General features: G+C 33.6%; 5 protein-coding genes and 4 pseudogenes across 14 annotated transcripts; 3 read left to right on the forward strand and 6 right to left on the reverse strand.

Moving 5' to 3' along the window:
- Positions 1–6,800: 6,800 nt before the first annotated feature.
- LOC128181271 (uncharacterized) lies at positions 6,801–9,933 on the reverse strand (annotated as a pseudogene).
- A 7,845-nt stretch (positions 9,934–17,778) lies between these two features.
- LOC128181270 (uncharacterized) lies at positions 17,779–40,719 on the reverse strand (annotated as a pseudogene).
- On the forward strand, positions 26,045–27,400 carry LOC128181272 (uncharacterized; annotated as a pseudogene).
- Positions 40,720–44,618: 3,899 nt separating the features above from the next.
- On the reverse strand, positions 44,619–48,033 carry LOC128181273 (uncharacterized; annotated as a pseudogene).
- Positions 48,034–56,315: 8,282 nt separating this feature from the next.
- On the reverse strand, positions 56,316–63,486 carry LOC128181274 (DNA-directed DNA/RNA polymerase mu-like). 2 transcript variants are annotated; one of them, XM_052849613.1, is made up of 10 exons: positions 63,413–63,486; positions 63,055–63,233; positions 62,418–62,601; positions 61,722–61,823; positions 60,057–60,236; positions 59,667–59,738; positions 58,698–58,818; positions 58,293–58,425; positions 57,412–57,967; positions 56,316–56,649 (listed from the first exon to the last, which is right to left on the reverse strand). In XM_052849613.1, the coding sequence occupies exons 2-10, from the start codon at positions 63,171–63,173 to the stop codon at positions 56,563–56,565; spliced, it is 1,554 nt and encodes a 517-aa protein (XP_052705573.1). In that variant the 5' UTR covers positions 63,174–63,233; positions 63,413–63,486; the 3' UTR covers positions 56,316–56,562. The 2 variants fall into 2 exon arrangements, with proteins under 2 accessions (XP_052705573.1, XP_052705572.1); XM_052849612.1 differs by having other exon boundaries at positions 63,396–63,460.
- A 70-nt stretch (positions 63,487–63,556) lies between these two features.
- LOC128181184 (condensin complex subunit 2-like) lies at positions 63,557–73,188 on the forward strand. Of its 2 annotated transcripts, none has more exons than XM_052849489.1 (18): positions 63,557–63,726; positions 64,195–64,422; positions 64,700–64,784; positions 64,953–65,039; positions 65,356–65,485; positions 66,596–66,666; positions 66,868–66,939; positions 67,464–67,653; positions 67,814–67,902; positions 68,209–68,359; positions 68,738–68,843; positions 69,230–69,357; positions 69,840–70,078; positions 70,625–70,729; positions 71,037–71,186; positions 71,456–71,632; positions 71,792–71,959; positions 72,086–73,188. In XM_052849489.1, exons 2-18 carry the CDS (start codon positions 64,199–64,201, stop codon positions 72,140–72,142), a joined length of 2,229 nt encoding a protein of 742 aa, XP_052705449.1. In that variant the 5' UTR covers positions 63,557–63,726; positions 64,195–64,198; the 3' UTR covers positions 72,143–73,188. The 2 variants fall into 2 exon arrangements, with proteins under 2 accessions (XP_052705449.1, XP_052705450.1); XM_052849490.1 differs by lacking the exon at positions 63,557–63,726 and adding an exon at positions 63,809–64,074.
- On the reverse strand, positions 72,750–81,845 carry LOC128181185 (uncharacterized). Its single transcript, XM_052849491.1, has 9 exons — positions 81,747–81,845; positions 81,046–81,492; positions 79,698–79,734; positions 79,192–79,349; positions 78,561–78,785; positions 78,096–78,249; positions 77,174–77,362; positions 74,424–74,519; positions 72,750–74,083 (listed from the first exon to the last, which is right to left on the reverse strand). The coding sequence occupies exons 2-9, from the start codon at positions 81,078–81,080 to the stop codon at positions 73,787–73,789; spliced, it is 1,191 nt and encodes a 396-aa protein (XP_052705451.1). The 5' UTR covers positions 81,081–81,492; positions 81,747–81,845; the 3' UTR covers positions 72,750–73,786.
- A 952-nt stretch (positions 81,846–82,797) lies between these two features.
- Positions 82,798–114,435, reverse strand: LOC128180084 (leucine zipper putative tumor suppressor 2 homolog). 8 transcript variants are annotated; one of them, XM_052847917.1, is made up of 7 exons: positions 113,959–114,435; positions 113,279–113,350; positions 96,397–97,000; positions 94,126–94,195; positions 89,938–90,008; positions 85,021–85,446; positions 82,798–84,889 (listed from the first exon to the last, which is right to left on the reverse strand). In XM_052847917.1, the coding sequence occupies exons 3-7, from the start codon at positions 96,985–96,987 to the stop codon at positions 83,936–83,938; spliced, it is 2,112 nt and encodes a 703-aa protein (XP_052703877.1). In that variant the 5' UTR covers positions 96,988–97,000; positions 113,279–113,350; positions 113,959–114,435; the 3' UTR covers positions 82,798–83,935. The 8 variants fall into 8 exon arrangements, with proteins under 8 accessions (XP_052703877.1, XP_052703870.1, XP_052703871.1 ...); XM_052847910.1 differs by lacking the exons at positions 89,938–90,008; positions 94,126–94,195 and having other exon boundaries at positions 113,959–114,179; positions 114,267–114,428; XM_052847911.1 differs by lacking the exons at positions 89,938–90,008; positions 94,126–94,195; positions 113,279–113,350; positions 113,959–114,435 and adding an exon at positions 111,719–112,006.
- Positions 114,436–128,554: 14,119 nt separating this feature from the next.
- On the forward strand, positions 128,555–129,766 carry LOC128181569 (mu-type opioid receptor-like). Its single transcript, XM_052850023.1, has one exon. It carries the CDS (start codon positions 128,585–128,587, stop codon positions 129,686–129,688), a length of 1,104 nt encoding a protein of 367 aa, XP_052705983.1. The 5' UTR covers positions 128,555–128,584; the 3' UTR covers positions 129,689–129,766.
- The last annotated feature ends 9,404 nt before the right edge of the window (positions 129,767–139,170 follow it).

Raw genomic sequence — 139,170 nt, forward strand, 5'->3', positions numbered from 1 at the left:
AGTATCTCTATTGCTAATTGCTGCTACAACATCACCTTTGTCACAAAATGGTTGACTCACATATGTCACTGGCACAAACAATGCAATTTCAGTATTTCTAGGTACAGTAATTTCACGATCTCCTGGATTATAGAGACGAATGTACAATTCTGTATTCTTTGCATCGATAAGTGTTCTCGCAACTCCTAGTTTATACGAATTCACAAAAACTGTCAACGGCATTGGAATTCCAATTTCTCCATTTGCATTCTTAAGCACAGATCTCACAACAATTTCATGTCTTCCAGGAATAGAAACAGAATCCAAATTATAAATTTTTCTTGTTGGACAAACTTCATTTACATATGCACCTTCTTCTTGATTATAAGCCAAACTCAAAGCACAAAGTCCATAGTTCCAATTACATTTGAACTTCACAATAAAATCTTCTCCTAATAAATCATATGTGACTCCTCCAACAAATACACGAAATTCAATATCAATGTCCTTCAAAGTAAGAATCATTTTAACAGTTCCCAAAATTTTCAGTTTACGTCCATCAGCTGATAAAAATTTACTTTTCACTTGCTCTAGTACAGGTCAATTATCCACAAGAATGCCATAAAACGTTTCCTCCTTGATAAATGTTTTCCTTGCTCCAGTGTCAATCTTCCATGTTAACGGTGTTCCCTGAATCAAACCATTAATCAAAAATTCCTTTCTTCCTGGAATTAAAATTTCACATACCTCTGTTTTCCTCTCAACATCACAATATTTACTTTCATTGAGCTTTTCCACCGTATAATCAGGATTGCACGGTTCCTCATCATGAGCCGTTATTAACTACTTGCAAATTATTGTGAGTGATTGGTTCTGTACTAGGCCTATTCATATCAGCGACCAACGCACGGCCTACTGCCTCGGTCTCCCGCTGTTTAACTGCTTTTTATCAAATCGTGTGCCTCCTTCCACTGCACTGCCTGTTTTCAAATTACTATTTACAGGACAATTCCTAATAAGATGTTGTGTAGAATTACATCTATAGCATGTCTTCTTCACACCTGATCTTTTGTTGTTAATATCGTTATTTCCATCATTCCATTGGCTAACCTGAAAAACTCTAGGCTTGGTGAAAATTCTAGGATCTTTGTTTTGTTTCTCACTGATCCGTATGTAATCCTCTTGCATTGCTGCGGTTACTGCTTCTTGTAGAGTTTTTGGACGAGTTCTTCTAACTGCAAGTCTAAAACTTTCCATTTCACTACAGTTATCAAGAAATGTTTTTAGACTACATTCTTGAACATACTCTCTGCTCTCAGGATGTGCACGTCTATACAAATCCTCCAAACATTGGGCAAAATCTCTATACGATTCACCTTCTTTCTTCCTTCTAAGTTTTGCCTCAGCAACATAACTCTCTTTCATTGCCTTATGTCCAAACCTGTTATCCATTGCTTTAACAAGTTCTTCATAATCATTTCTCTGTTCCTCTGGAAGTCCATAAGCATATGTTTCAGCTTGGCCTCTGAAAGTTGTAAATAAAATCCGTCTTCTGTGATCCAAATTCCAGTTATAAGGAACAGCAACATTTTCAAAATATCGGATGAATTCACTCCAAATTCATTTCCATCTCCTTTGAAAGTACGTTTGACATTAATTTGATGCGTAGTTCCTGAATAAGGTGTTCCAAGATTGCGTTCTTTTCCATTGCCATAGATTTCTGGTGTAGTTATCGGTTTGTTTGGATTTGTAGAAATTTTCGTAATCACATTTATGAACAACGCACACACGGTAACAATTCCAAAGGAAATAAGAAATTCCTTGGTCAAGCACAGAAACATATATCCCGGAAAATAATGATATAATCCAAGAACAAAAACACATACAATGGTCAATAGTAGAATCCATATTAACACAGAGAAATTCCATTTTGAGTTTGTTAAATCCTCCTCCTCAGGTTTCCCATGTTGCAGAGTTTCATCCTCGAATGACTCCTCCAATCTTCGTCTCACACTTGTATTTTCTGAATTAGAAAATAATCCTGGTGTCCTTCTTTTCGGAGTTCTGACACAATTTGTCATTTCCATATCCATTAAAGAATAAGAAGTTTCATCCATTTTTCAACACAGACGATTTCACAAAACACATCACAAAATTCCAATCGAAATATTTCTCTGTTTAATCACTGTGTGCCTTGATCCTGCACTTACAAAACGGACATCTGTAGAATTCACTAATAATTTTTCCATTGTCCGCAAAGATTTTATGACGATTTTCCATTTTCAAGAACATAGCAAAACAATTCGGACACCCTTTTCGATGATCCACACGAAAAAATCCAATGAATATTAATTCTCCAGAATCACTGTAATCCATCACTTTTGCTAATTTAAATCCATTGTCATCCATTGTAGTTCACAATTATAAAATATTTAAAAATAAATCCAACGAATCACTGAATCCATAGGATAATCACATTGTTTTATCCCACCGCTGCCACCATTTGTAGCGTTTCCGAGTTTTACATATTAATCCACTTTAATAATTTCCTTATATTTGGTAGCGTAATGTAAATCTTTGTATAATATTCCGTAGTACTTAATTTCTTCTCATAAGATAAACGCAATTCAAAAAAAAACAAATGTTTATTTAAAATCCAAAAGTAGAATAAAATATAATCCAAATGAAAATCACATAATAAATCCAAAATACGTGTAAATGAATGAAAGGCACTAAAATCCAATTAAACAATGAAAACATTTCTACTCTCACTTCTCTCACCCTCTCTAATTATCCCGGCTATATATACCCAATTACTCCTCTCACTCCTCCTTTATTCCCCATGAACTTTCCTAAGGTTAAGCTATAAATCTAAAGACTATAAATCACTACTCCCCTTGCTCCCCACACTATCTATTATCTAACACTCTCCTCCTAATGCAATTAACTGCTCCCCATGACCTGTTCACAGTCAGGATTAACAAAGTAATTAATCTAAGCTAATGGATACACATGAAATAATGAAAACACACTAATCTACTGAATAAAATGAAATAAAAAATAGAAAAGTATTAAAATAATGCTACACAAAGTTTGCACAAACTTAATACATGTATGTACAATACAAAAATATTAATTTGACTTTCTGAATCTGATTTTAAACAGTTTTCTACCTCCGAACAAAGATCGAATAGCTACACATATCGTATTAGGCTGAATCTAACTGAATATAACTGGTAAATAAATTATTATAGAACCATTTTAACAAGAGCTAGCTCGGACTTTGCAGAGGCGGATCCAGCAATTTGGAAAAGGGGGGGTTCCATTTGATGAAAACCAATATGTACAAAATTCATTATTTTCAATAAATAAGGACTTTTTAAACGTTTTCCGTGTGTATACAACTGTATTTAATAAACATTTATCTCATCACTATCTATTTCACATCTATTTCAACAGCATATTATCAACAAACGAGAAGGCAAATTCAGACTTGTTTTTATTTTCTTTGTACAAAATTCCTTTAGAGACGAACAGCAGTCATACCGCAAGTAGACTGGAAGCCAATGAAACACGTATTTAATTTAATTTGTAAAACATCTGTGTATAACCTGTCCCGATTTTAACTTCGGCTTGCGCATGAAGTTTGGTAGTATTATGGTGAAAGACTGTCACAATAAAATTAAAGTAAACAACTTTTCAAAAATGGCACATTGCGTTTGGGAACTTTAATTTCGATTCCACCATCAACCTCTTCTGTTGATTAATGAGCTCGTACACCAACTGAATCGTCAACGGTGCTATGCATTTAGTTACGTAACTCATTCCACATTTGAACCCGAGCAAGAATATTATGATCAATAAAACTATTTGTTTATTTTCTAAATAGAATTTTGTTTATACACAGAGGACTTAAAAAGATTTAATGTGTGTTTTTATAATACATATTTACTGAAATGCATGAAAACTTTCTGCACTATTTTCTTACGCGTAGACTCAATTCATGTGTTCTACGCGTGCGTTCCGGTTTTAGACTTCGAATAGACGGGGTCACGTGACCCCGTCTAAAAATGGATATTTTGGTAATTTTGGTCTAAATGATAGGATATGACAAAAGAAAGGGTGTAATTCATCAGCTGAATAGATGGTACGTGTGTAATACAATGTGTCGTCCCAGGGAACTTGATGTGACCTCTGTAATGGGTGCGTTACATCATCCGGCACTAGATATTTAGAAAAGTTTTGAAAAATTGGGCATTTTCATAATGGTTTACATATAAACCCTTTTACACGGTATTTTTGTAACAGAATTTCCGATTCTTGGAAACAAAACAAAAAAGGCTTTCTTTTGTGTTTCATGTGGGTATTGTCCTTTCCGATACATTTTATTTTTAACAAATAAAATATTCAACATGACAATTGTCATGTACAAATTTTGATTATCAATAATTTAAATTTTTGTAAAGGACAGTATGAAGGTAGCTAGCATTCCAGAAAAATAGCACAACCCGCATAAGCGGGTCATGGAATTTTCTTTGTATTTTTCATATGAAACGAAGTAAAACTCATATTTTATAATTACTTTAATTAATTAACTAAATAATACATTTGAAAGCGGCTTTTTAAAGTAAAGCGAATGCGTGTACTCGTACTTGAAAGTCGTTTTACTCGATGGTTCGTCAGTTCAAAACTGTATGAACTATAATCAATTTAAAAAAAAAAATGAAATAGAGTAGAGAATGCATTGTAGATGTTATTATTAATCTGTGTTTTTAGCGATACTGCTTAATTTTATGTATTTTTTCTTTAATTTTCCACATGTTCACTCAGTGTAGTAAACACCAGATGCTGAAGGGGAGTACAATGTACTTTATTTCAAAAAAATCGATAGGGTTTTTTTCATATAAGAACAAAATTATGGGACGCAGTACAAAATTCTTTAAATAAGGAATTTTAAAGCATTTATTTGAGATAATTACAGTATTCCTACTGTATTGCCTTTAAATAGGCATTAAACGTTTTCAAAAAAAATTCATATGTCCAAGAGAAAGGGGGGGGGTTCCAACCCCCGGAACCTCCCCCCCCCCCCTGGATCCGCCAATGCTTTGGGTAGTTGTGTGAAACAGCGATGTGACGTTGGTCTGTCTATTTCATTGCTGGCCATTCAGCCATAGCTCTCTGAAATCAACAAGATTTGTCTGGATTTTGGGCTAAGACTAGGCAGTCGGTGCATATTTCACTTGAAACCGCGTCATTTATAATTTGTTTTGACGCAAGAAATTGGAGGCTTCGTCCAAGGTCTTGTTAAAATGGTTCTCTGTATGTGTATACGTCATGCAGTTGTTATTTATAAATGATCTTTTGATAATTATTGTCACGTACCGCCTCTGCAAGTCGTATACACTGTGCACGTCTTCTTCTGGGTGGTCAGATGAAATGAAACAACATTAACTAACGTTATTTGAGGAGCCCTGCACAGCAGAACACACAACATCAAGTGCGCGCATTGGTATCAGTCTGAGCCAACAACTTTCAGTAATTTGTTGACCAAATTTAAAGGCAGCGGTATGTGAATCATGCAGCAACCTAAACTATGAATCGTAGGCCAAATTAAGACACATTAACAGATTAACTATTTCTTACCTCTTTTTAAGTAAATAAATATGGATACCATATCTTATAAGTTGAAATACTACACCAACTATTTTATACGAAATTTTATGTATATATAAGTAAAAAAATATGGTTTTTCAATGCAAGTAACACACTGTAGAGTTTAAAAAATTTTGTGAAATGCATGTTATTAAAATCTAATTTTATAATAATTTCCAGTAATGTCAAGGAGCCGTTCCTTAACTCTATTCTTATGATATGTGATTATCACACCACACAGGCACGTATAGCTTTGGGGGGGGGGGGGGGGCTCCCCCCTCCCTTTTTTTGCGCAGCAAAGATTTTTCTTTAACGTACATACAAAAAATTGATTCAACATGGAGTTACCCCCCCCCCCCCACCTTTATGTGACGATGTAAAAACTGAATTTAGAATAAGGAAATAAACAGTGAAATTGAAGGTGAAAAGTATACCTGCCCCCCCCCCCCCCCCCCGATTAGGATTCCCCCAGTTTTCTTATGAGTCTGCCCCCCCCCCCCCCCACAACTTTCAAAAACGATGCTACGTGCCTGCCACAAGGCAAGATAAACACAAAAAAGATCTGATCATCTGTTGAGAGAGAGAGAGAGAGCGCTGATGTTGACATACAGACAATGAGAGTGTATCACTTCAATGGTGTTTATCAAATGTAGCTTTCGTATATTATGATAGTCGGGTAATTTGTTATCAAAAGATGGAATATATAATCGTTTCATTCCATTGTGATCATTGCTGAAGGTTGTTCCATACGGATTTGGATGTATGCTAGTATATGATTTTTTAACAGAAAGTTGTAAAGAAAAATACCTTTCCATACATAATAAATATAAATGGATTATGAAATTCCATTTTGTGAAGAAAAAAAACACAATGTAGCAGTGTTGTTTTTAATGCAATATTTCGGCCATTGACATTTTACAGAGAGACGGAACACATCGCCATTCAAAGACCTGAAACCTTAATAAACTCAAAACTTTATATGGCTTAATGCTCTTTACATACTTCTTCTGTGTAGTGTATTTAATTTCAGCCGTGGTAGCTGTGAATGAATAGAATTCCCGCCTTCGTGGCTAAAATCATGATAGTTTGGTCTTACAAAAACTGTTTCTCCCACCGCCATTTGCAACAAAAGATACTTTACATCACCAAAAAATAAATAAAAACACACAGATTACGAAACTTTTAATAGATTTAAGATTGATGAAAGATTTGAGACAGTCACGGGATCAACGGCCAGTTCCTCCAAGTTGTCATGAAATTTAAAAACCAAATTCGAAATATTTTCATATTTGATTTTCATAAAATCAATGTTTTAATAATTCTTATATATCCGAAATTAAAACATGTACAAATGTAGTATATTTGCCGAACACCAAAGGCCTTTTGGCGGTTGTAAAGTTCTTTGAGTGGATTATGTTAGAAAAAAGTATAAGCAACATGCTTTATTGTCAAATAAAAACATACATCTAGACTTTTGAAGGTAAAATAATACAAGGCTTCTGTATGTTGGAACTATAAATTGTTCGTAAAATGTATAATAAAAGTATATTTATTGAAAAAGAACTTCCTTATTAAATAACATTCGAAGGTTGTATTTCTGCCGATTATAACCCATGGCGATTTTCATCGCTTCTAATACTAAAAAGGCACACCAGAGATATATTTAGTTTTAATAAGTTTGCTGTTTATGGATGGCCGTGGCCATTTCAGACAATATCAATTTCCTTTAGACGAAGAGCTTTACATAAATATATGGGATTATATTCAACTTTTAAATTTAAAAATATTTGGAGTTTTTCTGAACTATTCTTTCTTAACAAAATTGTAAATTATAACTGTAAAGAACAAATCCAAAGATTTAGGGTCGATCTGATGGGTAATTTGTTGACCTCTCAGCCTCCTTATATAATATCTTTTTTAAGTCAATTTCCCAAACTGTTTACTTATTTCATCCTTGTTCAGCTTTCCACCAGAAAAGTTTCTGGGACTTTCTTTATTGACCTCAGGAATAGGGTCTAAATCCACAATGGGGGTATTAGACATCTCAGGCAAAAACTCAGTGGGATCGCTAGAAGATATGGAATGTTTATATCCTTCAAGCAAAGTCTGCAATCGAGTAACATAGGAATCCATAACCTTCTCTTGATTTTCTAGTTTCTCAACAGTAGACGCTTCGTACCTCTGTTAATCTTGTAAATGTTTAGTTAAAATGTCATCGACCAATACCTTGATTCGATTTGCTTGCTCTTTCATACTGTTTTTCAATATTTCCACATTCCCTTTTGCTTCCAGTGTTGCATCCTTTGATTCTTTGAGACGAAGACGAGATTTTGGGAGCATGTCATCGCGAATTTTCCGAATTTCCTCAATGCGTGTTTTGTAGTTTTTGGTGTATACTTCTTCAAGATTCAGAAAACCGTGACCATCGTGTTCTTTTGTTGTACAAAACGCACAGATCGCTTGATGGCATTTTTTGCAGCACAGGGTCAGTTGTTGCCGGGGGTGTAATTTACATGGAACGGACGAGACTGTCAACGTTCTATCCTCGTATCTGCAAACTTCGTGTTGCGAACTATCGGGGTGTTTCTGATGTTCATCTCGGCATTCGCCACACATCCGCTGATGACAGGCATTGCAATAAAATTCGGAATAATTTCCGCACGTCCGAGTCTGACATTCTATGTGATGCTGAGACATAGCGAGATCTTCTCCTGCATAAAATAGTATCGTTTATATTTATTTTAAAGCAAAAAAATCCAAAAGTCTTTTGTGTGAAATGTAATGTCGTTGACTAATGAGAAGAAGGAAAAAATTCCTATATTATAAATAAATGAATAAACAGAAGCTAATAGGTAAGAAAAGTGCATGTTTGAATGAATGAATCTTACTGGCTTTACAGATATAATATTTGACACCTTAATCATACAAAGCGCTCACTGACAGTGCATAATCATACTATTCAATCTAATTCTCTATTTTTAAAAGGCATACATTACCATTTTATATAAAGTAAAAATACATCAAACATCGATGAAATTGAACCAGTAGTATTCATTTGAGAGACAATTCTATTCTAACATAAAGAGCATACACATGTATACGAGAGACCCCCACCTTGTGTAAATCCGTTTTCAGCACTGATTTTGTGAATAATTTCAGCCACTTGGTTGGACACATCTGTGACTGCTTGTCTATAACCCGTCACGTAAAGCTCACTGTTACTCTTCTCCAAAACAACAGCTACAGTATCAGGATTGCGGATTGTCAGGGTCATCAGCTTATTTAGAACCAAAGGGTAAGCCTCCTGTAAAGTAGTGTGCTTGACAACAAGCAACTGATCAAGAAATACCTTTAGTTTTTCTTTAACATTTGTTTCCCATGTTCCTAAAAGTTGTTGACAATTCTTCGTTTCTGGAGTCAAGGTGCATTCTACAGTGAGAGAATTAGATTTGGACTTTTTAGGCCAGATAGGCTTCCCATAAACAGCCTCCAACTGTTTCTCTACTGCCTGCTGATTTGGAGGCGATTTGATGAGGAACTGCAGCTTCTTTTGATCCAGATCAGATATTTCCAATTGAGCTAGGGGTTTGAATGAACGACTCATTTCACAAAGCGGGTGTTCTGTATGCCCAAATCTGAATGTCAAAAAGTTTTATATTTTAAACATTAAAAAACTTACATGATAAACTTATTTATCTCTGGCAAATCGATTACTCAGTTTTGGACTAAAACTGTGGACAGTGGAGTGGATTCTTCTACCGTTTAAATTTTGAATGTTACATGTACAAAACTAGCTTGATGTCTACAAAACTGCTTAAGTCGAGTTACGAGGCGAGATGATAAGCAGCATACCAATGAAATAAAACGTAACTATAACGTGCCAGCACTTGTACAGAAGGTCGATCTCAGCTCCACGTTCAACAAATATGAGGTCAAAGAATAGGTCAAACATTTCGAATATTCTGTTAATGTTACTATAATAGGCCCTTAATACATTTGAAAGATACAACCTTTGTACAGGATTGAAAGAGTGCAAAATAAAGGATAAAGGTAAAAATTTGTGATGTGAATGGGTCTCCTTACCTTAAATATTCAATATAATTTATATTGCACAAGGAAGTCACTTTGTGATGATTTTAAAATGTAGATCTATACGCTTTCTATAAAAAGTTATATTTTCCTACCTTCATATAGGTAACACGGGTAAAGAAAAGTTGTATTTAACGTTAGGACGATATCACCGCACAGGAGTTAATAGGAGGTGTCAACTCACTGGTGTACTTTCGGTTTGGTTTGTAACTACCAAAGACTATAAAGGTAATAAGAATGTATTTGCAGGCTTTTAAAACGGTTTACAAATTTTTTTTTCTCAAATTCATACAAAATCAAAGTACTGAAGTACTGACGGGAGTTGATTTTATCGATTATCATTTATTTAAAAATTAACTTATCTTGCATGACAATTACTATTATTATACTTTCATGTTAAATACTGAAATCTGATTGGTTTAGACGCAGTTGATAATCCGTTCTATTACCCTCAGCGTTAGCAACGTACTTGACAATGGGCAACACAACGAATTGTTACATGCGCGTAAATTATGCGCGTACGGTTCGACATAGAATTCACGTCATTCCTACATGAAAGCAGTAAAGTTTTCTTTAAAAATAAGACATTCAGTATAGTAAAATAAAAAGTGCCTGTTTGGGAGGGTAACCGTTGAAATTAACACCCCTCGTAAACCTCGAGGGTAACCGTTGAAATTAACACCACTCGAAAACCATTGTCAACCTCCGCTTCGCGTCGGTTGACAATGGTTTTCTCAGGGTGCCAATTTCAACAGTTACCCTCCCAAACAGGCACTATTTATGTAAAAGTTTCTAGTATTTATTTGAATTACGCACTTTTTATAATATAAATTATTAATCTTTTCCGGCAAGAATTTCGAGAAACTCCATATGAATCATGTGTAATATTTAAAGATAGATTTCAAACTATGTATTAGTAGTCGAAACAATTCTAAAGATTGTATGGATCCAAGCACTATTGACATCAAACTCTTAATACAGTCTCGTTAAACTATACGCTCGGCTGTCTCCGTTAATCTCAGAAAAGCAAGAGAGCCTCTCTGCTTGTCGGAGATTTACGAAGACAGCCGAGCGTTTGGTTGAATGAGACTGTATTTAACTCATTAAACTCTGGCGTAGGAATACATGAGACTACAAAAATATCTAAATTGTTCGTATTATATAAGATCTGACTATTTTCAAAGTGTTTATAGATAAGTTTCCTTGAAAAACAATGATCCAGCATAAATTACATCGAATTTTTCTATTTTTTCAAAAACTACGTCTTGTCAGCGGTGATGTTTTGTGCCTAGGTCCAAACACTGTTTCACTTTCGGTTTGCCAGAGTAACTGCATAGGAGAGTTGATTAAAATCAACTCCCAAAAACCGGTTGTAATTCGTAGAAAAACTGGTCCACAACACTAAAATCTACATGATCCAATTATAAACATAAAGTATAATAATTGTCATTTAGTGATATTTCCTATTTCAATAAAATCAACTATTCAAATAGGTAACATCTTTTCCCGATTTCATTGAATTGATGATATCATCTTATTGAATAGTTGAGTTTAACATTTGGATATCTAATGATTGATGATCCCCCTTTCAAGACAATGACTGGCTAAGTAACAAATATGAAGGCTGTCAAACCATGGTATGTTGTTAAAAAATATTATTTAACGAGGCCTAGTACAGATCTAGTGCGCAACTTTTTTTTTTCATGCAAAGTTAAAACTTTCTTTTGAATTGTGTTTGCAACTGTATGCAAAATTAACTTTATAAAATATATAGTGGGGTTTTTTTTATTTGAGAAATTGTGATTTAATGAATTTGATGATAAAATACTGGAATGGCGTCATCGTTTTCCGGTATTTTAAACCGTTAAGCAAAAGGAAAAGGTATGAAAAGCTCATTTATTTGAGGCGGCGATGGATTTTAAAATTAGGAAATTATTTTGATAGATTATTAAAAAAAAAAACATATTAGCATTTTAAAAGTGTTTTTTTTTAAAGTTAATTTCTTTAACCATATATATCATAATGTACCATTTTTTAGTGAAAAATTAACTTTGAAATTCAATCTAATTGAAATTGGACTTGTAAATCCGCTCATCTACGATACGCTATACAACTTGTATAGCGTATCATAGAGGTCTAATTTTAATCAGATTGCTTTGATTTTTTAACAATACCACGAAGTAAACATATTTTTTTTCTAATTTCATCATTTCGTGACTTTTTACAACAGCTTTTATATATCGGAAAGAGAAAGAAATCCCTAGGGCAGAAATACAAGAATACGGGAGAAATTATTAACCGGGCTTTGGTGAAAGCAAAGTCCTGCCTGTAGGCAGACAATTTTTTTTAATCTTTTTTTTTTGGGAGGGGGGGGGGGTGATTAAATTTAGCGATGAGTCAATTTTCTTATTGATTACGTGTCTAAAAAACAAGACTATACATGTATATTTTGGGCACATATACAATGCGCATGAATTTCCATGGACTACAAAGCATTGGTATTTGACTGCACATCGAAGAAATGGGGAATTGATTCTTAGCGACTGTTATGAAATTCAATGTACTGTTGTTTTTTTATACTAGACATACATATTTTTGCTTATAATCGCTATATAAAAAATTTAGTCTCCAGGACGCATTACCGACATTAAGAGCATGAGAGAGAGAGAGAGAGAGAGAGAGAGAGAGAGAGAGAGCCAGTCTGTACTACAAAATATGCATTACGACAAATCAAAAGAGCCCAGTTTTAGTACTTCAATACTTTTATTAAACCTAGTTTAATGTCTGTTTTAAGTTATTGTAATTGCTTACATAATAAACTTACTTGCTACCATGTACAGTAGATACAGTTGATACATGTATACCATATTCATTGTATGTGGGTCCTAATCCAATTGATGGTATGTCGTATGGTCATTAAATAATTTTACGCACAAATACAATTAAAGTGCATCTACATTATGTGTGATATTTTTACTTTTATGCGTGATGATTTTATGACGGTGTGTATGTAACTAGAAGAGGGACATTTTCCGTGAATATTCTGTGAATATATATATGCTTACAATTTTGTCTTTAGAGGATAACATGCTTCTATACTTATAATAAAAGTACCTCGAACACTATAATATCACCGTTGGTTTTTAACGGGTTTAAACTTCATATATGTCCTTCAAAGTTGCACCTGCGGTTGTTAATTGGCGTTATCAGATGTGTTAAAGTATTATTAAAAAAAAGATGTGGACTTGGCTCTCTGACTCCAATGTTTCTAAAGTGGAACGATAAGCTCGTATCTATCAACTTTAACAGATTGATATATGACGAAAAATAGATAAGAACTTGACATCAAAAATGATTCATACAAAGAATCTGGGGGAATAAGCTGTTACAAATGCCCACGACCCTCTCATACGTCCTATAAGAAGTAATTAACGTACGAGTTAACTGGGCATTTAAACGGTGGACAGTATTGTCCAAATGAAAATGTCCCAAAATGCGAGAAAGGGGCAATCGACATTTGAAAGGCGCAAATGCACTTAAATTTTGTAGTATTTACATATACTTTAAACTGGCAAATTTAGAATAAATTCATTTAAATAGTTAAAATACAAAAATTTTGATTACTTTCTAACAATATTTAATTTACTAATTTACCTCAGTCATCGTATAAAACCCCTAACGCAGGGGAGTCGATTTTTCCGCTTCGGAGACAGAAGAATTTAGTTAACTCCTTTTGTAGGTATTCAAAACAAGTATTTTCAAAAATAATATACAGTGGCGTCGGAAGCAAATTGAAAGGGGGGGGCTAGACATATAAAAAATCTTGACAAGCAAAAAAAAGGTCTTTGCTATGTATAAATTTGCAAAAAAGTGGGGGGAAGGGCTAAGGAAGACAGCGATAGTCAAACCAGTAACGTATAACAAGGGGGCTTGTTATAGGTCACTGGTCAAACTTTGTGTTGGTCATTGGTCCTAGTGGTCTTTGTGTCTTTTGGTAGAACTACTATGCTTTTTCTTTCACAACAAAACACGCATTTGTAATGTGATGTTCCTTCCGATACAATTGGAAGTGAAATACATGCCTAGTTAATCGTTGAATTTTCTTTAGGCGCATACTGTACATTTGACTTAGCTTGTATTCTGCATTTTGTGCACAATTACATGCTTTTGTCCGGCGTATGTCCTTGTTGTGTTAACAAGACTCTCAAGGATTAAAAGATGGAACGTTTTATCTTGCCATTTAATTGTTTCTTGCATGCACAACAACCATTTGTTTACAATATAAAATCGTGCAATCTCAAAGAGAATAACATACATTTTATATTTTATAAAAGTAGTAGAAAACGCATATCAAATAATTTCAAGTTATTATAAGCAAATTTTTATTATTAAGAAAAAAAAGGAAAATTACATTTTAACAATGTACATGTATATTACTAAGTAAAAAAAGAAAATTACATTCTAACAATGTAAACAAAAAAACCCCCATAACACGTACGATTCGAACACCCACTTTTACAGTTACATTTGTTTAAAGAACTCCTCGCTTACCACTACACCACCGATTCGCTTGTTTAAAGTCTATAATATAGCTGATTCTATTGTTATCAGTTTGACGCAAACGACTGGACTTGGTCATTTAAAGACCAAGCTTAAAATTTTAAAGAAGAAAACTTACTTTTTACCATAGAGTGGGTTTCCGTACCATTTTTTGGAAAATTGAAAAAGATAGACGTTAATATGTGTTAACAATATTCGTTCTTTAAAAAATGGTACGATGACCCACTCTATGAAAAAATATAATTTGAACATCCGATTTCTATATCCTTTTGTTGCCAAATTAGCATATAACTATTTTGTTGTCTTAATATCAATTAAATGTGAAGTTACTTTTTGTGGGTTATCGCAGCACTGAATGTTTATGATCACATATGTTTAATAAATCTAACGAAAGTGAAATTTGCTAGATATAAAATATTATTTTATTTTAATAAACTTATGTGGTTTTTTGCCTCGGCTTATTCCCCCAGATTCTTTATCGGTTTGGTTAATACCCCAAATTGTTTACGTACATGTATTTTTTCCTTGCTCAGTTTCCACGAGAAGAGTTTCCAGGACTTATTTATTGGAACTTCAGAAATAAGCTTCAAATTCACATTTTGAGCATAATTCAATTCAGACAAAGAGTCGATAGATCTTCAGAAGGCAATTAATTTTTATATTCTTCCAACATAACCTGCACTTTATTAAGTAACGAAGATGTCAACAGCCGTTTCTTGGTTTTCAAGTTTCTTAACATGCAGCAAATGTTCGTAACTGTGTAAATCCTGATGATTGTATTCCTTTTGATTTAATTTACTGCTATCTTGCAGAGCAAAATGATATACTTTGCCGAAATTTCAGTAGGTAGATAATTAAATGACATAAATGAAACAATTGACGTTACGTCATATTTCACCAAACTATGTCATTTTGCCCTGCAAAAGAGCAGTACCGCAGTTACCGTGAAGGGGTTAATTGCGGATTAAAGAAACCTGTTTCGACTTACTCGCTTATCGTATCAAGAGTCCTCGACACCCCGAGACTTTCACCTTTGTGTCACAGCATTCTTGTAATTTAAAATAGAAATCTCCATTTGGAGATTAGAATTTCATATCAGAATGTTTCAGATGGCATGCATTTTCATCAACAACTCGCTGGAGAATATGTCAAAAATATCCTTTATCTATATCGAGGAGAGAGATGAAACAATAATGCCAACGTTAACATGTATATAGATGTAGTACAAATTCAATTTGATATATTCTAGTACCAAATATCATATAAGATCGTAAAGATTATAGACAGATTGAGCAGTTCACCGGTGTTAAATGTGCAACAACAAAAACCTTGCAAAGTGACTAAATACAACATTTATAAATAATTAGAACCATTTTAAAAAGACCTTGGACTTTCGGTAAAACTATCAATTTCTTGCATCAAAACAAGTTAAAAATGACGCTGGTTTTGAGTGAATAATGCATATATTGCGTAGTCTTAGCTCAAAAGAGTCCAGCTCTTGATAAATGGTTCTATATTCCAACTTCAAATCAACAAATAAAGACTATTAGTAGAAAAAAATACAAACATGATCAGCGCTCGGAGTTTTCAGGGTTTGATTGTAGTTGACATTTTTATAAAGTCGCATTCAGATATTTTCGTAACTAGAATATATATTTTTTTCATTGACTAGTGGATATCAGATATTGATTTATCAACCATTAACTTTAAGAGAATTATGTTTGAAAGAGCTCATTATATGTGAATTAAACATCATGTCAGACTGACGTAATACAAATGTACATTTAAAAGATAGAAAGAACACGCAAATAGGTGATGTGGATTGACAATAAAAGAGGAATTGAAAAAAAATTCCTTTTTTATTGAAGTTAAAATTCATGTTTAAATTCTGTAACAGTTTTATTGCAAGTAAGAATAAATACATTTAATTGATACTGGTAAAGTATTTTGAACACATACTGTATCGATGGACGATGAAATAATTTTTCGAAATCTATTCTAGCCATGTTTCAGCTTTTATCTTCCCTTTCAAAATGATGCAATGTTTCAAAAATATACTTTTCAGTTTTCTTATTGTGAAAGAGAAAATCCTTTCCCGAAAGACGTATTTTGTCTTGTGTAATATAATTTAAACATATTTTTTGTTTGTTACTGATATAAAAATAGTTCGATCGCTCTTTGAACATATTTTAGAAAGGAAAAAAATAATAAAGGGGAAGTATCAGCAAGACAAATCACAGTTTTATTTAATTATAAAAATCACCAGTAACACAACTCGTTATTTTTTTATTTTATTCTTTTATCGTATAATAAAAGTGTAACCTAGTTGTTAATGTTGGTTAATGATCATTGTGTCAATTCATCATAAATGACAAATAGTTCAATTAAAAATACAAAAAAGTGCTAATTTTATTATCTTAAAAAATTCCGTTTATGATGTTATTTTTTATGTATAAAAAATTTTGTTTATACATATAAAACAATAATTTTCATGTGTATATTTTCATTCTTCATGTAATGTGTGGTCTACATGTATTTAGGTTTAAACAGTCATTTGCTGGATATTATTTTATAGTCAACAATGTAGGATTTGTTTTACACTTATGCAATATGCAAACAAGCTTGGTCACTCTGTAGTAGTTATTTTTAGACCAGGCAGTGGGTCCCTAATTATTGCAGATACCTAAATTCCATGTCCAAATTAGGTAATGCATTGCATAATGGGCAGCTACATCTCTGGTGGTCAGCCACCACGTGATTCTCTTATCTTAGCAGTATTAAGTTTCAGTAACTACTTGTAGCATCATTCCTTTGTCCGGACTCTAGCTAAGCAGACGCATTGTGTTTTTAATTATCCCACCCACCATCCCCATGCTTCACCTTTTGTATGCTTTAGATAAGACATTTGTATTTTAATTTGTTCTCAATGCAGTCGTTGGGGCTCTCACAATTAATTGTAAAAAATTTTAAATTTTTTTTTTCTTTTCTTTTTTTTAAACTGGCCTGGGCCTGGTTACCCCCAATTCAGATAAATTTCTATGCATTATGTAATTAGTTATATCTACCCGCTGGTGTCAACCCGAGTCCCTGCATTTAAACCTGATGGTGTCAACCCAGGTTCCATCCCTTAAATCCCGATGGTGTCAACCCGGGAACCATTCCTTAAATCCCGATGGTGTCAACCCGGGAAATACTCTTTAAATCCCGATGGTGTCAACCCGGGAACCATTATTTACCCGACGGTGTCAACCCGGGTTTCTTAAGTTACAGCTAATAATTTCCTGATGGTGTCAACCCAGGAGTTTTTCAGTTTTATATGTGAGTAGCCCCCGAGAAGGCCAAATATGTTGTATTTAGTGTGATTTTTAATCTATGCTTTGTCAGTAGATTTATTTGTTGTGCTTTTGTTGGTGTTTAATAATTGTAAAGTATTTTCATGTGTAGGTTTAATAAATTGTTCAACATACTTTGATTTGCTCTTGATATATGTATAAAATGTACATTAAGATAATGCCCCAAACTGTTTGCGTATTTCATCCTTGTTTAGCTTTCCATCGGTAAAAACTAATGGATTGATTTTAGAGATTTCAGGAATCGGATCAATATCTACAATTTCTTTCATTTTGGACAAAAATTCAACAGGGTTAGCGCAAGATATTGATTCATTATGACATTCAAGCAAGGTCTGCATCTGAGTAAAATAGATATTTAAAGCGGTCTCTTGGTTTTCCAATTTTTTAACAGCGGATGATTCAAACTTCTGTAAATTTTGCTCGTTTTCAGTCAAAATGGCGTCAACCAATTCCTTAATTTTAAATGCTTGCACGTTCATAATGCTTTTCAACAATTCCACGTTTTCTTTTGTATCATTTCTTGCATTCGTTGCTTCTTTGAGACGAACACGACATTGCGGAATAATGTCGTCACGAATTCTACGAATTTGATCTAAACGCATTTGATGGTGCTTGGTGTATACTTCTTCAAGATCCAAGAACCCATGTCCTTCATGCTCTTTTATTGTACATAGAGCGCAGATTGCTTGTTGGCATTTTTTGCAGCAGAGAGCCAATAGCTGACTGGGATGTAATTTACATGGAATAGATGATAACTTCAATTTTCTTTCCTTGTAATTGCATACTTCGTGTTTGGTATTATCAGGATTTTTTAGATGCTCATCCCTGCAATTTCCACACATCCGCTGATGACAGGCATTGCAGTAAAATTCGGAATATCTTCCACAAGTCTGGCATTCTATGTAATGTTGATACATTGCTAGATTAGATGAATCTGGTTCTACAAAACAGTTTATAAATTAATGTTTGTACACTTTCAAAAAACATGTTTGTAGTTCAATGTTAAAAAGACATTGTGGCAATTTGAGTAGAAAAGTTTCTTTTTTTTTTCATTTGTATGTTTTATTGCTACGGTAGTGTTTTTATAGTTCTCAACAAAAATTAAAATCTCAAGTCATAAGCCAGAGACATAGTTCTTTGTTATGTCAATAGGACCAACGCTCTGATAATGTTGATATTGGTTGAATTTACTTGTAGAATTCTATTCTAACCTGATCTTTCTATTCAATTTCAGTTCTCCATTAATAGAAATAAACAATAAACAACAATGTTGTCACATTAAATTGCATTAATAAAAATAAAATAAAAATAGACAACCTTTTTAATAACACTAACGTAGGCGGCAAAACAAAATCATTCGTTGTTGTTCTTACTTCAATTAACATTCTTAAACAAATTGGCAAACACTCGCCCAAATTCTAAGAAAAACGCTTTTGTTCAATTTCATGTGTATATATTTAGGAATGTATTAAATACCTTTCTTTTATTTTCATAACTCACAGTAACGATGTTACTTTTAAATGCTTTACGTCTACCGCAATAAAAGGCCTTAAATTTGATAAACACATTGATATTTTAAATAATGCTTCCTTAATTCAAAGGGTTTCATTTTATTTTGGAAACTTTTTTATTTCAACTTTTGATGTGGCATTTTAAAATACGCAACAAGTGGCCGATTGGTCACTTTACTCACCCAGCAGAGCAATATCAGCCATAATAAAAGCATATTTGTTTTGCTTCGGACTAGAATGCCTCGAAGTCATTGGATGAATCGCGTCACGTGATTGCCTTATAATTTTTTTTACACGATGGGCGTCAAAATTTATACGGGAACATGGTGAACGCAACGTTATTTGAGCTGATATTTTTCACACAAACGTTCAACCATACCTTTAATTTATAAGCCCAAAAATATAAAGAATAACCCCCCTTTGCCTGTGACGTAACATTACGATCTTATAATGGCATCCAGATTTGCGCAGACGACTGACGAAGAAGGTAAAAAAAATTGAAAAGGGTAAAGAATAAGCCTAGGAAATGAATTCCTTAATATTATCTTTTGTTTGTTTATATATTAAACTTAAGGTCCTCGACAAAACAAAACTCTTATAAGGTCTGTTGCTGACTGTTTACAGAAATTTGTGGGGTCGGTTAAGTCCATAAAAAGCTCGGCTCCGTCTCGCCTTCTATGGACTTTACCGACCCCACAAATTTCTGTAAACATTCAGCAACAAACCTAATAAGTAATAAAATGGAGTCATGTACAAAACATTAGGACTATATAGTAGAAAGGATCGTGTATATAATAATTTTTCTCCAAATATTCTTATTTTTATCATTGATACTCTTTTGTAACAGGATGCTTTTTTAGTCTTATCACATATTGAGGATTGCAGAATAATGAATTCTGAATAGTAAAGTCTACGTCGTCATAAGCAATTCCACTTCGGACACAAAATATTGCCATGAAAATATTACATTTAGCTGTCACAAAAACGTTCTTCCGAAATCCTAGGCTGCGTTTTGACTACACGTCTTAAAAATATAAAATCTAAATAATAACGGTGATCAAAATGCAAATTCCGGATGCCATAAGATACTCGTGGGAAATAAGAAATATACGAAAATGAATGTAAAGGTGTCACGCTTCTGATGGTATCAAATACGAAAGGCAACTCGAACTTCTATCATTAGACAATCAATGTCCCTCTTATAATTATTGTTATAAATTATATTTATTCTTAAAAATCCAAACTTTCATCAAAAAAATTATATTTCATTTTTTTTCATGCAAAAATAACCAAATCCAAAAAAAAAGACCTAGTGGTACAATCATGTGAAAAATATCAACAATAGTACATTGTAATTAACGATATCAACAAATACACTGTGTATACGCCGGTCTTAGGGCATTTCCTGATATGCAGAAAGTTAGAGTTTCGGACTGCAAACTACTATAGTAATAAGTGTTTAATATAAATGTTAACTCGATTATTGATATTTTAAAAATTGATTTTGATTTTTAAAAACCGACATTATTGATACTAGATCAGGCTTTACTTGCCAGTAAAACTTAAAAACAATATTGCACAATTAAACATAAATAATTCTGAATATATCGACTGAGCAATATTAACAGCCCAATGATTGTTCTATAGGTTTTTTAAATAAAATTTCATATAAAACAATGATTTCATTAATGGACTAAAACATTGCATTCTTTGTGATTTTTTGTAATTAAAAGATGCTTAAATCTAATAGAGCAGCGTTTGGGATTCTTATTGAAATTTATTGTAGTTGTTTAAACAGAAGAAATCGATTCTTTTTTCCCATATTAAAATTGAAATAGATGAAAGAAAGGAAAAATGAAGATTTCTTAATTGACACATCTTTTTTTACTCGAAAAAAAAAACCCAAAACGAAAACAGATTTCTAACAGAGATTTATAATAACAACATCTTACATAATTTCTCGTTCAGATGTCACTTGGAATACCTCGAACAATTTCTCAACGGTATCAATTTAAATTTAATTTAAATTTCGAAAATTCAGTTGACTTTTAATTCTAAGTGCCCTACCAATGAAACCGGAGGAGTCTAAATGTATATCATCTGTCACCGTCGTCTGACTGCCTGTCTATCTAAACTTTTTTCCTTGCCTTTTTTTGTTATTGTTTCATGAATTGATTTTAAACTTGCTATGTAGCTTTATTATAATAAGATTACGATTAAATTTGAACTTCCTTAGATATTATAAACAGGTATTTCTAATGTAACTCGTATTGGATAAGTTCTACACTTGATCAGTGTTCCAGTTAAATTTAGGAGAAAAGAGAAAACGGCAATTTATCATGCCGTTCACACAGTGTCATTATGTTCAAAACAACAAAGTTTACTTGTCAAGTTCGTAGCTTTTTATTAAAAGGTGAATGATCAATTTTTATTATTTTGAACACGCAAAACGTCAAATTTTTTGATTTGATAAAAAAAACCGCTTAATGGTTACCAAAACTATGCGATCTTGTTTGACAACAAAAATTGTTCCATATTTCAGTACTTTTGGTATTTTGATCTGTTAAAATATTTTTCTAGTCAAGTACTTAGCAACAAAAAAGGAACCCGGTTTAAGTACTTTCAGAACTTTGATTTGTTTAAATAAATATAGTTTTTATTTTTTTAAGTCAAATACTTTTGTATAGTTTGGCTTTAGTTGATAATTTAAAATGCTAAAAAAATCAGTGTTTAACTTTGCCCAATTTACGAACAACATATAACAGATATGAGATATTGCGGGGGAAACCATTTTAGCACAGTAAACAAACAATAAGCAGGTGATTTTTAAAAAGATAGATGCGGGCGGTTAATGCAGAGTGGGTCCATCATTTTAAAGAGATACAATTTATTAAAAGTAAGCACCTATCTGACGTTAAAAAAAAACAAAAACAAAAACAAACAAACAAAAACTAAATCAAAACAAAAAACAAACACCAAATCACTTTGGAAACTGAACAAAGTACATGAATATAACGTGCGAGTACCCATTATTGCCGAGTTCCCATTATTGTCGATTGTTATAAAAACAGCAAGATTTCCGCTATCTATTCGTTGTTTTTAGCTACAAACCAAAATGAATAAATAATACAGTTTTTAAGACACTATAAGAGTTGGGAATTAAGAAAATTTACTTCGAACATCTTGGAACTTGGAGGTAAGCCTATGAAAACGTATCTCAATTGTATCCGTGCGAATGAATGTTTGACTTGTAATCCTCTTTGATGATAGGGCATTTTTTTGTTTAGTTCCAAATTCGAGGAATATTTACCTCCGTGTTATGATATTTGACAAAAATAAGCAAGATACCAATTCTACTACACAATATTTAAGAAAGAAAACCGAGCGTCTGCTTGCTTGTCAAACGCCATTTTGTTTGCAACCTGAGGCGGATCAAAGATTTATTCACACGCACTTGCGGTGTAAATCAGAGGCGTTGCTATTAACTTTCACACACATTATTTCTTTTACTGGACGCACTAAAACTTATTTTTAACAAATAATAGCTTTCCAAAAAGCTTGCCAGACTAAACAAATTTATTCAATGGAAGCATGCATGTTTCAATTAGGCTAGCTTATAAGAAATGAATTTTAATTTTTCGCTGCTGGTCATAAATTCTAGTGCATGTACATGTATATCACTTGAAATTAAATTATTTCACTAAATTTCCAACCATAGGAAATGGGAAAGGATATTCAAGCATGAGACATTTTGGCGCGAAGTCATGCTTTACCAATCACGCAACCGCTGAGATATCGATCCGATGATTTAAATGAACTCATCCATTGGCATAGATCTATTGGGAGGGGGTCAAATGAATCTTTTGACATTTATTTTTAACAACTACATAGATTATACTTTGGATCGAATGTTGTGGAAGAAATCTATCGAAATTAATACACTTGACTAGCAATTGTTTAATGTAGTATTAATGTACATTTAGTAAGACACGCAAGTTTTGTGCCCCTTTGGAGATGAATGAAATCGCCCAATTGATCGAAAATCGGGTCACACCCTACTTCAGCGATTTAATAGTTTGTCTAGTAAACATTCCAGCTATATGAATATATATTTGTTTTCATCCAAACTGATGATTCTTTGGTAAGGGTGATAATCCATCATCAATTATTATTTACATTGTACCGTAATAGACAATATGTAACAACTTGTTGCGATGACCCCCCCCCCCCCCCTTTCCACCATTCAAATATGGCTAATCTATTTTTTAAATCAGGATATACACACGTGAATGGTGAACAGCCCTTTTACTTGAAAACTCTTGCTCACTGACGTTATTATATCCCATATAACATTCTTATCAATAATGAATGTAAATGCTGACACATTAAACAAGCATCGGTTGATCTTCTTTGAGAAAAATCTTGATATTGCTTGCTCCCATTGTCTGCACTGTTTTGGAGAAGGCAACTTTTAAACCGTAGATATGCCTGACGTCATGACGTCAGGCAAAAAGCCTCTAATAAATAAACAATGCAATTTTTATTTTCAATCATTTGTCCCGAGAAATGTGAAGTATTTGTTCCCCTGTTTGTGTGCATGTGGCCGCAGGGACATTGAATAAAATAGAAATTATTCCTCAAATTTAATAAATGAACTGTGCAGAGATTTGCCTGGAATTTTTTACATGATAGCTTACATGAAGAGAGTAATTGAGAAAACTGAGTATTTTTCTGCAATAATGGGTACTAACACGTTCATCCTTCAGCTTTAGTAACCGTAACCGTAGAAAACAGACTGTAATATATCTCGCCTTTTGAAGTTACTGTTGTCAGTATTTATTTCGAGTACAATATTACACAGATGTTTGAACACATCTGTAACTGCCTGCTTGTAATTAGTCACATAATTTTATGATATCATTTTCTTTTACAAAACAGCCTGGCTTAATTACTGATATTCAGAGATTTTAGCTCCTTCAGAAGCAACATTTTTTCTCTTTATAAATGTGTGCATGATTACCTGCATTTAGTTGATTAAAAAATATGGTGATGCTCTCTTTCACATTTGTTTCCCAGGTTCGGGCAAGCTTGCGGCAATCTTTTGTTTCAGGGGTCAAGGTGCATTTTACGGTAAAAGAACTTGTTATTGTCTCTTTAGGCCAAATAGGCTTCTCATAAACAGCATTCAGTTGTGTTTCTAATGCCTGTTGTTTTGATTGGGATTTAATGAGGAAATGTAACTTCTTCGGATCAGAGTCAGATATCACCAATGGTGAAGGGAGTTTAAATGGCTCAACTTGCCTAAGGCATTCATAATATATTTCAACATCTAGATCCTGTTCATCTATCCGATGAGGTCTTCTGCACACAACATCCACGGCTGGAAAAAAGTAATTCTACACTGTAACCATTAGATAAGCGCTAGTAAACAATTTATGCACATTTAATAAGTTATAGTTAAAGTACATTTTATCGAGTATATCATGGATACCCAGAAGGGCGGTGACGAGTTTACGCAGCAAACGAGTCTCCGCCCTCTTGGGAATCCATGATTTACGAGATGAAATGTACTTTTACTGGCTTGTATCAAGGACCAATCAAATCTTTCGAATTATATGCCCGCGAAAAAAAAAATATCCGTAACATTGCCCGCGAAATGATCGACAACATTCGTATATTCCGGTGAATTTTCCCGCTTCAGCATCTAGTTAATTCATTGTAGCCGAAGACCTTCGAAATATTCCGTGACTAAAATGCCGCCAAATGTATCATTTTCGGCAGATCACGTGCATCAAATCCCGATCAATTTGAGTCATTATTAGCCTAAAACCGGACGAAGATGGACATGGAGGATCAACAGAGCTTGTTGACGATAGACCTGGGCGATCTCGACTTTTTATGCGGAGATATTATAACAGATGAAGACATTCAACTATCACAAGTTTGTGAAGAAATAGAGCAGGAACATGATATTTCCGAAGGTTTGTGCCAAATATTTAGCCGCGATGTTGATGTAAATACGGACACGAAAGGGGGTGCTGAGTTCGGTTTATTTGCAATGGATTATCATAATGCTTGCCCAGAAACGACGGATTGTGCCCCGAAACTACCAGCTGCAAAATTGGAACCCAATGAGAATGACGATACCCGTTTCGGAGAACCTGCGACGGATGAGGATATTTCCAAGCTAATCACATCAACTGAAAATGCAAACACCAAAAAAAACTGCATGGGCTTTGAGGGTCTTTGAAGATTCCGTTTTTGCACGTGATGACTGCGGAGCGGCTGAACTTTTACCTTGGACGGTTCATCATGGAAACCCGTAGGAAAGACGGCGTCGAATACCCACCTCGATCCCTATACCTTATTACCTGTGGATTATTGCGCCATCTTAAAGGGGCATGGTCACGATTTTGGTCAAAAATCATTTTTCCGATTTTAATATTTACAATGCTTCAGAAAGGCAATTCTAATGGGCAACCGCAATTTGAGTTTCATTTTTTGAGTTATAAGCGAGTTACAGAGCTTGAAATTCTTCACTTTGTAAACAAAGCGTTTGTTTACATTTTGAACGTTTAAGTAAAAATTTCAGTTTTAAACCTAAAACGAATGTGTTAAACGTTAGGAACTGTTTATCTATCCTTTAAATAAATAAAAAGATAGACAAATAACCTGGAAAACGATTTTTACTTGTATATTGGACCTATGTAAACAAAAACAGGGCACGAGCCTTGTTTACATGACAAAGAATTGTGAGCCCTGTATCTTGCTTATAACTATACGAATGACTCTCAAATTTAATTTGATCATTAGAAATGCATTTCTAAAGCATTGTAAATAATAAAAACATAAAAATAAGATTTGACCAAAATCGTGACCATGCCCCTTTAAGGACAAAAACGTCTTTGACAAAAACATCTTGGACAACAATGACTGTAGATTTAGTGAGTTCCGGAAAATTCTCGATAGCAAGATGAAAGACCTCTTGAAGCGCGGTTTTGGAACATCGATAAAACAAGCGGAGCCCATCATGCCGCAGGATGAAGAAAGCATGTGGAACAAAGGAATATTCGGCGATAAAGATTCGGAAACTCTTCAGCATACCATGTTCTATTACAACTGCAAACTCTTTGGTTTACGTGGAGATGACGAACACCACGAACTTGAGTGTAGTCAGTTTGTTCTTGGGACTGACAACTCCGGAAAATATGTAGAATTCATCGGGCGTGCCAGCAAGACGTACAAGGGCGGTTTGGCGCAAATGCAGCTAACAAATAAGCGCATACGACATCACAGTTCAGCTGGTAAGTTAACATTAAAAATAATCCATTTATCTAAGTAAATCAATGACTCATTTATAAATAGTAAAATAGTTGTATAGTGGTAAATGCCCTATTTTTGTTTTGACCCGACCCTCTACCCCCTAGAGAATTTTAAATTTTAAAATTGACGGTAGAAGTTGCAAAGAGAAGGCCTCGACACCCCCCCCCCCCCCTTCCCGACAACACAATTATCTACTACGGGACACCAACCCCGGGGAGTTTGTATATCTGCACGTGTTGAAAGATTGTGTAAAGAAATTGAGGTTTCGATATGATCTGATTAACTATCAACTCATTTATCGATATTACATGTCACTTATTTTGATTTTGTTTCAAAGAATTTTGTTTTTTCTTCCAGCTTAGGTGTGCGTTGTATCGCGGACTACTATAAAATGTATTTGGATGGTCTGGATAATGGGGTGGGGGTCATTCTATCGACACCCGTTGCAAGGAAGCCCGCCAAAATATGGAAACCAACTCGTCGGTGTGAACAAACTGAAATCAATGATGAAAGTGATCTGCAAAAAGGCTGGATTGGAGGGAAATTACAGTAAACACTCCGGTAAATGCACCTGCGCAACACAATAATACATGGCAGGGGTGGACGAACAAGAGATAATGAGGAGGACGGGTCATCACTCAGATAAGGCAGTAAGAAAATACAAACAACCGTGCGACGATATTCTTAAGAAGGTGTCTGCAGTATTGGAACCTATTCCTGGGGTGGCAAATTCCTTGGAGAAAAGAAAGCGCGAGGACGACATGGAAACTGATACCGACCTGCCGTGTCGTCCAACAAAAACATTACGCTCCTTTGGTTCTGACATATCTAATGCCAAAAATGGACAGTATTTTCAAAACTGTAATATTTCTTTCAATTTTTGAAAAGTCTGAGAAATTGTACATTCTCTTAATTTCTAAAAATTCGGTTTTTTTTGTTTTTTTTTTCTTTTTCTTTTTTTGTTGTTGTTGCTTGTAAGACAATTTTTCAAGCTAATTAATTGATGTTCTTGGATTTTGTTTTCATGTATAAAGGTGGAAGTACCTATACAATAACTTCCCGACACTGGAAGTTATTGTACAAATGGTAGCTCCGCCTCCTCAAGGTATCATGATTTATTGAACAGCCACAACGAGAGAAAATGCACAGGGTCTTGATACAATTGATTTTAGCGTCTTGTAAAATTACAACAAACAAATAAAAATTATAACCTAATAAAGAAAAAATTAAAACATTAAAGCATGTAGAATGATCATTGATTTTCTTTACATATTATGGTGCAATGGTTCTACTGTATAAAGTTTACAGTAATGCATATGGCCACTGTAAGAAGGATATAGCAACTGTCGATTTTTATGCAATAAAAGTAAATTATAATCAAAATAATTTCTCCATTTAAGAATTTTCAAATTTTACTTGACCAAAAGGAAGTTTTAAAAAAATTTCGAAAGGTGAAAAACTCTAAAAATCCCAGCGGATACTAATTCAAGACTTACAATTTGTGGTTAACGCTCTAACAAATTGCGCTACACTTTAAAGTAAAAGTTTTGGGGCAAAAATATATAATTATAATTGATATGATTGTTTATTTCGATAGGATGTATACTGTGTTTACGTCATTATATAAAATGGAGGTCTCCCAGACAACCTTTAAAATGTTTGCTTTTACTCGTCAAATCAAGTAATGAAGTAGTACACAACTCAAGATATCTCTACTGACTATCTGAAAACTATACTTTGTTTAGTAAGTGCAGATCTTTTTTTTATTCATAATTACTATTTGTAATATTTGTATTTTTCAAGTGGTCAACTGGTGGCCTATTCCTGAATAATAGATATTTCAAATTTATACCACAGAATATTGTTAGAAATATAATCACCTTCCGGTTCCTCAAAATACACCAGACAGAACCCATCTAGCATTTCAACATCCAACACCCCGCTGACACCACTTCTTTTTTCATTGTCGAAGTAAAATTCAAGTGTATCTCGAGATGTCACTTCTGAGATGTTTCGTACAATGGCACAGTTTGTAATAGGAACTCGAAATATTTCAAGGTGAGATTTGTCTAAAGTTCTCTTCTTACAAGCCAGTTGTAGTTTTTCAAAATCTGTAAAACAAAATAAGGTCCTTTGCTTGCACCCGGATTACATAAGTTGGAATGGTTTATAATCAAACTGTAAAAACATGATAGCTACAAGTTACATTTAATATCAATTATATGATCTCATGAGGTTGATTTGAACTTTTGCAAAGAATTCTATCACAGGATTTTATAAAAAACATAAGATGGGAGGTTCAGAAATGACAATTTATTTGTAATTTTACCATTAAAGGTCCCTGGGTCACATTACTCACTTGAACAGCACTGAAAATCGTATAAACATAACGAACAACAACGAACCTGCTGACGACGGCGCACGCTTTCGAATCGGATTATTAAAAATTGTAGAATAACTATTACCCAACTTACCTATATCTTCCTCAAACGTGACGACAGCTGTCCCATCCAGCTCTCCATACTCAATACTGACAGGTGTCACGTTGATTTTATCCTCTAAAAAGTATTTCAGTCCACGCTTTGTTGTGGTTGCATTGATGTTTGTTATAAAGACTTTGTTGGAGTACATTGGCACTGGCTTTGGTGGAGGGGTTGGAATATACCGGCACACTTCAATGGCTGTTCCATCAATCTTGTGCTTTTTATGTATAACCTTTTCAATAGCTGTAAAAGAGTTTGATTAGGTTAGTATTAAGTAAAAATAAAGTGATAATTAGTCATGAAATATAGACTCAAATCAAATTAAATTCAACTTGTGTTCCGTCAATCTTGTGCTGGTTTTTTTCAGAGCATTTCTAATATCTGTAAAAGAGGGTTTTTTTTACAAAAAAAAATGTAGAATACATTCATTCATAAAGAGATCTACCCCATTTTGAGACTTAATTTGCTCAACTATTCCAAAATTATTCAGTGAAAACCAATTTATGAAATAGATAGCACCGGCTGATAGTACTAAATCAAAGACAGTTGACGAATCTTGAAACAAATATGCAATACAAAAAAGTTTATGTTTCATTATTGAATAATGAGATAAACGTCTATATTGTGCGGTTAAATAATAGCTAATTTGAAATATATTTATTTCAGATACAAGCATCATGCCAATGTTATAACTCAACGATCATTGGTAAAGAGGAGCAAACGGATAAAAAACCTCTTACACAGAATCCATGAGATTGTCGATAAACTCGTCGCAAAACCGTTAAAGGGGCGTAATCACGATTTTGGTCAAAAGTTATTATTTCAATTTTAATGTTTACAATGCTTCATCAAGACATCTTTAATAGGCAACCAACATTTGTAATAGGCAACCAACATTTGAGTGTCACTCGCTAAGTTAAGTAAGTTAAAGAGCTTACTCTTCTTTGCTATGTAAACAAAGCTTTTGTTTACATTTTGAACGTTGAACCTTAAATGAATGTAGTAAACGTTAGAATCTGTTTATATATGCTTAAAACAAATAAAAAGATGGGGAAATCAGCTGAAAAAGAACTTTAGCCGGTTAATTGGTTAATTGAACTAATGTAAACAAAAACAGGGCACGAGCCTTGTTTACATGACAAACACGTGAGCCCTGTGTCGTGCTTTAAACTGTACTAATGACTCTCAAATTTCATTTGGTCATTGAAAAGGCATTCCAAAAGCATTGTAGATAATAGAAATAGAATTTGTCCAAAATCGTGACCATGCCCCTTTAATAACGGTAGAATTTTGGTTCCCCATTTGAAATTTTTAGTAAGTATTGCATGCATTGATCAAAGTACATGTACTGGAAGTACCGATAGACGGATGCGTCATTTCTGGGAGAATTAAATGAATAAAAAAAAAATTCAAATTTTAAGGTAAAAAATATTAAAAGGTTAGGAGTATATATGAAGGCTTTGCAATATCAAATACAGGACTAAAACTACTTTGTGAATGTTACATATTCGCGTTCTTATATGTAATACAAAAAACAAATAAGTTACAAAAAGGTAAAATATTTTAATAGTTATGAATACATGCATAAATAATGATTCATAATACATTGAACACCGAACTTTTTCATCTTCGCCTCTGCTTGAAAATCCCTAATGTTATGTTATTTGATATCAATATTGCAAAATTGTCGTTCTTTTTCTTTTGCAGAACGTATGATTCGATAATAGAGAGTGATCAAACAATTAATTTAAAAAATATAATTTTCAAAAATTACGGAGATGAAATATTTATATAGAAGAAACGCTACATCCCATTTTGAGCAAATACCATGAAATGATCTTATATGAATTTCGTTGCAAAGTTAAAAGTATGAACTTTGCAAAAATAATGCTTTGTAAAAATTAAAAATTCTCAATTTACCATTAAATTATTAATTTTGGACGGTCCAGACAGTAGATTTTGCTGGCTAAGCATTTCGATCAACAGCGAAGCGCTTCGAATATAACATTTCAGTTGCCTCTGCAAGAGTGTGAAAAGACCACGAATTTCTAAAGATTTGACTTGTGGTGTAAATATAATTTGAAACATTTCAATTTTAAATTACAGGAATAATCTTTAACACGCTTATCATTGCAGCAAAAAGATCTTAACTTTAGGTATGTGCACAATTTCTATTCTTTTATCAATTTGTGTTTAAGAGGGAAATAACCAAGATGGGGAAAATAAGCTTTAATATCTCTTTAAAGGTGATTTTATAAATAATATATACCTTGAAAATGTATCATTTCATTCATAGTCTGCAATTTAAGTTTGCTTTATATATATATATATATATATATATATATATATATATATATATATATATATATATATATATATATATATATATATATATATCGAACGCTTACCTGTTAACCTTTCGAACATACCAAGTTGTAGAATCTCCCTCTTATCAACTTGATTATGGGGGAGATTGTATCACATGTTACGACATTTTCCAATGTAAATATTGACTTTTTAAAAAAATATGGTTTTTTTTTAATATAAATCTATTGGTTCATTTCTATTTGCATCGGAGAGAAAATTATAAATAATTCTCAAGCTAAATACACATACATGCCAACATACTGGCAACATATACTTAAAATTCCAGTTTGTAATAAAAACCTACCACGTTCATCTTCAAATCTGATGTAAAACACCCCATCATCTTCTTTCATGCTCTTTATTTCTCCGCCCCCGATCGACGAGTGTTTTCAAAGTACATCATCACTGTATCCTCACTTGTCTTCGAAGACACGCCTCTAACTTCCAGGATGTTTTCCGAGTCTTCGCCAGCTTCTTCTGAATAGTCTTCAACTCTAACATCTGGGCGGAATTCTTCTACACCAATTTGGACTCCGTTAAAAAGAAGTGGTGATTTTCCAATCACTCTCTTCACAGCTTTAATTATAAAAATAGGATCACTCAGATATAAAATTTATACAACCATTTAGCATTTTTTATTATAAAATCAAAGAAAAAGTAAGTAAGCTCACAAAACTCGCCCACGCTCCCCCATTATTTGACAATAATTTACATAATGAATGGCAGATTATGCATTAAATACACTAAATAATTTGATAGTGGGAATAATAAACAAATACGCACATTTTTTCCTTTGTATTTTTTAAAACATATATATCAATAAATGGCAAAGTTTGCATTGAATGAGAACATAACTCGTAAATAATCATCAGCTCAAGTCTTCCTGAGATTTACACACATTTTTATTTGTCTTTTAAAAAAATGGCATCGGAACTTCCTGGTATACATAGATCTTCACATTATTATGTCCTAAATACCTACAAAGTTTATCTAGTTAAATGTCCATGCAGCAGTTTGATATGAGGTGCGCTTACATACTGTCCATTACTATATTCAATATAAGGCCAAAATAAAAAGTTAAAAGAGCTGTAATTCACAGAAAAATATTGAATCTAACATTTCCTGGTAATAAGCATATCTACACATTGTGTTCTAAATGCCTACAAAGTTTCAATTAATTCCATGCAACGGTTTGATAGGAGTTGTGCTTACATACAGTTCATTAATATATTCAAAATATGGCCAACATTCTATTTTAAGGGAACAAAAATTCACAGAAAATAATGAAATTCCTAGTACACATATTATCCACATCAACACTTCTGTTCAAATACCTGCAAAGTTTTCCCGATTTTAAGAGGAGTTGCGCTTACAGAAAAAATGATAACGGGCTGACATACTGACTTACTGATGGGCGGACGGTTGGAAGAACAGCTCACAAACACTCCTCAAAACTTTGTTGCGTCGGGTATTAAGATATCATTAGATTTCGTGGTGGCTCAATTTACGTGGAATTCGTAGGTGCTTATATTCACGAATTAATATAAAGGGTAATAAATTCGTGTTATTTAAACGTTTAAGAAAATATACGAAATTACGTCCAAACAAACCTAAAAAATTAAATTAATGCATTCCACAAAAATTGGCCCACAATAAATGTAATGCACGATTCTACAGTTATATTTTTTTAAAATTTCAATGTATTAACGTCGACCATTTGTAATTTCAAACCTTTTTTAAAGAATTCATGAGGATTTATTTCCTTCATAATGATGCTGTAAACCACAGCTTGCGCGATAATCTATGTTTTAGAAATCTGAAAACAACCATTTGCAATTGCAAAACAAAGTTTATCTGATAAAAATAATTTCACGATTGTGAAACTATGATTAACAACTCTAAAGTATAGTTAACGAATGTAAATAACAGATGTGATTCTATATTTATCGGCAAAATCTAAACTGTTAACGTTGTTTACAGACAAATGAACTTAGAATAGCATTATATAAAATACAAGCTTTAACCATAGCTTAACGGATGAACACTACAATAACCGAATCGTTAACTGTAATTTAAGGTTTTTAAACTATAGTTCACAGTTAATAATAATTTAGGGTAAGTAAACTATAAATGGCATTTGACACACCTAATTTATCATTTTATTTTTTTATTTAGCGCTTTAAATCTATATTTCATATTTCTAAATCATAGTTAACGCGTCCATCTATGTTTTAGACGTGTAAACTACATGTATAATTAACAAAAAATTAACTATTGTGGTCCCAAAACATAATTTAAATGTCTCTGATATATATAGTGTCACGATTGTAAAACTATAATTAACAAGTCTTAATATTATAGTTAACGAAAGTAAAGTATACTTAACAGTGCTTTGCATTCGTAAACTATAGTTTACAAGCATCAAATAAGGTTTACAAATGAAAAAGTTGATTAATCGTTATAATTATAGATTGTGGTTCGTTAACAAGAGATAATAATCAATAAACCTAGTTTTTCAATTCTGAAACTATGTTTTGCTCATTTTGTGAATTTGGCGTGTCATATAAATCTCCGTGATTCAATAAAATGACCTAGCTGTCGGCGTTGGAATACATATATTCGCATCTGCAGTTAAGAAGGTTGAGTCTTTAAGGTTTTTTTTCTAAAGTATTTTTTCAAAATTCTAAACTCACAGCTTAACCAAAACTCAAAATAAAAATTTGGGGTCTATAATGTTCTTTTGGCGCTACAGTGGATTTAACATGACCTTTCTGCACTGAAAGTGCAATTTACAGATAAACATATTTTCCTTTTCTTTATTTTTTTTATCTAAATGAAAATATGGCATCAAATACATAAAAATATATTTAAAATGAATAAAATTTAAACTAATATAAAGGAAATGTTAACAATTTCATCACCTAATCAATGATTCGATCTTTTTGCACTTAAAAACGCCGTTTTCAGTCGTTAAAAATACTTTTGATGTGTATGTTTGCGTGGATTATTTCTTCATCGATTAGAACCAAAATTTGGACTTGCAAGGACTAACCTCATACATCAAAGTAGTTGTTGTTATCATGGCAACATTCATATATATGTGTATGGAAAATTGACTGTACTTATGTGTTACGTTTCAACCGACAACAATAATAGTTTACATACTTTAACTTTTAAATGTACATAAAGCAATTAAATGATTTCTTTGGCGCATGTTATTTTCGGGTTAGACGGTAGCTAGCATTGCAGAAAAAATAACCTTTTTTTAAAGCGCTAAGCATAGCTGCAGCGCTTTTTTGTCGCCAGATTTCTAAACCTACTTCCACTTTCGTTTTCGCGTTTCCTATATACCGCCACCTACTGGCGGATGCTGGAGAGGTCGTACCCTGGAGATGACGTATTCTTGAAATATCGTAAGTTTGCAGTAGGGAGAACTTATTTAAATTGAAGTTATCCTGCATGCAGATGCATTTGTTCTACAAATATTAAATTAACAATAAGTTTGATTTAAATGTCATTATTATATATCAGATACGGGTGCTCCAAAAGCCATATCATGATGATTTATTTCGAGAAAAAAATGGATTTTATATGCATTAGGTTGTGTTTTAGGTGTTTATTAATAATTGGAATGATTCTACATCAATAGGTTTTGAGTGTTTTAAATCTAATATGTTATAGTTATGAACACCATGTTTTAAATAAAAATGCAGAATTTTTTATACAAAATATTTTGATTAACACCTTTTCCACGATAATTTGTGCTGCTTTTTATTAACATTATTTTAGGCTTCGTTTTCTGTATGCAATATTTCAGGAATATTTTTCTATCAATTTGCATTGATATGTAATATTATAATTTTCCAAAACCAATGATTTGATTATTATTTATAAAAAAAAAAAATAACTGTCGAGTTACTTGAAATACTACTGTAAATATATGTAATAATCTTTATAAAGTGATACCAGCTAACCTCGTTTAATTTGCAAATATGATTTTATTAATGATCTAATTTATGTGCAGTATGGACAAATTACGCAGTAATAAAAACACTTAGTAAAAATTGAAAGTGATTTGTAAGATTCAACATTGCTATGAATTAAATATACATGTAACTATTAGATATTTAAATAAATTCGCGTATTATGTGATAACTGTACCCATTATATTAGCATATATGAAATGAAACCTTGCCGATTTAATATTGCTTGATAACGTCGGAAAAAAACTGAAAGTTTTCTGAGTTCACTTTTTTCTAAACAGAACCCGTGCCCTATTACATGGCTACGAGTTTTCTTTAATACGACCTCTGATACGCTGGTGAAAACAGTTCTTCCATCCAATGGCAACTTCTCGGGCCTTTCCGGCAGACCTTGTATGTATTGCAGGTGTCACTACAGTATTAAAGTTTACTATATATCCCTACCATAAATGCGCATCTTTAGATACAAGTTACAAACTTCTGCGAAAATCCTTTTGATGTTTTTTAAATCAAAGCTTCTACAATTTAGTAGCAAAACACAGGTACATCCAGCAAGGAACGAGAGTTTGTTTACGTCGAAGTTACACGTGTGCTTGAAAACCACAAGACCACAAGCCAAGAACCTATCACCCCTCTTCCCATTAAAAACAACACACATCACAAAAATGACCTAGCTCGCATTATTACAAATCGTGAATAGTCAGACATCTTACACATATCGGTATTTTTTTCATTTCATAAAAAGGTAGCCCCTGTCGCAGTCGAAAACGGCCCAATTTTGAAGAAGAATTCGAATGGTTTTGCCTCAGATAGGTTTTGACGTGAACCTACGGTGAAATACTGTTGTGACATCTGCATAGGCGTCCATGACAACATCCTTTTAATAATACTTGTTAAAAACACGATACTTTTTACGTCTGATGAGCTGTGAGCTAAACTTCATTAAATTCAATGATATACCCTAAAATATACCACAGAAGAGACCGTCTAGTTGATGCTTAAATGAAAAGAATTAAGCGACTCCATTTTGATATTCTAACATCTGGTAATGTTTATTCATTAGGGGTCTTTGCATGGTGTATTATTAAATAAGGCGGAAATATTGTTCGAATACCAAAGCTTATATTTTAAAGAATAAGTAGCATTCCCTGTAAGGAAGATCCTTAATGCGATTAGTATTATCTTACTTTTGTCAAAACTTTTTGGCTTTTTATTTTGCAATAATATTGGTATCGTAATTTGTCACTGTATTTTTTAGTGTTCATCTTTTTTTGTTTGGAAGTTGTCAGGTGTAAAAACAAAGAAATTATGAAAATTAGCTAATAAACATAAATAAATATTAATCATCATTTGATCGTTGTTACTGGCGACAATCTAATTTTACAAGAAACATGCACTCTGTAGCTCTGCTAAACAGTAGCGAAATCTGTTTAAAACTAACAAGCAATATCATTATAAAATTACTACAAATGATCTCAATTTCCAGAAATTGCTAAAATTTTAAAATCAAGCAATATCTTTTTAAACAAGCTTTAAGGCAGATTGTTATATAATTGTAAATTTGAAATTTCGATTTTATATATTAAGTGCATTTTTCTCAATAACGAACAATATGATTCTTTACATGTATTTTCATATCGATCGATATATTTTTAAAATTTTCTTCCCGGCTTAGCGCTTTTCAGTACTTTCAGTACTTTGATTAACTCATGGCGTAAGGCGTCTGGATTTTCAAAACCGGTAGACGCAGCTGTAGGTAGATGCACACCTTCCTATTTTGCTTCCAGTACGATACAGACTAATTTAACAATAAATTGCTTCCATAGATGATTCATGCAGGATAGCAACATCGCAGAAAGATACATAAAAATACTTAACCCACTTTAGTGGGTTGAGTTAATGGGTTATGTTAATTTTTCTGCGATGATCGCTACCGTCATAACCCGGGTCATCAAAGAATTTACATCTTTCTTTTGACAAATTAATGAGTTGATCGTAAAGAGTAGGTATAAAAGTAACTAAATTATTTTTAGGGTACATCAGTAAGTTAAAAAAAGGTATAATCAAGATGTCTTATATGGGAATATGAGTCTTGACATCATCATAATTATTTCGTGCGGTCCGTGATCTTTGTTCGTTTGGTGAATGTTTCGGTCGATCGATAAACGGGATAAAACTTGATCATATACATTTCAGCCTTGTCAGTTTCTATAAAGCTGCAAATCACAATCGGTTAAGTTCATAAATCTATGAAAACAATAGGCTGAAAGTACCTTAACCCAATTTACATTAAGAATTGAACAAAAAATTAATATTGTTGTATATTTTGAATTATTTAGATGAGTTACCTTCTTTGTAAACCATATGGTTCTACTCATTTTACAGTTTGGAATACCTATACTAAGTTATAAATAATTTTTTAAACAATCGTGAAAACTTTCATGATTTAAAACTAGTTTAACATTAATTTTAATTTCTATAAGATGTGTTGATTGTCCTATTTTCTAGAATTTGCATAAAATTAAAGATGTTTCAAATCGTTGCTTAAGTGTATGAAATCCAACCTTCAGGCTCTTCAAAAGTAATAACAGCTGACTTTGTATCTGGGTCATACTCCAAGTCTTCTACCGATCCACCACCACTTTTCCGACGATTCTCATAGAAAAACAGCAAAGCATCCTTGGAAGTTCCATCCGGAATATTGGTCACTTTTATCATGGCTGCCTCTGTCAAAACAAACACAAGAATTCAGCGTTATATATTCTAAATAAAGTCTTTTCAGAAGATGTAGACTATTCTTTCTTTTTTTTATATAATTACAATAAATGTACCCGGATTTCCAGTCTCCTTATCTGGCAGGTATATCCTAGAGTACTCCGAATAAGCCATTGCACTTAACTTCTATGTATGTGGTTGGTGCATGATTTGTTTCATAAATGTATTCTTCCTTTCGCAAAGTAACTGTTTTAAATTTAAAAAAAAATGTTTAGTACAGATATATTAGAGCTAATTAAAATGCAAATGAAACATGGGTTGACTTTAAAGTTTAGTCTTTGATATTTTCATTTTCCATCGGATTTTGCTGTGATAACACAACGAATCATTTGTAACGTAAAGTTTAATACAGTTTATCAATGACGCAAACGTAATGTTGGAGCGCAAGCAGGATTTGCATAATTATATGAAATGAAAATGATTTAAAAATGTCACTGATTTTAATTTGAATCGTAAAATTGCAGAAAATCATATAAATGTAAGTAATAAGGACTTGTTCTATTTTGAATCTTATGAGGTAATTATTGCGGTCGGGGCGTATTCAAATCTACCATATAGTCATTGGATTTGATTTATCATGTCCATTATAATTGATTACCTCATAATCTTCAAAATATGATTCCTTATCCAAAAAGTAATACCAAGCTAGGTGTTATTTCTATTTTCTTAACAAATATTTCATTGTATATTTCAAATGATAAACATGTGACACTCTCAGCAAGAAAATCAACATTCTTATTGTCAACAACTCGTTTTCAGGTTGGATCAATACCGTCGATACAGTTGTTATCAAGTATTCAAAGGAGATTATCTTAATATACATAAATCGATGATATTTTATCACGATTATATGCCACAATTCTTAATCTACATTTCGATTACATGGTTGATATTTAGTCAAACTGATATAAAATAATCGTTATCAAATTTGATATTGTAATTATGATCGATATCATTATTACGGTCGACCATTTAAGGTCGTATGGGACAAAAAAAATTACAATATTTAACCAAAAAAGGTTTTAAAACTTTTAGAAAGGTAAACATTTTAAAGTGCCCGATGGGACTCAAAGGCATGACTTCTGGATTCGAAGTAAACACTCTAACACATATTGCGCTACGCTGTTATGTGATAATTTTGAGAAAATATCTATTAAATTTACATTCGATATTTTTTGCTAGATAGTACGTCACAATATGGAGGTGCCCCATACCACCTTCTCGTCAAATCAGATTTACAACGGCATTTTAAACTTTGTTTTAAACTTAATTATAAAGTAAATTGATAGACAATGATATTGTTATTGTACACAGCAATTTGGGGTATTTCAAATCACTTTTTACAACTCGGTTGCAAAATTTGTAAAAACGCACATGTTTATAAGGGGTTGTTTAGTATCAACAGAAAGGAGATGCTCTTTATCACAAAAAAATATCTGAAAGGTCATGAAATTACCGATTCGTCAATCTACATTTGCGGGGTTTTTTTTCTATCATTAAGGTGTAAGCATCAATGAAAAATATCAAACATCGTTTCCAATGATGCAAATTTCCTCTCTATAGGATAGGACATTGCCGATGAAGACTGTTTGGTACTTTCATTTGTTGATTATTAAAATCATAGTAGGTCTAAAATTGAAAATGTAAATATGCTCACCTATCAACGCGAGCGTTCAACTCGAGAGAGGAAAAGAAGAACTATTTTATTATTCATATATATCTTCTTATAATTATTAACTTAAAGTTTCAAAAATTGATTCTATTTCCTATTATTGATGTTGTATATTTAGATGGAAAACCAAGTTTCCCATTTAATATCAATTATTCGAAAAGTAGATATCGCTTACTCTAATTAATTTGCACCTTTTGGAATAGGTAATATCACAAATTCATTTCAAACAGGTGATAACACCTTTCCGAATTGAGGATTCACTATTCAGTTCGAATTGATGATATCATATTATATTCGAATAGGTGACACCACCTAATCTTTATACGTGATGTCATCTATTCGAAAAGCAATACCATTACAAAATTAATAATAATAAGGTGATATTATCTCTTCAAATTCAAATGTCAATTTTCAAAAAAGGTTATACCACTAATTTGAATATGTGATAACACATATTTTTTAAAAAAAGGACATAACCTTTTTAAATAGTTGCTCAATAATGATTGATTTCACCTTATCAAGTATGTGATATCACTTAATCAGTGGCTTGGTAGGAGCAAGGATGTATATCTCTGGAAGGAGATATCACTTATTCGAAATGCTGATATATTGAATTGTAGCCTAGGTAGGTGTGTAGCAAAATTTAGGCAATTTAATCAGATTCTATTGTAAAGATTTTTAAAATATATCTATAAAGCCACAGAAAATTTGAATTTGTATCCAGTTATTGAATAGTTAAAGAATTTAGCTGGATTATGAAATAAACCATATTTTACTTTCGTTTTGTAGAGTAACTATATTATAAAATCAATGTCATAACATAGAACTCACCTTGAGTCATTCAATAATCAAATATTCTAGTCTTGTTGCATCTAAACAGGACTTTCTTTCCATCTTCAAAACGAGGACACGGACATCAAACAATCTGGACAACCCTACATGTACTTAAAGTAAAATCGTCTCAACTTGAAATGTATGGAGGAACGGTACTGATAATTATCAATCAGTTTATTTGCATTCGGTAGTCTGAAGTATGTGTCGGGCCCTGTCTGATTATTACTGTCGATAGTTATGCAATAAAAACCAATCTCAAAACAGCACAAAACTTGGCTACAAGTATTTACCATATTGGAGCAATGAATCTATATATAGTTAAGGTACAAAATGGTTACTTTGAGGACTATATTTGTTTATTATTAATCGATCACAAACACATTGACTTTAATCATAAACTTAAAGGTATCACGGGATTAACAAGAAAAATCTATTCAAGTGTAGTTACTTATAACACACCATAATTATATTTATAAATGCAACAATTTTTTGAAATCTTTAAATGCTACTTGATGACAATTCAAATATCTTTCTCACTACATGTAGTTAGACTCCAAATATTGTATTGTAAGCTAAGTATCGGCGATTAAAAATTTTACAGTGTAACGATGGCTGTGTCATGTTGTACTTTTTTTTGCGGAAATGAAATAAAAAGAAAACAATTTTCAGTTTGTTTGACATGAAAATCAACTGTCCTAAAATTTTGAGTAACAAGTCGTATATTGTGTTTTTCTATTCCCTTCACTTGCTATAGTTTTTTCAAAAGTTATATTAGGGTCTTCTGTTTCCATCATGAGGCCTTTCTTTATATTATTAAGGTCTTCCGGATTAAAAGAGTGCTATTCTCTTTTGAGAAGTGGACAGGCATAGCCTACATCCACTTCTCTTCGCAAGCCCTCATGTTTTGATTCTGGAAAACGTGTAAATGTCGGAACCAAAGACGGTTTACGCTTCGACTCATGTTTCGACTCCAGTTTCCCTGAATTTTCGTAACAGACATACTATTTCTAAATTTTAAACATTATTGCATCCATATATCACAAAAAAATCAACACTAACCCGCTGTCAAATCATTTTCGCAACTTCTACATCCCGGGTTTAAATTTTGTGTATCACATTGTTTATCTAGGTCAGTGCAGATTAAATGTTTATGTTTCGGATAAAATTGGAAACCTATTTAAAACAATAATGTCGAAAACGTAACTGAATCAACTTAATCTTACAATGTGCAAACAAATACTGAGTCAAATAATTACAAAGTGGTATTTCTTCCCTTTTTAATCATCTCTTATGGTGACAAATTTTGTTCTACATCTGTTTTTAACAATAAAACGAACATTGATAAATATAGCATACAAGAAAGATTAAAATAAAAGTGTTTTCATTGTTTAATGTGACAAAGTTACTTGTTTTATCGTATGCATTTTGTTAATTTGTCTTAAATTGTAAAACCGTTCTATATAGCTCTGTAAATTTTAAGAAAAATACCTTTAATCTAAAGTCTACAATCGAAACACTATTTTCCGTTTTTTCCGACTCTTAATTTTCTACTTTTTAAACCACCTATAGCGAATGATCTCATAGTTTAAAACCGGAATGTAGAAGTTGAGAAAATGATTTGAAAGCGGGTTAGTGGTGATTTGTTTGTAATATATGGATGCATTTATGTTTAAAATGTAGAAATAATAGGTCTGTTACGAAAATTCAGGGAAACTGGAGTCGAAACATGGGTCGAAGTGTAAACCGTCTTTGGTTCCGACATTTACACGTTTTCCAGAATCAAAATATGAGGGTTTGCGAAGAGAAGTGGATGTAGGCTATGCCTGTCCACTTCTCAAAAGAGAATAAAAGAGTGCAAGATGAAGAATTGATGTTGGTTGTGACCTTTACATGTCTCCTTAATCACATGATTTTTAAATGCGCAAAAAATGTAATTCAAAGATAATTTTATAAATACTGGAGATTTTTAGTATAATTTCCTGTACAATCAAAATACCGGTAAAGGGGGTTGTAATGTACAAAGAATAATATAACTGTAATGCAGTGTCAGCTGGCTGTACTTTCTATTGGATCTATGTTATCTAAGGAAGACTAAAAGGATAATAAATAGTATACCATACTTATTTAGGAGACTTTATTCTTCGCATTATAACAATCATATACTATAATGAAAAAAATCCTTTATTAATAATTTTAAATTCTCAGAATTTGGAATTTTGTATATACATCGTACTGTACCCGATATATGTTTTTATATTCACTGCAAACAAACTAGCTCTTATCTGAAATTTTAGCGAATCACATCCACATAAAGAATTCATGAATGTATTTGAGAATGTGCCATAAACCCACAGGAAACTGCAAGTAGTTTCAAAAGTAGGAAGAAATTATTTCAAATTGTGAAACATAAAACCATTTTGTATCGCTGTAAATACAAGAATTGACAAACAACAAATAAAGACTAAATGTTTACACATCATGAACCTTTCATCGAACAGCATTATTGTGGCATAAAAGTACATATCGCAATGTTCTTCATCCCTGATAAAACCTGAACGAAAAGACAATCTAAGAAACATGATTGAGCATTTAAAGAAGCATTGCTATAAACGTAAGACAATAACTGTGTATTCGATTGAGTGTTTTGGGGGAAAGCAGCTTCCCTAAATGAATTACAACACTGAATATTATGCATATCCGTATCTGTATTGCTACATTCAGTAATGTGTTAGATCACATTAACGCAAATCTGTTGAAAATTCAATTTCTACTAAGTATCATACATGTTTAAAGTAATAGAGCTATAAAAGTATATACTTGAAAAAATGAGGAGAATTGTTTCTTACAGGTGGGAAACTGATTGTTATAAAACCAAGACAAAGGTCAATTAGTTAGCCAGCAGTCATTAAGTACGTAACTAGCTGCATGGGTTGTTACATTATAAAGAGAACTCTACCTTTGTAAAGGTCAAGATCTAATAAACGATTTCAGAGTGTTTATTAGATGCTAGATCTATCATAACGTCATAATTGATTTGATATATCTTTTTCCTGTACTTAATGACTACAAGAGAATTATATAGAAAATAAAACATTTCTAGATATTCCATTTAAATCCAATGAAAAATAATGTCTATGTTCAATTTAATGTCATTTTAAAGAAGATGTAAAGAATATTCTATAGGTCTTTTTTAGAGAGTCCTTAGGCATTATATTTCATATGTCAAAGACGAAAAACAACTTTCAGATTTGTAGCTGGTTTTCTTCATATTTCATGACAGTTTAAATCGCGATTTTTTCAAAGCGTTCATCTGAAAATCAATCCCTGGTACACCTTATAAAACTAGGTTTTTTATGAATTACAATCGGAAGAAATTATACATCAAATTTTGGCAAACTGTAGGCACCTTTCATTTACTAGATCTTGACATTAAAACTAGTCATTACAAAGTCGTGAGTCCTCTTTAATTGCGTATGATCTGTACTTGATCTGTTGTCTCCTTTAAACTGTTTACTGCTCGTCCATCCCACATGAGCATAGAATATACGTCACACAATATCCCTAACTGACTTATGTAACTTAATACAAATGATTGCATATATATCAATTTAATAGGAAAGATTAAAGTCTGATGATTTTATGCCGAAAATTTGTTACATAGTGTCAAGAGAGTAAAAATAATACTTATACACTTATAATAAAAGTACAACGAATCCTAAAAAAGGATGTTGTTTATAACGGAAACTTGTTACACATGTTTGAAACGAATGGGCAAAAGAAATCTGCAAAGTTGGATTTCGGCTGTTTATTAGCGTTGCTCATTCTCAGATGTGTTAAAGTATTATGAAAAAGATGTAGATAGAAGACATTGACTTTCACGTTACCTAAGTAGTATTACATTGTGTTGATAGTTTAATGCATACTACAAATCAAAAGTGTTAAAAGTTAATGCACACAATAAATTAAAAGTGTAAAATAAATGTTTTTATTAACTGTAATTATATACCTAATAACTATATAAAATTAAAATAATAAAATTCAAACTTTCAACATTATCTTTTAATGTAGCATCTTCAAAGTAAGCAGACTAAAATTTAATACTAGTATGTACAGTATGGAAAAATAACAATCAATCATTAAACAAGATTTTAGAATAATTTGACAAACATAGAAAATGTAAAAAAAAAACTTAACTGTTGCAGAGACGTTAAAAATGGCCAAGTCACACACATTGGAAATCCGTAGCCAATATGCAAAAATATTATTTCAACGGCCAGTTCTTTCATTGAGTCAATGGTAGGATTTTTAATAATTTTTTATATACTCATGCTTCATTTGATGGTTTTGTTAATGCTCCAAATTGTTTACGTATTTCTTCCTTGTTTAATTTTCCTTCGGAAAAATTTCCTGGACTTAGTTTTTGGACGTCGGGGATAGGCTCGAACTTCACATCTAGAGTATCATTTATATCGGACAAAAACTCAACGGGATTTCCAAAAAACATTGAATTTTTATATTCTTCCAACTTACATGTATCCTGCACGTGAGTGACATAGGTGTCTAAAACCTTCTCTTGATTTTCCAATTTCTCAACAGCAGATGCTTCGTAACTGTGTAAATCGTGCAGATTTTCTGTTAAAATGGCATCAACTAATTCCTTAATTTGACTTGCTTGCTCTTTCATACTGTTTCTCATCAATTCCAAGTTCCCTTTTAATTCCAGTGTTGCATTTCTTGATTCTTTGAGACGAAGACGCGAATTTAAAAGAAATTCATTGCGAATTCTTCGAATTTCCTCAGTGCGTGTTTTGTATTTCTTGGTGTACACTTCTTCAAGATCCAAAAAGCCGTGACCCTCGTGTTCTTTCGTTGTACATAAAGCACAGATCGCTTGTTGGCATTTTTTGCAGCATAGGGACCATCTGATGCTTGGGGTGAACTTTACATGGAACGGAAGAAAACACGAATTTTCTGTCCTCGTATTTGCATACGTCGTGTTTGGCATTATCTGGATGTTTCAGGTGTTCATCTCGACATTTGCCACACATTCGCTTATGACAGGCGTTGCAGTAAAAATCGGAATAACCCCCACAAGTCTGACAGTCCACGTAATGCTGAGACATAGCAATATCAGAAACGCCCGATACGTCTGGTCCTGGGGAAAAAAAATTAGATATTGCTACATCAATAATAATTGTTGAATACCATTTAAAATGCCAATAATATAAAATAGAATGGCGTTTGTTTACGAACGATAAAAAGATACTTAATATATTGCTACGAAGTTTCTGTGCAATTTGTCAACTATTAGCGACCATCAGATTGGTAAAGAATACATGATGTTAAAATGATTTATTAATTAATTAGATTGGTTATAATGTTGTTCAGCATATAGGAAGTAATTATAAATGGTGATTTAATTGACAATTTTTTAAAGATTTTTAATCTTATAAAGAGAGTAAACGCAAAACAAATTAATAAAATTGTTCTACATACAAGTTTTAAACTATTCGGGGGATTCATCAGTTTCTGCTTTGGGTGTATGAAGGTATGAAAATAGCTGGCTTTATTCACATCAAAATCATAAACGGCCCGTTAACACTGCAAACAATATACAATCTCGACCTGGAAAGAGCTTGCATGTACTTGAAAAGAGCTTACATGTATGATAAACTCACCCTGTATAAATCTGTGTTCAGCATTGATCCTGAGAATGATATCAGACACTAGTTTGGACACATCAGTAACTGCCTGTTTGTGACCCGTCACATAAATTTCATTATTACTTCTCTCCAAAACAACAGTCACATCATCTGGGTTGCTGATGGTTAAGGACTTCAACTCACTTAGAACCAAAGGAAATGCCTCTTGTAATGTAGTGTGCTTGCAAACATGTAGAAGATCTAAAAATTTGCTGAGGTTCTCTTTTACTTTTGTTTCCCAATGCCTGGCAATCTTTCGGCAATATATTGTTTCTGGAGTCAAGGTGCATTCTACTGTGAGAGAATTAGATTTGGAATTTTTAGGCCAGATAGGCTTCCCATAAACAGCCTCCAACTGTTTCTCTACTGCCTGCTGATTTGGAGGCGATTTGATAAGGAACTGCAACTTTTTCGGATCAAAGTCAGAAATATCCACGGCAGCAGGGTGCTTGTACCAATCACTCATTGTACAAATTGAAACAGGTGCTCTTGTCTTATATATATATATATATATATATATATATATATATATATATATATATATATATATATATATATATATATATATATATATATCTAAATGAAAAAACATGTCTTTTTTATAAAAATAAGACATTTCAACGATTTGTCTAAAATTTAAAGTAGCCTAGAAATTGCGGCATATGTAGAATTAAATTACCAAGGAAATGAAACTGCAAAATCGAAATCATTTTCTTTGTTAAAAGAGGTGAGGTATGTCAGATTCAGAAAAATCTTCACTGATTCCATTATAATTGATGTTTTTCTATTTTTCTTCATCCAGAATACCTTACGTGGATGAAATTGTATGAAGTGAATTCAAATTAATGGTCAAAATTGATTTTATTTGATTTTTTCTGATGTATTTGTGGAAAGAAAACTAATTTGAAAATTGTCTTAGCATTTTTGCTTAATAAATAATATTCAAGAACTTAGATTGTTATGTATATTTGCAGGGACGTATATACTAAGTACTTAGTATATACGTCCCTGATATTTGTAAATGTAGCATCAAGTGCATTGTTGAAATGAGTAAACAGTGAAATACAATGAACTGTTTGTGTCCTTTATGCAAAAAAAAAAAAAAAAGAAAAGCACTCGGGCAAAAAGTTATAAAATGCTTAAAATAAGTAAAGAATTGTTACGTCATTCAAAAATGTGATTTAATAGGTCTATATTTTACATTTTAGAGTAATTGGACTAATATGACAACAACGTAAACTAAATAGCATTCAAAAAAGCTTTAGTGTGTCAAAGTATATGTTGCCTTTATATATATATCGGTACAGGAAAATATCGGAACGTGTAAAATCTTGAGAAATCTTGCTCATGTTGGTAAAATGTTCTGGTAACGAAGTTATCGTTCTTGTAAGTCAAACAATTTAATTGATAAATCGACTCTGCATAACTTGTAGTTTCTTAGTAGTTGTGTTGAATTAAGTAGAAAGCGCGTCTTTTATTAGAATAAATATCAAAATAAAAGAATAAATATCAAACGAAGGCCCTCAAGTTAAAATACATACCTTACCATCAATTGATTGGTTTTAAGCGTTTTTCAATGTCTTATTACACAATAGATTCCTTTTTAATGATTTTTAAAATACTGTTTCTAAGAAAAAAAGTGTTTTTCCTACCTTTAACTACAAAACCTTTGTAAAGCAGTGGTATTTAAGGTGATAAAAATATCACTGTGCGACACCAATTTGTCGCTTACTTTCGATTTGGAACTATGTCTTCTCTGAGCTTGCTATGGAAGGCTCTGAAGGAAATAAAACGGTATATCGTACACAAATGGAATCACCATGCTCCATGGCTTTATTTTAAAGATTTTTAAAGATTTTTTTCTGTTTATGCAGTGTCCATCGCAATTGAACCCTACAGTCATTATATAATCTACTGGTATATGTTATTAGCACTGGCGTCGGAAGCAAATTGAAAGTGGGGGGGGGGGGCTAGACTAATCCTCAGAAATATTAAGAAAAAAGTAATTCCCTGAATCATGAAATTCCTAATCCGTGGGGGGGGGGGGGGATATATCTATACTTCCAAAAGAAAAAAAAAATTACCCAAATTTGTTTTCCATTTTCCAAAATCATGAAATTCCTAATCCGGGGGGGGGGGGGGGGGGGGGGCTAGTATGCTTCTGAATCCAACTTCTCAATCTTTCAAGGTAAATTTAGGAGCAATAATCTTTCCTGCGAGAAAAAGTGGGGCGGCTGAACCCTATATCATGCTATGTTTCTAATGATTAGGTATAACTTTGCCAAAAAAGGGGGGGGGGGCTAAAACTACATAACTTAACTCAATTGCTATACGAAAAACACCATCTCAGCCATAGGCCGCAATGACTATGCTGACAGTTTCGTGAATTGATCCATTATTGCATCATTTTTACAATTCAATTAAGCAAAAGGCACACTTTTTAAATGCTCAGTATATGTTATGTATTTTCAGCCAATAATAAGAATTGCTGACAATTTCATATACTGTATCTACTGTCCTCACTATATGAATATTGGTACCGTGTATCATCATATAAAAACACAGGTAATCACAGATTACAAAGCTCACCGAGATGAGACATCACCCTTATGAGACTTCGCCTTTATGAGACCACCTTTATCATATTAAATGACAATCAAACTTTATGTTGGATATTCATGGATTCTGTTTTGACACAATATCCTATATCATCTGTTAAAAAATTGTATGATAATCATATGTTCATATGTTAATCAATACAATAACATAAAATTAAATATTGCATCCTATCATATTTACAACATATATCATATAATACAATAAAATACCACAATAAACAATGATGAGATATGATATTCTAACATATGATATGACATTGTAATGTGTTATACGTTATTGTATTTGATCACATAATACAATATCATAATATATAATACAATAAAGTATTATATTACAATATCATATTACATAATACATCATAAAATTGAAACATATGATATTATATTGTATAATATATTATGAAAATGTATGATACTGTATCATTTTTGATACATAATATGATATTGTATCATATGATACAATATAATTTGATAAAACATTGCATCATATCAAATGATACAATATTATTTGATAAAGTAAAATATTATATAATACAATATTATATCATACATATTGTATCATATGATACAATAATATACTTTACAATATCATACTGTAACACTACAATTTCATGTGATGTGATAATATATCATATTAAAAACCAATATCATATTATACAATATCGTTTGATACAATATTATATAATATAACAGTATCATATTATACAATTTCAAGTGATATAATTCTATTTTACAGAAACTAATATCATATTATACAATATTGTATGATACGATATTATAGAATATAAAATATTGTATCATAGGATACAATATTATATTTTGCAATTTCTTGTGTAATAGTATCATGTGATAAAATAATAAATTAATAATACTATATTATATTATACAATATTGTATCATAATATACAATTCTATACATAACAATATCATGATACAATATCATAACATAAAATATCAAAAAAATTGATACAATATCATATCGTATCATATAACTTTTTATAATATTACATATGATATTATTTTGTATCATATTAAACAATATTGTTTCATACCATACAATACTATATCATAGGAATCATGTTATATTATTTATCAACAAACACATCTATCTATCGAGCAGGTTTGAGTGAGGTAGGAGATTTCTTTAGCATCCTTGATAATGGAGATCAGGCTCTGCATCTGAAGCAACCTCTGCGTTTCATTTATAATCTAGTTAAATCAACTATGCAAGCTATCATCTATAAAACATGTGACCTGTTCCAAAAAAACTAAACCTCATCCAGCATCCGAAACCTATGGCTCAGATTCAGCATTCAAGCCTGTCAGGTGCATCAGTATACATAAGACGCATCTCCATGCAAGTTTGGTGAAGTTCAGACCAGTAATAACTAAGATATCATCATCAGAGGGCACTAGCAATTAAAACCTTAACCTGCTCCAGCATCCGCAACCTTTGGCTCAGATTCAACATCCATGCCTGTCAGGTGCATCTGTATCATAAGACACACCATCCATTCAAGTTTGGTGAAGTTAGAACCTGTAATAACTAAGATATATTTATTAGCATCCTTGATAATGGAGATCAAGCTCTGCATCTGAAGCTTCCTCTGTGATTCATTCATATTACAGTTTAATCAACTATGCAAGTTTGAAATAGTACTATTATCTATTAAACATGTGACCTGTTCCAAAAAACTTAACCATATCCAGCATCTGAAACCTATGGCTCAGACTCAGCATTCAAGCCTGTCAGGTGCATCAGTATCATAAGACGCACCATCCATGAAAGTTTGGTGATGTTAGGAGAAATAATAACTTAGATATAATCATCAGAGGGCACCTGCAACAAAAACTTTAACCAGCTCTAAAAACCTTAACCTCCTTCAGCATCTGTTACCTATAGCTCAGATTCAGCACCCAAGCTTGCCTGGTGCATCAGTATCATATAAGACGCACCATCCATGCCATCGTCGGAAACCCACGGTCGGTCTCGCTTCTCTTACCTAGGTAAGAGATGCGAGACCGACCGTGGGTTTCCGACGATGCATCCATGCAAGTTTGGTGAAGTATGGACCAGCAGTAACTTAGATATTGCTATCAAAGGGCACCTGCAACAAAAACTTTAACCTGCTCCAAAAACCTTAACCTCCTCCAGCATCCGAAACCTATAGCTCAGATTCAGCACTCAAGCCTGTCTGGTGCATCAGTATCATAAGACACACCATCCATGCAAGTTTGATGAAGTACGGACCTGCAGTAACTTAGATATTGCTATCAAAGGGCACCTGCAACAAAAACTTTAACCTGGTCCAACAACTTTAACCTCCTCCAGCATCTGAAATTTAGGACTCAGATTCAGCATCCAAGTCTTTCAAGTCCATAAGTAGGTCCAGATGCATCATCCATGCAAGTTTGGTGAAGATAGGACAAGTAATAGCTTAGATACAGGACCTGCAACAAAAACTTTAACCAGGTCCGGACGCCGACGCCGAGGGTATAGCATAAGCTCCCCCTGACTTCGTCTCGGTGAGCTAAAAAAACCGTATCATCATGTTACATGAAGGCAACTATGGCGTTCCATACGAATTTTTGTATGCGTATTACAAAGAAAAAAGAACCAATTGGTTATCAAAACGTGTTCAATCAAAATACCTGTATTTTAAAAAAAAATGCAAAAGAAAATCCGTGAAATGAAAATGTTTCTTACTAAGCTCAAGTGTCAATTTTATGTAAGAATCAAAATTGAAGAGGGGCTCTGGTTCCGCATTGTCACCAATTTTCTTTATATTTCCATGACGAATACAACTACATGTTGGTGTAAAAACATACAGACAGTTAAAATTGGTTACTGGTGGTTACCGCTGTCATGAAAGCCGAGGCTATTTAAAATGGAAAAGTTGTGTGTATAGCTACTTTGAGTCGATATAACGTTTTTTCACTCATATACTAGTAAACCATCCAAGATATAAAGCAATCTTTAAAATCTTTTCAATGTTCTTTAGTATTGAGAAGATAACTTAGAGAATATCACATTATATTTACATCCATTATGTATTTTCCCCTCTATTTCTTGAGCAAACCAATTGTGGTCCATAGCCCTATCGAAACTGACAGGACTTAAATCTACACGGTTCAGTTCTAACCAGTTTATCAATCGTGGTCGAAAAATAATTAAGCCTATAAAGAATCACGGACAACACGAAATAATCACGATGTTAGATCGAAATTTCCATACATGCATATTATATATTAAAATTGTCACCCATTTCTTTGGTACCAAAGCCCAAAAATAGGGAAAATAAAGAATTTACTTAAGGTGATTTTGATAGATTAAGATTCATGATTTTAACAATTTTAGCGAATGTTTTGTTTCTATTTAAGAAAAACAACCTAATTATTTTTCATTACTTAATAAAAGAAACATTGTTATGCAACACAGATGTTGTTAAATTGAAGTAAACGAAGCATAAAAAATCATGCAGCAATTTGTACTTTTTGAAAAAGTCATAGCAGTTAACGCAACATTTAATTTAAGGACATCCATTTTTTTTTCAAAACAATATAACCCAATTATATCATACCTCAGAATAATACCATATTCCTTATTTTTGCTCTCTATTGCATATCCATGCAAGTGAATTAAAAATCCATGATTAGCATTTTGATGTTCATTCAAATGAAAAAAATCAAAACAATCTTTAGAACTTCTGTTATGTACCATGGCAACGCCTCTAAAACATGCATTTCTGCACTTTTTATTAGGTGGTTTGGAAACTAACCTTATATAATATATTCGATGCTGGAAACTCTTAATTTTTTGTCATTTCTCATGTCAGACCCTGATATAAGCTATAAAATGCCCTTTTTATCTTTTCCGTGTGACCATGGCAACGGGATCATGTAGCAACAGTTAAAACTAAAAGCTTTTCTACAAGTCAAATATAACCAGAGACATGTTATTTATGTCTCTGAAATAACCAAACTGTAAAAAAATTGTTTGATATTTACATAAATAGATCTTTTAAGTTTTTTTATCATCTATAATTAGTGTATGAAAATGAAAACTCTGAATGACTGTCACAAATCTTCTAAAACCTTTAAATTGCAAGATAATATTAAATGTCAAAAAATTCATAGTGCTTTGTCTGGGCTAGATTTTTGAGATATGTACCAGGGTTTAGTATCTTTCAAAATAAAAATATTTGTCTCAGAATTTTTGACAATACATTTGTTTTCTATCATACAATAAAAATTAAGGTCCACATCCATTTCAAGTTGGGGTCAATCACATCCATAATGCAGATTAAACATATCTGAGTGTGCATGTGTTGGGGATGTCTATAAAACTAATAAGGAACTGCACAACAAAGGAAACAATCTTATTTTTATTTCAAAATGTAAATCAATAAAGAACCTTAACTTTCAATATTGCTGTAAATAATTCAAATTTCAAATAAAAAATATATACATGTTGTTGACTAACTTAAACTTACAAGATGACACATTTAAAAATATTTAAAAGAACATGTACATGTAGCATAATAATGGCATTGATATATATGATATCACAGTGTTCATTATACCTGAGACAGATCCAATATCTAAATTCATTTCATCATAGGAATACATGATGCACAAATTTATCATATGAGGAAAAAACATAGGTAATCATAGATTACTAAGCTCACCGAGACGGAGCATCACCCTTATGAGACATCACCTTTATAAGACCACCTTTATCATTTTATATGAAAATCATACTTTATGATCTTGGATATTCATGGATTCTGTTTTGACAAAATATCGTATATCATCTGATAAAATTTTTTATGATAATCATATGTTCATATGTTAATCAATACAATGATATAAAATGAAATATTGCATCATGTCATATTTATAATATATATCATATAATACAATAAAATACCGTAATAAACAATAATGAGATATGATATTGTAACGTATGATTTGACATTGTATTGTGTTATACCTTATTGTATTTGATCACATAATACAATATCATAAAATATAATACAATATAGTATTATATTACAATATCATATTACATAATACAACATAACATTGAAACATGATATTATATTGTATAATATAGTATGATATTGTATTAAATGACACTGAAACATATTTGATACATTATATGATATTATATCATATAATACAATATAATTTGATTCCAACATTGTATCTTATCAAATGATACAATATTATGTGATAAAGTAAAATATTATAAAATACATTATTATATTATACATATTGTATCATATGACACAATAATATATATTACAATATCATATAATACAATTTCATGTGATATGATAATATATCATATAAACCAATATCATATCATACAATATCGTATGATACAATATTATATAATATTACAATATCATATTATACAATTTCATGTGATATAATTCTATATTACTGAAACCAATATCATATTATACAATATTGTATGATACAATATTATAGAATATACAATATTGTATCATAGGATACAATATAATATTTTGCAATATCTTATGTAATTGTATCATGTGATAAAATAATAAATTAAAAATACAATATAATATTATACAATATTGTATCATAATATACAATACTATACATAACAATATCATGATACAATATCATATAAAATATAAAAAAAATTGATACAATATCATATCGTATCATATAACTTTTTATGATATAACATAAGATATCATATTGCATCATATCAAACAATATTGTTTCATATCATACAATACTATATCATAGGAATCATGTTATATCATTTATCAACAAACACATCTATCTATCGAGCTGGTTTGAGTGAGGTAGGAGATTTCTTTAGCATCCTTGATAATGGAGATCAGGCTCTGCATCTGAAGCAACCTCTGCATTTAATTTATAATAAAGTTAAATCAACTATGCAAGCTATCATCTATAAAACATGTGACCTGTTCCAAAAAACTAAACCTCATCCAGCATCCGAAACCTATGGCTCAGATTCAGCATTCAAGCCCATCAGGTGCATTGGTATCATAAGACGCATCATCCATGCAAGTTTGGTGAAGTTTGGACCAGTAATAACTAAGATATCATCATCAGAGGGCACTAGCAATTAAAACCTTAACTTCCACCAGCATCCGCAACCTATGGCTCAGATTCAGCATCTATGCCTGTCAGGTGCATCTGTATCATAAGACACACCATCCATTAAAGTTTGGTGAAGTTAGGACCTGTAATAACTAAGATTTATTTTTTAGCATCCTTGATAATGGAGATCAAGCTCTGCATCTGAAGCTACCTCTGCGATTCATTCATATTACAGTTAAATCAACTATGCAAGTTTGAAATAGTACTATCATCTATTAAACATGTGACCTGTTCCTAAAAACTTAACTTTATCCAGCATCCGAAACCAGACTCAGCATTCAAGCCTGTCAGGTGCATCAGTATCATAAGACACACCATCCATGGAAGTCTGGTGAAGTAAGGACAAGTAATAACTAAGATATCATCATCAGAGGGCACCTGTTTCAAAAACTTTATTTAACCAGCTCTTAAAACCTTAACCTCCTCCAGCATCCGAAACCTATTGCTCAGATTCAGCATTCAAGCTTGTCAGGTGCATCAGTATCATAAGACGCACCATCCATACAAGTTTGGTGAAGTTAGGACCAGTAGTAACTAAGATATAATCATCAGAGGGCACCTGCAACAAAAACTTTAACCAGCTCTAAAAACCTTAACCTCTTCCAGCATCCGAAACCTATTGCTCAGATTCAGCATTCAAGCTTGTCAGGTGCATCAGTATTATAAGACGCATCATCCATACAAGTTTGGTGAAGTTAGGACCAGTAGTAACTTAGATATTGCTATCAATGGGCACCCGCAACAAAAACTTTAACCTGCTCCAAAAACCTTAACCTCCTCCAGCATCCGAAACCTATAGCTCAGATTCAGCACTCAAGCCTGTCTGGTGCATCAGTATCATAAGGCACACCATCCATGCAAGTTTGGTGAAGTACGGACCAGCAGTAACTAAGATATTGCTATCAAAGGGCACCTGCAACAAAAACTTTAACCTGGTCCAACAACCTTAACCTCCTCTAGCATCTGAAATTTAGGACCCAGATTCAGCATCCAAGTCTTTCAAGTCCATAAGTAGGTCCAGATGCATCATCCATGCAAGTTTGGTGAAGATAGGACAAATAATAGCTTAGATACAGGACCTGCAACAAAAACTTTAACCAGGTCTGGACGCCGACGCCGACGCCGATGCCACCGCCGACGCCGACGCCGAGGGTATAGCATAAGCTCTCCTTGACTTCGTCTCGGTGAGCTAAAAATCAATTTCTCTTAATTGAAATAGTAATTAAAATAGTGTACTTATCTCGTATATGTGATTGTGTAAATCATGCATCACCATTCTTATTTAAATAAAAACATATTTTGCGTGTGTATATGGATGGATTTCAAAATAATCATACCTAATCTCCATTTATCTTTGTTATAACAGTAACTTGCCCTTAAAATTCGAACATGGATTTCACAAGGTACGACAAATTTATACTTAATATGATAATTAAGCATACTGATGCTCAATCTCCTAGAGGAGTTAGATAACTGGGCTTTGAGAGGTATGGTAGTCAGCAGTTCCTTTCCTCTGGTGGAAAGTATGGAACACCAAGGATGTCAAATATTTCCTTCTCGGACTTTGCTGGCAATGATTTTCTCTGGAATGATAACGTAAAATTCATTGACATAAAATCCAAAGTACAATTGAAATTCAAATACTAAGAAATCAATTCAGAACCACTACAGGTTTTAGAATCTGTTTTAATAGCCTTGAAGAAGATCTCCAAAGTAGATTTAATTATGATGTTTTGCACTTTGAGTTTGGTATGAACGAGTTTAAATGCAGGTTAAAAAAGTTCATGGTGTAGAACAGACTTCACCAATAGAAACCAATGACCAGTCTTACATTTACTTACTGGCCATTGACCAACTCAAAGAACTTTTTTCAGTTTCATTCTATGCCCTATTCTGCTAACCTCCACAATTTAATGAAGGAAATTTCATTTCTTGCTTAAATGGAGACTTATGCCCTTGAATACTGTAAAAATCTTAAATCTGGTGTTTACAAAACCAGTATTTGGCGGATATGATTTTTAAACAAGTTAGATTTGATTTATTGAATTTCTGAATGTACCTATTAATCTACATATATATTTGACATTTGGGGATGTACTTGATTTATCGTAGGCTGTTTTCCACCAAAAACGCTAAAAAGAATACACAATCGAATGTGATATGTCTACAGAAGTAGAATGTTTTACATCATACCATATTTGTTTAATATCTTGAAAAAGAAGCTTGTTTTTCTTTTGGTGGATTAATGAATATTAATGAAACCAAGATAAAGACCACTTAGTTAACCAATAGTCATCGGTAATCATTTGACAAGCTCAGTTGTTTCATTATAAAGTGAACTCTACCTTTGTTAAATCATAAAGCCCATGACTAGTCATAGCATAGTTGTGAGTCCTCTTTGCGTATGTTCTGATGTCTCGGTTAAACTGCTTACTCCCCGTCCAGCCAACAAGTGCATAGAAATACTGGTCATACGGAGCTATAATTAGATCAACCCGACGTGCAATCCAGCTTCGAGGCTGTGCAGCGATGTCTTCTGGAGATAATTCATCAGTTTTTAATTTCTTTTTGACCGGTTCTGAATCTTCAACACTATTCAAATCAGAGGAAACATTTTCTCCTTCATCACTAAAGAATTCCTCTTCAGAAATACTCTTCCGCCACTTCTTTGGGAACTTGATTATGCCAATCCACTTTTCGAAATGATCCAGTTGATTATTCTTTGTGCGTTTTGACTCGGAATACATAGCTTCCTCCGTGTAGGTGCTTCTGTTCCACTTCCCACACAAAATCAGGTTCTTGCTCTCCAACACAGATAGGAGCCGAGGCAGAAAACCGACTTCTTTCCCCTTTGATTGGTGCGTAAATAATAAATCTATATCATGTCCATGAGTTTTACCCCTAAAATGGAGAAAGAAAACACAAATCAAATATTTATAGGGTGTACGTTAACGTACAAGTACCGGTAACACCACCAGAAGATCCTGACTGGAGAATCTACTTTCAAGATTACATGTATTGCAAAGATTGCTACAATAGAAAACAGACTAGGATTTTAAAAGGCTGGAGCCTATTATTAACTTAGCTTTTCTACCAATGGATACATATGTCAAATGTAAATATTAAATCTACAAGGCTATCAAGGTACATTCAAGCATTTTTGAATTTTAATAACCAAGTGCTGTTTACTATTTTCAGTAAGGAACCAGATATGGGTTCTGTATACCGCTTAAATCCTCCACAAAGTTCTACTGAAATGCCAGGGAGAATAGTTTCACACTGATGCTTGATAAACTTTGTGAAGTTGTCTGCTTCCAAGCGAGTAACCAACTCCACCAATTCCTTGTGAAAGGCCAACCCTGTATCAGAGAAATGACATGTCTGTATTGACATAATAATGAAAAAAACTTTAAAAATAGGTTTTTCTTGTTTTGCTGATAAATCAGCTTAATTAGTAGATTATGTTATAAAATGCAATTTTTAGTTTTTAACCTTATGTTTAACTTTTAAAAGTCTGTGACAGAATTTATACAATTTAGACAGCGAAATTGTAAAATTATATACTATGTAATAAAAAAGACTCAATAGTTCATGTTGTAGAGTAATTTGTCTACAAAATCATTAGCCCTACCAAATCTTAGTCTCCAGTCTCCTTTAGTATAATTCTGTTTAACCTCATCCACCGTCGTCCATCCCTTTTCGATCCACTCCTGTGCAGTTTTTGTACCAGCTCCAAATACCTTTGTGAAAATCTACAACCACAGTCATAAACATATTATGTTATAATGCATAAATTCTTTTGTTATACTTTCATGTTAAATACTGAAATCTGATTGGTTAAGACGCAGTTCATAATCCTTTCTATTACCCTCAGCATTAGCAACGCACTTAGCAAAGGGTAACATTATATAAATAGTGCCTGTTTGGGAGGGTAACAGTTGAAATTGACACCCCGAGAAAACCATTGTCAACCGACGCGAAGCGGAGGTTGACAATGGTTTTCGAGGGGTGTCAATTTAAACTGTTATTCTCCCAAACAGGCACTATTTATTTTGTTATACTGAATGTCTTTTTTAAAATTTTTAAGAAAATTTTACTGCTTTTATATAGGAATAACGTGAATTCTACAGCGAACCGTACGTGCATAATTTTCGCGCATGTAACATTTTTTAATGTTACCCGTTGCCAAGTGCGTTGCTAACGCTGAGGGTAATAGTAAATATTATTAACTGCGTCTTAACCAATCAGATTTCAGTATTTAATATGAAAGTATAACAATAAAAATTGTTACATGCGCGAAAATTATGCGCGTACGGTTCGCTGTAGAATTCACGTTATTCCTATATGAAAGCAGTAAAATTTTCTTAAAAATAAGACATTCAGTATAACAAAATAAATAGTGCCTGTTTGGGAGGATAACAGTTTAAATTGACACCCCTCGAAAACCATTGTCAACCTCCGCTTCGCGTCGGTTAACAATGGTTTTCTCGGGGTGTCAGTTTCAACTGTTACCCTCCCAAACAGGCACTATTTATATACTACATGTACCACATTTATCAATTATTTTTCTCAAATCATGTTCTTTCTCTCATACTTATACCTTCATTTTCTTATACCAAGGATCATTTCTGACTTTCTCTACTTCATCACTGGTGCCATGGTCCAGGATACTCTGACATTATATAAATATACATCCTATATCAAAATTGAATATTATTCTTTTTTCACTGGTAATTGTTAAATTCTAGGTATACTGAGACTATGATGTATTCTCTGGAACTTTGATATGTACATGTGAAAACCTAAGGTGTTTTATGGATTTAGACCTTAAAGTTATTAAATAGACTCAATTTATAATTGAAATTACCGGTGTACATGTATACTGGCTCTGTGATGCAATCTCTGGAACTTTGTTACATGTACATGGTTTGTCATTTTAAACTGATTAATGGACTCATTTTACAGTCGAAATTATTCTTTGAAAGAATACCTGCAGAACCTTCTGAACATGTTTACCAACATCTTTGGCCCCCTTCAGTTGGTCGATGTTTGTCAGAGGAAACTTGAGGCTCTTAAGGACACAGGAGGCCCGTCTCCATGCCAATGCCCTCATGTAATTGTCATCTCCCTCCCTCATCTCAGCATAGTCTTGGAGGAGCTCCATCGCCTCCTACATAGTATTGCTGTTTAGATTTGTACATGTGTATCAAAGCTTTATTGACCCTTGACCTTCATAGGAGCATATATTTCATGTAATGTACAGTACATTTTATCAAACCAATGCAATTTTAACCTTAATGACATTCATAACTTAAATCATAAGCAATGATTAATAACTCTTAAGGTTTCTCTGCCCTTGATGTTTTTATGGTGTAATCCATGTAATTTTTATTTAAATTTGAAGATTAGTATGTTAACAATCAAATTGAAATTAAATATTGGTATGTTGCAAATATTTTGTTCATGCTGTAGGAGCTTACACAAGTACACTATCAGGACAATTATGGCGTTGACTGCTCTCCAATTAAATATCACATTTCTTTTTACTGATTTCTATATAATAAAGCAATCTATTAAAGAAATTAATTGCAATCCTCTATTTTATGTATTTTAACATTTTAAGGCCATTCAAACTAGCCAGTTTGAAAGCTATCAGATTTACAGTGCATTTTGATACAATTTTTCAACCATAAATAAGAACAGTTTAGCAACATAAAACATCTATAAGTTTTAAATAATGGTTCAAACTCACTGAAAATTATTACATTTGTAATTCATGACATGTCCTATCTGGCAAAAAAAATGTTTACCTTGCCGGGTAAAAAATTATGAATTTTTGTCTCTGTCAAGTTTGCTAACAATGACGTCACGCAACAACCGAACGACCTTAAATCATTATAAAGTAGATAAATATAATCAAATATTAAAATAAATTTACCAAAAATTTTTTATCGAGCTTAAAGAAAGGAGCAGTAAGAAAAATTAATAGTTAAATGTACACATAAATTACAAACAAATAACCTTGAGTTGTAGCATACCACTACATATTAATGTAAATTTTATAGCCTACACAGAACCTTGAGTTGTAGTATGCTACACGTAAATTACAAACACATAACCTTGAGTTGTAATATTTTGTTACATGTACATGTACATGTATGCACACAGAGCATTGAGTTGTAGTATACCATTACATGTAAATTTTATAAACAAAAACTTGAGTTGTAGTATACCATTACATGTAAATGTATATATATCTGTACACAGAACCTTTAGCTGTAGTACACCATTACACGTAAATGTAAATAACATTTACAGAACCTTGAGTTACAATATTCCATCATATGTACATATTCATGTATTCACATAGAACCTTGAGTTGTGGTAATCCATTACATGTACATGTCTGCACAGAGAGCCTTGGTTGTAGTATACCATTACATGTAAATGTAACTTATGTAAACAGAACCTCAAGTTGTAATATATCATTACATGTAAATGTAAATTATGTACACAGAACCTTGAGTTGTAATATACCATTACCAGAACATGTAAATGTAAATTACGTGAACAGAGACTTGAGATGTAGCATGCCATTACATGTAAATGTAAATTACATACGCAGAACTGTAGTTGTAGTAAGTAAACTACTTACACAGAACCTTGAGTTGTGGTGTTTGAGGGGAGTGGATCTCTGACAGGAGTACTCTGGGACAGGACTCTGCACTGTGGGCTCTGATGCTTGATTACACTCCACCTACACAAGAAGTAATTAATGCATCTACAGGATAGACATAGTTTTATCATGGCTGAAATGAGAAATGCAGAACATTCACAGATTTATGAATATAATAAAATTACATCATGAATTTGAGCTTCAATATATAAGGCAATGGTAATGAATGTGAGATTTATATTCATCAATCTTTCTTTTTTGCAGATAATGCCTAGAAGGTACATGTACATTATTTCATTGCTATACATTTTTGTACTAAATAAATGACAATACAAGTAGAAAGGCTAAGCCAACATCTACACCAAATATGTTTGTACTGATGAAAATTAAGATGCATATCCCACATAATAAAGACCAAAATAAAGACTGACAAAATTTCTGAAAAGCTATCTGGAAAAGAACAATTTGCAGATAATATTGTAGATTCCTTATTAAAAGCAAGACTTATTATCCGCATAAAATTGGGAAAGGCAAAGAACAGTTTGCAGATAATATTGTAGATTCCTTATTAAAAGCAAGACTTAATATCCGCATAAAATTGGGAGAAGCAACCCTTGCTGATTTTAAAATCTTGCTCTTATTTTTCAAAATCAAATTCGAAATGATTAAACTCACAGCATCGCCTTCTTGAGCAATCACATGTTTGTCTTGGACTGGGACTGGTTCTCTTGCTTTGATGCTGTCCGTGAACCAGCTGACTTTCAGAAGTCGAGTGTGCTGAGGAAGCTCTGTAAGCTTTAGCACCTTCATGGCCTGGGCAGCTGTCTCGTATTCAGTTATTATGTGGGTGACACTGTCTCTGCAATATTGAAAATTAATAACGAATCCCATGAATGTCCTAGCTCTCTCTCTCTCTCTCTGTCTTAGCCTTCAGTTTCTACATCAATTTTTAAATTTTGTGGGGGTTTTTTTCATGTTATTACTTGAGGAAAGTTTGCAACCAAAAGATATACAATTTTTCAATATACAGTGTCTCAATATACAGTGTATCTGCCATTTATAGAATATGCATAATATGCTATATATAATGTGTCAAAAAAAGTACTGTATACAGGGAAATATTTGCCCCCATTTTATTTTCGCCCCTTTCGCTCTCATTGTCAGTGGGTGAAATTAAGACTGGGCAAAATAAAGACAGGGCGAAAATGTTTGAAAGTGTAAAAGGGCGAAAATTACACAGGGCAAAAATAACCCTGTAAACAGTATTAGAGTTAATTCACTAATGTAACTCAATCCTTAAAAGACTAAGTACTTGAATTCTTCTGCCATTATAAAGTGGTGTCGCAATGCAGCTTTCATCATGTCTTTGTATCTTTGTTTCTGAATCTTTTGTGGCATGATGTATACCACCACTTTCTGGGAATCCCCCATACTTTATCCTCAGAAACCTCAGGGTCTCTCGTTTGGGCTTTCTGGCTCTCGCAGATTCATCTACAATATTTTACAATTTATTATCACCTGATAACAAAATACTAAATGGCTAAGTATTCAATGAAAACATCTATATTTTCTTTGTCACTAAATTCACAAGCAGTCATAAAAATTCAACTCAAGTCAGAGACATAAATAACGTCTATGGTCAAACCAACAAACACATTAAAAGCAACCACTTTAAAATCAACTTCCATTCAACTTCCAAAGCTAACTAATAGAGTTCACTGAAGCCTGTTTGTGCAATCGGCGCGAAAGTAGAACCTCAATTCGGAATATTGTTGTTCTCTTTTACCGTTTTGTTGATTTAGACAATTCTCGCGAGAGGACGCGTGACTTGTGAATGAAAGGCGGAATCTTCAAAACAGAGATCATTAAAAACAAAATTATTCATTAAATCGATGGTTACAAATTTTTAAACCAATTCGACGTGGGTTAAGGTAGTATGGTTTATCAAACTTCTTAAGGAAAAAAGCCAGCGATCTATTTCTCGGTAAGTAAAATGTTAAGAATATCCAAATTTTGAAAGTGCTCATTTGATCAATGTTAATTATCTTGAATCACAGATCTGATCATGGAACAAACGACCCATCAGATTTTAAATTGAATGCCTAATTAAACATTTAAACTTGCATTATTTATCTGATATACCATTGGTTTTTTATCTTGATATTGTTTACTCGATTTAATGTCGGGTTCGGGATATAAAAGTATATTCAAAATTAGTGGGTACCGTATCAAAATAATTAGCAACATTACATAGGGAAAAATAGATTGATATGTTTTGTGATTTATTATGGATGAAATATTCTGCCAAATGATAAAAGAATGGTTGCAACAGGTGTTTACTTTTGTGTTGTAAACAATATGACAATAGTTTTATTTTAAACTCGGCTAATAAAAAGTAAATTGATTCACAGTGAATGGTGATATTAAATTTCATTTATCTTTTCCATTGCAGTAACATGCCATCTGCGCGGGAGGTTTTATCCCCATTAACTACACCAAATATTTTTAACTCTGTCTCAAACATCATATCTCCTGCCTCGAGCCGGCATGTGAGTCTCAAAAGTCCCGTCCCAATGTTGACGGCAGAACACGATGATGCAGCAGAAAAAAGAGAGCGGAGGCGCTCCAGAATTATTCAGCTACAGCAGCGAGTTGGTAGTCCAGCATCTCCAGGGGAAAGGTAACATATTTAACTCAAAGATATTTTCCATATGCATGAATACCTTACTGTATTTTCTACTCAGTTTGTATGGAAAATTTTATGTTTGGTATTCAGTTGTGCAAAACATGATTTATATAATTTTCCCATATTAAATTTTTCATGAAGAGTATTGGCAGATAGAATAAAGATAAGAATTCATGACTGTCAGTTTTAAAATTATCTTCCTACACCAATATTTATGTATGTTATCTTTAACAATTTATTTTGAGAAGTTAATTTTTATTCCCCATTACAGAAGAAGGTCATTGCCACTTAGTGGACTCAGTGCCACTCAACTTGCAGATCATTACTCCAGCTGTATAAAACTTTCTGCAGAAAATGTAAGTTCCAGAAAAATTAATACATAACCATGTCATAGTACCTGCTTATCATCTATACTTTAAAACAAATATTTAAAAAAATATTTGCTAAAATTATTGATATTTGAGTAAAGGTATACTAGTATAGATTAAGTTGCTGTGATAATCAGCTTGCCTTAATTCTTTCAGAAAATCAATGCCAAGAATGCATTTGGATTGCATTTAATTGATTATATGTCAGATTTGGTGAAGAAGAAAGAACTGGACAATTTTCAGGTAACTGGTTAAACCATTTTAAAGGTATGATTAGAAAAAAATGCTTTGCATGAGACCACCTCAAACTTGTGCATAATATACTTTCTCGAGTAAAAAAATATTAATTAAAAACACATTACAAATCAATTTGTTGTTAAATCATTTCTTACTTCAGAACAATATTTCATTCTACATAAAAAAAGGGATGAAACTCTGTTCTTTTTTCCATATTTCATAGGTGTATGAGATTTTAATGTGTTTGAAGTGAGAAAAACATTCTTTTGATGTATGATTGGCTTATCTTTGTGTGTACATTTTTAATTGTGTGTATGTTTAGGTTGCTAGTACCACTCTGGATGCCAGTGCAAAGATCTATGCAGGAAGAGTGGATGCCATCCATGCAGAGACTTATAAAGTCTTGACTGGATTAGGGCGTAGTGGGGAGAAATCCAAAGAAGATGAAGATGGTAAGCTGCAATTTATTTGTTGAATAAAGTGTACTTCTATTAATACAATTATTTTTTGCTAAACCCAAATCGTAATATTTTAAAGAATTGTAAAACAGGAAGCAAAAAAAAAAGAGTTTCATTTTTAATCGAAATTTTAAATACATGTATAAATGCATCTTAGCTAGCCAAGGGTTTTCGGTCCACTTTGCTCCCCATAAACCCTTGGCAGATTTCATTAAGAAAACTCGGTGACAAGCTCCGTTTTATGATTGGCTGCAGCTGCGCATAGCTGATCCAATAGCAGTGCTTGTAAATATTAACTTTAAAAGAAAACTTAGTTGTGATCTTTGGTAAAACATTCGGTGCTTTTAACAAGTTGAGACACAAGTTCTCGAGTATAGTGCCTCCCCAACGATGGTCTAACCAGATCGCTTTAAAAATCTATATATTTTACTGGGATTGAACATAGTTCTACAAACTTGTCAAGGCTAGCTCGCGTGATAGCATGGGAAGTAAACATGGCGAATGTAGAAGATGCATATCCCGTTAGTATATACATTCCTGCTTATGGTTATTGCTTTTAAGGGTTCAATGAGCTGTGTTTTATTTAATTTCTTTGGTCCGCAATATTTACGACAACGATACCTGGTTTTATGGCATGAAAGCTTTCATATAAATTGGCGACTTTTTCACTCCCGGTACAGGTCCTTACAAAACACTATGAATAAAACATCCCGTGCTTTCCCTAGGTTATAACTTAATTCGTATTTCATAACATCGTATATTATGTTCCGATATTCGGTAGTCAACATTTTTTCAAGTTGTATTAATGCCATTATGTGTATATAACCCGTTGTTCAATTCGATTAAATTGTAAATATGCAAGGGGCGCAACTCAAGTTGCTCGCTAGATAGTGCCACCACATCACCGAGTTTTCGTAATGAAATCCGCCAAGGGTTTATTGGGAGCAAAGTGGACCGAAAACCCTTGGCTAGCAAAGATGGTATAAATATTTCATGACTGAACAATTTATTTGCAAACAAAACCTCTCTCTCTCTCTCTCTCTCTCTCTCTCTCTCTCTCTCTCTTATAATGTACATGTATATGGGTATATGGTGTTTTATCAGGAGAGGAGGCAATGGAAGATGATGGTGTGCCAGGAGAGGATCAACCTGAGGAAGTCAAGAAGAAGAAAAGGGTGTGTACACTACTTACATACAAATGTCTTGTATAATCTCTAAATAATCTATCATAGTATGAGGGATGATTTTGATACTGAATGTTTATCAAAAGATTGAATTTGCATTGATCTCTTAATGACGTATATGTATAAGGTAATGAAAGAAGAGGTTTTAAAAGAATTACTTTGATTTATATTCTTTGCATCTTTATATTGTAGACAAAAAAGAACAACACGATAGAGTCCAACCTGAAAAACATCAATGTCAGTAAAGTAGACCTTGAATTTGAGGTACGGGATTTTCATCTTTTTTTTTATGTAAATTGTCTGCTATGGATGTGCGTTGTTAAAAAGAAATTCTTTCTAAAGGTGTACCTATAATTCAATATTTTATGTCACCTGTTGCAATGTGTTTATAATTTGATAATTTTGAGCTGATAGTGGAAAAGCACACAATAATGTGGAAGATATCATGTGTTGTGCTGTGTTGAACTTTCTGACATTTATACACTGTCAAAGTACCTGCTTATTCTTAAATCAGAAGTCAATAAGATGACTCAAGATCTCCTTCATTAATGACCAGTATATAATTCTGTACTTTTTAGAAGTGTAAAAGTTGTCTTTCTTCTCATTAGTTTTTGTCTCCGTTAATCTAATACAAATATTGCAACAATTGCAATCCATACTAAGCTACCAACATGTATTAATTATAGTATGTATCATGAAATTAAAATAAATGAACAATGCTGACATTTAAATGGCAGAGAAAGTCAATTTGAATCTTGATGATTGTATGAACTATTGCTGTTTGACAGGTGGATCCTTTGTTTAAAGTGATGTCTGCGGCGTTTGATGAAGGTGGCAGTAGTGGTTTGTTGTTGAACAATCTGCGCTGTTTTGACGATCGACAAGACCTCGTCCTAGACTCTTCGTCGGATGTTGCTCAAGTAGATTACTCCATTGATATATCACAACGAAAACCTTTAGAAATGTCTGAAATTAAAGGTAGGCTTTTATTTAAAAATGATCTTTGATATCATTGTAAGTAAACAGTCATTTTTTTATGTAGATGTACAATACTTCATTACCCAGATTTGTTATTGCACATGATCTTGTTCCTTAGTATGAAAAAGGCCAGATTTTTACTCATATAATATCATTGTAGGAATGTTTAGAGGAGTTGACCTTAACTCTAAAGAGGTGTGTCCATCCTTCTCCAGTTTTGAGTTCAGTAACTGGGACTCTTCTATGGAGGTATGACCTTTTACATACAGTAAAGCACGCTTATATTGAAGTGCCAGGGACAAGCAATTTTGCTTGCTTATAAGCATAATTTGTATAATTCATCAAATTTACAATTCATTATAATCCTGTTTGCTTTGACTGTGTTTTACTGTATACTGATCATGAGAGATACAAGCCGTCTGTTTGCATCTTGAACATTATTTTAACTGAAAAATGATAGAATATGAAGCAAGAGAAACCAAAAGAATTTACAAATATTTTTTCAAAATTTAGATGTTTAGACATTAAATATAATATCAGTATGTCTTTTCACAGACATCAGTGGTACCCTCTGGGTCCAATACCCATGCCTTTGATATAAACGCGGAGACGGAACCTATCGAGGAATCGGAGCACTATATGGCTGATCTCCCTGCTGATATAGAAGACATGGCGGTGGAGGGAGCGTTTGGGGAAGATAATGCAGGTACATGAAGGATTTGTCTTGTTTGTTTAAGTATTTTCACCAATCTGTGAAGTATAAAATGTTTTTCTCAATTAAAAAATTCAAACACTTCTTCGCTGTACTGAAATTCCAGTTTCTTTTGGTTGTTTTAGTGTGCAGGTCTTTTATTGTATTTTCAAAACAATAGGATTCGATATGAGTTCCAAAATGATATCACCTTTGTATTGGTTTTATAACTTTCTGTAGAACTTTTGATTCGATTGAAAAAATTGAAAACTACAATTTCAGCGACCAATGTAGTTTTTGTTTCATAATAAAATCCAGCTGGATTAAGTATTTGAGCAATGTTTGTGGCCTACTTGTTTATTTTATTATGGAATCCGTTTACTGTTGATACAGAGGATGATGGGGACGCAGGGGGAGATAACCAGATAACAGAGAAATCCATATGTATAGGAGATGGTAAAGCGGCAGAGCTGATGCAGAGCGCAATCCGAGATCTCACGTAAGCTGTCTTACATCATGAACTCAGTCAACATAGGGAGTGGAAATATAGAGGTCATTTACACTAAATTCAGTTTAAAAAGAGACATGCTGTTGATATCTCAAAGTAATAATGCCAATTCCTTTCCGTTTGATTTGCATAATGTGTGAAGTATTCCTGATTACAGTAACTATAAGATAGATACGAGCATTGAATGGTTCTTATAATAAATGTATGAATTGATTATTTCTATGAGATAAGTGTATGTGTTGTTTAGTAAGTAATATTGCCAAATGCTCTCTATTTAGATTTGCATAACATGTGTGAAGTATTCCTGCTTACAATTGCTGTAAGATACATGTAGATGTAAGCAATGAATGGTTCTTATAAGATTTTGTTCTATGTAGGCACGGAACGACGGGGACCCTCCTGAGTGTGCTGGCGTCCGAGCCCTCAGACTACTCCTACTTCAACAAGGCTCTGCTGAGGGCGTGGGCGGGGCCGGCCCACTGGAGAATCGGACCTCTGTCCAAAGGTATTCACCTAATCACCATCTTCTGTACACTGCCGCTATAGAAAAATAGATTCCGTTTCTTAAGAAAAAGATACTGTATAAATTTTTGATGTTGAAATTAAGGTTTCATGACGAGAATAAATTAGGATTGTTATTTAGACCTGTGATCGACACTGATTGCACAAAAATTCTGATTTCTTCATCATACATATTTAGAATTTTCTTTCTTTGGCAAAAATGTATTTCATTCATATAATTGTACCAAGTGTTGGATAGGTTAATGTGCATTGAAATAACAAAAAAAGATTTAACAGTATTTATGCAAAGTATTATTTCTTGGATGATATGAAGATATTTCCACAGAATTGTAACCGATTTGTTCTATCTCGCTCATTACACAAGTTAGTGCAAATTCATTTACATGAAAATATTATGGATGACCAGTAAATTTTTAGAAGAACAAATATACCAGGCACATTAATGGAATCGTTTTGTATATTTAGATCCAAGAACAAAATCTCAAATGGACAAAACACAGAAGAACAAGAAGGCCTTGTTAGACATAGATTATGACACAGTGAAGGAGGAGAAAGACTTTGCGAAGTACTTTAAGCCCTCCAAGTCTTTGACTCTGACCAAGTCGACACTCACCAAGTACAGCAAAGAGAAGAACACCCTACCAAAGGATCTCCACTACGATGCGGACAAGCTGTTCCGACTCTTCTGTAAAAGTCAGGTCATGGTAAGTTGTAAAGGCTATGTGTAATTTTTATGTTTACTTTCCCAACTTGTGTACTTGTTTTTGAGTAGTGTGGAGGAGGGAATAGATGTATTTGTATTGAAAATTAAAAAAAAAAAAATGAAAAGGCTAAAAAACTTTATATGGGAACCTGCTGAACATTATTGTGTTTTCATTAATATTTGTGAGTATCAGTTTTCATGAATAAAATTAATATCACAGTTTCAAAGATACTTAAATTTGTGGCCAATGATCCTATCAATACAAAATATTTGTAGAAATTGCACTTCAATGAACATTTGATTTCACGGATAAACATAAAAATGAAATCCATGTAAATTGGTATTCAACAAATATTGATGAAACCACAGTATAGATTTAGAAGCTTTTGAAATGTTTTTTAATGCAGGTAGATATTCATCTTGTAAAATCTGCTATTCCTTTTTGGATACAATATTTTTAGTATGAAATTATTATCTAATGAAAATTACAATACCCAATTTTAATTTTAAAAAATTTCATGTACAGGTTATTGTGTTTGCGTTTTAGATAAAAAGACAAGACACAGTCTCAGAGGATATAGATGAGGAAATAGAAAACTACAACTATGAGAATCCAAATGACAAGGAGAACTATTGTCCAAAGGGAGACGAGGTTTGTTGAGTTATTTTTTTAGGGTAAAAATGTTTTAACAAGGAGTTCTTATAAATTTTGAAAAACCAAAAACATCCTATCTGTAATGTTTACCTTTGTGAATTTTCTGCACAAGTGCCTGCTAGATACAATGCTGTATATTTGATGCTCTATGTGATTTTTCCTTTGGCAAGAATTCTGGGACATTAATTTTTCTGGGTTCCTTTCTAGTAATAATCCAGATAAAGAACTCTGGGAGTTAGATTTTGTTGTTAATGTTTCGAGGTACCTGTTGTAAGTCTTACATTGATATACTTATAATTCCTAGGAGGTTGACGATGACGATGAAGCGGTCGGTGGATTCGACTTTACAGCAGGTGAAGGCACTTTTAGTCAAGATGACTACACCATGCAACCAGACAGTTCACTCAATAATACAACACTAATGGGAGATAAACTGGTCTCCCAACCCAATAAGGTCAGTTTATCCTCTTTTGATTTTTAAGGATTTTTGTATTCCTCTGGTAAAATGGACTTGTGTCCTGTTGATAAATTTATTCAGAAAATCCCTTTAATAAGGAATATATTTTATAAGTGTTTGAATTTTGTGTTTGAATTACATTTCTTGTATCAATAAGTCAAACATAAGAAAAAAAGATTCAAGACTGATTTTAATGTTAGCAGTACATGTATTAGTCATAAAATGGTTTGATTTAATGGATTCCTTGATATCCTTGTAATTCTTAGGTTGCAAAGATAGACATTAACTATGCAAAGACAGCAAAGAAACTAGATGTTAAGAAGCTAAAGGGGGTTATCTGGCATCTACTGACCACTAAATCCAAGAAGGCAGGTGAAAACGGACCAGCCAGTGAATCAATGGAGGAAACAGAGGCAGCAGGGTCCAAGGAAAAACCCACAGAGGCAAGGGAGACTACTAATAATTTGGGGGGGGGAGGGGAAACTGTACAGCAAATAACTTAAAAATTGATTTGATAAACAAGCAAGCTGTGGTTTTCATGCATTTTTGCTGAGTAGATAGCACATGTAACTGGTTTTTAATTTGTATCTTTATAATTCCAGAATGGACCGGACTCCTCCAAAGAGGGCAGTGTGGGAACAGACATGGATGGCACTTTGTCATTTCAGGAACTTCTCAACGATCTACCTCAGAATGTATCTACTCACATGGCAAAGAACCTTAGCGTTCCCATCGCATTTGTTTGTCTGCTTCATCTCGCCAATGAAAAGGTAGGATGTGCAGTCATTATTACACTTTATTTACAAATACTTATATAGATTTTGTTGAGCTACTTGGCAAGTTTGTTGAGTTATGTATATAAAAGAGATGATTATATGGAGTTCTTTTTCTTTCAGACTTTGAAAATTGAGAGTGAAAACATGAGTGACTTGAAGATTACTCAGGGAATCTGATGTACAGGCACCAAATACAGCAATACCATTGTACACCAGTGTGTGTTCTAACGCACAAAAATTAGATAAAACCAGGGAATCTTCCAAGTCCTGATTGATAAGGCAATTACTACTCAGTTAAGGAAAGAGTGATACTTTAGAAAATGACACTTCACTCATTGGTTGTTTTCAAGCCTAAACAAAAGTTTAAAGATTTGTATGTTTGGTGCTTGATAGTAAAATTAGGTTTAAAAAAGAGAAATGAGATAACAGCTCATCTTGTCATCATATTTCTTTATTAATACGGAGTTTTCCTGTGAGAATGGTTATATTGTTTATATTTTTTGGGGGGGGGGGGGCTGAGGATAATGTACAATATGTATTTATTAAACCTTCAAATTTTTTATTGTTTGTATTTTACTTGGACCACTTACTGTATTTTTTAATTAGTTTATAGGTGGTATTTATAATTTTTGCGTAGAAATCAAAAATGAAATTATGTCCACATTTCGTGTAGATTGTTATTGACTGTTCTTCTTTTTTCCCCTTTTCTCTCCCTCTTAACTTTGTTTTCTGTCTGTAAAAAAAAAATTATATCAAATTTATGTCATACAATGTTTGCTCTGTGAAAAAAAAAGTAATAATCTCCTGAAGTTACTCAATCAGAAACTGTCAGTAAGTCTCAGACATTTTGTTATTATTTACAATACAGTAATTTTTGCTCATGCATTTACTGTTATCAGTTCTCATTCATTTTAAGTTATACCTGCTTATGGCAGCTAAAGGTCTGATGTGTTCCGACCACTCCATATTATTGCAATATTGCAGAAATATTGCCTTATGTATCAAAATCTGCTCACCCCAATTTTCAAGAACATGTATATGGATGTGTTTTGGTAGAACTTGTGTAGACAGTGGGTGTATGGCAAAATGTATGTACCAATATGGAGAACTCAAAATATTCTTGCATATATGTTATCTTAAACACAAAATGGCTTCTGCAGATGTGTAGTTAATGGGTTAAGTTTAAAGTTCCAACTGTTATTTCTGAATCTTTGTTAGAATTCGGAAATCCATGATTTTTTCCCCTTGGTAACATGGCTTTGGTACAGTACTGTTTCTATACATGTAATTCAGGGTGATTGTTGTCTTGAAGAATTAACCAGCATTGTTGACTGCTTGTTGTGTCCACTATTTTAGAAATCATTGTTAATAACATTATTTTATTATTATCATCCAGTATCTATTACCAAACACTAGAAAATCTGTAAATAAAAGAAACAAAGAAGAATTTGGTTGGTTGTTTTATTTCTACCAAAGAATCAGCTAATTTGTTTTAATATGTATACTTTGTTTAATTAAGCCATTGTACACAAATTGATGGATGAGATGAATCAAACTTTTTCCAAACAAAAAACAAAGAAACTGTTTGAGGTGTGTTGTGGTAGAGTTTTATAGATACAGGTATATATAAAAACAATGGTGGCACATTTACCTATGGTCATACATGCAGTTTGTTATGCAGAATATGACAAGAACCTGCTAAGGCCTTGCTGGCTTCAAACATTCAGGAACATAAAGAAAACTGTTTTAACAGTTTTTATCCAGTGTTTTATTCTTTTTCTTAAAATAAAAAGGCTTTGTGTTGGTCATTCTCTGAACATGCTATCTAACTTTTGATGTAGCCATAGCAACACCTTTAGCAATTAACTGTGAATTCCCTGAGAGCAGAGCTGGCCACACAACATAGTCAAAGTTTTCCAACTCCTCGTCATAAAAGTCATACTTGACTGTATCAAAGTCAGAAAACCGAACTACACTGTTGTCAAGGTGGACTCGGTCTGTTTCCATGGCAATCTTCCAAGCAGTTTGTATACAGCAATTTGTGTAGGTTCTGATAACAGCACTGGATTTCATGGCTGGACTTAGATCCACAACTTTCATGATATCAGCTGACACTCTCTGTAGGGAAAAAAATCTATTCATTTCAAGAAATATTATTAGATGATGCTAAAAAAAATAAGTTGGGTTTCACAGTTTAATTAAATGAATTAACTTGAAATGATTGCTCTGTTTTTTTTTTATATTGCATTTTTATACATTAAATTATCAAGAATTGTGTCATCATTCCGACTGATACCCAATTAAAACAGCTTTATGCTGGAATGGAGAGGAAGTCTTTAACAGTTGATATCCATTCGCTACCAACTTTTCCAATCAATTTAAATCTTTCTCCTACAGTTTACAGGTATATTTTAAGACGACCAATAGTTGATTTATCATGTGGTAATTGTCATAATACCTGTTGAACATGGGGTAGAAGTTGTTCACAGATTCTGCGCTGGAATGATACTGCATCTTTGTACAAAGGATTGGAGAGTTTTGAGTCATCTTGGCTCTGTAATAAACAAAGTGGTGATTGTTTGATATCTGTTACAATATATTTGTCAGTTTTTCTGTATAGAAAGTTAAGTGTATTATCGTAGACATGCAAGACTTTTAATTTATGGTAGCCCATCATTATTAGATTATAATTATCTTAATTTAAAAAAAAAAACAATTGACGGAATATGCAGACATTGAATTGAATCAGGGACGTATACATGTAAAAGGGTTAAATGTATGAGTAGCGCTTCATTCCTTATGGAATGGAGCAATACGAGTACATTGACCCCCTTAAAATCCACCTTTAATGAACCCTTTGTTGTAACTGAATGGACACAATGGTCAATTGTAAAATGCAGGATGGTTTGCGTGACAATTACGGTGTAAAAGTAATTGAGAGGTCAATCGAACACACTATAGCTATTACTATAAATATTTCACTTGTGCATGAAAATTGGCATTTCAGTATGGTTTAATTTGTCAAGTAGTTTGTGATGATGAGATATTCCTGACCCAGCGTAATTACACAACAACAAAATTCAAAAGTATATGGACGATCAGTTATATATATGACTATAAATGTTACTGGCAATAAAAATTGAAATTTTCATTTATCAAATCTGTATAATTCTGTATACTTCTGAAATATTTTTACATCAATCTTTATTGTTGAATATTTTTCTAATGCTCCATTCCTGAAAAATAATGGAGCGTTTAAGCAAAAATATGAAGTCACAGGTGGATTTCAATAGTACATGTATACTAGTATATCCATACCTGATTGAATCATCAACACCTTTGAATAAATCTGAAGGGCTACTGTTAATTTATTTACAATATGATGTGTATAAATGTATGACTTGATCATTGTTATTGATAAAAATTTTCACTAAACAGTAATAAACATTTTCATTAATTTGCAAGAATTTAGTTGAAGACCTTATTAAGATTTCAGCTGAACAAAATAATAATTAGCACAATTCATACAGTGATTAACGCGCTTGCTGAGTGGGCTGAAGGGTCAACAAATACTTATTCAAATCAATTCACTTCCAAATACTGACATAGGAGTTTTAGTTTTTTATGAAAAATTTAAGTTAGATAACAGTACTTAACTAATTTTTGCAATCAGAATTTGGATTATCTAGAAAGTAATATATGAGAGACATTTGAGGGCTGCATGGTTCAATCGAGAAACATTCACAACAAAATAGCTCTTTCAAAACTCACGAAAATTTCTCGCACACAAATAAAAGTTGGTTCACAGTACTGTGAAGCTTGGGAGAAAATTGAGCAAGGTTGGCAAGATCATTACCATATAATTCAAGATGTGTTTGTAAGGCACTATTTCATTGGCTTGATAAAAAAAGGTTGCATGCACTTCAATAATTTTTTAATGACATCACAATGGCTAATTGCACAAAATGCAAATTAAAATGTATCAATATGCATGAAGTTTACATTTTTGTTTAATGTATTGCTTTCTATGAGTACTATTCAGCTTGATTTCTGTAATCAATGATAACAAATTTAATTGAAATGGAAAAACTTTTTTAAAAAATGCATGGGATGGAACATTTTTAACTGGGTTTTCCTACGGAAATGGCTGGCGGGTGTGTGGGCGGGCGGCTGCCAAAAGGGTACCCTCATAGTACGGATAACTCCTCCTTCAGTTTAAAGGTAGGAAATTTTTCTTTTGTGGATCAATTGTACATATATCAGAGGTGTGCATATTGCTAGGATTTTGAATTCTGATAATTTATGAAAAATTTTGGTCAAATATTGCATATACGGTGCGACCAGTTCTTGCCGAGTACCATTTCTCGCCAGAACATTGTGACGTCATTTTATCAACACATAAAATTATAGACGAAAAATGACGTCACAATTTACTGGCGAGAAATGGTACTCGGCGAAAACTGGTCGCACGCCAGTAGTGTTTATCAATTCAGGGTTGACATGGATTTTGGATAAAGTTCACATAAAAGAAAACCCAGTTTGGTGCCACATTGACAGCTTTTCACTTGTTACTTTCACTTGCTTTGCTGTTTAAGTGTTTCGTATATAAAAACCAGTGAACCTAGTATAAAACTGAGTATAAATTTTTAGCTTTTGAATTTATCCTTAAACTGTAAATCAATTTTTATTCGCAACAACTTTATTTTGCAATTTACCAGAGCCAAGCTGGTTCGTGGCTACTAATGTTCACAACCAAGATGTATATTATCTTAAAACTAATACAACAGACACTTTGTTCATGGTGAAAAATATTTGTGATAAAGAAGCTTTTGTAAACCTCACAAAAATTTCTTGCACGCAAATAAAATTTGATTTACAGAATTTATTATTACTGAAGATACCTAATTCCGCGATTCAGCTGTTAATTAAATCACGAGAAAATAAAATCGCAAATGCCCTATTTTTATCATAGTTTTAATTATGTTGTTTTCATCGCTTTGAAAAATAAAAGCAAGATTTTGCAATTAGCGAGATTTGCATCCCACGCTTTAACGCGGATATTAATTCCGCGCATTTAATTAGAAATCTACTATAAAAGTAAATAAAGTCATAATAGGATAAAAGTTGTTTACCGTTTTGTCTAAAATTGCTTTAATTAATGATCCGGCCTTTATTAAATAGTAAAATATATAATACTGTAGACTTTACTGTGATTGATCTTCTTTTCATTGGCTGCTGTGAGGTGCGAGGAGGCGTTCTCTGTTTGTTGCCTGCGGTTGACTGAGGCGGGGGGTTTTCTGGGGAATGAGGGGAAGTCTTTGGGGCCCACAGAGAGGAGGCCTGTAAAATCTGTGTCAACTGCTCATCTGCTATCTCTCTACATTGGCTGAAGGACAACTGAAATACAGAAGTAAATTGTAGAAACAGTTCAATGAAACTAGTGATATATTTGTCTGTTGGATCATTAATTGTATATATATACCTATTCAAAAGTAATGATAATACATGGACATAGAATTAAATTATTAATAGAAATATCTATGCCTTACTTAAAAACTATACTAACCGGTAACTAAGGTTGAACAATACAGAGAACATTTGGTACCGTAGTTTCCTTTATTTTACACAGGTAGTTAGAACCATTTTAACAAGACCTTGGACTTTCGGTAGGACGTAACTATCTATTTCTTGCATCAAAACAGGTTAAGAAAGTGAAATATGCATAGATTGTGTAAGTCTTTGCTCAAAATGAAAATAAATCTTTTTGATTTAAAAGAGCCAAGATGGCTGAGTGGCTATCAATGAAATAGACAGGCCTATGTCACATCGCTGTTTCACACAACTACCCTAAGTCCAACCTTAAATTTGGCAATTCTGTGGTTTTATATTAAATTGCAAAAATATAAAACCATAAGTGACATACTTTTGTAGTAATTTCATATACCTTACATGTACATGCTGTAGTTTGCAACTGTCAGAAAAATGAAATATAAAAATCTGCATTGGATTTTATGTGAATATATCATAAAACCCTTGTGTTGTATTAAGAATTTAAAGCATTTTGTTTTTCCCAAGTATATAACTTAATGGGAATGAAATGTCATACTGAGTATATGATTTCAGAACCTACCAGAATAATATTCAGCAAATTTCCATGGGCGGTGTTCTTGGCCACACCTCCATGTTTTTGGTGGGCGTACGCCTGACTCCACTCCCTCTGGTAAAGCTGTAGGTACATGCTCTTTACTTTGCTGTCCGTGTCTCCCAAAGTGTGGTGGTCTCTTCTATTTTCCATAATTAAATAGAAAATATGAGTGTTTTGAATCTGGCCTACATGGCTTGATAAGCAACAATCGGTCAATATACCTAAATGCTTATCACAATTTCACACTTACTGAAAATTCGACCTTCATTCCCCTAAATCTTAAACTTGTATTAGGAACTTATTTGATCTAAAATATTACTCTTCATTGAATCAAAATCACTTGTACTTATGGTTTTGAAGATTGATTTTTTGTCATTCTTATTCCATATCCAGTGAAGTTGTTTAGGTTTTTATCAATGAATTAAGATATACTGTGTTATGATTGCTTACACATTCTTTGGTTTGCTGGTTCCCTGATGTTGGCTGGTATCTTTGATATCTACGCCCCTTAGTCTGTAGACCTCCTCTGACCTGAGACGTAATTCCCTCTGAAGGCGCGTGACCTCACTGCGCAGTTGTTGAATTTCTTCAGCCTTTGACTGGCTCTTTTTGTAGACAAACGCAGCGTTGACGCGTGGACTGATCTGTTCTGGATCTTCTGCGTACTCATCTTTCCTTTGTCAATCATTTAGAATTTTAAAAGTTTAAGTGTATATGTGACAGTGATTTTTTTCTGTAAAAACTAAAAACTGATTACCTGGTATGTATAATACAGGTAAAACAAATCTTTCTATTTTTTCTGTCTACAACAAACTATTATTGATTATGAATTTTAAACCAATTGCCCAATACTAAATCCTTAAGATCTTTTCTATGCTTAAAGTTTGAGGTCTGATATTTATCATAAAAATTCGAAAAATATATATATAATATTAAATTAACTGAGATTTAAGAATTGAACATTTGAGCTAAAAAAAAAAATCTAAAATACAGTGATCATGCAACTGACAAGTTTTATGCAAACAAATTTAAAGAAATTCATGAAGATGACTTGATAACTGGTCTAAAATATCAATCATACCAGCCAGGGTTCCTCAACTGCATAGATCCGAGCCCCTCTTTGAGGAGAAGTCTGAGGCGCGTAACCTCCTCCACCAGTTTCCGACACTGGTGACATGTAGGGTTTGGTCTGATATTGACGAAGTTTGAGTTTGCATTTTCTGTTATTTCTGCTCGAATCTATGAGAGAATTTGATTTTTTAGTTATATACTCTTTCTATGTTATCTCTCTCCCCCTCTCTCTCCATACCCCTCTCTCTCTCTCTCTCTCTCTCTCTCTCTCTCTCTCTCTCTCTCTCTCTCTCTCTCTCTCCACACACACACACACACACACACACACAACACACCTACTCAGTTACTTAATATAAAATACAGGTTAATTGAATTGCCATTTATTCAGTTCTAAATACTTTTAAGTTCATTTATATCATAACATGTAAACAGATTTTCTAAGTCAATCTGTTAAAATGAACAAATAAATAAATTGCCAGCCAATAAAACAGTATAAAATAAGATAAGGATACTGACTTGAGGATTAGAGATGCCAATGAATTTTCTTGTTTTCCTGTAACGAAACAAAATGTCATTTCCAGACATGAGCAAAACACATGTGTATATCCGTATAGGAGTATATGCCAGAGTATATATTCTCTCTCTTTCAATCTTCAGAGGGAAACACATAGCTGGGTTTGCATGATGTTTCTCGAATTTCTGGCAACTTCAATCAATAAATAAACTCAATCAATACACAAACAACCCATTTCATTGATCAATTATCTGGAATTTACATCTATAAAAGAACATGAACTTTAAACTTTCTTTTATTGGAATTTAAATTGAATCAAAAATTGAATAACAGGTGTAGCGCAGTATTGTTAATTTTTGTGTACTATGAAAAACAGTTTGTAAAGATAGGCAAAAAAAATATTCATGGACAACAATCCTGAATGTGTAGATCAAATGGATATTTCATACTCTTACAATTGATCCCAGAGAGAGAGAGAAAGAGAGTATTATATATATCCCAGTTCTACTGACATTATAAAGAGAATTGTTTGAAAAAACCTTTATTTGTGTATTTCAATAAACTTAAAACTTAAAACTAATTGTTAACAAAAAAAACCATGCAGTAAAAAACAGATAAATATGTACATGTACATACTATGTAGTACGTAGTATCTTTTTTTTTTAAAGTTTCATTTACCAGTATTTGGTCTATTAAAGTTTTCATTTTCCAGATTACCCAGTATTATCAGTGTTTAAGAATATAAGCTCTATTGACAAACTGTCAAAATTATCACCCAATATGCTGTATATAAACACCGAAGGTGCAGAAAATATTTTGCCAAATTTTTTGTCGATCGATAAATATGTTTTAGTATTTAATGTCATCATCATATATCTTTATGATATGTTGTCAATCATTGATGTGATATGTATCTATTAAGTGATATCATGGTATTTGAATTGCACTGCATCTTAGAGTCCTCCACACTTTACGGGAAAGTTTCTCATACAAGCCCAAACTTCTTTATTCCTTTGAGATATGGAATTCTAATATGCACTCTATTTGACAAGGACAGAAAAAATCAATTTTAGGGGGGGGAAACTTTTAAGAATTTATTGCCTTTCATAAAAACTAAAGCCCTTGCTAAATTCAAACTCAAAACCATTGCTGTTCAGTTGTCTGAAGCTACGGTATATCCCATTGCCCTACAGAGGTAGACAACCAAATTTGACAATATACCAGTAGCAAGTTTCACAATGAGTTGAAATTGCCACATTGAGAGGTACTGTCATAAAATGTAAAACTCAAAAATGTGTCAAGGATCCTTATTTTACAAAAAGGTAACAGAAAAGGAATTCTCATTCCTACCTTTCCTGGAAAAGACTTTGCAAAGATTCATTCATCTCTCATGTTTGGATGTGCTTCTTCTGACAGTCTTAATTATTTAACTCTTTCAATTTTTTCCCATCATGGTGTTATGGTGTTACGATGAACTTGTGTTAGTTCCAACAGTTTTAAAATTTATTTTCTCTTTGAAAAGCCTGTCAACTTTTTGAATAGCCTCAATTTTAATGAAACATTTGAAGTGTATATGGTAATTATGTAGAAAATGCAGAGATTTAAAAGTCTCTTTAGGTAATATTCAAGGCTATGCCAAACTCTCATTCTGTCATTTGATAAATGATAGTAACATCGCCAAAAGATTTAAAGACCAGAAGCCCTCTAATTTCAAATCACCATGTCACTTATTTCATTCAAAGCGTACTCTTGTGGTACAAGTGAATTTTCTCCCATGGACATTGCAAATTGATACTGCTGAAAAAAAAAATAGAGGATTCAAAGTACCTATACCAGAATGTACAACAGTACATACTAGCTTGGTTTTGATAATTAGATCATCTCTAGATTTCTGTCAGTATAAGAGAGCATAAAACAACCTGTTTCCATTTAACAAAAAAAAAACAAACCAAAACAAAGTATAAATACAGAATTACAGAATATTTAAGTACCGGTATGTGTTTTTTCTATTATTACATACAAAATATCTATAAATATGTCATATGTGTTACCCATTTGAGAATTCATCAAATTACTATAATAACAGTGGCTCTGTCAGAAGTCAGAAATGAGTTGGAGTTGTTGCCCTTGACACATCTTAGTTTTCTGAAAAGAAAGATAACTCCATCTTACCACACACATCTAACCTTTGAATAAGCTTTCCTGCAAGCCAATCAAAAATCATAATTTAAAGACTTTTTTCCCTTCAAAGATGGGATTATGAGGTAACTCGTTGCATGAGTATAGTTATTGCTAAAACTAGGTTTTTGTAGTGCAAATGAATTAGACAAAATATCAATTGTCTATATATCATTATCTTTATTTATGTGTTCCCCAAAAGCAGTTGAACATCTATATCACTTTGCAGTGGGATTGTCACATTATTTGGGATCACAGTCAGGCACATTCTCTTCAGTAAAAGCATTAGGTTTCAGAATATTGGATAGACAATTAGAAATGGAGTAGGCTGTATAGTCAGTAATATTAATACAAGAGTAATTTAGTACAATCAAATCTAAGAGTGTTCAGTGCAAGTCAGATGAATAAATAAAATTAATGTCTTTGTAGATAAACTTTGTTTTAAAAACACATAAAATAGGGGTTTTTTTTTAAATCATGGCCAAGCCAACTGTTTGAGATGAAAAGTTTAATTTACATGGTGGTGTACTTTTATTGCATTGTTTTTGCACTCAGTTGCCAACTTCTCGGGATGATTGATTGCCTAATTGAATTGCATGTACTATATTGCATGTACTAAATGTTTATTTTGAGAAAAAAGTGAAACCTATATCTTAATCAGATTAGATAGTAAACCAGACAAAATCCCTGTGTAAAAAAACTACAGCATGCGCGGATATTTTTTTAAAAACATCAAATTTATTAAATTCACAAATTTAAATTCCTGAAAATAGGCTTTCTGGAAAACAAAATTTTACCTCCGACCCCCAATCCCCTAGGAAAATTTTCTGGATCCACGCATGTACCGGTATACAGAACATGCAACGTTAACTGTTGAGACCAGCATATACTGTTACCTCCAAAGTGTCCTGCTTATGTCCCAACATAAAGAAAGAAAGATTTTTTTTTTTTAGTTTTTAATATGACAGTATTTCTGTACAAGTAACAACAAAGAAATGACTAGAAATAGGAATATCTTCTCAATGTCCAGTGTTGGGAGGTCTCCAAATATGTATTTTCATTAAGATATCAACAAATCATCATTTAATAATAATAATAAAAAAACATGTCAATTTGTAGTTCACATGCTTTTTGTGTTAAAATTGAAAATGTTGTATTTTTGAGTACATAAGTATTTTGTAGATCAAATATATATACAAGTATTGCTTGCTTATATGACACAATGTAGGCACAAATCACAGGTGTATATTGTAGGTGTTTACAGTGTATTCATTGAATCATAGAGAAATTTACCTATCTACCTTGCAGTAGATAAAAAAAAGCTTGATCTATTTATAGATCTGACTCAATCCACTTGTTTTGTTGTCATCTCAAGATGAAAAAACAGAGACATGCTATTTGGATTTCACTTCTCTGTTTATATAACTAATCCATTATTTGGCACAAAAAGCTTGGTAAAGTTGAGTCATACCTAACTCCAGAATTAAATAGCCATATATCACTTACAAGACTTTTTTTACCTCTCCTTGGGTAGAAATTGCCTTGAGATTATACATCTAATGTATCTGGTATCAAGTTTAATCTTAATGCTTTGTGTCCTTGGTAATGAGGATGACTTGTATGCCATTGGTTACAAACATATACTTTTTGAGAAAGAAGGAAATTGTCAGCACCACTTTGAATCTCACTAGCACACATTTTTTTTCTTCAAATATTAGCTTTTCTCATAATCTTGGACACTTTTGAAAGAATGCCAAAATCGGTATGACTCAATTTTTTTCTGCTGAAAAATTGATGCACACTTCAAACACATTACTCGTTCCCCAAACTGTCTAATGCAATTGATTTTATGGTCATTGTATTGACAAACTGTCCAATACTTTTTCACCAATACAGAGCATGCTAGCGCAATTCCTCACACAAAGTATTACGAAATGTCAAAAAAGAACACATTTTTTTTATTTGCACCTCTTATGAAACTGAGAAAGAGCTCAAAATTGGGATCTTAAAGTTGGCTACACATTTGCATAGAACCATTGTAAATTTCTATAAGGTGCGGCAGCTAACACATCGATTCCTCCCCGTTTATTGCCATTAATTTCATGTCGCGACTCTCAAGCTCCAGAGTAAGTTGTTCCACTTCTGCCTCAAGCATTTTGTTCTTGTTGTACATTTGCACGTAGTTAAGCTGCAGTTGCTTTTGGTAACGAATAACTTTGTTCTTCTCATCCAGCCATTGTTCTTTCTCTTTCTCAAACACTTCGTTTTTACCCACTAAACCGTTTTTCAACTCTTCCAGCTCCCTCTGGAGTTGTAGAATCACTTTGTCTTTGTCTGACTCACTGCTGAGAGAAGAACTAGATTTGTTACTGAGAGGAGAGGAGCGTGGTAGGCCATGACTTAAAGGGGAGGTAAGCCTACTACTTGTCAGGGGAGAGGATCTGTCCCCCAAATCAGGGGCAGAGAACTCCTCACCACTATGATTAAAGCTGCAGTCCAGTATATCCATCACATTGTTATTGGATACTCTGCGAAGGTTAGCACGTAAGGATTTCAGTTCTTCAGTTTTTGCCAAAACTTCTCTGAATTTTTCACCGAGTTGAAAGTCCTTCCTCTGACTCTCCGATTCATAATGTTGCAATTTTGACTGGAGCTCAGATATTTCCACTGATTTTTCAGAGAGACTTTGGTTTAGAATTTCCACCTGGCTCTGGAGATCTTCCATGTCTTCCGCAGTTCTGTCCCCTTGTAACGAGACATTGACCACCTGCGATCGCAGGCTGTCGTTCTCTTTTTCATAAGAGTCACACTTTTGCTGTAGTTTTCTATACTGCGCCTGCATTTCCTCCACTCTCTCGATCAAAGTCTTTTTCTCCTGCTGGAGTTTGTACACTTGGAGGGACAGTGTCTGTTCTGTTTTGTAGGCCTTCCTTTGTTCTAGCTTCAATTTCTTTTCGTACTCATCTCGAACTTCCTTGATTTCTTGACTCCATGAGTGTTTTTTCTCCTCATAGACCTGACAGAAAAAGTTTAATATAATTATACAGATGATAGTTTAATTCATATTTTTTTTACTTTGATAACAAAGCATATAGTATTTCTTTTACATGTATTATCTGAGGAAACATAGGCTTGTACAATACCAACCTGGAATATGGCACGCTCATTCTTATCCATAACATCCCTCAGGGTATTAATCTCAGCATCTTTCTCTTTCAGCATAGCTTCTAGCTCCCCCACCCCGGAATCACTTGGGGAGGGAGTCTGGATGTATCCTTCCATCCTCATCGACGAAGCGTGACTGATGCAAGAAGACCGGGTGGATTCAGGTCGCTCAGGCGTGTACAATTTTTGACTGTCACTAGAGTAACTTGTTGACCTGTCACTGTCCATATGCAATGACCCATGTGACATGTCTGCTGCATTTTGATTGGTCATCGGGTAGTCCTGAGACCCATAGCCATCGTCCTGCTGCGGAGTCTTTTGGTCAAAATGACGAGTATTTACATAGTTGTGATTGGAGATGACCACCGGTTTGAAGGCAATCGGTCGGATTATGCCCTTAGCTGGTGACTACAAAAAAAAAATCAAAAATGAAATTAATGTATTCATTGAATTTAGTTCTTATCAACAAGACTTTCACTGGCAAAAAACCTGCATACAGCCATTTATAGTATAAGTGGGTGCCAGTCCATAGTCCTGTTAAATAATTCAACAAGCGATACATATATTAGATGCCTTTTCTATCGGGTGATAGATACTGTTACTTGTGCAAACAACTCCTCACCGATAAGACTCTGGGTTTACATACAGATTATTATAGAAATTGATTGGAAAGGGGTTTTTTCTCTGTTACATATGAATTGTTTACCTGAACAAAAAAGGATATAACTCTATTGTCTGTGCAATAATTAGCTAATTCTCCTAAAATGGACATGCTTCATAACAAATTACTTTGGAGCCCAGACTATGTCTTACACCAGAACCCTTTGTCAATCTGTGTGCCTTCAATCAAAACACCTTGGTACAGATGACATCACTTTTATTTCAGACAGGGAAAAAACAGAACGAAAAAAAAATATCAAAGGTCCACGATGTCTGAATAGAAGAGTTTTGGAGAAGTGCATGCACAACACATATCAATCAAAAATCTAGGGGAGGAAAAAGAAGGTGAAAAAACATACAAAGAAACAGTTTAAATATCAGTTTAGCTCACTGGCAACAGTAGCCCTTTCATTTCACGGACTGCATGTCTGTCAAAATCTTGATTGCATCCAAAACTCATAATTGCTGGTTATAATCAGGCTGGAGTTTTAAATAACAGCCCAATGACACATCAGAGTTGACACTTAAATGGCACAGAATTAGGCCCCTTTGTGAATTATCTCCCTTTATCAAATCTGATAAGGCTCAAGTGAACATGCACATTCAAGGACTAATTGAAAAACCTGTTTTTAGTTGAAAATGTGTTAGAACTTTAGGGGAAAGGAAAAAGTAGCCCAAAATCTACAGACTTCAGTACATGAACCAATAAAGACAAGAAATCAAACAGATGTCATTTATGAGTGAATTATGAAAAAAGTCAACATTGTATAAATGATATGAATGTACTATGGCATATCTGATTTCATAAAATTTCAGACTATGTACAATTTTATTTGCAAGTAAACACTTACATACAAGAAAATTCATTTAGTGACAGGCATATTTCAAATAGTGTTTTGTAATTTTCCAGTACATTATACGGAACACAAAGTTGTCAGCAAAAACTACACATTTTGAAACTGAGAGTTTATAAATGAGACATTTAGATTAGTTTTATTACCCCCTTAATGAATAGAGATTTAACTTTTGATACAGTTTACTTTATAAAAAAATTATATTATCATAAATGCTCATGTTTTCTCTGTGTGACAGGACACAAGATTTAATTAATATAATTTCCTACAACATACAGGTGTATAGGGGACATTAATTATTACACCTTGAGGAACCCATTATGTAAACTTGCAAGATAGATTACAGAAATGAATCTTTTAATTAATAACATCATCTGGCAAGTGAATGTTAATTACAGAGGAGATTTATTATGAAATATGAAGAAGATTAAGATGGATTATACCATGGACCCAGGGTTAAAGTGACTTGCTATGCCAAGTCATACCTGTCAAACAAATACATAAAGATCCCCCTGCTCTGCATACTATCAAAGATCATTTAACAACTTATCAAAATATCTGCATTTCAATCATGTAATATGATGACAAAAAAATCCAAATGAATGGGCAAAAAACCTGTCACTGGAGTTGACATATGCACGCTTAGCAAAACCTATCAATTTTCAGAAGAAAAGAAAAACATCAATAACTTAAAAAAAATTTGCTATAATTGAACAAGGTATACATAATGGTTTTTAAATGTTAACTTTTTCCTCTTAGATGGGGGTATGGAAATTGAAAATTGTTGTGGTTTTCAATGATAAAACTGCAGGTGCATGCATATGTTCATTCACCCAGAATTCAATTAAATCCCCATATATCATTGTCACAGGCTAAAAAATGGGGGCAAAAAAATTGCTTATCCATCCCAAAATTGCTAAGCCATCAAAAGCCCATCAGAGGGCACACCGGCTTTCATGAATGAATGCCATTTGCTCTAAGATAATTGTTCAGACATTTGAGGTTCTCCATACTCAGAAGATATCCATGCTGGAAGTCACTCTTTAAAATCCTTTTTTTCTTAAAAAAAATTCACTGAGAAAAGAATTTCTGATGATGGCAAGTTGATTTCACAATTTGACAAAAAAGTTCATTCTCTTTACAATATGGCTCTCAAACCCTTGTCTATACCTTTGAGACCTTTCATTGTGCCTTCCTCGCCAATGACATAAAGGAATTTACCTTATTATGCTGGTGTACTCTCATTTACGAGAGAGTTTTACAACATCAAGTGTCTTCAACAGCCCATACTTAAGAATAGCTTACCCCCCTCCAATCTCCCATTGTATGGAAATGTTGACATAATTAAATCGGATTACGTGACCACGTATTACTTACCTGTGATTGTCCTGTTGTAAACATTAACCAACAGATAATGAGGGTCACTTAGGTATACAGAAACATACGAACAGGTAGACCAGAGCCAAACAAGCCCAAATATTTGGTATAAACAACAGGCCACACAGTTCAGCTATAGGTAATTGAAGCACTCAGCAATCTCCTAGCTAACTAACCAAAGCCTCTGTTCCTGAGACAAAGACAAGGTCTCCCCTGCCTATAAAAAGGTTGACAATTGATTTTTTATTCCATAATGGCTTCAAATGATACCTGAATTAATACAAATTCAGGATCCATCATTGATCTATGTGGAGCAGGGACTTAGACAAGCATACCTGAGTAATCAATAACACAAACACTTAGTAGAAGCTGGCTGTTTTGATTTCCGAGCACTGGATACTCCAGGTGAAGCAATCAATATGTCACATGGTCAGTTCTGAGTACAAACCCTAAATAAATTACGAACCTTCCCTGACAATGATGACTCTCTGCTCCTTGCAGCAAGGAAACAAAGAAGCCAACAAGTAATTTAATTAATACATGTATATAGTGTTACTTGTATTCTTTAAGATGAGAGACCCAAGGGAAATATGCTTCAAAAGATTGTGGGTTCAGACAATTTAATAAAGCGTACGGAAATATTTCAGAATTCTCTAATCAAGAAAATATGAGACAGCTGAAACATTTCCTAAATAAACAATACATCCACATCTTTGACAATAACTGATCCAACACAGGTTCTCCTCAAAGAGTTTTCCTTAAAGAATCCCACATTTAACATTATTATGGATACATGTTTCAGTAAACCATCCTTATGCTTTACAGTTGTGAAAACTTCCAGCAACTCACCCTTATCAAAGCCCTAAAGCTGTTTTCAATCTGCACGAAATACAATGTACAATAATAGCTTGGAAACTTTCACAAACACCCCCAACTAGAAATCTTTTTCCTACAAGATGCTGGTATTCCTATTAATGCGGTCACAGAGCTGAAGGAAGCAAATATTACCGATACACAGAAAGTTACGCAACATGTAACCTGGTGGTGAGAAGGTAACACGGTATTGCTTGTAGCTTTAGAATATAAGGAAGTTAGCATCCTGACCTGAAGCTGAATGAATCAACATGCGTGGGTATAGTACACTACTACCAACGCATGTCCTCTGTCCACATCAAAGCCAGGTCTTGACACATCACAGGCATCTAGAGTCAATCCCTTTCGTCTCGTACACATTCATTTGCATAGCCTTCACTAAAACATTTCATTCATCATGTGTTCCACCTGAGTTCTCTAAAGAAAACTCATTTTGTTCTAAACAGCTTTTTAAAAAGAAAAACCAAAAAAGAAATTTCTAAACAGACTTTGATATGGAGATTAGAAATTGTTATGATCATAGCCCTTTTGTCTGTGGATACTTTTACCTTAACGAAGACAACACCTGGCCCGTTAATTGTCATCTATTTATTTTAGTCTGCAACAGATGTAGACTTAATAGACCATCACCCTCTACATTAAACTTTAATCATAAACCCTTGCCATTGAACTATATCATAATCACAAACCCCTGGTTAAGTTCAAACAAGATGTCACACCATTGTTTCTACTTCACAAGTCAAAAGACAGACAACAACAAAATCTGTAAACCATAGAACGACTGAGTCATAGCTGTATTGTAGATTCCGCCAATGAATATGATCATATTTTGCAGACTGTTCGCAGTCTCCAACCAAGAACACCCTGGTACAGTAATAATTGATTTCTTATTTTTCAGTTTACAATTTAATGACTGCTGCGTATCTTGATCTCTCGAATGATCACCTAACTCATGAGTACCAGCTCATAATCAGATGCATCAATTAAAATAAATAACAATTTTCTGCATCTTGTTTCAGGGATAAATCTAAAAAAAAAATAATTTGACCAGTTCTGATCAATGCAGTCCCTCCCTACCAAGACTTTTGACTTTTGATAAAGTCCCCCTCCCTCCTTTCCCTCCCTGTAGCATTACCTCAGCAGAAGGAGACAGCGTGCAGTACCCTCCATCTTCCTCCAGCTCCATAGCGAAGCCTGCTTCCACCACTAGAGGTCAGCACAGGGACAGATGGAGGTCTTCAGTGTTGACAGTCTGTCGATCCGGCCAGCTGTCTTATCACAGGCCTAATCCTCGAGACTCATTGAGAGCCGGATAATGTGGACTCTCGTTAATGGAGGCTTTTGTGCCTTTATGATGTGTATACCGTCACCTAAGCCCTATTACCTACATTCCTCATCATGACACACAATTTTTACCTATATACACCTGTAAAAGGAATTCCAGCGGCTCTAGGGGATGTTATGCCTTCATTTGTTGCTCTTTTTTCTTGGATATCAAGTGTCAATGATAGGGGCTGGATAGATTCTAACACTTTCCTCTGATATGGAGTCGATAAAATTCACCTGGTGTAAATATCCCATCAGCTGAGAGCTAAGTCTATAATGACCACCTTTAGTTCCAAAAGTAACAGTAGGTAATTCCCAGTTATTATAACACTGCTGAGGGAATGGCTAATACAATCAGGGCTGTGCATGGAATCCTGCTGGTAGGCTAGCTAATCCATCTCAAGTTTACATAATATTGACACTGGAGTCATGAAAAAGTAAATTATTTTGAGGGCAAAAATATTTTCTCCAAACATGCAATTACTGCATTAGCTGAGCTTCCTTGTGTAATTGTCACAGTCGCGCCAGTCGAGGGCGGTTTTTGTGTGACTTGCCGGATATACCCATGAAACCACCCATTATCCGATGAGAAGGCAATAACAAAGTGGTGCGTCTCCAACCAAGGACTCTCGTTTTATGTTTTTTATAACAACCTGGCCTAGAGTGTCCTTAAACCGCTCCCCTGAATTACCCCCAATCTACGTCCAACAGAAAACGATGGCACAGTGAACAGGGTATTGAAACCCTTGCTAAGCAAACTTACAATGCAGTCAAGTGAAATCTCTCACTTACACTCAGTCGTAAATCTATAAAATCAGACAAATTATGACAATGTATTAGTGACGTCTCCACCCCTTATTTTTCATCGACAACCCTTGACTTCCACTCTCGATCACATATATGTACCACGTACCTCTGATCATAAATTTATGGAGCGTTAAACTAGAATCCAACCGTAAAAAAAAGTACAAATGCCCTTCCAAAACAGTTGCCTCATTGTCTAGAGAGCTGATATGGGATACAATCTTTTTAATATTCTCCTAAAATGTTTGCTAATCATGCTGTCGGCTATTTTCATTTTCATCAAGGGCTTATGCAGAACAAACACACTTTCTCCATCGCAATAAAACATATCTTCCATACATAACATCTAAAAACAGATGTAATGGCAGACATAGTTGATTGAGAGATGATTAAAGAAAACAAACCATAAGACATACCTGTGTAAAATTATTGTTGGGGTCTACCTGGAAATTCTCCATTAAGATCAGGGATACATTAAATGGGGACTTTTCTCCGTGAATGACAGTGGTATACTTACGAAGCGCTTATTTGAACATCTGTTAACCTATATCAATATTATTTTCTGGTTATGATATGGCCATGTGTCACCCCAAAAGAGATCACCTGTGTTTGAATCATCAAAGATGCCCCCTGCAGATAGGAGACAGACAATGCCCCACCCACATAATGCCAATACCAGAAATGGAATGGTGCCAATTAAAACTTTACTCATAACTGGGTCATTTACTGCGACATAATTATAAATCTTCTGTGTACACAATCTTGAGAACCATTTTGATCATAAAGCTGCAAGTTTTTAAACCATCTAAAATTTCAACAAAAATTTTGAAAGGGGTGAATTTGAGTCACTGGGAAGTAGAGAAATTTTCTTTTTCTCATATAATAGTTACTTTTGTTGGAAAAAAAAGTCAGAAACGGCGTAGACAACAATCTGTTAACCTTTATGATGCAAACTTGCTTGAAAAGGCCGGAAAACCTAAATTATAATAAGACATGGTTTATGAAGGCAATCAGCCTAGGTGACAATTTTATGGCTATGCTTGAGTTGCTCTACATTTAACATACAGCGAAAATAAAAAGAGTGGTTTTTTGAAGTGGAGGGAATCTGTAAAGTTTTGAGGTCTTATGTCAGATAACACTGATCGCTGGTGCTCCTGGCTTTGTGCGTTATCAATACATCTACCCAGAGATCTTGCACCAACATTCCATCTTCACACCTTGCTATCACAGTAAAAGGCTCAGAAGGATAAATAAAATTGTTCCATAACCCACAATAATTCTTCTAAAATTACCCTCTTTATCTTTTGATATCTACAGATACAGCCGAATCATAAAAGTAACTTTTATCTTCGGCTCTTGCTACCCCATGACAAGAGATAAATCCTGCATGCCCCATGACACAGCAATAAATGGCACTACAGAAAGACTGGCCCATTATCTCTGTTATATGTTTTCCTCTAAAATCAACAAAATAATGTACAGGTACTCTCAAAACCCTTACTTTAGACACCATTAAAAAAATACCAGACACATTTTCCAGTTTAATTCTCACATAATGGATATAAAGGGGAGGGGAGAAGGCGGGACAGGGATCTTAATTCTTTTATTTCCATAATCTGACCTGTTTCTTATTGCTAAGATTTGACCTGTGACCTTCAAAGGTCATTAATCTAAGATAACGAGCAAGATCATGACCACAATACACAAATTGTCTCCAAGCAGTTTTTCTGTTGGGGACCCTTTATTAATTGTCTTTTTTGTTGTTTGCAGTTTTGATTTCAATATCAAATATATCATGAAGTTTCTTTTATCTTTTTACAATTATTGTTTTCAATAGAGTGTATAATATTTCCTTCAGTCTTTTATTTGAGGGTATTTTAAGGAACTGCCTACAGACCAGTTGTCCTACAAGCCTTAGTCTGTTTGGGCCCGCTACACAACAGTAACAATAAAAGCGGAAGATTCATCAGTGTTATACACTTAAATAAGATATCCCCCTTAACAATCAGATAATGGCTCTATCACCCCATTGTCAGACTAAAATTTTATCAATTATACCTATATATATGACAAACATCTTTTAAATTCCTCTCGTCTTAATCATCAGCTAGTATATATCTAAGTAAACATGGAACAAGGCCAAGTCTATGCATTCTTACTTAGCAGGACATACTTGTGTACTAGGTATGAGGAAATGATAATATTTCCATTTAATTGAAAAACAAAGAGTTGTGAGGCATGCGATTTAAAGATCTAATTTATAACTAAAGTCAATTAAAAAAATTTTTTTTTTTTCAGTTTTTGGTTACTTGTAATTTTTTTAACTAAATGAAAGTGAAATTCTTTTACTGTTCTAGCATGCATATATAAATATTGTTTCAAAACTGAGCTTCTGAAATTACTTCAATCACCCAAATACTTTTCCTACACCTTTAAGTACTTAACTTCAAGTAACAAATTTATTTAAAAAGTCATTATAGAACAAATCAAAACTTTTCATCAAGGAGTGATTGACTTATGAAATCTTGACAGTATTAATACTGCCTAATTACAGATTAGCATAACAAGGATTAACAAGAGATAATCCGATGGCACCTACCCAATGAACAATGGCCACAGAAAAATCGGTTGAAAAGTTCCAAAGGTCATTGGAAACTCCCTAAATCCCCATAAACCCTTCACATAAAATCCATTCTCCTTTTTTGATGATGTGTTTTCAAACAATGCAGAAGGTGAATTATGACCAGAACACCCCAGGCCTTTGCCTAATTCATTGAATTCTTTATCCTGGGGTAAGTAGTCAATTATTTGCAATAAAGATGTGTGAAACTTGATAGGTATCTGTTAAAAACCATAAAACGAATAAAAAAGAACAGAGCAGTTAGTATTATGCAGAGCTCAACATTTTCAGTCAAGCAAAAAGAAGAGGAACATGTTTTAAATCAAAGTGTTATATTGAATTATTTGTTAAATTCTAACCCCCCCCCCCTTATTTTTCCCTCTTCTGAAAATCTGACACCAAGGGAAACAACTATATTGACCATATATCAAAATCCAATTTCCCTTGTGTCACATTTGACGTAACAATATCCATGCAATCATAAAAAAAGGGGGAAAAATAGGAGACTGAGAAGGATTGAGGATCTAGTATCAATGATTAATGTCTGGGGGAGACAAACTAGCTCAGACTGACCTTGAAACCAGTTCCTGGTGCTGAAATCAATGTCTACCAACAGGGCAACAGGGATTTTCAGGTGCGCAAACTACTTTAAGCCATCAAACAACATGGTAAGGATGAGTTTACACACCAACAGGAATAAAACCGTTTGATGTAAACAACTGTTTTGACGTGCCAGCACACAAACTGACATTACCTGAACCAAATTTTCACCTGCACTCCATCATTAACGAACATGTTAATTAACAAATCTAATTCCTGTCATCGTTGGAATGTGGAGATCACGCGGAGGATCATGTAAATTCAATACACAGTTACACAAACATGGTCAGGTACCTCACAAGATACAAGGGAGATAATGATGATCAGCTATAATTGTTCTGCATGTTTTTCTTATCTATAATAATACAACAACAGCTTCAGGGGATATTTTTGGGACCTAGGGCATATTATCTTTGTGCCATTGCATAATTAATACTGGTTATCAAAGTACCCATTATGCAAATACTAGGACCAGATGTGTGACGGAGATGTGGGGTTATAATGCTGGAAAGACAGGATTATAATTAAGCCTGAAATGGCAGATTTTCCAGACTGCCACCAATTTCCTGAGATAACAATGGCTATGAAGTGTGATAACATAATAGCAAGGATTCTATTTACAATGAAGCAGAAAAAAGTGCAACCAAATCTGGCACACTGTAGATCCTAATTAAAATTACTTAAAAATTGCAGATTCAAAAGGTAATGAACAACACTTAAGACTGGCATGTTTTATTTCACCAGCAAAGTCTAATGTCCAAAATGGTCAATTGAAGAGAGACAAACACCGAGGCTCTTATTAGATGTTTCAATTTTCTGACTGCCTCTGACACCACAATACAAATTTAAAATCATTTAGACAGTGCAAGCACGAACACACAAACTAACAGGGCAATTTTTATTCAAGTTGTTGAGGTCCCCATTAATCCTTATCATTTAACACCAGATTGCTGCTATACTCAATACTTTCAAGTACATTACAATACCTACATCTTCAACATCTTGACACACACAATTGAACCCTGTTGAACCCTTTTTTGATCCAGTATAGTACTGTGGTATAACCCCTTCAGATCAATCATCAACGCATTCCTAGATATACCATACTTACCGGTACATATATATGCATCATGGTGACCCACCAAAGTCGCCAAAAACACACTCAAAACTCCTCTGAATTAATAGAACAGCATTAGACAGAAGTCGGCCATCAGCCTATAGGTGTCCTCTCCGATGTACCCCTGATAAATAACCTTTTCCCACCTTTCCACCCGGTTCACAGGAAGTCACATTAATGCCCATTGCCAATAATCGGGGACCTATCAGTGGGGATTTCTAGTGTTTTTATCTTTTGTTTGTTTAGTTATAATCTGATTGTCATATCTTCAGGGAGAGCTGGGACCCGAGCGTAAGAACCAGATCCCTGATCTATACAGCAGGTGCCCCCGGGGGGACCAGGGACATACACATCTCTTTTGTCCATTAAAGAAAATATTTGGCCACCAGAGAGAAAGCCGTGATTCTTCTGGTGAGGTGTGGACTCAATCTCAACATCAATTAGGCTAACCCCATTCAATAATGTTTACCTATCTGTCAATAACTCAGTTTTCAGGGGTCATCAGTGTTTATCCTCGCCAAATGTTACATCTTCATTTGCCACTCAGGAAAAGGTGAGAAAAGCAGAAAAATAAGTACATTATGTCTATTTATCTTTCTGGCTTTTCCATTTTCAATTTGCCAACATGTATGAATAGTTTCAGTTATAGATAGTGCAGATTGATGACTACAACACAGTTCCTTATCTACTTTTGGGTAGATGCCAGTAACTGCTGTATAATATTTGCCTACACATGCACTCCTCCATACATATTAGTCTCCCCTACAAACTTGCTCTGCCACTGAACTCTAGGATCATGACCATTAATTTTACAAACCTTATAGAATTTCTACCAGGCAATCCAATTATAAAGAGAGGCCATTTATTTCTTGCTACATTTAAGTCTTTAATATCAGGCATGTCCTGTAGAGACTGAATCAATTCTTCTAGGAAAACATCATGGTTACAGGGATCACAATTTCATTTAATCTTGATCGATACAGCAAATCTAGTTTTGCTCACTTGCAAGAAATATCTGGAAAATTTGTCACAGTCCCCTACTTGTAAATTTATTGGCCTACTGCAAAGGCGTACTTTACCCCAATTTTAGCTAATATATCAATTTTTTCTAATAATATTAAACTCACCTTTGTAAGCATTCCACTGAAAGGGGTGAGCTTTGGGGGTCCAGCCTCACTGTCATCTGACCTATTGACCTCATGACCTTCAGGCACTGGGTGGCCATTCGTGAGATTCATTCGATATCCTCCAACCATGTCCTTCTTGATTTGAGAGGGGGACCATGTCTTCCTCCGTGATTGGCTATAATTATGATGAGTACTGTTGCTACGGTGACTGTAATACTGTTGATTGCTGCTAGGGTATGACCTCTGCATGTAGTCAGAGGCGAAGGACGTGACACTACTGGTTCTTAGGGGTGGGTCTGGGGCCCCACTCCTCGCCCGTCTGCTGGGGAAGTTTATATGTGAATAATCGTCATAGTCACTAGATTTGTACTCTTGTCCTATGGAAACATCATGTCTCGGTGACACAAATTCGTGTTCAGAGATAGACATGTCATGAAATCCCCCATGCTGACTTCCGGCGTAAGATGCATCATGGGAAATATTTGAATAGTTTGATAGCGGAGAATAAAGATGGTTCAGGCGGGGTGAGAAGTCCCGGTCCGGAACACCCAGTTCAGAGCTGGAGTAGCTACGATTCGTCATAGCAACCATTTATATTCCACAGCTGAAAAGAGAAAAATCAAGGTTTAAATTTTTTTTGAAGGAACAATATAAAACTATCAATATTTAAAGTATTTTAACAAATAGTCTAGAAAAATAACATTCATTATATTAAACGGTAACAAAATTTACACCAGAAATGAATGAACCTGCACTCTCATGACCAAGACTCAAAATAGCCAGTAGCATCAGACGTGGTAGCCATTTACAATATGAACTTGCCATGTGTCAGAGAGATGGAGAGAAATCTAAATAACGAGGTAAGTAATGTGTGTAATGTCAACAGCACACCAATGTAGTAACAGTGTTTACACAGAGTCCAATTTAGCTTCACACATTGGATGAATTCCATACAATAACTTAAAATCCATTCCACTCTGATGCTCCAACAGTCAAAATAAAATGTGTGTAAACTCGTCAACGACTTGGACCAAACACTTCAACTTTTGAAATCTAACCTTTTTGGCCTCATATATCTCTATGCAGAGGAATTAACATAAATAAAGTAAATTATTTATCACTTGTATTAAAATTTATAAGTCTTGAGTTCAGTAAATTACATCTAACTTTTCCACTATTAACTACGCATTGCTCAGTCCTCTCTAAATGACATAGATAAGTTATGTTCATAGACATAACCACATTTTATAAAAAATAAAGCCATAACCTTCCAGAAGCCATTATCACATCAGTGACATCACACACATAAATTTTGTACAGATGTTCCAGTGCTGACACGACAAGAAATTGTGTGAAATATTGCTGTAGCAGTAATGAGAGCGGGAGCTTGCTGTGTGTAATACTGCAGAAGACGGAATTCAGGAGCAGGGAGTCCATTAATAAGTATCAAATTGCTGTGAAAATAATCACCAGTATGCTGCAGCCTTTGGGAGTGGACCCAAGGGAAAGAGAGTCCATTATGAAAATGATTACAATACACCCCACCTTGCATCACCAACCATAGAAGTGAATGTAGCAAGTCAGTCAGGGGAATGAAAACATGGATCAAAGGGAGATTACTGGTCCCCAGACAGAAATTATATTATCATTACATAGCCTCAGTATTAGCTGGCACATCAAATGCACATGCACTGTGGAGAATTTGGTGGCACAGTTTTTTATGATTACATTACTACAAATTGTGTGCATTCAAGTAATCAGTAACAAAATATACCCTCCTGCATGGAGAAATAATGACATTCACAAAATTTCATGCTCCAGATGAAACACAGACCTTATGGAGTAACATATGGCAATCTTTGAAGGCATGTCAACAAGGGAAGAGGATACCCCAGTTATTCAGACAGAAGTCAACTAATACAGACAACAACACTCCATCTAAAGAAACTGCTGATCTCAAATTTAAAGTAAATTTCTTCACTTTGGACCTTTGACACATATATTTTAACTTTGATATTATATTCTACTCAAAAGACATGAACTTTCAAAAAAAAAAATTTTAAAGTTGAAGATTGTCTTAAGCTTTTAATGTTTCCAAATGTGTTATTCCATTAGGGAATAAACTCAAAAATGTTCAATAACATGCATCTATTATACAAAGTGTGCAAGATGACACAGCTTGGACATAGGCAGATTACCGGTATATCCCCGTAGTATTTCTGCATCAGTAGAGAGCACCTGCATAATATGATTTTAAAGGGGAAAAAATCTCCAGCCATTGAATAGAAGTACACTTGAATAACATGTCAAAACCAAATCTGTTGCATATTTCTTTTACAGACATAATTGTTTCCTGCTCAGTAAAACATTTTTTTTGTTTTCTTCCTAAAATATCTCATTGCAAAATTCCCATGCCTCTCATAGCATCCCCCTGGGGTTATGGGTAATAAACAAACATGATGAAAATGTGGATTTTAAAAAGGAAAAAAAAATGTTTCCTGTTCCATCCAAGTGGAAAAACATGCCACTTATTCTTTATAATGAAAAGAAAATGAACCCAGCATGAATTAATGAACTTTTGGCTAGAATGGTAGGTCACATGACCTGAACCCCTGGCAGGGGCATCTGTTAGTTGTTACCAGGGGGACTAGAGATTTAACACACCATACAACCTTGCTATAAATAAACTGAGATGGAAAACTAAGACAGAACCATTCACTTGAAATTGTTCTGAAAACATTCCAACTACTTAAATCTGAGCAACTTTTCAGCCTCCTTAAAAATTTAGTTATGAAATCACCAGCAAAGAAGAATTTAATTAAGAAATTTTAACTTAATTTATATCAATTTAAATTCTCCAAAAATTTCAATAGCCTCCTCTGTGGATTGGCTGATTGAAAAATGCAATGATTTTAAAACTTTTTAGTTGGCTTTATACCAAATTAATAATCATGATAATAGTGGGACAAGATTTGCGAGAGCAGCACACTGAGAGGGTCTGCCAGCCTATCAGTATAAACAGACTGTGATAACAGAGGAAGTGAACAGGTAGTGCAGCTAGTACCTGATATACACCACCACCAAAAAATCTCCCTTTTTCTGAGAACATGTAAGAATATAGGAACCCATCAACTGATGGGCAAAAAATTAATCATTTTACTAAGTTATTGGCTATGTTACACGAAAACCACATCAAAACACAATAGGAAGTCGCTGCAGAACAAAAACATCTATGTGTGTCGGAAGCTATAATTATATCTAATGGTGATCCAATTACCTGCAATGAATTATTTGGTGGACCATCAAACTGGTACCTGATCTTGATGGATTTAGCAGTACCAGTCTACATTTACATCCGACTGACATTCCTACAGATTTATCTGGCTAACACCAACAGATTCCCTTTCAATGTGATAAATTGAGCAGGTGAAACACTACACCTAAAAAAGTGAAACAAGTGCAAATGTTTTCTGTTATCCAAAATTAGATGTAGATCTTCCCACTTCTGTTAATTTTTTCATCCCCTATATTCAAAATCAGGAAACCATGAAGAGAGAAGAAGGCCTGGCCTGTTATTACAACACACGGATATTCGATAATCACACAGATCGCTGTCCTCACAACTCTGAGGCTGCTCATTAACCGAATCACCTACAAGGTCCTCAAGATTAGGAAAAGTACGGAGAGAAAAAAATCAAAAGGCGGGGCCAAGAACAGCAGACGGTGATCAATCTACAAAGGAAGGTAGCCTGGAGCTATTGTACTCTGAAGGAGAATTTCACAGACAAATTGGTTTCATATTGTACCAGTTCAGAGAAAACAAGAATTAAAATATGGGAAAACATTTCACAAATTACATGTAATAAGGTTTGTTTGCCAGGGCTTTCCCTTATATTTTTGCTCTCAGTTGGAAAATGGAAATCTTTTTTAGAAGCCTTAATGAACATTATCTATCCTTACAATAATCCTTTTCTTACTCAGAAACATCAGTTCACTGTAATAGCTTAATGGAGCTTCAAATTTATTCTTTAGAATAACAAGTCAGATAATTTTTCATTATTCAATGAATGACTTTGCACTAGCATGTAACAAACTATATTTCAATATAAACATAAGTTTCTTCATCACAAATGACTATTTCTCTTTACTTATGAAAACAATTGATAGCATGTTAAACATTCAATAACCAATTCTTCCGAGCTAATAATGCCAAATGCATACATTATTTCTTCAAATAACTGCCCTAAATATTAATAAATGTACCTTTATACTTTTGGTGCATTGAAAACCAAGAACTGATTTGCACTTACTTGTTAGAGAATTTGAGAGCCATTTAATGACAATCTCCTTGCCTTATCAACCCATATCAATAATATTCAATTTTCCCTAGAATTTCCTCCCACTCGCAAATGGCAAATATCTGCGACAAGATTTCAGTGCCCGGGTATGCAGTCTCGCGATAGAGACACTTCAGTCCTGCTTATGAAAAGCATTTTGACAACTCATTAAAGGAAGGCTTCACCTTGCCCATTGAGAAGTTGATGGAATGTAACACTATAACCTGAATGTATTGATTTTAACAATCATCGGATGGGCTAGAAAATTAAAGGTTTAAACATGTCAAAAAGATAAAAAAACAATACATAGCTAATATTCCAAAACATGCAATAGAATATCCAGGGACTGATGCTATAGACAACCTATTCAGCCAGATTTCATTCTTTTACTTGGAAATCAAAAAATTAGATCTATATCACTGGTTTTGATTAAGACAATGTTCAAGTCTTATCGGTTCTATGAGGTTGTTTGGCCACCAGAAAAAGAGGTGACAAAAAGAATTGTCAAGATTGACACAAAGATTAAATGCAACATGCACTGCATTTAAATGCAAGGTCTTGATAAGTTGTTACAGTAAAATCACCATAGCCAAATTGTTTGTTTTCCCTACGTTTACTGAACCCTAGTCTAGCCATGCAACTTTCCATGTGTGAAAAAATAACCTACCCATTCATGAAAATGCCAAAATTTGAACCATGAACCATAATCACACAACAGATCGATTTTCTGTATCAATCCAAACATGCAAACATATTAGAACACATGCCTCCTGGCTTTGGTTTCCATTGTCTACTGAATGCAGAAGCCACTGCTTCTCCCCACACTCACACAAAGAAGCACAGGAACTAAATTTTCTGATAAAATCTGACATTTCTTCCCTCCTGCATATCAAGAGTTTTCATGATCCCTGCTTGACATGCACCTCCCACAATTTGGAATATTCCAAAGATAAACACAGGATATTTACCCACGGTGCCAGTACACTGGAATGGTTCACTTTTAGAAAAGAGGTTGTAGACAAATTTTACTTTCTTCCTTTTTTTTCTCTGCCAAAAAAACTCTTTTTCAAGAGACATGAGAACAATGCTTGTCTGTGATTGTGGTTTTTCCCCTGAATGTATGAGAACCAAGAGTGCAATCCCTCCCTAGGTATTGACAGTAAAGGTGCCTGGGTGCCTTTAATTATCCTATCAAAGTGTGGCCATTAAAATTTTAAGATGACAGAATGTAGTCTTAACATAGGATGCTGATATTGTTATTTAATGGCCAACGGATGGGTAATAAAAATACATGTCTGGAACAACAACAGCAAAAGGAAAAAAATTAGGCGAAGAATTTGTAAATTAACCAGAACATGATGTCAATGCACGCCAGAAACTGTCTCCGACTTAAAACCGCACAGTGACACACTCTTTGATACGAAAACATCCGCAGATTAATAATATTACCATCCAGTGTAGTCTACGAGTCCTGGCTTTCTTTTTTATCTTAGGTAATAAACAGAAAAAAAACTTGCACAACAATGAGAAACATCTTACATCTTTAACATTGCGCCTACCTCATAAATTTGAGATAGAAGATCTTAATGGATTCCACACTTCTTTTTACTTGTCACTCCATTAAAGGGAAGAGTCCATGATTAATTAGATCGGATTTAATGATGTCATGCTAAATTTAACATTTCACAATCTTTGAAAACCTTGTGATTTAAACTTAGGTAACTGTCCCACACATGCATTTTCAGCTTAAAAAGGGGGTAAAAAAAGTCTTAAAATGTCAATATACCATACCTGGCGTCTTTAATACATCTCAAAGGAATGGCTTTTAGAATTTTTTTTCACAACACCTGAATGCTTGAACAAGGTGATTTTGCAGAGGGACAAGAGAAAGAAGTAATCCTGGGTGACACCAAAAAAAGTATTCAGTTTCCACGGCAACTTATCAGGTGTGATTCCCAGGTGTTCATCTAATTCTCCAGATGGATCCTCAGTCTTCTCCGATTTCTGGGGTGTTAGAGGTATCAGCCTCTACTCAACGATCTCATTCTCTCCGAAATTGAAATCAAAGCCAAAGTCAAAAGATCTCCGTGCACACAAAAGAGATACTTAATATGTATATCATCCATGGCTTAAGATAAATGTTTTTTTTTTCCTTTAATGCGCCATACTATCTTTGGGTTAAAATTCCTTAGTAGTCTTCTTGAAAGCTACTTGACTGTCAAAACTTTCAAGGACTTTAAAAGTAGGACATCTGTAGATCTATGAAAATTAAAAATACATGTATCTCCTTTTAAAGAAAAGAATATATCAAACACACTTTAAATGGCCTAGAATTCCCACTGATAATTTTCTGAAGAAAATAGTTCTATTCCTCACAAGTTCCCACACTTGAATTTCTCAATCAGAGCAATTTAAAAAAAACTCATGGCCGTCCAGAAATAAATCTACTCTAGATATAACATATACAATACAAATGTCTGATAAAAGTCCTCTCTGATAAAAAAATTCTATAAACCTGGGCAAGGGTGTCAAAATAAACAAGAGTTAAGGACCCTGCTGAGCCTAATCTTCCACAGTATAATCCACAATAATCCTTTGTAAGCGTCTAGTCTGATAGGCAAGTCTGGCCGCAGATGATTAGGACAATGGTGAAATCATGACCCGCGACAATGCACCATGGATCAAACGATTCCCTTGTCAATCAAACGCTAGGCCCTCACTGGACAGCGGACATCATTAAATGGCGATAAATTTAAAAAATACCCATTCAATTGATATGGCTGTGTTATTTTGCCTCTGCATGCCTTAAAATATCCTGAATTGGAATTGGGGGATAAAAGAGAAGAGATTTCTTTCTTTTTTTTTTACCTTGGAAACACAGGTGAACAAGATGAAAATAGATTTAATATAAAGGTGTAACGATAAAAAGGCAGCAAGTGACAAAAGATGGGAATCCCTTAACTGTATGAAAAGGTGATAGATAGTCAAATAATGCTGAGAGAAACAAGTTAGTTTGACACTATTCCTTGTGCCGAGATGATAAATATTTAATGCAAACACAGTCTGGTAAACATTCTCTTTTGTCCACTTTGATATTGAAATCCTTGGCAACTATAATCAACTGTTAATACATTTCCTCCCATGTTATTTTGCCTCTCAAAGCACCTGAATCCCTTTTTGAAGTTTAATAAACTAATTCTTTACACAAGTAATAAATAAATGTTAGCTAGCTAAACACAGGACTATAATTTACCAAATCAAATACAAAGCCCAAGTTCTACAAAGTGTATTTACTGATATTTTCACAAGGTTTTCAAAAGTTTGTGCAAAGAATTATGGTTTAGGTACAATATTTTGATAGGTAACAAGATTTCAATAAACGCTTTTAGAACAGGTTCAACAAATGGAAAATCAAATGTGACCCTACAGTTCATCACTTCAATATCTTATTTCATATTTGTTAAGAAACATTAATCTGGTTGTACTTTCAAAACCCATAAATTTTTGGATATATATCTAAAGGGTAATAAAGCTTTATTAAACATGTTTTTAAAATTGAAGACAGATTTAGATCAAATGATACTAATAGAGAATTACTATAATGTTTCTCGAAAAAAAATTCTCCTTTTACTTTGTATCAGAGGGTTTTATCTTAACATTTTAACACAATAAAGTATCTCGATAATTCTTCAACAGAGATGAATTTTAATTAATGATATGCATGTCATCAAAGTAATGCCTGGTACAGGTTCTATAAGAACAGATGCTAGGATGTTTGCTCTGTATCCCTTCACATTTAGATATAGATATCACCCCTAGCCACATATGCTTCATTGCATTAGTCAATGGCTGTAACATAAGTTCTGCTGTACCAACATTACAAAAAAATATAAATCATACAGCAAAAAAACACAATCCCTAGACATTAAGCTAATGGATTCCTCTCATCTTTAACAGTCAAACATGTTGTGTAATCAGGGAATGGGGCCCAAGTCTCGGGCCTTTAAGGCTAGATCAAAGAGTCTAACAGAGATTGAATAGTAAAAGTGCTTCCTTAATCAGTCCATTCAACAAGATCGTACACGGGCTATATACCCTGATGTTTGCTCTGCGGATTTTATAGCCAGCCCTTCATGAATTAGTAAATCAGCCGACATTTTAATCGGTAATTAAAATTTAAAATACACAAATCCGGTGCAAGTCATCTCATAGAACCGAAAACTCAACCGTATTGTCCAGAACCAACACAGCCGTGTACGGTTTACGTAGACCGTGTCAATCGAGGCTAAAGGTTTAATTAAATTCTGTTGACTCTCTTTCTCAACTGAAATAAAGCTGGGAGGAATTTCATTTATGATTTACATATATAGGCCCCAGCATCAAAAGCTTGACAATATGGACGATCTGATTACCAACACAAGTACAAATGTATTAGCAAATTTAGCATATTACTTCAAACACGCTCCTTTGAAACATTCTTTTCATCAATAATCCATATACCACCTCCTTTAATTAGAAAACGCAATGGTTTCATTGTGTTGTAGATTGTATTTTTTCTTATTATGCCACATGCTTTACAAAAATAAACAAGCTTGAATATCTATAATTAAAGGGGTCCTCATCTTAACGAATTAGCATGCTAGTGAAGTATCATATAACCTGTCAATCTCAATGGATGAGATAAAGAACTGACTTCATTTGAGCCATAAAAGAAACTACAAGAGGATAGTGATAACGAATTATAGTTAATACCATATGCAATATTATTGTTCCAACATCTTTTTATTACCGGTTAGTGATGTTGATTAGGCTTTGAGCATCTCAACTTGTATGATACCAAAGTTTCGTGAGTTCATTACAAATAAAAAGAAAATTACCAAATGTATCTAGTAATCTTCATATAAAGGTTAACTGTAACTTCACTTTTTCTAAAATCCTTTAACACTGTTGTCTACATAGGAAATAAAATTTAAAATCCTCATAAGGCTTGTATTAACCCTTTGTGTGCGGCGACCCAACATATTGGGTATGGAATAGCCGACGTTACCGTGCGGCAACCCAATATGTTGGGTTTGAGAAAGAAATCAGCACTTAGTTACTTTAGCTTAAAATGAAATAAAAACGGTCGAGTGTTTTTCTTGTGAATCAATAAATTTAAAGACAATAAATGATTTCTGTTTAAAAAATGAAAAATATAAGCCTATTTTTAAAAGAATATAGCTTAAAAGACGAATTTAAATTCGTCGTCTTATTTTGGAAATGGGGAAATTCCGCGCCATTACTAATCTCGAAAACAATCGGTCAATCTAAAACTCTTAACAAAGAAAACAAAATAAATAACATATATAATCAAGAAAAAAACTATAATTTTGAAAAAAATGTAAAAGATTACTTAAGTTAATGTATAAAAAAGAAAGAAGGAGAGGAAATTTGGAGACTTTCTTAACATTGACCTTAACCTTGCGTATTTCTTCCGGTTAAAACGAAAGTTGCAGGTTGTTTTTGTTCATTCGTGATATTTTCGCTAAAAAAATAAAATAAAAATGATTACATCAATGTGATTAATTGTTTTTCGGACTGTGTGTACATTTGATTGTTTCATCCTTGCTGTAAGTACGACATATGCCTTCATGATAATTATATAAACACGTTCGAAAACGCGCGAGATATCTCCAAACAGAAAACGCGAGTTATTTACATGTTATCAGTGTTTTCTTTCATCTTTTGTCCTTATCATTTATACTCTTTTAAGTGAAAAGTTATTATTCATGAAAATATTATTCAAACCTAGTATGAACACAGCAAAAATCATGGAAAATGTAGCTATAAAAAATGAATGTTGCTATGTATACGTCAACAACAGCACTCGGGTGCCAAAAGTATGTCAATTTTTTTCCTTTTCATTATATATTTCATTGAAAACCAACATTTTTCAAAGAATCATTAATAAGGAACCCCTTGACCGATTTTAAAAAGACCTGGATTGATAAATTCAGAATTTCTCTAGCTTTTTTGCTTCATATTTAAATATTTTTTCCAATCTTTTTTTTCTGAGACTTGGAGTTACATGTAATAATCCAAAGGCTTGCATATTGCAAAAGATATATAGTAGAGCTCTTATAAAATATCTTTGTGTTGTGTTTGAAATATCAAATTTTACAAATGAGTCATCAAAAAAATATTTCAATGAATGTCAAAATTTGCGAATTCAATCTACTTTAATCAATATAAATTTCTTCAAAATCTGTCAAAAAATAACAACAGAAAACTTTTTTAAAATAAGTCTTGTTTTCAATGAAATATAGGGAAAAAATAAAAAAAATTGAAATACTTTTGACGCGCAAGTGTACATGTAAATACTTATCTTCTGAGTGTACTGAGCAGAAGATAATTTAATGGCAACAGCAAGGAGCATCGATTTTGAAGCATTTTTGAATGAGTTTGCAACAGAGGACAGTGATTTTGAATTTGACGATTTTGATTTGTGAGTAGACCTACCGAAAACTTAGAAAATTTTATAGATTCAGACAACTGGGTGGCAGGAGACGGGGACCCCCATCCCTTGACTATGCAAAAACTCCTGGCTTAATACAAGCAAACAACAAAGGTTCACCTCAAGAACATTTAAATCACTTTTCAATGACAGTGTTTTTTAATTTCTTGCACAACAGACAAATCTGTATGCACAGCAATTCTTGAGGTTTCAGTCTTTGATGACTGTTTTTTATACCCCCGCTCCGAAGGAGAGGGGGTTTACTGTTTTACCCTTGTGTGTCTGTCTGTCCGTCCGTCTGTCTGTCTGTCTCTGTCTGTCCGTCCGTAACAAAAATTTCTGTCGCATTTATCTGAGCAACTATTTATCGCAGATGCTTGAAATTTTTACACAATATTTGTATAGGCATGCCATATCGTGGGATATATTTTTGTACATATGTACCAATCGGGAGTCAACTTCCTGTTAAATGATGACTTTGTTTATTTTTAGCCAAAATTTTCAAACAAATTTCCGTCAAAGATTTCTCAGCAACTGTTAATCGCAGATGCTTGAAATTTTTACACAGTGTTTGTTAAGGCATGCCATATCGTTAGATATATTTTTGTTTCAATCGGACGTCAACTTCCTGTTAAATGAGTACTTTGTTTATTTTAGCCAAAATTTTCAAACAAATTTTCCTCAAAGATTTCTCAGCAACTATTTATCGCAGATGCTTGAAATTTTGACACACTATTTGTTTAGGCATGCCATATTATGGGATATATTTCTGTACCAATCAGATGCCAGCTTTCTGTTAATTGTCAACTTTGCTTATTTTGCATATTCACATCAGAGCGGGGGTATCACTAGTGAGCATTGGCTCACATATATCTTGTTCATCTCAATGACAACGAATATGTGCCACATGGGGAAGATGGCTATGATTCTCTCTTTAAACTGGGTCCATTGTATTAAAAGATTTTGGAGGGGTAAAGAAAATGTAATGCATGTAAAAAGTCTGATGATATAGAACTTTATTTATTATGAAACCAACCTGAAATGGAATTTGGGGGGTTTTAGAATCACCTTGTCTATATATTTGTCAGAGGACATGATTTGTGCAGACCACTTCGATATTCTGTCCCAAGCTTCTACTACCACTATTTTTTGCTTAATATTTAGATAATCAAACACTTATATGTTTGTGCCCTTCTGGTAGATAGAGATGGATACAATATGTAAGATTTACCCATTATAAATCCTTGCAAGAAACATCAAATGTTGTGGAGCACATACATGAAGCTAAGTGGTCAAAAGTATTATATCAGTAACCGAATGGTCACTAGTTCAAAACCCTTTGGTCAAACTTGACCTGAGGATGCATCATGTCCCTAATCCGAGTTATTGATCAAGTCATGGTCACATCACAATCAAAATTCAATTTTTACAGAGTGTGTTAGTCCGTTTCTTAAGATATATACTTTATAAATGGTCATATTAAAAGAATTTGTTTACTGAAATCATTACTGATTCTGTGAATATAGTTCTGCGAACTTGATTCTTTCAAGGTTTGACATTGCATGTGTATCAGCCCCATCAAAATTTTTGCATAAAGCCATGGTCCCTTGGAGAGGAAATCTACCTTTCCGAGTGTACAGTCCAGATTATTAAGCCAGACAAGTATGGGCTTAAAGCTTACATACTTTGTGATCCAGAAAATGGTATTGTTTGAAAATGAAGTTGCACACAGGGAAATCTTCAGACCCCCCCCCCCCCCCCCCCCCCCCCCCCCAGTGACAAAGGTGAAAGATAGTCATTGCAGCATTCTACTTTCCTATTTTGCATTTGCTATAAACATTTATTTTGTGCTCTGTTGATCTGAAATGTTTTCAACATAAACCAAACTTTACCAAAAATATAGTTTATTGATGAGCAGTTTTCAAATGCATGAATTGTAATCACTTTCCAACCATGTATGTGGAAAGTAGAATGTATTTATTAGGACTCTTGAATTGATCTTTGCTTGCAGTGAAAACTTTGAAATGGTGGAAAAAAGTATTTTTTTCACATTTTGACCCTCATCATTTTAAATACTTATGTCCTTTACAAGGAAAATTGTGAAGAAATCATAGGCTTTTTCAAAGAAAACTGATCCATAAGCTCCTGAGCAACTCTGGTGGTAATATTAAATGTGTGGTACAAAAGGAGGAATGAGCATATAAATACAATTAAAATCTATGGTTGGACAAGGAATCGAACCTGGGACCCCTGCAACTCTAGTCAGGAGCCTACCATTGAGCTATCCAGGCCAATATCCACTGTCATATCATATAACCCCAACTACTACATTCCTCTCTCCTTAAATAGTCTTCGACTCCGAAGACGCAACACAAGTTCACCTTGTCAAGACTTATATTTATATTGCCTGAACAAGGAAATTCATGACATCATCTGTAGTAGGAAAGGAGGAATAAGCATATAAATACAATGAAAATCTATGGCTTGACCTGGCAACATGAGTTTGACTTCAGGTTGTGTTCAAGTTAAATATGTTTTAATAGCATCAAATAATGGAGTATAAACAAATAATCATTAAGTTTAAGGATGTAACATTGACATAGGTATGCCATTTCATAATAAATAAAACCAGTTTTCCTACAAACGCATTAAAATGCATACAAATAATTATATAATAATAAATTTAACTACATGTATATGATATAGCTTTATCATACATGCTTGGCCATTTATTCAAGTGCCAAAAGATGGGCTTTGGTAAAAAAGAAATATTTAAAATGAAAAGTAACCTTTAATTAATTACCTAAAAGCGTGTTACCAAAATAAATAACAGGCTCCTTGCCTCTTGGTTCCCACCATAATAAAAACATAAAGTATAATAGAGTTCCACACAAAAGTAGCAGGCAGACCAGCAACTGGCAAGTCCCTTGAGAGGCTTAGTGGTCACCACTTTTTAAGAAAAATTGTTGTGACTAAGACTGTCTGCAGACTCTGTTTTGTATATGCAGCAAAGTGTGCAAATGAGTGGAAGGAAGAAAAAGGCCAGGAAGGCAGACTTTATATGAATGTAGCCAATGCAATGTCGCATTGTGCATAGAGCCATGTTTTGCGATATACCACACCAAGCAAGACTATGTTCTAACTTATAAGAGGCTATTAGGCCAGCCCACTGAGAGGTGAACTCACGTCACTATTTAACTGTCAACATTTTATCAGAATTTATAATTTATTGACATTAATTGACATTTGATATTCATTCATTTAACGCATGCATTGAAATGAATTTTTTGAATAGATTTCTGATAATTTTGCCAGCAATTCTTTTTATTTTCTTGATTTAATTTCTCAAAAGTACTTGTATTAATTTTTTTTTCATTTAATTATGGGAAGTTTGATGTTATCCCCATAATAAAACATTGAATATCAAAAAATCTTCATTTTACTTAATTTATGTTGCCATGGTTACCGAAAAATGGGCATAAATGTAAAAATCCATCTTGATTAATTTGTGTCAGAGAGAGCTGATATTAAACAATATCTGTAACAAATTTCAACAGCGTAAGCTAACAATTACTAAAATTACTTCATGTTAAATACGAAAGCTACTAAATTTGCTGATGTTCTTAAACAACTCAGTACTGGGACATAAGTTGCCATAAAACAAGTCAGCACACAAAGGGTTAAAGGCTCTTAACTAATTCAATATCTTTTTTATACTGTATTGCTCAATCCTCAAAACATGTTTCATTACAGCACTATCTCTGACGTCAACTCCCTATAATTCCCCCCCCCCCCCCCCCCATTCATGGGACACAACCTTAGACAGGATGAAGGGGACCACCTATGAACAAAATTACAAAAGCTTTCAACATGAACCTGGAAAAAAAATTGAAACTTCAAAAAGTCACAACCCTTAGACCCACTAATCTCCTTCTATAACCATTAGAAATATTTAAACACTTGAATCTAAAGTTACACGGCTATTGACTTGCCGGTGAGACTTGGAGACAGTTGTCAAATGTAACACTGCGTCATTAGAAGCATGGGTAAAATCCACATCCTTTATTGTTAAGCCATACCTGGTCATTCCCCTCCCTATCTCTTTTGTCATGCTTCTGATTATTAATGTAAATGTCTTTTTCATTCATTTTTACCCTATTAGTGGCAAAATCGTTTTCTCGTTGTTTTGTACATATATTTACATTTTTATTATGGCAGCCTTATCAGTGGTCATTACCCTCTGAACTAACATTGGCTAATATAACAATGCATGGCTGACAGAAATTGATTCTCTCACTCTTTTTTTCCATACCATTTTTTTTCTTAAAAAAAGAACGAGCATTGTTGGTGGAATGAGAGGAAAAGTTATTTCTTGCCAAGTTAATGTCTGCTGCAATAAATTCAGGAATTCTCCCCCATTACAGAGAGTGTAATTGTATTTCTGATAAAAATAAACCCGTCATAAACTAAATGAAAACCCAAATCTGCTCACCTTCGAAAGCGAAATTTTTTTAGCATCCCAGAAAAATTGTACAGCCATCTTCAAGCAGCCCTTCGAAAGTAATTACCAAACTTTTACCCATCCTGCTCTAGTCATTATAGCCAGTAATTCGTTTCCATGACAAATCTGCAGTTTTCGATGCAGGAGGCAAAATGCTAAGATTATGATGCATATCACAGAGATCTGTATCAAAAAACAGATGGTAGATACGGTTGAGGTGGGTTTACATTCTTCAAACAAACACACAGGCAATGTTGAACCAGCATCCTGACCCCGTCATCACTCAGCTGCTGATGGTGGGTAATAAATTAATGCAGACCTGTCAGGCGTTGGAGTGATAGTGTGAACCAGCTATAATGAGAAGAACTTGCTACTGTGATTGTCTTAACTAGATTAACTAGACATACACAGTGAAAGAGACGATCACAGCAAGACTGAGACAAAATTAACCATATGTTGCTCACTAGGGACATTAAAATGGGAGGGGGGAGTCATTGAAGAATAAGTACATGCACTAGTACTCAGTCTGTACTATTTATGATAATAGGATCAAGTAGATAAAAGGTTTCTATAAATTTTGGAAAGTCATTGACTGAGATTGGTTTCTAATCATTTTTTCTTCTTTTTTTCTCACCTATTACATAAAGATCTGTAAACTTGTTATACTGATAAACTACATGTTTCACAGTTTTGAAAATATATCAAAAAAATAATTGTTCAGTTGGTATATGACAGATGTACACACAATTTGAAACCACAAACACCACAGACAGGTGTACTTGGAAACTTCTGTACAAAAATCTTAATATTGGTGGAAAGTTCATATGGGTATCAAATTATGATAAAAGAATTTCCTATTACTGAGTAAATGAGTTTTTCAACAGTGTTTACAACAAACAATATCTACAGTGTAGAAGATATATGAGCCCAGGAAGAGAGTTTTTATATAGAATTCTTGTCTCTAAGCCAAAAAAAAACCTACAGATGTATGAGAATGAAGGTGATGATGGCAATATCATTGAATCATTTAAATACATTTGAGTAACTTTGTTGCAAAAAAATTGTACAAAGCAATAATTACGGTATGTCCAACAAATTCCTTAATTAAAATTGATTTCTTCATCAATAGTGGATAATTCATAATGAATCCACATTTCTTAACACCCCCTCCCCCCCCCCCCCTTCCCATCACTCTTTGTGCTTGCAGTAAATGGCAGATGATTTATTACCTGGAAAGACTGACAAGCACAAGTGATTCCTTTTTGTCAATCATTATATTTGAATAGCTGTTAGGAATGCACCATGAATCACAACTTATACTTTTGCAGTCGCAGATCTATTAAGTTGTGTTTATATAATCTTTTAATATAAAATTTCTGGGGGGAAAATGTACTGTTACAACTAACTATTTCCAAACTATTTTTAATTAAAATAGCATCATTCAAACAAAGATCCCCTAAAAAGTGTAAGATCTTTAAATGATGTTGTAGATATTTGAATACACTTTCCATCTTTCATTTTCTTTCTCTTAGCAACAGAATTGGTCCTTACCTGGTCGAGGGAAATTCACCAACGTCTGCCATTCATGTTCGATAAAAAGCTGCCAACTCCCAAGTTAAACTCCTAAACAAAAAATGTTGGACATGAGAGAAGCCAAGAAAAGAGAAACATAATATCGCATATAAAAGAAGGCTTTGAAAGCACCCAATGTGACACCCACATCATGAAAGAAGGCAACACACATCAGGAATTAAAAGCTACATATAGACTATGAAATGTATATGTAAATATCCAGTGACTGCCAACTTGCCAAAAAAACTATAAATGGAATCATTTACAGGCTTCCGAGATCTCTGAGGAGATAAGTGTGCACTAGCTGTTCAAACGATGCTTAATTTAGGGGGAAAAGAGGGCCACCGAACTGGTTGTTCAGAGATTTCTCGTTGAGAAGACATGTCACATTCCAATTACAAAATCATCACACATCTTTATCATTACGGACAGAGACGAGGGGGGTTTACATTCACCTGTGATTTTAAATTGCAGGTGTCTGACTTGAAGCCGAGATCCTATGCATGTTTTCCGGATAGACATGTATCATTCATCTTAAAAAGCCACATCGACTCCTTATAAATAAAATTCAAAAGAGGGGAAATTATGTGCAGCACTTTTAAAAATCTATAAAAGGCTGGTATTAAAAAAGATTAAATCTGTGCACATGCAATACTCACAGTTTTACAAATACTCTTGTGGTTTTCGATACATCTTTGCATTTAATCAGTTCTATTTCCACATCCACCCTTCAAATGTAACACTACAAGTGTCCAATGCTTTACGGATTGATGTCCTGCAGGCTAGTTGCGTGGTTGACCGCACATGTACCTGGTCGTAGCACGGGACCTTTATTGTGGCAGCAAGGGTAGAGAGTAGGGCCTTCTGGCAGAATTGTCACCTATCAATACACAAGACGATCTGTCAAAAATGAAAAAATTGTCAATATCCTCTCAAGTGCTTATCAAATCTATGTTCAAACCCACACCTAAAGGGAAACTTTGGGTCGGCTGATCAGATCGGGGGGCCTGCCAACTGTTCAGGTTTCAGAGACTAAGTGAGCATAAAATTGCTGAAATTATCTCCAATAGCTTGAATCTATAGTGAAGGTTGGATTTCACACATGAGCAAACTGCAGAGAGAAGTTGGATATCAAAGGCAAAATGCTGCATTTTAACCCTAAAAGTACACTCAATCCATCTTTTACAATGCCGTTTCATATTCAAATAACTAAAGGCTCCCAGACACTCGAATTTTGATTTTTAATTCACAACTCTTCATCTAAAGTCATAAATATGTCAGTCTAAATCCTTCCATTTTAAAAAAATTAGAATGGAATAGATTTTTTTTTTTTACTATATTATAGGTACGTACTGCATTCATTTTAATAAGAAAATTTTAAAAAGTAATGAACCAAGAAAGAATCTGTAAGGACTAAAACTGATTTATGGCCATTTATATAGAAAAATCATCATATACATCAACTGAAGTTAATCTTTTTATATACCTCTGACTTGATTTACTCATATACATGTAAATATTGACACCATGCAGAGACAACGACAACATCAATATCATCAAGAATGAGAAATTAATAAAGGAAAACAGTTGCTAACTCTCGCTCCCTTAATATATATATATAACTACATGTATAAGATGACCGTTTCATTCTTTAAAGAAATGATGCATGGTGGGAAAATATCAACAGAGGATATTATCAATAAAAACCTATTAACATGTATTCAAGATTCTAACCTGACTGGACCATCAACTGTTAATAATTCCGACCAATACCGTTAATAATTTCCAAATGCTTTCCTTGAGTCACTAGTAACATGCCTATTTTCCTATTTATGGAATCCTTTAATCTCAATTTTTATACAAACCTGATAATTAAAGCAATATCAATATGGAAATGATTCATTATTTGTACAAAAACAACTTTTCAAAACTCTTCAACGTGATCAAACCATATATGTAGAGCGCTATCACTGATTCGTCCCTTGGTTTTGACAAGGCGGCCTTATTCCAATGATTTGTGGTTCTTTATCTTACATGTACTGTGGTGAATGCATTTATTCATTTAATACACAGGATATTACAATCTAAATAATAAAAGAAAATTGTTTGAAAATGAAAGACATTTATGTGTCAGTTGTAAACTGTCAAGATGAGATACATAATATACATGTATATATTTACATAATGCTGGCATTAAATCAAATGTTACAAAAGAACATGGTACACATTTATTATGATTCATAAGTTTGCATTTCCTATTTAACATCACAATTTCTTCTTCATTTAAGGGTTAGAGTATATCTATTTTAATGATAATTCAATCATTCCTGCACTGCAGCGAGTGCAACATGATTGTCGTTAGTGTAAACTCATAAAAAAAATGTTAATTCCCCACCTGCATAGGTTTTAAAGATTGAATCTTACAAATTCTTATTTACCGATACTTGCAGGCATAGAGTGAAATATGCATATATCGTTAGTTTTTCCATTTAAGAGAAAATGCAACAGACCTAGTAGCTTAATTAAAGGTATCAAACATTAACAAGATTGATGAATCATTTAAATAAACAAAATTGACACCAGACAGATAATTACAAACGAATATTCAAATCACATGCATTTCTTTTGAATGATCATTTTTAGAATATTTTGAAATAAAAATTCCCTTAAATTTTTTCTCCCCAAAATTCGGTAAATCAAAGTACACAAAAATACAGTGATCAATACAGAAATAAAACAATTCAAAGCTGAGGGCACATGCACTTTTTTCTTTCCTTTTTGTTAAAATTGCTAAATTTGATCCTGTTTCAACTGCTAACAAATTGATTTTTTTTTTGCTCTTTTGAAACAAATGAAAGAAAATATGCAGAGACCTGGTACAGCAGGATCAGTTTCCTTTGATCTCTATTCACTCTTATTGCGACTTGATTGACAATACATTGGCAGAGTTCTGGCCACACAGTTACCAGAGGACCTGGGCACTAGTCATGTCACAGAGTGCAAACCATAATTGTCACTGCAATGTAAAGACTATAGTTATTTAGGTAAATTATGTCAATGAGGGATTTTATAGGATGCCATGTTCTGATCCCTGACCTTTGAACAATTTGTCAACCTATTGAAGATTTGACAATTACCTGTTACACATTAAACAGATTTTTGAAAGAATATTCTGTGGAGAGTGAAAACAGGAAAAAACTTTAGAAAGAAGAAAAACAACTTCCATCTAGACTGAATAGTGAATTTCAATACAGCTGAATTCCAATAAATGTTAAAAAAAAATCAACATCTATATATACTCCATTTATTAGTTTTGAAAAACCAGCATTTAATTGAGACACCTGTATTCCTCATTGTAAAACTGATTTGCTGTGACTGAATGTCATGACCATGCAAGCCTTTTATACATTGTAAAGACTCTTACATTTACTTCATACATTTATCATAATAACTTAGTTCAATACGTTAACTAACTACCATTACTATATTGGTATAAACTTAGAGTCATGAACATAAATAACATAACATGTAAAACTAACAAATCAATAATATCGGTATACTAAACATGAGGTAAACACGATCCAAAATACTGCAGAATACTGTGGAATCATTAATTTCGTGGGACCCAATTTTCACGGATTGCTTAAATTTAGACCTTATTTCTTGCATTCTCTTATACCTATAACAGGAAATATGTTTTTATTACTCTAATTTATTAATTCGTGGAGGATGTTACTTCGTGGATTAGAGGTACCCACGAATTCCACGAAAAATTGAGCCACCATGAAATTTAATGATTCCTTAGTATAATCAAAACATTCTTAGTTATAATATTGTAAAATCTGAAAATTCTAGAATGGTAAAACTATTTTGATTTTTGAGTTTGTGTTCTTTTTATTCATATTAATTTTGACAGGCTTCTCATACCACCTTGATCAATGATACAAGAGAGATAACCCTTGGCCAGTAAAGAAACTTCTACCACCACAATGTCGCTGGGGGTCAACAGCATAAGAATCCAGAATTTCCCCAAGAGCTACAGATCAGCAGCAAACACCTTGAGTAGCACAACAAATATCAAGCTACCAAACACATAAAGATCGAGAAAAACAAGTAAGAATACCAGGCAATATACCATGTTCTATTTAAGGAGGCTGATTTGGGTTTTTTTGCGTAAAAACTACAATAGCAAAACTCTTTATATTTTAACCATATGTTAGCTACATCAACTCTAGTCTATCTGCGAAGGTTAAAAAAAATCGAGCGTTTGGTTCTTTTTAGGGGTGATCTCAAAATACAGGTACATTTACTATAGGAATATAAAAGGAAATTTTAATTTTCCACAATTCAAAGCAGATTAAAAGTACTACAATAGCTTTTATCTTAAATTGTAATATGTGATTAGTAATACAATTTTCTATACCTTATATGTTAAAAAAAATAAATTCTATCATCTGGTTTTTAGTGGGGGTCATCTCAAAATATGAAAATGCACCACATTTTGCTATATACCATATGGTATTTCGAACATTACAAATGTTGACTGGCATATGGATTCATTCAAAAATTAATAAAAATACCTCCGAGGATAGCATTATTCTGTGTATAGATTTTCAATGGCGTACAACTGATATTTTTTCTTTTATCTTACTTCTTATAACCCACTCCTACAAAGCTTTATTTTATCATAACTTCACAAATGCAGAAAGGCAGCGCTCACCTATTTTACAATGGAAAAAATCATTTAAAAAATAAGATTATATTTTCCATAAAAAATCTAAAAAATTTTATAGGTATTTTGTTTAATATGTTTAATTGTATAAACAATATCAAAAAAACTTCATGAAAAGTATAATATTATACACTGTATTTTACTAGAATGCGCAAAAACATGCGCAATGAAAACTAAAGTCAGCCCCATTAAGGTTGTATGGAACACTTCCATATAGTAACATACTTCTGAAATAAACAATAAAATCAAGCATGATTCTATAAACTTTTTTTCCCCCCAAAATTGTTACCGGGTACTTTACAGCATAGCACAATGGGTTAGAGTTTGAATCCCACTGGGGCTTTTACAATTTTCACCTTTCTACAAATTTTAAAACATAATTTTTTGTCAAATCACTTGAAATGTTGTAAAATTTTACAATTGCAAAAGTATTTTGATTATAATGTACTTTTATCCAAATTATTATCAATAGATGTCCCATACCACCTCAAGAGATGGTTTCTACAACAACAGCTATGATGTCATTAATAAATTTCCCAGTCAGTCTACCTACAAACTGATTAATGCTTCCCTAGGATACTGACACTGAAGAGACATATGTGTGCATGCAAGAAGGGGAAAGACCTGTATATCCCAGGCCTCCAATATCTGTCTTTATTTACAACATAACTTATTGTTTGTTATGTAAGCAGGGCTCATATTATGTTTTGTTTACTTAATTTCTCTAATGGGTAATCATTTTATTGAAATGAAATTAATTTTTACCTGCAAGTTATATGAGGACCCAATTATTAACACTTTCTCTAGTCTTTATCACATGTCATTTTGTAGACCTTCTAACAGCTTGAAACTTGTTTACATAACATATAGTTGCGGGATCTGTATCTTAATTGATACATATATAATTACGGAATACACATATGTATTCAGACTTTGGTTAACCACTAGCAATACTTATTTATTCATGCATTGTAAACATCAAAGTGTGACAGTCGGACAGATTTAAATCAAATACCAGTGCCAGATAGTTCAGTTGAAAGAGCACCTGACTAGAGATTTAGGGGCCCTTGTTCGAATCCCGGTCTGGTCTGTCATTTTTTCCCCATTCCACTACAATTGGTGCCCAACCAAGTTAACCCCTCCCATGGGAAAGAACCCTTGGGATGATGATCTTCAAGGGCAAAATTCAATTAATGGGGGAGGAAATTGTGACAGTCAGGCCAGTTTGAATACTGGCCCCAGATAGCTTACCAGATAGCTTAATCAAAAAAGCACCTCAATAGAAATTGAGGGGGATTCAAATCATCCCACTATAAAAGTAATAAAAAAATACTTTTAATTTTTTTCATTCCTTTTTCAGCTACTTTCTTCAATGGATTAGAGTGGGTGACATTTTTCAAATGGCACACTTCAGAACATTGTTTGATAATAAGTGGCTGAGGATGGGGAGGGGTGACAGATGATACTTATTAATAAATAATGCTGTAAGATAACACGTGAAAGTTACAACACATTTCCCAGCTCCTATTTATTAACTGGTACTTTTCAATGGTGAACCATAACAAGAGATATTTGTCATATCATACAAGTCCGTTCTACATGTACCACCATTCAATTACTGTTGAAGACCACTTTGCAAAGTTGTTACCAAACTGTATTCAGTGTAAGTACACATTAAAAATACATGTATTTATCACTCAGATATAGTTACTTGTACTTTTCATGTACACATGTAACTTGCAGAGATCTTCATATGATATCAAACAGGTTGGAATCAATCACCCAAATAGGATATACATGTATAGTCCGTCCCATAAGTTATACTGTAGGAGCAGAAATTTTTGTTGAGGATTTAATTTCGTTATTTTCGTTGGCAGTATAAATCAACGAAATTAAATCCATGACAAATTTTCAATCCGAGTGTTAATGATTACAAAGAGAATATGATATGACGAAATTAAATGCCAATGAAATTTTATTTGGTTTAAAAACAACGAAAATTTGACCAATGAAAATATATGCGCCTACAGTATATTCAGTACTTGTAAATACTTTAATAAGATACAAATACCTGTGAAGTGCAATTCATAGATGATAGGGAAAATATCCAAGATAGTTTTCCCTTTTCTCCATATAGACTGATTTCTTACTGAGATTTATTGCTAGCACTCTCGCTCGAGCCCTAGCAGCTACATTGATCAGTCTGTATTTCTGAAATATGCATGCTCGACTTCACATTTGGGCATTCTGGGAAAACTACCGTAATTATATAGACTGTTAGAGGACAATTTTGAAAAAAATAGATATGATCAAACTTCGATGTTTCCTAATTTTATTGTCTAACCTTCATATAAATATACAAAAAAACTCAGGTCTTGTAATCCCAAGATGGTAGAGATCACCTGCATGGTAAACTCTATGTTTCCTAACAATTATACCACCTTTCTCGGTAATTCCAGCAAGCTCAAACAAAAAAAAAACCCAGAAATTTCAGAGCATGTCTGAACAACAAGATGTGATTGATACAATGCAGTACCACACTGATATGATTTTTCATTTTCCCTTTTTTGACGGAAAAGCCCAATTGATATAATCAAGAAATGACATTCAAGAGGGAAAATATTAAGGTTGAGGCACAAAGAAAGATAACTTCTCAATTTGGCTTGAGTCAATCATATGGGGAAATGAGACTCACGTGAGAAATTTGCTTCAGATGTCAACATAGCAAGATTTAATTTTTTGTTTATATATTCACCTTAAATCATTGCTCAATCACGCCTATTTTTATTTTGCATCAGCTGTATGGATTTATCTGGAGTCAATATAGTTAATTAACTCAAAAATTCTGAGTAAATGACAATTCTTTAAAGGTTAGGAGTGCCAGAAATCGCACACGGAATGTTTCAGATTTTATTACTAATATGGCAACCATGAACTGCGAATTTTTAAACACAATATTAAATGGTAGAGATTTTGTTGCAAAAACAATAAAAATGGTAAAATAGGACTATAAAAGAGCAGTGATGTATATATACATCCCTGAAAAGAGCAACAATTGAGGTATTTAAGACCAATCATATGAAAAATCTTGGCAATCAAGATACAGTGCAATATATATATTTTTTATTTGCTATGAAGCAAATATATTGGACAAATTCTATCGTTAATCCGGGTGGGTCCGTATGACATCTTTCATTTTAAGGATAGAACGCTCTTTCTATAACTCACGTATATATATTTTTTTTAAATAAGCTTGTAATGGGGAATGTTGACAGCATTTCTCCATTCGGAAATCTCTTGGAAAACCTCCCACAATTTTTCAACGTTATCACCCGGGTCTGTTGCAATACAAAACCCCAGTTGACATAACATTTTTTGGCCATGTATTGAAACTTGATAGTGAGTGCAGCTCGCCGGCGCACAGCGCCGGAGCGAAGCGAAGCGAGCTCTACTGGCAAGGCGTGTGTGAATAAAAAATTCGGACTAGTCGCACATTCATTCAACGGATTTTTTTGGCGTCAGTAAATCGGACCAGTAATGCATTGTTTTAATCGTCCCAGTAATTCTCTGTAATCATGGCAATTTTTATCACTTCACACTCTCACGAGAATCAACAAGACAATAAAAACAATAACGATGTATACCACATACATCCAGTGCTACCTCTAAAGTTCACCTCAGTACACTCTCAATCAAAAACAATCGAGTGACGTCACAAAGGTTTACACATTGATCCGATAGATTTTTTCGGCGTCAGCAAATTTTGACCCACAATTCATAGTACAAATGGTTTCCAACCTCACGTTCTCACGAGAATCAAAGTAATTAAAACTTTTTAGAAACATATAAGATGTGTAATTTTAAGAACATCGTGCGTTTTAAGTAATTAAAACAGTATACTTCGCGTATTTTTTTTCTCAGGGGAGTTTTGAAGAGTCAGGCGACACTTAACCAACGTCAGCTCTGACGTCACAATAAGCACTGATAAGGGGAAATTACTCTAATTGAAGTTATTGTAAATCTGCTGAAATGACCAAAATCCTCTCAAAATCTTGCAAAGGCTAAGCTAAAGAACACCTGAAGATTAGAGACATTTCTTCAGATACCAGTTGTAAATTGCACTCATTTGGATGAATGCTCACATTTATTTTATTCACTATAATTATGGTAATTTCCTGGAACGTACACGTACAATGTAGCATCGCCCTTTTTTAAAAGGGGGTGGGTGGGTAGATGGCAGCCTCGTCCAAAAAAAAAAAAAACATAAAAATTCTAATCCTTCTGACAGCTCTTAAGCAGTTCAATGGTTTCTTTATTTTCACTTCCATTTATTACATGCAAAGGGGGGGGGGGGGGGCACCATGTTCTTTTAATATGATACGCAAATATTTTTAAACGTAAATAAAAAAAATTTAAACATTAATTTTTTTTTTTTAAAGTGGAGGGCGCAAATACATGATAAGTCGATTTTCTGTGTGTAAATTGAAAAAAAAAAATGAAATATTATTTTTTTAACATGGGGGGGGGGGGGGGCTCTATGATAAGTCCAGTTTTATAATTATGTAGGTTTAGGAAAAAATGTCTACTGCAAAAAAAAGGGGGGGGGGGGGGGGTGATAAACTGACCTTACAATCACTTTATAAGAGGAGTTACAGTGCAATGAATATTTATATATTAAAATCTTTATTATTCAACAACATTGTATCTGAGATTAAACTACTGTTCTACTAAAAAATAAATAAATAAATAAATTATAACAAATCTTATAAACTATGAAATCAATAATGAAAATTTACTGAAAAATAGGTATGTTTTATTTTTTTGCATTCAAATTTTACGTTGTTAATTTTATTTTTATTGATTTATTATAATTGATTTTAAAGTAGATCCAGTGTTCTGTGACGTCACACTTTTTTGTAAAACTTTGAATTCTTTAAAAATTGTGCAAGATAGTTTTATTTATTTTATGTGAATATAATCACATGGATGTAATTAGAATTATTGGTAGGTTAAAGATATTTTCGCACTTAATTTTATTCTAAATTTCCAAATTTTTATATATTTTATCTATGCAAAGGGGAAAAAACTCTTTTTCTGACCTTTCTCTCAGTTGTATGTCTAAATGCTATAGATTTTCTTATTCCAACGGTTAATTTTAAAATATTTTTGTAATTCTAGTTTTCTGATAAAGTTGACATTAAAATTAAACAAGAAAAACAAATTTCTGCCTACAAGATTTTACTTTTAACAGAAAAAAAAACATTTTTCTAATGCTAAAATATGCTTTAGTTTTTGTTTATCTGGCATCTCAAAAAGTGTGATGACATGTATATTTTTTCTAACAATTGATGACATTTAAGTCTATTAAGTCAAAATCAGTTCGGTTTTTCAACTTTCCTCAGAGAATTTTACGAGTATGGAGCTACCTTCAGGGGTCGACACTAACTTTTTTTTTGCATTAGTCCTGCCGGACTAATGTCTATTAACTTTTACTAGTCCGCAGGCAATTTTATTTGCCCGTCAAAAATAAATGAAATGCATTACCGTATTTTGTCTAATATAAAACACTGTTTTTTTTATTAGAATTTGTAAGAAGGGGTGGGTATCATACATCACCGGGAATTTTTTGATGTTTTTTTTCGTACATGTTAATCACTGGCTTAGTTGTATTGTACTATTCAGTGCATAGCAAGAAGCTGCGTATTCACTATCTCCGTGTACATGGTAGAAGCCGCCATTACAGATGTTAAAAATAGATCTGTGCAATAGATCAGGGCGTTGAGCTACCATGTTCTTTTTGTTATTTAAGTTCTTTAAAAATCAGGTATAAATAATCAGCAATTTAAAACAAATGATTTAAACACAATTCATTTAAATTAAACAACAAGAAATTTCCTTTCACCTTTAAGTTTATTTTTTTTAAACACCTATATAAGCGTCTCTATCGAAGCCAGGGTTGTTGTGAACATGTATGCTCGTTACCTATATTCTCAGACATCCCCTTAGGGCAAACAAATTATCAAACCACCCATAACATCCTGCATACCTCTGTTGTTTTCACTCGGTAACTCTATAATCACCAAAATGTATCATATATCAATTTACTGTAAAAATAAAGTCAGCGTTTTCCAGGAAGTTGTCGACTTTGCAACATCGATAATTTACACAATTTTTTAAGCAGATTTTTTTTATTAGTCCAACCGGACTTATTAGACAGAAATTTTGTTAGTCCGACTCAAAATCAATAGTAGTCTGTGACTAACGGACTAAGGTTAATGTCGAACCCTGTACCTTAAGCTAAATGGGAGGTTCAAAGGAAAAATCTTTGAAAGTTTTCATACCACTACAGTCCAATAACCTGTTTCAATCAAGCGATCGAGTATCAGTAGATATTTGAATGAAATCTTCTTCTTTTCCAAAATCCCCATCAAACTGGAAGTGAATGTTGAGACATAAACGCCATTCGTACCGATGAAACTAGAAAATTCCGGATTTACATTGTCAGGATTATTCTGTAGACCTAAAATCGGCAATATATATACACATGCAGCGATTTAAAAAAGAATAGAAAATACCAATTCATTTGCCAGTAAGAAGACAGGCTCAGACATATCAAAACCGAAAATTAATTTTTCTCATTGCGCAGATGATCATTATATTTAAAATGAATATGATTTTATTTATTTAATCATCACAGATAGATTATTATTTCATAATTACACAACATTCATAAAGAAAATCCATTTGAATTCAAGAAACAAACAAGTTTTTTGGGGAACTATTTTTTCGTGCGGAAGGTTTTTTAGACGAAAATGACAGAAACAAGCAATTTTATGAATTTTCAATATACTTTTCTTTTTATTATACTTTATTCGTTATTCACATTTTTAACATTTGATAGGTTTGTAACATATTTTGTTATACTTTCATGTTAAATACTGAAATCTGATTGGTTAAGACGCAGTTAATAATATTTACTATTACCCTCAGCGTTAGCAACGCACTTGGCAACGGGTAACATTAAAAAATGTTACATGCGCGAAAATTATGCGCGTACGGTTCGCTGTAGAATTCACGTTATTCCTATATAAAAGCAGTAAAATTTTCTTAAAAATTTTAAAAAAGACATTCAGTATAACAAAATAAATAGTGCCTGTTTGGGAGGATAACAGTTGAAATTGACACCCCTCGAAAACCATTGTCTACCTCCGCTTCGCGTCGGTTGACAATGGTTTTCTCGGGGTGTCAATTTCAACTGTTACCCTCCCAAACAGGCACTATTTATATATTATAGGTTCTGTGTGACATGTACAAAATCAAATCTTGAGAATGTGATAGCCGTTTAGCATAAAATCATGCATATATATAGAACATGTCTGAATTTTTTTAAGCCAAATTTTGCGAGAATTTTACCTTTGAAGCCCTATATCTAAAATTTGACATCACTGACCCCCATGTTATATTATGTCAAAATGATACTGAATACATATTTAGGCAAACTGGATTAATCTTATAAAATTCTTGATATTCAAGAAGTTTTCATTTCAAATCAAATTGTAACTATTATAGAAATTGTCTATTTTAAGTGCAAAAAGGTCACAAAAAATTAATGCAGCTTTGTACAACTTTTTTTCGTAATCCCTCTATTCAGTGTGACTATTGTGCATAATTAAAACCAATAATTGAAGAAATAAGTTTGCTTAATCAAAAATACTGACAACAAATCCTAATCAGGATGAAATTGCATTTTAGGTGCAAAAAGGTCAAATTAAATGGACCATAACTCAGAGGGATGGATACTGATCCCCCATTATCTTTGTATTTTTTAAGTTTGTTTTGTCTACAGATTTCAATGATATACTTCTCAAGAAAATCTTGATACAACAACATTGAGGAGTGGGATACCTTAAATTATTTTAAACCCCCCCCCCCCCCCAAAAAAAAAAAATAATAACGAGTATTTACATCCTATGAATCTCAGCATAATTTCGACTCGGAAATGCCAGACTCTAGAATATTAAACAAAAATGAACTTTTAACAAACGAGACCCTCCCTCGGACCACCCTTCGAAAGGGTTTTTTAATTTGTGTCTAATCAGATATAAATCCGTGTAAGCAGTGTGGTCCGTGTAGTATGAAATATTCACGTATTCTTGATTTAACAATTGCTCATCAAAATTTGTCAGAAAACCAATACTCGGACACGGACCCTTATTAACAACATAAAAGGCTTTTTATACACCTTTAATAATGTCGATAAAACAATAAATATTTACATCTACCAAGTATGATTCTTTTTATTTTTTACGTAAACTTTAGTTAATTCTTTGCTCTATAGAAACAGCAAGACTGAAATCTACACGCCCTGTTTATCGATTGGTCGAAACTTACAGCGACCTAGGCAAAACCATGGACTGCACGAAATAATGATGATGATGTCGGACTCAAATTCCCATAAGAGACGATTTGGCTGTTACTTAATTCGTTTGGGTTAAAGAAAGATGTAAATATAAAAACTAAAATGCTTTCTTTAGTGATTCACGCGGGTTACAGGCACGTAGCATCGTTTTTGAAAGTGGGGGGGGGGGGGGGGGGGCAGACTCATCCAAAAAATTTTGACAAGCAAAAAAAAAAAAAAAAGGGAATTAGGACTTTCCCAAAATCTTCAAATCCTAATCCGGGGGGGGGGGGGGGGGGGGGGTTGGTGTAGTATTTAACTTCAATTTCAATCCTAATTTCCTTATTTTCGTATTAATTTTTTATATCCTCCAAAAAAAGTCGGGGGGCCAACTCCATAATAATTCAATTTTTTATAGGCAAATTTTAAAAAATTTGTTGCTGCGAGAAAAAGTGGACAGCCCCCCCCCCCCCCCCCCCCCCCCGATGCTACGTGCCTGGGTTATGAAGGTAGCGATCATTGCAGTAAAGCACTTTATTGTTTACATGAATTAAAATTACTATGAAAAATAGTGGTATTTTAACAATGTTGACGTATAAGGGTAGCTTGTTACGTGTTGTTTGTAACTTTAATGACGCATGTTCATCTGAAAATTGAAAAACAGGAGGAGAGTAACATCATATGGATAACAAAAATGTATCTTATGTTTGTTACAGCCATTTTAAGAAGACTTTTGACTTTCGTAGGATGTATATAACTATCTGTTTCTTGCATTAAAACAAGCTGAAAATGACGCTCGTTTCTGAGTGAAATATACACAGATTGCATAGTCTTAGCTCTAAAGCCAGACAGATCTTGCTGATTTCAAAGAGCCAGGGTTGAAAGGCCAGCAATGAAATAAAAAGACCTACTTCACAATGCTGTTTGACACAATTGCCCAAAGTCCAAGCTCTTGTTAAAATCGTTCTAACTATAAACATGTTGTTTAGCCCAATTATTTTTTCTGATTCCTTATAAAGAATTTGAAACCAAAGTAACTACATGTATGAATTCTAACGAAATATTCTTAAGAAAATCTTGAAAATTTGATTTGGGAAAAACTCCTATAGGATATATAGAATTTCTTTTCTTGAACTAGATGATGTCCAGTTGGAAATAACATTTTCAATAGGATATTACCAAGATTTTAAGGAGTTTACACATCAATTGATAAGCTTCTGCACTACGTTTTAAGTTTTTTCTTCCGCTAGAGTGAACACAAAGTCCACATTCTCTGATTTGAAACGCCCGCTCTACCGCTTTATGTTTTAATACACAACCGAGACTATTTGTATTGCCGACGACATGAAAAGTGCCCATATGATAAAGTTGAAAAATTATTTCCGACGAGAGAAAAAATTTATATAGACAATATCCGTAGAAAAATGAATGTACATGTGAATTCCTCCCGTTGAAAAAAGCAATCTTAGATTTTCTGGTCTGTGTATTCTCGTTAAAAAAAATCGTCAAAAAGTGACGGAATCAGTTACATGTACCTTGGACTGACTATAGCATAGTTTTACCTGTCAACGTTTTACTTCCTAGAAAATACTTTATTCCACGTATGAAAATTTCTTTTGATAATTATTTCCGGATGTGGTCAAGAATATTTTAAATAGTTTGTGTTGTTGAATGCATTCAGATTACTTTTATATATGAAGATAGAAGGTCTGCGGACTGTTTTGATTTTTTACTAAAGTCTCGTATTCTTGGATGATTATCGCACGATAGGCAACATCTTCTTTCCCTATGATGTCTCCAATATCATAGCTGCTAATTTGAGATAGATCGACCATATGTACCACTAAATATACCTATTGTCATCGACAAGCAGTCCGATTCAGATCAAACATAAATGCCTCAGTTGCAGCATCGAATGAAAAAAGCAGGAACCATTTATAGATTTTTTTGTGTGATATACAGACATCTATAGATTGTCCAATTATCTCAACCATCCCCCCTTCCAAAGTAAATTGATTTGATACCAAATGCAGTGAATTTGTATATTGACGCAGATGATTGTCAGATAATTATCAGGTTGGCGACCAATGATAGCGAAGAGTTCCATTTATAAGTCGCAACAAGTCTCGTCTGATTCACACAGTGCTCCAGTACTATGAACACCACCCGACCAGTAGCGGGTTCTCATGGCTCCGTCTATGAAGAACCCGACCAGACAAGTCTGACGACACGTCTGGTAATTTTACCCTTCATCTTTGTCGTTGGGTTTTTCGGAAACACACTTTCTGCCTCACTTTTCTTGGGAAAGACTCTGCGGACGAAGTCTTGCAGTATCTACCTCGCCACCAAGACAATCTCAGACAACGGCTTTCTCCTCTCACTGTTCGTGGCATGGCTGGATTTCGTGGACGTCCGTATCTTCCATACACAAGTCGTGTGCCATGTGGCGATATTCATATCGTATGTCTGCGGGTTTGTATCGGTCTGGTCTGTCGTTATGGTGACCGTTGATAACTATATCAGAATATGCCGTCCATCAGAGGTGTCGTCACTCTGCACCCCATACATTGCCTGGAGACTGACAGTCTTTGGGGTGGTGTTCGCTTGTATGCTGTACAACTTCCCTCTCTGGACATTGGACGTCAGCACATCCAATCCACATCAGCAGACGTTCTGTCAGACACTGCCAAAATTTGAGAGATTCGAAGTCGTGATGACGTATTTAGACACAGTCTTGACCCTCGTTTTGCCACTCTTCATCATCATCACCCTCGTCTGCGTCATCGCTGTAAAATTGGTAGACGTGTCCAAACGAAAGGATCGTCTTCGAAAAAGTTCCTCATACGCCAGTGTAAATTCAACAGTCAACGGCTCACAAAACGGACTGGCCTTGCCATATTCACAAGTTACCAAGATGTTACTGTCCGTGTCGTTAATCTTCGTCTGCCTCCATACCCCGAGTCACGCCATCAGAATGAAAGTAACGCTCGAGAACCTCCTGGGACAGACGATCGTGTCGTCAGAAACAGACCGAATGCTCAATCATTTCTTTTTAGTCTTGTATTACTTGAACTTCGCTGTTTACTTCTTTATTTTTGTGAGTTGTGGACGCAATTTTAGAAATGTTCTCAAAAAGAAAGTAAAACAAATCTGTGACAGGCATAATAACGTTACTAGCACTTCAAACGTTGTCAGAAATAGAATGTGGAGCGAAGATCGGGACTTGGAAACTACCAAAGATACACTAGATGTTGACTAGTTGGTTTGGAAAACTTTATAATAAACTTGTACATATCTTTTTTAATTTCTTTTTGGAATAAAAAAAATCAATTTAGAACTGATCTACTTTTTTTTCAATAACACTTGATAAAAGTCGCAGTGAGCATAACATTTACGCAATGTTTATGTAATCTTTGATATTTAAAGGTTGATCCAAACTATCATTCCTTTCAAAATATATAGAACTCAGTCATCAAGAGTACCTTTGCTTATCCTTCATTGCGTCATACAATTCACACAAGAAATAATTATATACATGAACTGTTAATTGATATCGACGATAAAGGCATACTCTAAAACCTGGCCTGGCCTGGCCTGGCTTGGCGCCATTGGCCTGGCCTGGCCTCAAAGTTGGCCTGGCCTCACTTTTGGCCTCAAAATTGGCCTGGCCCCAAACTTTGGCCTGGCCTCAAAAATTGGCCTGGCCTCAAATTTGGCCTCTTCAAAAAATTTTGGCCTCAAATTTTATAATTTCTTTTGTTCTCAATTTCTTAGATTTAGATGACTTTTTTTAACTTTAAAGATAATTCAAAGAATGCCCAGTAAATATATTATACTTCCATGTTAAATACTGAAATCATATTGGTTAAAGACGCAATTGGTAATCCTTTCTATTACCCTCAGTGTTAGCAACACACTTGGCAACGTGTAACACAATGGATTGTTACATGCGCGTAAATTATGCGTGTACGGTTCGCCATTGAAATCACTTCATTTATATATATTTACATCTACCAAGAATTATTCCATCTATTTCTTACGGACAACTTATAGACAATTCATAGCTCTATAGAAACAGCCAGACTGAAATCTACACGCCCCGTTTATCGATTGGTCGAAATCTACAGCGGCTGAAACCAGTGGCATCGGAAGCAAATTGAAAGTGTGTGGGGGGGGGGGGGGGGCTAGACTAATCCTCCGAAATCTTGACAAGCAAAAAAAAAACGAATTCCCAAAATCCTGAAAATCCTAATCCGGGGGGGGGGGGGGGGGGGGGACTGTTTATGTTTTACACATATGACGTATTCTGTCTGCAACTTACATAACACGTGAAATGTATAACACTCTGTTAATGCATTTTCATGTTTAATTTGTGTTTTGAGTTTATGCACCATATTCTCCGTTTTGTGTCTGTGCTAAACAAATCTTTCAAAAGCTTAGAATTTTTTCATTATGGTAGATACCTGTAACCTTTTTGCTAGCGCTCTCGAGTAGGGGATTCTGGGAATACTGTACTACTGTAGATAAATTGTACCATTTGAATTTCGTTTTATCATCTTCACATGAAGTTTTGTGTGTTATTGTAAATGGTAAAAAGTAACAGTAGCTTAGGTTTTATAATGCGAAGTTATTTTCAATATTATGATAAATAGCTGGCTTTATCTTAAATTTCTTCAAGCTCGGAAAACAACTTCGGATATGTTTTTCGAGCTTGCCGGAAAGGCCCGAGAAGATACGATTGCTACAAAACAGTACTAATGGTTCTTGAAAATGTTCACCTCGAAATTGAAATTACAGTAGATACATAATGAATAAGGCATATGCTATTGCCGATGTGAAGCCCATTCTAGATTCACAGTTCTATATTGAGACCGAACTCCAGCACAATTCCAGTACACCACTTAATTAATCGATTCAGAAATAGAAACCAATGTTTTAGAAATCTGCTTCTGTGTTTTATGATGGCTACAGCGCTAGCTCACCAATCTTTTTAAAAGATAAGCTTGTATTACTATACTTTGGTTTGTTTCTTGCAATGTACACTTACAGAGATTTACCCATCAGTTGACTCACCATGTCATTATCATCGTAGTCATGCAGAAAGAAGCATTCGTTTGATTGCTGTCCGTGAATGGGCTAATCCTTGCTATAGTACATGAAGTATATTAGGTAGTTTTGCCAAAATAGCCAAATTATATATGCTAGCGTCATTTTCACACTTTATAACCGTAGTACTTGTTAAGAGGGGTCTTTTTTTTTTACCATTTTGTTGTTGACTGTGCCATATCTGATACACTTCGATTAGGTACCACAGAGTACCAGACTATCAGCGTTAGCTAACGTGTTGACATGCTTATGTCTACAATTAGAAGTGTTTATTACGTCTATAACAATAGATCAATCATCACAGCGTGTTTTACATAGGTAACAGTGCAATAGTTCAAGCTTTTCTGTACAAATCACATTTCTCTGTTGTTAAAAACTATAGAAAACAACGACGATATTTTACTGGAGATCTGAAAATAAATTGCTAATTCAATTTAATTTGAATGAACAAATAAATGAAACAGTAATGCACCCACTTGTTCATTTTCAACGAAATGAAAATAACTTCATTTTGCAAAGAAAAATATTTTGTCCTTTTAGAATCCATGTAGCACCATCTTTCTTTGGTGCGAGTGTGTAGGTTTTCACGGGTTGATGCTGAAAAGGAGTGGAAGCTAACGTTAATTAATATATAGACTACTTAGAATACTTAGACATTGTTTATCATTTATTAGTGATACTTGTTTACATTTTATCATATTAAACCACTCCGTAATATGTCATACAAGAATATTTATTTATTCAATATTTTACTTCAAAATAGAAAAAGATCAGCCACATCAGGCCAGTTTGTTTTTACGTAGACACACGCTTTCGCGCACCTGGTTTTGATTTCACATACCGAATATGGACTTCCGATTAATATTTTGATAAGAACTAATATTGTTTATGATCATGCTCATGTACACATGTTTTAGTGACTTTAGCTTGTACAAAATGTGTCCGTTGTCTGTCGTCGTCAAGTATAATATTAGGTGGTGATCCGGATTGAAGTCGCGATCGAGGAGAGTCAGCCGCTGAATGTATTCATACGCACCAGATTTGGTGATTGGGTTTTCTGTGTTATGCGTAAATATCAATCAAATCAATTAATGCAATTAAATAGGGGGCGAAAGTAAATGTCGATATATCGAGTTACATCTGTAGTTAAAAGAGAATAAAAAAAAAATAAAATAAAAAACAAGAAAAGAATAAAACAAAACAAGGACAAAAACCTTTAAAACTGTTAAAGAGAGAGTGATAAGTGGTGAATAAGACTACCATTGTTCTTCTCAAAAACCGTTCGGCCAGAAAAGCCTGAAATAATTGATAAAATCCTTAAAAATTCTTTGGAAATCGTTCAGTCAGAAAAGCTGAGACTTGTCTGATAGCACATATTGTGAAGATTTAAGGTTGTTGAATCATAACTAAAGGGGTGAAAACAGTCGGGGCGGGGGGGGGGGGGTTGGGTGTTTAATTGGAACAGAGGGAAATCTTCTCACAAATACATAAACAACAAATGAGGCTTGATATTTGACATAAAAATGTGTGGATGAAAGTTTTACTTTGACTTCTTGTTTTAAAGTTACACAAAATATACTAAAAGTAATAATGGTATTGGTTTTATTTCAAAAAAGAGATCGGGGTCATTCAATGTATATAAAATTTTATACGAAGGGTCAGCACAGTTCTTTACACAAAAATTAAAGTAAATTTGTTCTTCTGAAAAAGGAGGATCCATGTGCGCTCTGAATTGGAGGCAAAGTTAAGTATGAAGAAGATTCAATCATATCAAACCACGATCAACTACAGAGGGTTCGCGTATAATCACCTTCCCAGTAACAGTGTGTGGGTTTTCTCAAATAAAGTCTGGTGCCTGTAATGGAATCAACTTAATTAAACGATAATAATATGCAACAAAATTGTTGAGTGAAAGCCTAATATTTAATGTTATGAAAGCATAGAATGCTTACATGTATAGTGTGAATCATTAAAGTGATACACGTTAACATCTTAGTGTTTCGCCTGCCTTGTAATGTGTATTACAGATTGGTATACATAGGTGCATTGATTTATGAAATATACTTGTCTTAATTAAAAACCATCCACTGAAGGATAGCAAATTATTACTCACGTCTGACAAAACTTTAAGGTAGAGTAATGCTTTCACTCATCCAGTTTTAATTTTATATACCTACTATAAGCTTCCGATCCTGCACATATCGAGGTAGTTACAAGAGAGGGAATTCAAAAGAAAAAATAAAACAATAGAAAACAAAACATAACAAACCAAGGACAAAAACCTTTCTTGCAACAGAACATTATGAACATTTAGAATAAGAAATATTGTCTTCGTCATTATGGATATCCTAGAACAAAGCTCTATATAAAGATATATAGTAAACTTTTCAAATACTGGTATGTGAAAAAAAAACAAAAACATTTGTACTTTTTCACTCAATGATGGCTGCAAAAGTCTCTAGCACTATGTCTTCTCAGATTAAACAAGGCAGATTATATCACCAAGTCATTAACAAGAGACAATTTGACCATAACTATTATCACAATGTTCAAAATATTCTAAATGTTCACAATGTTCTGTTGCAAGAAAGACAACACTGGTATATATACTAGCACATATCGAGTTAGCTGCAGGTCTGTAGCTCCCGGTCAGAAAAAATTCGAATGGACGACCTAATCTTTTTCAGACCGGGAGCTACAGACCTACACCTAATATCGAGTTAGTTACAAGAAAATAAATTGACCAAAACAACCACAAACAAACAAACAACAACAACAACAACAAATACTGGTACCAAAATACATAAACCTTTAAAACTGTTAGAGGGAAGGGAATTAGTGGTGGGCAATACTCCCAGTACTCCGAGTTCTACATGACAGGACTATGTAAATTTTAAGCTTTTTTGTAAAGCATTGCAATTGATTGATTACATTTTAGTAAAATGGTTCTAACTTAAAAGATATTGAAATATATACATGTATGAAGCAGACGAAAACGTAAATATAAACAATAAAGTACTTTCTTTGATGATTCATGCGGGATATGAAGGTAGCGATCATTGCACAAAAAAAAAATATATTTATCCCACATGAACCACCAAAGAAAGCATTTTATTTAAATAAAGATATACAAGTTTTATTATAATCCTAGGTGACGACATCTCTGAAAATTGATTAAGTATTCATGAGCCAGTTTTGGTCAAAAGAAGAACAAGAGGCCCAGGGGCCACATCGCTCACCTGAGCAACAATAACTTGACCTGATCAAATTAGCACTACTGCAGTACAGTATCAAATACAAAATATCTTGACAACTTAGTAGAGTACTAGATCTTTCTAAAAAAAAAAATAAAAATCTACCAATTTTTATCCACATATTTTTATGAAAAATATCAAGCCCCTTTTGTTGTTGTACCTGTAAGAAGATTTTTCTCTATTCCTATATAACCACCCCCCCCCCCCACTTAGTGGCCCCACTTTTTTCTATGGAATCAAACATTAATCTGCAAAACCCGTGATTTCACACAAGTTACTGCTTTTTGGACTGAAAACTTTCCCAGCAGAATATTATTAAAGATTTTCTCTATATATTCCTATGTAAAATTGCAACCCCCCCCCCACTGTGGCCCTGCCCTACACCCGGGGACTGTGATTTAAACAAACCCGTACCTACACTATCAGAGAATGCTTCCATACAAGTTTAAGCTTTTCTGACCAAATAGTTTTTAGAAGAAGACTTTTAAAGATTGTCTCTATATTCCCATGTAAAACTTAACCCCTCCCCATTGTGGCCCAACCCTATCCCTGGGGACCATGATTTGAACAAACTTGAATCTACACTACCGATAACTCCACAAAAGTTTAAGCTTTTCTGGTCTAATAGTTTTTAGAAGAAGATTTTTAACGATTTTCTCTACATTCTTATGTTAAAATCCATTCCCCCACTGTCGCCCCACCCTACTCCCGGGAACCATGATTTGAACAAACTTGAATCTACATTACTTGAGGATTCTTCCATACAAGTTACAGCTTTTCTGGCCTAATAGTTTTTGAGGAGAAGGTTTATGAAAAATACCAACAAATTTTCAATAATTCGAAACTATCTCCCCTTTAAAGAAGGTGTGGTCCTTCATTTGAATAAAATTGAATCCCCTTCACCCAGTGATGCTTTATGCCAAGTTTAGTTGAAATCTGCCCAGTGGTTCTGGAGAAGAAGATGAAAATGTGAAACGTTTTCAACAACGACATCTCCAACGACAACACTAACGACAACGACGACAGACAACGGACAAATTTTGATTAGAAAAGCTCACTTGAGCTTTCAGCTCAGGTGAGCTAAACAAAACACGTCCATGCAGACAATAATGTTGCACGAATGTCTCTTATTGCCTTGACGTTTGGCCTTTGACCAGAGCTGTCTCGTAAAAAAACCGTGTCGTTATTCAAACTGCATTCATTTTTATTCCCACAATCATACACCTAGAAATTATGTCACTAGATAAAAATGAAGTCTTGTCTTTATAATTTTTATTCAAGGTCGCTTCACATCTTTTAGCATAGGTACTCTGTAGGTAGAGTAAAAGACAAATTAAACTTGTTGGAATACAAATAGGTTCCGGACAAGAAACAATGCATGGACGAACGTAATTTAGGGCGCTCACAAAGCAGGGCACTAGTTACGATTATAACTGCCCAGGTTAGCTATGAGGCCTTTACATATGCCTCTTTTGAAAACTTGCAAACAGGTCGGTAACAATATGAGAACCAAAGAAATTACACTTATTTTAAACATCCTTAATGTTATTTATTTGAGTGTAATATTATGTTGTGACTTTGACTATGCCATCATGTTTTTGCGACTCTTATGCTTTGTGCTCTTCAATGAATGACCAATAAGAACTATTCATTAAGGAGAGGGTCTTTCCTATATTAACAATATTATCGTAATGATTTAGGAACGCATTTATTTAAGGAATAGTTGAACATTTAAGTGATACTTTTTTTTGTTAAATAATTGCAGATCTACGGTAAGATTTGAGCGATCTGTTTACAGTTCTTCAATTTTGTCCGACGTGGTCATTTTTTCTGGCCCAATGTGAATGGCCTTTATGGCAGTGACTTTTAATTTCAGTCTACAGTCAGGATTATATGACGAAACGCCACCTTGAATGATTAACGATTTCTGACTCAGTATTAAATTATTAAACATTGTAGGATTTGAGCTTCTCCTTATTGATACCGGTAAACCTTCTCTACCTGTCTCATTTAGCAAACAAAAGCAACGAAGCACTCCCCAGACTAATATCAGACAATATCCAGTGGTTCATTATCATCAATGTAGGCAGATGAGGAACTGTACAGGCATAGCATCGTTTTTGAAAGGGGGAATACTCATCCAAAGCAAAAATAATTAAAAGAAAAAAAAAAGGAAAAGCAAACTTTCCAAAATCTTCAAAATCCTAATCCGGGGGAGGGGAGGGGAGGGGAGGGGAGGGGAGGGGGGAGTAGCGTAGTATATCTATAACTCCATTTTTTTTTACATACTCTCAAAAAATGGGGGGGGGGGGCAACTCCATTATAATTCAATTTTTTATATGTAAAATTAAGAAAATTTGTTGCTGCGAGAAATAGTGGGGGGGGGGGGGGGGCGATGCTACGTGCCTGCTGTACAACGGACTGAACGGTACAGTTGGTCAAATTTGAATTGGAGATGAATTAATTTATTTGTTTATTCAGTGGTACATCGTCATTTTCTTAAAGTTCTATTTTTGGAATGCAAAGCATTGTGCGAAATGTCAATAAAAGCACTATTTAAATCATTCTGTGTGATTACGTATGTCTTCCACTAATTACGCATCGTCAGAAAAGCTTTGCATGTTCATATCAGAGGCGGATCCAGCAATTTTGAAAAGGGGGGGGGGGTTCCAATTGATGAAAATCAATACGTGCAAAATACATTATTTGTCAATAAACAAGGTCTTTTGAACGTTTTCCGTGCGTAAATTTAATGAACATTTATCTCATCAATATCTATTTCACATATATTTTAATATCAGAGTGCTCTGCATTATTGAGCGTTTTGGTTTAGGTAAGGAAGATTTGCATAATTTCAAGCCTTAAAAAAATTCCAAGTCTCCAGCAATGAGAACGTGCGTCTATGCTATGCTTAATAGAAAGAAACACTAAGAAACCAAAAATAATTCAGACTTATTACGACATAAAAATGAATTTTTGGTAAAAAAAATTTATGTCTTTGATGTTTAAATTCTGAACTATTTATTGACTTTGATTTCTATCGGTTGCCTTCTTAAATAAAGGTCTAAATGATAGGATATGACAAAAATGGGGATAGTTTATCTGCTGAATAGATGGAACATGTGAAATACAATTGTACAAGCAATAGTCGTCCCAGGGAACTTGATGTGACCTCTGTATAATGGGTGCACCACATCACCCGGCACTAGTACAGATGCGAACTTATTCAGGAAAGTTTTGAAAAGTTGTGCATTTTCATAATGGTTTATATATAAACCCCTTACACGGTATTTTGTAACATAATTTCCGATTCTTGGAAACAAAACAGAAAAGGGCTTTCTTTTGTGTTTCATGTGGGTATGAAGGTACGGTATAGCTAGCATTCCAGAAAAATAGCATAACTTGCATAAAATTAACTATAATCGCTTTTTTAAAGAAATATAGAGTAGACAATACATTGTAGATGTTATTATAAATCTGTGTTTTAGCGACACTGCTTAGTTCATTTTTTAAAAATTTTCGACATGTTTACTCACAGATGTGAGCACCGGATGCTGGTGGGGATTATCTTTTCCGATAAAAAAATCGTTAGGGTTTTTCATATAAGAAAAACATGTACATGTAAATTACGGTGCGTTGTAAAAAAAATTTTTAATTAGCAATTTTAAAAGCATTTATTTGAAATAATTACAGTATTTATGTTATAAATGAGGACAATTGCCTTTAAATAGGCATTACAAGTTTTCAAAAAAAAATTATATGTCCCAGAGAAAGGGGGGTTCCGACCCCCGGACCCCCCCCCCCCCTCTGGATCTGCCAATACATATGAAATGGATAATAATTGTCTGTTCTCATACACACACTCCCTGCTCAATTCCATAATATATCGGGTAAATAAGGAACATTCCTTGGGTTGGGTTTCTCTTTTTTACTATGTGAATGGTGTGCTGTTAATATGAAGTATCAAAATGTAAGAAGCGATGAAATGTTTTACAAAATCCTATATATTGCTACTTAATTTTTTATATATAGTGCCCCCCCCCCCCATATATATATTTAAAAAAACCCAGATCGAGTGGATCAGGCCTGATGTTTAAGTTATATAGGACGTTAAATCTATATATATATAAATATGACTAAAACTATTGTGAGTCAATCCTACCCATTCCCTTTCATGAAAAAAAAGGGGATGAGTTTTGTTTTAGGTGGATTTTTGTGAACAAAATGAATTCCATGCAAGAAACTATATGTAAGGCAGCTGTGCAGGGGGGAGGGGGGGGGTTCTAAAATTTCCTTATTGTTAAAGTATTAAGAAAATTCGCAGTATTAATTTACTGCTGGTGTAAAAAAAAAACAAGGACTTAGATTCTAATAAGTGTAT

This window comes from Crassostrea angulata, chromosome 4 (genome assembly GCF_025612915.1).
Source record: "Crassostrea angulata isolate pt1a10 chromosome 4, ASM2561291v2, whole genome shotgun sequence".
Lineage (NCBI taxonomy): Eukaryota > Metazoa > Mollusca > Bivalvia > Ostreida > Ostreidae > Magallana > Magallana angulata.

What these genes read in the sequence shown, in the direction of transcription:
- LOC128181274 (XM_052849613.1), bottom strand. Translation starts at nt 63,173, where the DNA reads ATGGGGGATTCCCAGAAAGTGGTGGTATACATCATGCCACAAAAGATT. An exon ending in ATAATGGCAGAAGAATTCAA is followed by an intron (nt 62,602 to 63,054) that starts GTACTTAGTCTT and finishes TCAATATTGCAG; the next exon opens with AGACAGTGTCACCCACATAA. An exon ending in AGACTGGAGACTAAGATTTG is followed by an intron (nt 58,426 to 58,697) that starts GTAGGGCTAATG and finishes TCTCTGATACAG; the next exon opens with GGTTGGCCTTTCACAAGGAA.
- LOC128181184 (XM_052849489.1), top strand. Translation starts at nt 64,199, where the DNA reads ATGCCATCTGCGCGGGAGGTTTTATCCCCATTAACTACACCAAATATT. An exon ending in AGCGCAATCCGAGATCTCAC is followed by an intron (nt 68,844 to 69,229) that starts GTAAGCTGTCTT and finishes TGTTCTATGTAG; the next exon opens with GCACGGAACGACGGGGACCC. An exon ending in AATCGGACCTCTGTCCAAAG is followed by an intron (nt 69,358 to 69,839) that starts GTATTCACCTAA and finishes TTGTATATTTAG; the next exon opens with ATCCAAGAACAAAATCTCAA.
- LOC128181185 (XM_052849491.1), bottom strand. Translation starts at nt 81,080, where the DNA reads ATGAATGAATCTTTGCAAAGTCTTTTCCAGGAAAG. An exon ending in CAGTTGAGGAACCCTGGCTG is followed by an intron (nt 78,786 to 79,191) that starts GTATGATTGATA and finishes TGATTGACAAAG; the next exon opens with GAAAGATGAGTACGCAGAAG. An exon ending in TGAAAAGAAGATCAATCACA is followed by an intron (nt 74,520 to 77,173) that starts GTAAAGTCTACA and finishes TGTTTATTACAG; the next exon opens with AGCCAAGATGACTCAAAACT.
- LOC128180084 (XM_052847917.1), bottom strand. Translation starts at nt 96,987, where the DNA reads ATGGTTGCTATGACGAATCGTAGCTACTCCAGCTCTGAACTGGGTGTT. An exon ending in TCAGTGGAATGCTTACAAAG is followed by an intron (nt 94,196 to 96,396) that starts GTGAGTTTAATA and finishes GGCTTAAAGTAG; the next exon opens with TTTGCGCACCTGAAAATCCC. An exon ending in CACCAGGAACTGGTTTCAAG is followed by an intron (nt 90,009 to 94,125) that starts GTCAGTCTGAGC and finishes GCTGACCTCTAG; the next exon opens with TGGTGGAAGCAGGCTTCGCT.
- LOC128181569 (XM_052850023.1), top strand. Translation starts at nt 128,585, where the DNA reads ATGAACACCACCCGACCAGTAGCGGGTTCTCATGGCTCCGTCTATGAA.